Source organism: Pristis pectinata, chromosome 2, assembly GCF_009764475.1.
Source record: "Pristis pectinata isolate sPriPec2 chromosome 2, sPriPec2.1.pri, whole genome shotgun sequence".
Classification (NCBI taxonomy): domain Eukaryota; kingdom Metazoa; phylum Chordata; class Chondrichthyes; order Rhinopristiformes; family Pristidae; genus Pristis; species Pristis pectinata.
In genome coordinates, this window is record NC_067406.1 from 63,132,041 (window position 1) to 63,245,934 (window position 113,894).

At 39.7% G+C, this 113,894-nt stretch overlaps 3 protein-coding genes across 5 annotated transcripts; 1 reads left to right on the plus strand and 2 right to left on the minus strand.

Moving 5' to 3' along the window:
* Window positions 1-4,979: 4,979 nt before the first annotated feature.
* spata18 (spermatogenesis associated 18) lies at window positions 4,980-52,297 on the minus strand. Its single transcript, XM_052035921.1, has 13 exons — window positions 52,188-52,297; window positions 46,760-46,865; window positions 44,717-44,832; window positions 40,416-40,534; window positions 39,703-39,798; window positions 36,932-37,066; window positions 32,492-32,702; window positions 22,126-22,284; window positions 20,259-20,434; window positions 14,206-14,329; window positions 12,900-12,974; window positions 10,481-10,529; window positions 4,980-5,154 (listed from the first exon to the last, which is right to left on the minus strand). The coding sequence occupies exons 1-13, from the start codon at window positions 52,272-52,274 to the stop codon at window positions 5,147-5,149; spliced, it is 1,461 nt and encodes a 486-aa protein (XP_051891881.1). The 5' UTR covers window positions 52,275-52,297; the 3' UTR covers window positions 4,980-5,146.
* A 4,465-nt stretch (window positions 52,298-56,762) lies between these two features.
* sgcb (sarcoglycan, beta (dystrophin-associated glycoprotein)) lies at window positions 56,763-70,244 on the plus strand. Its single transcript, XM_052035932.1, has 6 exons — window positions 56,763-56,851; window positions 60,074-60,280; window positions 62,593-62,778; window positions 64,346-64,537; window positions 65,919-66,050; window positions 66,555-70,244. The coding sequence occupies exons 1-6, from the start codon at window positions 56,837-56,839 to the stop codon at window positions 66,756-66,758; spliced, it is 936 nt and encodes a 311-aa protein (XP_051891892.1). The 5' UTR covers window positions 56,763-56,836; the 3' UTR covers window positions 66,759-70,244.
* A 143-nt stretch (window positions 70,245-70,387) lies between these two features.
* On the minus strand, window positions 70,388-112,040 carry dcun1d4 (DCN1, defective in cullin neddylation 1, domain containing 4 (S. cerevisiae)). 3 transcript variants are annotated; one of them, XM_052035951.1, is made up of 11 exons: window positions 111,717-111,833; window positions 101,544-101,614; window positions 96,938-96,977; window positions 96,057-96,174; window positions 92,675-92,769; window positions 92,168-92,238; window positions 89,213-89,304; window positions 86,808-86,916; window positions 83,923-84,027; window positions 82,616-82,718; window positions 70,388-76,189 (listed from the first exon to the last, which is right to left on the minus strand). In XM_052035951.1, the coding sequence occupies exons 1-11, from the start codon at window positions 111,733-111,735 to the stop codon at window positions 76,134-76,136; spliced, it is 879 nt and encodes a 292-aa protein (XP_051891911.1). In that variant the 5' UTR covers window positions 111,736-111,833; the 3' UTR covers window positions 70,388-76,133. The 3 variants fall into 3 exon arrangements, with proteins under 3 accessions (XP_051891911.1, XP_051891903.1, XP_051891918.1); XM_052035943.1 differs by lacking the exon at window positions 111,717-111,833 and adding an exon at window positions 110,825-110,931; XM_052035958.1 differs by lacking the exon at window positions 101,544-101,614 and having other exon boundaries at window positions 111,717-112,040.
* Between the last annotated feature and the right edge of the window lie 1,854 nt (window positions 112,041-113,894).

Here is a 113,894-nt window from a genome sequence, read left to right on the forward strand (position 1 = left end):
GCACTGTCTCTGATCCACTGTGGGAAAATCAGACTGTTTTTATTTTAAATTGGGTGAGATATCAATGAGTACTTGAAACCTCAAGCTGTGATTATTGCTTGTTACCAAAGATTTAAATGGGCCAATTTTAACATTCAATGTTTGATTTTATGACAAATGCAAACTTCCTGGTGAAAGATGAAAAAGTTGTGATCACTTGTGGCTTGGCCTTTCGTGTGTGCCACATCCATATTGGTTTCTGGGAGAACAGTGGCTGAATTACCCAGCCCCCATTGCTGTCAATAACATATGACACGTTCCTTATGGAAGCAGGCTTAACTTACAAATCGAGTGCAGCTTTAACAAGTTGCAATCAACTTCATCTCTCCAAAATCAGCAATACACCAAAACATGCAACATTTCTTTGAAAAAAAGAGACAAAATCCTAAAGGGTAAATCTTTGTCAGCAAAAGGTACCACAGCCAAGGAATTGATTAGATGAGTTTGCTCACATCATATGAGCTGCCCAGCCTTATTTAAATAACTTCAGAAAGGTGCTAGTATTAATTCTACCTCAACAGACAGTGTGTCTAACCCAGGAAGCAGATCTAGTCCAATAATCTCACCAGCAGTTACCCTCACATATACCCCAGGGGCACATTTAACACACACACAAACACACACACACACACACACACACACACACACACACACACACACACACACACACACACACACACACACACACGCTTCATGGTTCTGTGGGCTCTCTGATCCTGCTTGCCAACTCTCCCTCTCCACTGTCGCCTAGAAGAGGACAATGAAAGGTGTGATCTGGGGACTCTGTTCCCTCCAGTTCCATTTGAACTTAGGAAAAAAACCTTTTAGATGGTAGTCACTTGTTAAGCAACATCCATGGTTAATAACCTGGGCCCCTGACTGCCTCACTCAATGTTTTTCGTACAAAGTCACAAAGACGTTTATTGCCATCTGTAGCTGGACATCCAAGATGCCTGAAAAACTATCCAATTCATTTTGAAGCAGAACTTTTTTTTCCCCCTCATATTATGGGATACGTGATTTTGGTGCCTCTCCTTGGTGCCTGACATTGAGTGGCTTCTGTAACCCTTGTGGTCCAATTTCTAACCCACATGAGAAAGCATCTCCTAAGCAGCACTCACCGTATATGGGTAAGGAGTATCTGAAACTTTGAGGCATATTATTAGGGAAGAGCCCTCATTAACAGATTTTTCATGCTTGTACAATAACAGTACAAAGTGTAAATATTTTTGTGCACTAGTCATGGAAAACCTGTATAAAACTCAGCACCCTCACTCTAACTCATAGTGATAATCAATCAACCCCAAACCCAACATATAGATGTGAAATTGGAGGAATTTATTTATGTTCTTCCAAACATGTTACATGACTTGTACAATAATTCAGTTGAATATTGTAAAAATTTCCTAGGTCACAATGCATTCAATTTCAATGAAAACAAAACACATGATTATATCAATTAATTTAAAAAAATGTATAAAATGAGTTTCTAAATCATAAAAAAATTTAGTAAAACAATACACTCCATGAATATTTAGTATCATTTTCGAACATTAGCCAAAACAATACTGTAGTTTAAAGTGGTCATTTCTCTCATTTTCAAATCAGTACAACAGCTCTGAATGCCACAAGAGTGAAATCTCCAGCATCTAGTTAGGAACCCTGCTAGGTATAAAATCTGTAAGAGAATTTGTTACTTGGATCACTGCCGCTAATACTTAGAAAATACTTTAGGGGATTCAGGTGCCAACATTGAAGCTGTAATTAATAACATTAGCTCCTTCCCTTCCCTGGGGAAAAAGAGCAATATTTCTCTTTGAAGGCAATGGGCAGAAATGAAAAAGTAAGAACATGTCCATTGTTCATTTTATAATCATTTCTGCTAAGCAGCAACATCCAGGAGGTACTAAGGACTTTGTTTCTGAGTCTGGAATTGTCAATGAAGACAGATAAAAAATAACTTCCAGGCTTAGTGTTAGCCTTGTGTGATGCCACAACTGCAGGTGAACACCGCTGTTCTTGCAGACTCTTTGGCTGCTGGATGTCTAAGCAAATGAAAGTAACAGAGAAACAAATGCTGAGCAAATGTTTCTTTTTCCATATATTTTGTAGTTGTTATGGCATGAATAATAAAAATGCATCTTACTTCCTTTGAAATGTTAAAGTTTTGTTTTCCTGTTGTCTTTTTCCCTTTCAAAAATTTTTGGCCATCAAGATAAAGGAGGTGAGAGCAGGGGTATGGGTGCTTTCTCACATCAAGCACTTCGTGTCAGCCGTGAGCACAGGTCAGTTACAGGTTGAAGCTCCTTCCATCTGGCAATAAAAACAGAAAATGCTGGAGACTTTCTAACCAAGGTTCTTCAATATGAAAAATTAACTGCATTTCTTTTTCCACAGATGCTGCCTGACCTGCTGAGTGTTTCCAGCATTTCTTGCTTTTAATTCAGATTTCAGACATTTGCAGCTTTTTTTGATCTTCTTTCGCTCCTGCCCTAGAAATATGCCTTGGTTGTGTGATTTCTTTTTTTATTTTGAACAGCAGTTTTCCAGTGGCTTTTCTGTGTGGCTAATTTGTTGCCTTAAACTTACTCCAAAAGTAACTCATTTGATTAAAGACCCATAGAGCCAAAAAACAATGAAGATTATTGACCCATCTGTTGGAGCTGCATTTGATCTCATTTCTGATATATGAAAAGGCACTGCATTAGACATTCCAAGTGTTTAATATCTACTATGGGGTGGGGGGGGGGGGGTGGATGAAGGAATGAACAGATGAAGAAAAACTGCGACTGTGATTCCTATTTTTGCCTCTATTAATTAACCATAGATTACAATAGGAATTCTGTTTGCTGTTGTTCAACTACTCTGATCTTCCATGATTATGACAAAAAGTGCTTGTGTGCAGGATAATGATAAAGCTTTTAAATTAGTAAATATACTGATGCTACGCACTTTCAGATACACACCTGTATCGCACTTTTATCACAGTCTGAGATTCAAAGCGCAGATAATTCTGATATTCTTACCTTGACAGTTTTCTGAAATAATGTGTACATTAAATGTAGCAGGGGCTTAGTAAAGATGGGCAGAGAGGTCATCATGGGCATGGTGGGCTGAGAGGCCTGTTTCTGTGCTGTATGGCACTATGGCTTTGTGACTCTAGATTATTATTACCTTGCTCAAGTCTTTGTGGTGAAGACAGCCACTGAAGTTATACATAACTAGAAAAATACCAAATAAGATAAAACCAATAAAATCTGGGCAAAATGGGAATAAGTAAATAATGTAGGATTTCTCCATTATGAAGTGGCTCCAAAATAGATTAAATGTAGAATATAGAAGCAAAATACTCATGGAAGAATGGCAAGTGTTTCAACAAGTAACCTGCAGGAAAAGCTGGAGAACATTGCAAAGGGGGGAGGATGTAATACAAAAATAGTTAATTTGGCTGTAGATTAGCTGTTTTTGTGCTTTTTATTCCAAATCATTGGCCAAATTTAATATCAGAATAATCTGATGAACTCTACTGAATTATGATTCTGCAATCACACATCCAGGTGAACCAAGGTTGGGAAGCATTTTCCTGTAACAATGGAAATGTGAATACTAATGATTATTAAAAGGGAAGTGTTCTTACCTCTTCCCTCTTTATTTCTATTAGGAAACAGTTCATTTTTGCATTATAGGTTAACATGTTGGATAAATAAGATATTACGAAACAAAAATTAGCAAACAGGATTTTCACATGAAGTACAATTAAACCACCAAAACAATAATAAGTATATTGATTGATTTAAAACTTATTTGATTTCAGTCAATGAAACTATTTTTTTACCCACAAGTTACATTCAGCACCATTTCCAAGCACTAAATGCCTGGATTTCAACAGTACAGCAAGAGTTTGTTTAATGGTGACAGAAGCTGTCCACAGGGGAGACATCAACCATGGAGAAGGAAATAGAGGGTTAAGTTTTCAGGTCAATGACTTTTCTTAAGGAATTCTGATGAGTCATTGGTTTGAAATGTTAACTTTACCTTCCTCTCTCCACAGATGCTGCCTGACCAGCTGAATGTTTCTAGCATTTTTTGATTTTATCTTGGAAGTCCAGCATCAGCGTCAGTTTACAGGGGTTGAGATAAATAAAACAATGAATTAAAGATTTTGAAAGAACATTTTGTTATTCCTAGAATAAGACTTGTTTGTTTTAATGTTTCAGTAAATTCTTTCAATACTTATCAATGTATTTTGTGATCACAGCAACTGCAGAAATCAGTATATTGTAGTTTTGACCATAACCAATAATAAATTATTTTTATAATCAGACAAGCTTACAGCACAGGAAGAGGCTTCTTAGCCTCTTTGAAGCAGCTGGCTCTTTGAATGACATATCCAGTTTATTTTCATACTCCAATTTTACCCCATTACCCTGAAAATTGGCCCTTTTCAAGCGCATATCCAATTTCCTTTGAACATTACAATGGAATTTAATTCCACCACATCAGCAGGCAGAAAATTCCAGATCATAGCAATTCTTTGTGTGAAAAAAAAACTTTTCCCCTCTGGTTCTTTTTGCCAATTATTTTAAATCCATGACTCCTGGTTTATCAACCAGTGATATGGAAAACCCTTTCTCCCTGCTATCAAAACCCCCTATTTGTTTACTCAATAAAGAACGATTCCCTTGCATACCACTCCACCCCTGGCATCATTTGGTAAACCTCCTTTGCACCCTCACCAGGTTCTTGACACTCTTCCTAAAGTCTGGTACTCTAGCTGAGACCTAACCAGAGAGTCACAGGGCATGGACACAAGAGATTCTGCAAGATGCTGGAATCTGGAGCAACACACACAAAAAGTGCTGGAGGAACTCAGCAGGTCAGGCAGCAGCTATGGAGGGAAATAAACAGTCGACGTTTTGGGTTGAGACGCTTCATCAAGACTGGAAAGGAAAAGGGTAGAAGCCAGAAGGTGGTGGTCAGGGAGGGGCACAAGAGATTCTTATTCTGGCTTCTGCACATATTTGCTTCTGTCAATAAAACTGCTTTTGGCATTACTTGGGAAGCTTTCAGAAGTCTATCAACCTGTTAATTCTTCAACTTTGGTCCTTCAGTGTCCTGGTTAAGAAGAAAAAACATCAAGCGTTAACTTATTCCAGGTGGGCTCTCTGGTTTGACAATAATTCCTACATTTCTGTGGGTCAGCTTATCTGCCATAAAGAAAATGTCAAAATTAAAGTTAAAATACCTGTGAGTAAAGAGTACTATACACCAGTGGCTGGAATGCTTTAACCCGAGTTAAGTATTGCATTATTTTTATAGAACCATAGAACAATACAGCACAATACAGGCCCTTCGGCCCAATATGTTGTGCCGCCCTTCAAACCACACCTAAGACTATCTAACCCCTTCCTCCCACATATCCCTCTATCTTAAATTCCTCCATATGCTTATCTAACAATCTCTTGAACTTGACCAATGTATCAGCCTCCACCACCACTGCAGGCAGCGCATTCCATGCACCAACCACTCTCTGGGTGAAAAACCTCCCTCTGACATCTCCCTTGAACTTCCCACCCATTATCTTAAAGCCATGTCCTCTTGTTTTTAGCATTGGTGCCATGGGAAAGGGGCACTGGCTGTCCACTCTATCTATTCCTCTCAGTATCTTGTATACCTCTATCATGTTTCCCCTCATCCTCCTTCTCGCCAATGAGTAAAGCCCTAGCTCCTTTAGTCTCTCCTCATAATCCATACTCTCTAATCCAGGCAGCATCCTGGTAAATCTCCTCTGCACCCTTTGTGGCCTAACCAGAGCTTTGTAAAGCTGCATCATTACTTCGCGGCTCTTAAACTCGATCCCACGGCTCATGAAAGCCAACATCCCATAAGCTTTCTTAACTACCCTATCCACCTGTGAGGTGACTTTCAGTGATCTGTGGATATGAACCCCCAGATCCCTCTGTTCCTCTACACTGCCCAGAATCCTGCCATTTACCTTGTACTCCGCCTTGGAGTTTGTCCTTCCAAAGTGTACCACCTCACACTTCTCTGGATTGAATTCCATCTGCCACTTGTCAGCCCAGCTCTGCATCCTATCAATATCCCTCTAAGCTTTGACAGCCCTCCACACTATCCACACCACCACCGATCTTTGTGTCATCTGCAAACTTGCTAACCCACCCTTCCACCCCCTCATCCAAGTCATCTATAAATATCACAAAAAGTAGAGGTCCCAGAACCGATCCCTGTGGGACACCACTAGTCACAGCCCTCCAATCTGAATGCACTCCCTCCACCACAACCCTCTGCTTTCTACAGGCAAGCCAATTCTGAATCCACACTGCCAAGCTTCCCTGGATCCCTTGGCCTCTGACCTTCTGAAGAAGCCTACTATGCAGAACCTTATCAAACGCCTTACTAAAATCCATGTAGACCACATCCACTGCACTACCCTCATCAATCTTCCTGGTCACTTCCTCAAAGAACCCTATCAGGCTTGTGAGGCAAGATCTTCCCTTCAAAAAACCATGCTGGCTGTCCCTAATCAGTCCATGATTCTCTAAATGTTCATAGATCCTATCTCTTAGAATCCTTTCTAACAGCTTACCCACCACAGATGTAAGGCTCACCGGTCTGTAATTCCCTGGACTATCCCTACTATCTTTTTTGAATAAGGGGACAACATTCGCCACCCTCCAATCCTCCGGTACCATCCCCGTGGACAACGAGGACTCAAAGATCCTAGCCAATGGTTCAGCAATCTCCTCCCTCGCCTCACGAAGCAGCCTGGGGAATATTCTGTCAGGCCCCGAGGACTTATCTGTCCTCATATTTTCTAACAACTCCAACACATCCTCTCTTGATATCTACATACTCTAGAACATTACCCTCACCAACACTGTCCTCAGCATCATCAAGACCCCTCTCCTTGGTGAATACTGAAGAGAAGTATTCATTGAGAAGCTCACCCACTTCCACAGCTTCCAGGCACATCCTCCCACCTTCGTCTTTAATCGGATCTACCTTTACTCTAGCCATTCCTCTGCTCTTCACATAGTAGAAAAAAGCCTTGGGATTCTCCTTAACCCTACTCGCCAAAGCCTTTTCATGCCCCCTTCTCGCTCTCCTCAGCCCTTAAGTTCCTTCCTTGCTACTCTATATTCCTCACGAGCCCTGTCTGATCCTTGCTGCTTACACCTTATGTATGCTGCCTTCTTCTTCCTAACTAGTTGTTCCACCTCTCTCATCACCCATGGTTCCTTCACCCTGCCATTCCTTCTCTGACTCACCAGAACAAATTTATCCCTAACATCCTGCAAAAGATCCCTGAACATCGACCACATCTCCATAGTACATTTTCCTTCAAAAATGTCATCCCAATTTACACTCCCAAGTTCTCACCTTATAGCCTCATAATTTGCCTTTCCCCAATTAAATATCTTCCCATCCTCTTTGCTCCTATCCCTGTCCATGACAATTCTAAAGGTTATGGAGCAATGGTCACTGTCCCCCAAATGCTCACCCACCGATAGATCTGTCACCTGTCCTGGTTCATTACCTAAAACTAGATCTAATATGGCATTCCCTCTAGTCGGCCTGTCTACATACTGTGACAGGAATCCGTCCTGGACACACTTAAACTCCACCCCGTCTAAACCTTTGGCACTAAGTAGGTGCCAATCAATATTTGGAAAGTTGAAGTCTCTCATTATAATAACCCTGCTATTTTCGCACCTTTCCAAAAACTGCCTCCCAATCTGCTCCTCAGTATCCCTACTGCTGCCGGGGAGCCTATAGAATACTCCCAGGAGGGTAACTGCTCCTTTCTTTTTCCTAATTTCCACCCATACTGACTCTAGAGAGGATCCTTCTACATTATCCACCCTTTCTGCAGCTGTAACTATGTCCCTGACCAGTATCGCCACCCTTCCTCCTCTTCTCCCCCCCTCCCTATCCCTTTTAAAACACTGAAAACCAGGAATATTCAATATCCATTCCTGCCCCAATGTCAGCCATGTCTCTGTAATAGCCACAATATCGTAGTCCCATGTACTTATCCAAGCTCTCAGTTCATCTCCCTTATTCCTGATGCTTCTTGCATTTAAGTAAATGAACTTTTGCCCATCTACCTTACTACTTTTGTAGCCTGTACTCTGCTTCTCCTTCCTCAAAGCCTCTCTACCTGTCAGATCTGACTTTTCCCCATCCCCTTCTTCCTCTGACCTACTCCTCCGGTTCCCTTCCCCCTCGCAATCTAGCTTAAACCCTCCTGAACCATCCTACCAAACCTGGCTGCAAGGATATTGGCCCCCCTCAGGTTAGAGTGTAACCCGTCCTCTCTGTACAGGTCTCACCTTCCCCAGAAGAGATCCCAATGATCCAAAAATCTAAAACCCTCCCTCCTGCACCAACTTCTCAGCCACGCATTTATTTGCCATCTCCTCCTATTCCTACCTTCACTATCACGTGGCACTGGCAGCAATCCCGAGATTGCTACCCTTGAGGTCCTGTTCTTCAGCCTTCTGCCTAGCTCGCTAAACTCACTTTTCAGGACCTCATCCCTCTTCCTACCTATGTCGTTGATACCAACATGAACCATGACTTCTGGCTGTTCTCCCTCCTGCTCTAGAATCCTGTGGACCTGATCAGTGACATCCCAGACCCTGGCACCTGGGAGGCAACCTACCGTCTGGGATTCATGCTCACTGCCACAGAACCTCCTATCTGTTTCCCTGACTATCGAGTCCCCTATCACTACTGCCTTTCTCTTCTCCTCCCTTCCCTTCTGAGCAGCAGGACCGGTCCCAGTGCCATAGACCAGGCTACTGCTGCTAGGCCCCGGCAGGTCATCTCCATCAACAGCTTCCAAAGCGGAAAACCTGTTACTGAGGGGAACAGCCTCCAGGGTCCTCTGCTCTCTCTGCCTGTTTGTTTTCTTTTTCCTTTTCCCTCCCCTGACAGTCACCCTTCTATCTACTTCCTGGACTCCAGAAGTACCTGCTCTAAGGGGGGGTGACCGTTTCCTGATGTACAGTATCTACATAACTCTCCCCCTCCCTGATGCTGTGCAGTGTTTGAAGCTGCAATTGCAGCTCATCAATTCTGAGTCGAAGTTCCTCCAGCCTCAAGCACTTACTGCAGTTGTGGCCATCGTGGACCACAACAAGGTCCACGGGCTCCCACATCAAGCAGCTGCAGCACACCACCATGTCCTCCATCTGAACTAATTCTCTTTTTTATTCCCCCTAGTTTTTCCTACTTAAAAATTTATAAACAGGTAACAGGTAAAACCTTACCTTTACCTACTTACCAGCGATTCACCCGCCTTGCCCCTTTACGCCGAAGCCCCTTAAGCCAAAGCCCAACCACTCTGCTCCCTCTCACTCAGCTGCCTGCTCTGACACTGTCCACTGGATATGGCGGTTTGCTTTTTAACCTGCTGACGTCACGTGCCTGCGCAGTCCAGCCCCCACTATTCCCGATTAAAACTTATATAAAAACTTATAATGTATTACAGTGGATGATAAGTGGTTTTACACCTGTAACATGTAAGCTTTGTTCATCTTAAAATGCTTTAAATTTGGCTGTGGAGTTATGAGATGGTAAACAGTCTGTCAGGGATGTGATTAAAGTGGGAATGGTACTTTCATACACACTTGCAAAATAGACAGATTGGAATCAAGGAAGAATTGATTGTGTACATATTTTGGTTTCTTTTCCCCCTATTTCAATCACAATGATCACAATGTACAGCCATGTCACACCAGTGCCTACATCACTGAAAGAGGCATCCCTGATGGAATGACAATCCCTAAAGAAAGTTCTGTTCAGGCAATGTCTATGGTCATCTGTTGATGCACACGTGAAACCAAACACGTGAAAAGGGTCTTGGTGCTGGTCCTCTAGCTGTAACCAATTGTAGGTTTGGTCTTGGAGAGAACACATCCTCCAGCTCCAGGGCAAACCAAATGTGTTAATAGCTACTTTCTTTATGTTAATTATTCCATCTCTGGCATTTGGGACACAATCAATACTGTGTCAGGATGGCAGCCAGAATTCTTGATATTATGGCAGCAGCATGATGTTTGATGAATATTGGCACACTTATTATTATCCTTGTGCCCACTTTTTATTCAAATGATCATCCAAATATACTGCCAATATTCATGTTTGAAGTTGGTTCGTATTTCTTCAGGAGCCCATCACTGGTCCTCTTAGCCTTACACCAGCCCTTAGCCTTTTTCACCCTCGCTAAACATATAGGCCAGTGAGTGCACATTTTGGCTAGCACCTGTATTAAAGTAATGTGCAAAGGAGTTTTATGCAAGTGCATTAACCAGCCTGCTGCCTGAGGGTTGAACCACTGATGGTTACATCAGATATTCAAGAATCAACGTCTAAATCATTCCAGATTGTAACATTAAAAACATTTTGCACTTACTGGGACTAATGCTCCGTCTGACGGGGGAAGGGCTTCGGCTCCGGGATGACTGGAAAACACAAGGCATAAGAGATGTCAGTTCCCAATCTTGTAAAATAATTGCACTCTTACTGCATGAGCTGGGAAATGGTTTAAACAAAATACAAGAAGCATACTTGAAAATGGTTACACTCATCAAACCTGTGCAGGCAACTTAGCCAGTGCAGATGCTAGAAATCTGAAATAAAAGCAGAAAAGCTCAGCAGGTCAGGCTTTAATCAATGGAAAGAGAAACAGTTAATGTTTCAGGTCCAAGGCAATGCATCAGACAAAATGTCTTGGACCCGAAAGGATAAATATTTCTCTTTTTACAGATGCTGTCTGACCTGCAGACTGTTTCCAGCATTTTCTGACACCGAGACAGGGTGGTTTACTCAACATAATAGGTCTTAGCAGAGCTCATTTGGAGCTGCCTTCCAAATATTGACTGGGCAACCACACCACACTAATCCTGTTATTAATGTTACATCCATATTGATGTGGATAAGCCTAATGCAGGTTTCTATACATGATACATTATTAAACTTATATTGCAGGTTACCACAATTCCCAGAGACAGAGTAAATTGGTAAATTAGTTTATTATTATCACGTGTACCGAGGTACAGTGAAAAACCTTGTTTTGCATGCCATCCATACAGATCACTTCATTACAACAGTGCATTGAGGTAGTACAAGAAAAACAATAACAGAATGCAGAATTACAGTGTTACAGTGTTACAGAGAAAGTGCAGTGCAGGCAGACAGACAATGAGGTGCAAGGACATAACAAGGTAGATCGTGAGGTCAAGAGTTCATCTTATCGTACTAGGGGACAGTTCAATGGTCTCATAGCAGTGGGATAGAAGCTGTCCTTGAGCCTGGTGGTATAAGCTTTCAGGCTTTTATACCCTCTGCCCAATGGGAGGGGGGAGAAGAGAGAATGTCTGGGGTGGGTGGGGTCTTTGATTATGCTGGCTGCTTTACTGAAGCAGTGAGTAGTGAGAGCATGTTCTCTGTATTCATCACTAACCAGAACTAGTTAACTCAAGAGTGATAACAACAATACAAAGCAAACCCAGATAAATTGCTGCTGTGGCCTTTGTATAGGTGATCTGTGTTAACGCTTTTCCTCTATGACTATTCCATCTGCAATTCAGAGTGCTCCACCTCTTCAACAACTGTGGTTCTGATTTTGTAAAGTTTTGCCACACTAAGTTTAGTTCATCAAAACAGACAGAGCTTCTGCAGTTAACAGGAATACCAAGCTATGAGAAATTGAACTGGTGGAACGCATAAGCATTGCTACGGATCCATATTTAATTGAATGAGACCCCTTCTGAATCTTGGAGACCCAAGTGAAGGCAGATGCCGAAATCTGGAGCAACAAACAAGTTACTGGAGGAACCTGGCAGGTTAGGCAGCACCTGTGGAGGGAAATGGACAGTCAATGTTTCGGGTCAAAACCTTTCATCTGGATGATGAGGAGGAGTCTTGACCCAAAACGTTGACTGTCCATTTCCTTCCACCAATGCTGCCTGACCCAGAATTTCTCCTGTATCTTGCTTGTTGCCCCTGTTGAATATTGTGGTTTCCTCACTGCTTCCTAGGTAACAATGCTGCATTGCAATTTGAGCAGCGGTAGGCAACCTTGGTTCAATGTTTTGTAAAGACGATATGTATTTGTATTCTTTTAAAGTCTTTAATTAGTAAGTCAGTTTTTCCCCCTTCTTGTGCAGAAAAAGCTATAAACTATTAACAGAAATTGAATACACAACAATTGCACAGAGGCAAGGAAGATGAAAAGCAGTAGATAATCTGTCCCTTGCAGTTCCCATTTACTTCAAAATAGATCAACTAAAAATATTTTTTTTAGAAAATGGGACTGAGAGCAGATTGCATGCAGGTAACACAATTGGATAATGGAAGACTCACAAAACTGGTTAGTTGTTAATGTAAATAATTGAGATGAAGATTTTTAACTGACCAGTATTTGCATTTGTTGTTCAGTTTCAGCTGGAAACTAAACTGACATATAATAGTTTAAGGGAGTGAATGCCAGACAAAGCAACAAAAGGCTTGTTTGAAATATCATAGGCACATGATTCTGGTTTCTCATTGAATTTGCCCCACTAATTCTTGCACTGCAGAGCAGAACACTCTGACCAGGCCAATTGTAAGTCACTGTGTTATCTGTACTTGCTTCCTGCACACAGTATGATTTACAGATCCAATCAAAAGTAATGGCGGAAACCATCTATTTGCTGCAGCAAAAGATGGGATAAAAAGAAATTACGTTTAAGAAACACACACAAATATGCATTAACTATATCTGTTAGGCTTTGGTTAAATCCTGTGCATCTAAAGTTGTATACTTGGAGTCACATTTCAAAATAACCTACCAGACCACGGGCTGGACTGGTGGAACGAGAACGAACCGGACTGGAACTCCTGCTTCGGCTTTTACTGGGTGCCCACTGAATCAATAAAAAATACAGAAAGATTATCAAGAAAGGTAGACTCTTGCCATACATTTGAAATAATTCTATCATTCCACATTATCAGAGTATAATTCAGTAAAGCTCCCAAACAAAGTAGAATATCAGTGCCATTGAAATCTTGTCAAAGAGAAGGCAAGGTTGAAGGAGAATTTGTCCCTCCCCCCAAAAGTACTCTCCCAATTTATATGCAAGGATTTTCTTTTAAATGAGTGAGGTCTCTCTCCTGCCATCATCAAGAGGCTACTTTGAATCTTAGATCTGCTCCACTCAAATAGCAGTGACCACAACTTCAGAACAGCCTGAATATCTGATAGCAGTTGCAAAGCCCCAGTAAATCATTTTAGAGACTAGGAATGCAGCGTCCTCACCATGGCTTGCTGAGTTATAGCAGAAGGTAAAATATTTATAAAAAGCCAATTTTATTATTATATAAAAGGTACTGCACACAAAGTTCACATCTGTTTTTCAGGATCAGATCATGACTGTGAAGCAAACAACCATCAGGTTTAATTTATCTAGAAAGAAAGCAGTAATAATTGAATCCAGTTACTTGCTACCAAGATAATGGAAAAATATGGAGTTAATGAGGAACAAGATAGCAGCACATGTGCCTTACACAAAATGTCAGTCCAGATGTTGTTATCTACAGTGTTACCTATTTGAGAACATTGATTGTTAACTAATTATCAATTTGGGTCATCTCCAACTGGAGTTACCAGCTGATGGCTGGAAACTCTCAGGAAATAAACCTTTAAAATAGTCTTGCACTGAAAGTTTTATATAAAAAAATGTTGCAAGTCTTTATTAAGGCTAAGGCTGCAATAATGATCTGTAGCCCATTTAATACAATAAAATATTCCAAGGTGGTTCACAGGAAGTATTCTCAAACAAAAATTGATCCCAAACTACACATGGGGACGTTAGTACAGATGACCAAAAGCTTGGTCAAAGAAGTAATGTCCCACAATTAAGGGAGAGAATTCTAGAGCTTAGGACCCAGGCAGCTGAAAGCACAGCTACTAATATTGCAGCAAAAGGAAATTAATGGTGTGAAGTGGCCAGGTTTGGATTATTGATCCTGGAGAATCATAGGGATGGAGGAGGATCCAGTGGTAGGAAGCAGCAACTGCATGAAGGGGTTTGAAAGCAAGGATGGGAATTACTAGCCACACTTGGCTGTCCTTCACCAAGCAACTACTCTACTTACCAGAGCTCCTCTCTTTGTGAATGCTTCGCCCTTAGCAATAACAGTATCATTTTCTACCAGGGCTGGCCAGATGTGATAAACCACCAGGGGAGCAGTAAAATCAGAGTCATAGCTGCGGCGATACCTGGGAGGGGCAAGAAAAATTGTTACTCGAGGGGTGATGATGGTCCTTGCGGGAAGAACAGCACCAAACAGGAATATAAACCTGTCACCAATACACACAATATGGAAGTCAGGAGAAGTGACTTTACACAGTCATTTTCATTTTGAGATTGCTAGATTTTGTTGCAGACGCAAGATCAGTCTTCCAGAGAGTGAACCCGCAGAAAGCATCTGGCCCGGATGGTGTCCCTGGCCGTGTTCTCAGATCCTGTGCAGATCAGCTGGCGGGGGTATTTGCAGACATTTTTAACCTCTCCCTGCTTCAATCTGAGGTTCCCACCTGCTTTAAGAAGACCACTATCATCCCGGTACCTAAGAAAAACAAGGTAACATGCCTTAATGACTACTGCACAGTGGCTCTGACATCCGCCATCATGAAGTGTTTCGAGAAGCTGGCTATGGCACGCGTTAACTCCAGCCTGCCAGACAACCTCGACCCACTGCAATTCACCTACCGCTGAAACAGGTCTGTGGCGGATGCCATCTCCCTGGCCCTACACTCATCTCTGGAGCATCTGGACAGTAAAGAGACCCAAGTTAGACAATTGTCTATTGACTACAGCTCTGCCTTCAATACTATAATTCCAAGCAAACTCATCTCCAGAGTTCTAGACCTGGGACTTAATACCTCCCTTTGTAACTAGATCCTTGACTTCCTGACCAGCAGACTGCAATCAGTGAGGATAGGCAGCGATATCTCCGCCACAATTATTCTCAACACTGGTGCCCCACAAGGCTGTGTCCTCAGCCCCCTACTCAACTCCCTATACACTCATGACTGCGTGGCCAGATTCTGCTCTAACTCCATCTACAAGTTTGCAGATGATACCACCATAGTAGGCTGTATCTCAAATACCGATGAGTCGGAGTACAAGAAGGAGATAGAGAGCTTAGTGACATGGTATCATGACAACAACCTTTCCCTCAATCTCAGCAAAACAAAAGAGCTGGTCTTTGACTTCAGGAAGGGGGTGGTGCACATGCTCCTGTCTACATCAATGGTGCTGAGGTCGAGAGCTTCAAGTTCTTAGGAGTGAACATCAATAGCCTGTCCTGGTCCAACCACATGGACACTACAGCCAAGAAAGCTCACCAGTGCCTCTACTTCAAGAGGCTAAAGAAATTCGGCATGTCCCCTTTGACCCTCACCAATTTTTTAAATTGATGCACCATAGAAAGCATCCTATACAGATGCATCACGGCTTGGTATGGCAACTGCTCTACCCATGACCGCAATAAACTGCAGAGTTGTGCTGAGCTGTGTCCACATCATGGAAACCAGCATCCCCTCCACGGACTCTGATTATGTTGGCTGCTTTACTGTAGACAAAGACCCCACCTACCCTGGACATTTGCTGTTCTCCCCCTCCCATTGGGCAGAAGATACAAAAACCTGAAAGCACTACCACCAGGCTCAAAGACAGCTTCTATCTCACTGTTATAAGACTATTGAATGGTTCCCTAGTACAATAAGATGGACTCTCGACCTCACAATCTCCTTCATTATCACCTTGCACTTTATTGTCTATCTGCACTGCACTTTCTCTGTAACCGTAATATTTTATTCTGCATTCTGTTATTGCTTTACCTTGTACTACCTCAATGCACTGTTGTAATGAAGTGATCTGTGTGGATGGCATGCAAAACAAAGTTTTTCACTATACCTCAGTACATGTGACAATAATAAACCAATTTACCAATTTCAATGAGGCATAGCTATAACAAGAGTCTGTTTCAAAATATATGGACCCAAGTTAGTTGGATGAAGTTAATACTGTTTAACCATTAAAGTCATAGAGCCATACAGCATAGATATATGCCCTTCAGCCCAACCTGTCTATGCTGACTAATTTGCCTACCTGAGCTAGTCCTGTTTGCCTGCATTTGCCTCACATCCCTCTAAACCTTTTCTATCCATATATGTGTCCAAATATCTTTTAAATTTTATAATTGTACCTGCCTCTACCACTTCCTCTGGCAGCTCCTTCCACATGCCCACCACTGCCTGTGTGAAAAAGTTGCCCCTCAGGTCCCCTTTAAATCTTCCCCCTCTCACCTTAAACCCATGCCCTCCAGTTTTAGACTCCCCTACCCTGGGAAAAAGACTGATCTTTCACCTTATCTACACCCCTCATGATTTTATATAGCTCTAGAAGGTCATCCCTCAGCATCCTACACTCCAGGGAAAACAGCCCAGGCCTATCCAACCTCTCCTTACAACTCAAGCCCTCCAGTCCTCGCAACATCTTTGTGAATCTTTCCTGCACCCTTTCCAGCTTAATGGCATCCTTTCTATAAGCTAGGTGACCAGAACTGCATACAATACTCTAAGTGTGGTCTCACCAACGAACTGTACAGTTGTAATGTCCCAACTCTTGTCCCAATGCCTAGCCAATGAGCAGGAGGTACAGAAGCCCGAAGTCCCACACGACCAGGTTCAAGAACAGCTACTTCCCTACAACCATTCAGTTCTTGAACCAACCTGCATAACCCTAATCACTACCTTAGTGCAGCAACACAATGACCACTTTGCACTCAATGAACTTTTATTTTTTTGTTCTAAATGTGTTCGTTCTTGTATAATTTATGTTTTTCTTGTGAATGTTGTGTATCTGATCCTGTGTGTCAGTGATGCTGCTGCAAGTAAGTTTTTTTTTATTGCACCTGTGCACACATGTACTTGTGCATATGACAAAAAACTCAAAGTCAACTTTGAAGGCAAGTGTGTCAAGTGCCTTCTCCACCACTCTGTCTACCTGTGTTGCCATTTTCAGGGAAGTATGTACTTGTACCCCTTGGTCTCTCTGTTCTACAACACTCTCTAGGGCCCTATCATTAACTGTGCAAGCCCTGCCCTGGCTTAACTAACTAAAATGCAATACTTTGCACATGTCCGAGTTAAATTTCATCTGGCATTCCTTGGCCCACTTTCCCCAGATGATCTAGATCCTTATGTAATCTCAGATAACCTTCTTTATTGTCCACTATACCACAAATTTGGTGTCATCTGCAAACTTACTACCCAGGCTAACTACATTCTCTTTCAAATCATTAATATAGATGACAAACAAGGGACTCAGCACTGATCCCTGTGGCACACCACTGGTCGCAGGCCCCCAGTCTGAAAAACAACCCTCCACCCTCTGATTCCTTTCACCAAGCCAATTTTGTATCCAATTAGTTAGCTCAGTCTGGATCTCATGCGATCTTGCCTTCCAGATCAGTCTACCATGCAAGACCTTATTAATTTCACTGAAAGACCAAACTGGTTCAAGGGGCTGAGTGGCCTATTCCTGTCTGTTTGAATGGTTAGAATATCGAACTTGCTACCACAAATGATAGCAGAGACACTTATTGAGTTGCTCTTAAACACACAAGGAAGAAAGAAGCAGAAGGATGTGCTGACAGGGTTAGATAAAAGCAAACACTGTGGGTGGAGATTCCTGCGGAGCACAAACATTGGTGTCGACAGATGGGCTGACAGAAACAGACTGAATGTTCAGCACGGAATCAGACCATTATATGGAAAGATTTCCAACACACACTCAGCCTATCAATGTCAGAGTCGAGGCAGCTTTGTGAAGTTTGCCGACCAGTGCTTTTAGACTTTATTCATTTCTTGCACTGTTAGTGGATCTAATTTTAGGTATACACTCAGTTGTGTAATTTAAAGAATATAACAGCAATAGACTTGCTTTTGTATAATGTTTGTAATTTCAAAGTGACCTAGCAAGGTTTACATTTATTATCATAGTATGCTAGCGTGATTTGTGGGAAAAAAATACTGGAAGAACAGGCGAATAATGAATTAATTTTGGAAAGATGTGAAGCCTTTAAGCAACATTGAAAATAAAGCTGATAACTTAGATGTTAATTAGAGTCTGCAGCAAAATGGATGTGCAATGGATTCCATAATAATCAGGTCGGACAAAATGTCATCAACCTGAAAGGAAATATTCTACTGAATATTTCCAGCATTTTTCATTTTTATTTCAGCTCTACAGCATCTGTGACATTTTACTTTTGAATGCATCAAATAGTATCAATAGATAAGAAATCTTCTATAGAATTCACTCTTTACCTATAATACGAATCATGTAATATCATGGCATAATCTGTTATTAGTAGCTTTTAGAGTTGTCTTTTTGCAATATCACTTCTCCCTTGCATCATTGCAACATGATAATTAGATTCTTTGTTTGCTCTAGACTTTAATAAGATCCTAGTAACAAAAGCTGGCAATACAAGTCGAAGAGTTTGTGTTCATATTTTCTTGTCTGTTGTTTTTACATTATGCTTACAAATTTGAAATAAATAGGTTAACACTTAACAGCAAATAAAGGAAGGCTAGATAAATCGACAAAGCCTGTGACTACTACAAACACTAGTAATGATTTCTAGCTTAAAGGGTCAACAGTAACCAGTTAATTTGCTCAAAGGTATCACTGATTATCCTGTAACTCTAAACATGTAAAAGATGCCCAAGGAATATCACAGCACTGGCTATATGATGGAGGATCATTAATTCATAAAGCCAAAAACTGAAGTTTTAAGACAGATTGTTGCCATTTGCAAGTTAGTCACAATTCCCAACTGTATTAACTTAGCACAATTAATTTACCAAATACCGAGAAAATGGCAGTGAATCAAAACTATACGAGTTCCCCGTTTCTGATGTAATTAAAATTATGCTCATACTTCTAGGCCTTTTTCCTCCCCAAAATTAGGGTATCATTCATGACCTATGAATCTTCAACATTCACTGGCTCTCAATAAATACAACACATGTCTGGTTTGACATGCTGGCTTTGCTTAAAAGACCATTTATTTACACAACCTCAGAACTTACTGAACTGCTTTTACAAGCAATGAAGTATTTTTAAAGCGTGGCTACTGTTATAACAAAGAGAAAACTGGCAGCCAATTTGTTTCATAGTGGGTTGTTCATCATGTTTTCTCCAGGTGTGTGGGAGGCAATACCAGTATCCTCACTATAAACATAATGGTATAATCATTGCTCAAATCATCAACTTCCACACGCACACTGATTAAACACATCTTTACTTCAACAGTTGTTCCAGCCCCTTCAATGTTTCTTACATCACAAAACTCTTGAACACTGAATGAGCAAAAGTATCCTCCAACTGAATACTGGGAATATTGATGAGAATTGCAACTCGTGTCCACTAGTCACTTACTCCACCCTCTTCACAGCAACCGTCCCAACTGAACCGGACTGGTTATTCCCTAGATGTCACATTTGATCCAAGTTGAGCTTTGGACCCTACTTATATCCATTTACTGCTATTTGCTGCTAAAACCTTCAACGATGCCTTTGTTACTTATAGAACAGATAATACCAGTAGACTCTGAAGCCCCTGCTCATTCTACTTCCTAGAAACTGGATCATCTGAAAATCTGCTGTCTAAACTCGTACTGAGTCTCTTTCACCCATCACTCATTGTCCCTTAACTTACATTACCTCAGAGTGAAGTACGGTCTCAGATTTTAAACTTCTGTTTTCAAATGGCCTTAGCCCCTCCCCATCTCTGCAACCACCTCAAGTACACTTCAAATACCTGCTCTCCACCAATTCTGAACTCTTGTTCATTACTATATTTAATGGCTCCACCATTATTGCTCTGATTTTCAATTATCATCACTCTCAGCTCAAGGATTCTTTCCCAAACGCCTATCTCAATAACTCTCTACTCCTTAAATTCGATCTCTGAACAAATTTGTGACCATCTGTCCTCATATCTCCTTGTATAGCTGGGTGTGAATTTTTAAATTCAGCAATGCTCCCATGAATCACTTTGGGATGTTTCACTTCAATAAAAATGCTATATTAGAGTTTGCTCCTGTTGTGATACAATGGAAGGCACTCTTACTTATTCTCATTGAAGAGTTCACCATCCGCCGTGAAGGCTATGTCAAGTGGGGGCTCCAGTGTCTGCATGGCAAAGGCTACACGACAAATTTCACGGATAAAACTGCTGATCAATATAAAGTCAACTTCGGGCAGGATGGAGATCTTTGGATGGACGCTAATGCTACGGATCACATCCTGTTGAAATACAAGTTGATCTTTTTAAATGGGCTGTCCTGCAGCAAAACATGTCCAATCCGATATAAAAGTCTCACAAGTTACTGATGAATTGTTTGTCTCTTATATCACAACAAGATACAGTTGACATGTTCAACTCTGTAGACCAGTCAGAGTCATTGGCTGACTTGTAATTTTAGAAAAGTCATTGCAATAAGATAGAGTTCAGAGCCTACTGCTAAAAAGGAAGGACATTAGTGGTCATTTCAAAGAACAAGTTAAATTGAAAATATTTTAAATGGCGTGCATGCTCCAATATCCAAATTTTATTCAGTACATGAAAAAATCTTAGTTGAAAGATGGCAATTGGCCAGCATTTAGTCCTGACTTAGATTATCATAAAACAATGTCAACGTGGTTTTGTAAATGGTGACAATAAAAAGTGTGCATGTGATTATATTGTATTGTTGTTATACATCAAGAACCCTCACCCTGAAATTAATCTCACTACAATGTATGAAATAAGATAGTTGTGCACAATGCTGAGTCAATTATTGAAGAATGGGGAACCAGTGTCTCCTAGTATGGCAGCAAATATTGGGGTGCCAGAGTGTCTTACCATGTGGAGCTGGGGATTCAATTAAAATTGAAAAGGTATCCCAGACAATGGAATGCAGGTGGGAACTGCTTGCTCCACAGTTTGTGCCTTTTTCAGAATTCCATTTTGATCAGGAAAAGCAAGAATGCTTACTACCAGGACATTAGAATACATTATTCCATGTAGCATTAGTTGTTGGTCACTCCTGGACCAACCTTGCATTAGAGTGCTGCCTCCTCCTGGACCAAGTTTCAGCCTAGCACCAGTAATCTGACCCAGTTGGAACCCCTTTACTTGATTCAAGTTACCTGCTCTCCTTAGGCTCCCTATTGATTGCACAGTGCTGACGCCCACCCACTCATGATCTCAATGGATCTTCCAGCATGAACATGATTCAAGGCCTAATTCAAGCTCCAATCACAACCTTCTCCTCAGGCACCTTCCCAACCCCACTTTCTGGATGTCTTTCCCATTCCTGGAGGTGCAAGAATGTGAACTGTTAAATAGTAACCCTGATACCTTGGGCCTCTGGCACTGAACAATTGTGCAGCAGGTCTATGTCAAAACAGACATGGGCACATTGCACAACCACTTTAGTGCACCATTAAAGACACAGATGGATTTATAGGCCACTAAATCTTAACACTGGTGGTTTATGTGAATGCCTAATGAACCCAATACTTGGTCTTCTCATTTCTAATGGGACAATTAACATCTTATAAATGTAGTGAAGAAAAACATTGGATGTATGCATTTAATGTACACAAATTAACTATTACTTCCATCCTAGTTTTTGCTCACCAGTCATTCTGACTTTAAACCGTGCTGATGTGGTAAGATCAGCATTGCAAAAGAATAAGAGTATGTCTCTGCAAATCCTGAAGTTTTTCTAATCTACACGAATTCTAATATTATATAAGTATCAAAAACACAAATAGTGTGAGATAGGTTCAGAAATTCTGGGTTCAGTTTTTAGCTTCAGTATTTGGTTGGCATAAATTATTCAACTAAACCAATTTATCTTGTATAATAAAACACATACATGTAATTAATGGAATCAACAGTAAAAACTAGCACCTACAGTAAAACTGACACATCCTTTATTGATACATACATCAATGCTAGACTGGACATCATAGAGATCCAGGTTGCGAATGATGTAATCCATCACATTGTCATCCAGCGACTCTGGCCCAAGGTATGAAGGCGATAATGTTTTCCGTACTCGCAGTTTGAATTGTCGGAATGCCATTTTTGCTGCTTGAAAAGCCTCCTAAATTCAATGGGAGCAGAAGCATTCAGTTTAGACTCAATTCAGCCTGTACCATCTGATCCTTTGCAAGTCATTCCATTTTTGATATGTTTGCCTTAACAGACATTCATTGTGGTGCACTGATTTAAACAACCAGCTCATTCAGGTCTGTACTTCTCTCTCAAGTTACAAAGCATCATCCTCATAAGAAGAGAGATGGTCAAAACAAAAACAGAAAGTGCTGGAAATACTCAGCAGGTCAGGCCACAGCTGTGGGAAGAAAAACAGAGTTAATGGTTCAGGCCAGAGATCCTTCATCAGAACTGAAGGGACAAAAGCAGCTTGTAAAACAGCAGGGAGGGTGGGGGAGCGGTGGGATGTCTCTGATAGGGTAAAACCAGGGTAATCATGGGGATAAGCTGTAAACACGGTTGTCTGCTCATTGAGAGAATGGTAATAGCCAGGGAGCAAGAACACAGACAAAAGAACATGAATCAAAGAATGTAGTAGTTGCAAAATTCAGAGCAGAAGGACATGCCCAGCAGGTCAGGCTGGGCATGTCTTCCAATGAGAGCACGAGATAGGGAGAAAGACAGAGAGCATGAGTAAAAACGAAACCACAGCTGGGCTGATTATGGGAGATGGTCATGCTCGTCAATCATCCCAACCCCAGGACATCACTACACGAGACCTCCTTGGACTATTTACCTTCTTCATCAGTGACCTTTTCTTCAGCACAAGGCCAGAAGTGGGGACCTTTGCACAATGTTCAATTCCATTCCCAATTCCCCAGCAAATAAAGTAACCCACATGCACCAAGACCTGGACAACATTCAGTCTTGAGCTGGTAAGTAGCAAAGTAATGCTCAAGCCACAAAAGTGCTTGGCAATGACCATGTCTAAAAAGTGTCCAAGCAGTTACCCTTAACATACAATGGCACCATCATCATCGAGCTCCTCCACCAATGTCCTGGGGAGTCAGCAGTAACCAGAAATTTAATTGGACCAGCCACAGAACTACTGTGGCTAAAAGAGCAGGTCAGTGACTGGGTATCCTGCAGCGAGTGATTCACCTCCCGACATCAAGGCCTTTTCACCATCTACAAGACAGAAGTTGGGGGTGTGACAGAATACCCTCCACTTTCTTGAACAAGAGCAGCACCAACCATACTGAAGAAGCTTGACATCATACAGGCAGTGCAGTCCACTTGATCGGCATTTATCCTCCCCAAATTCCCTCCACTATCGATTCACCGTGGCTACAGTGTGCATCATTTTGACAAAATACACTTCTGTTGCTCGCGGAGGCCTCTCCGTCAACACCTCCCAAATCCTCTACCACCAGGAAGGGATAATGGTAACAGGAAGGTGGCAACTCCACCACCTGCAGGCTCCACACCAAATCACACACCATACTTGTCTTAGAAATATCTCAATGTTTATTTGTTGCTGGATCCAAATCCTGGCATTCCCCACTGAACATCTCTGTGGGAGTACCTTCACCAGAAGGACCGCAGCAGTTCAGGGCGGCAGCTCCTTATCACCTACAAGGGCAATTAGAGAAGGGCAATGAATGCTGGCTTTGCCAGCAAAGTCCAGATTCTCAAAAATGAATACGCATTTTAAAAAAATTTGAATTAAAAGAGGAAAATTATCTTTGTAGCACAGCCAACAACATTGTCAGAAATCTTTCATTTTCTGGTTATTCCTTCTGTGGTTGGCCACTGGACGGTTTCTTCTGTACACATGCACTCATGAAAAGTACAGAGACATGAAAATCTGGGATTTAATAGTTTTCTAACTTCAAAGGGTTTGGTAGGAGACCGACCACTTCCATTTGGGAGAAATAGTTCATTCATTAATTCAGTATGATTTACCATTTAACTTATACCCCAGTTGCTATTTTCCCCTTGATTGAAAGGCCATAGGACAATGCTGTACTGAAAAGGCTTCCTTCTAGCAACCCATGCCTCCACAACCAGGAAACTAAATTAACCCATGTGAATCACTGCTGCACACAGCTACGGCGGTAATACTTTATCTGCCCACACACCACTCCACATCCATCCCCACACTTCCTCATAGTCAAGATGAATCTTGAAATAATGTCTCAAAGATGTTAGGCAGCGAAAACCAGCAACGCTGGGTCTCTCTGCATTTTGACCAGTTCTTGGCTCATTACTCAACGTGGTGTCCAGAACAAAGAACTCACTGACCTAACACCCGAGTAGAGCTTCCAGCCCTCAAGTGAATGTGGAAATGAGGAGGAAGGTGTGGGTTTCTTTTACAGTAGACACTAGATCCTAGCTCCAAAACTTGGATATCAACACATAACTTGTGACTATAATAAGACCTCACAGAGACTACTTACTATGACTTCTGAAGACCAAATAGCATCCCAAAGCAACTCATCCAATTTAGAGTGAGCACCATTCACCACTCACCCAACATCTTAATCTGGAACAAATGTCAGATTGATCAGAAGTTAGAAACCTGAAAACAAATCCCTCTGTTGCTGGTAAAGGCTTAAACCTTCCATGCGATCTCATCACTATATTCCATCTCACCCCATTCATTTTAGAGTCATACAGCACAGAAACAGGCCCATCGGCCCAACTGGTCTATGCTGACCAAGATTCACATCTAAGCTCATTTGGCCCATATCCTTCTAAACTTTTCCTATCCATGTACTCGTCCATATGTCTTTTAGCTGTTGTTAATGTACCTGCCTCAACCACTTCCTCTGGCAGCTTGTTCCATATACTGACCACCCTCTCGGTGAAAATGTTGCCCCTCGGGTTCCGACAAGTACCTCCCCTCTCACCTTCAACCTATGCCCTCTAGTTCTTTATTCCAGTTCTTGTTTTCCAAGCAGTAAAATTTAGGTTTTTAGAGTTGGTGTAATCAACATCCCTTCTAGGTCTGATAAGGGTCACCAAGCTAGAACATTGACTGGTTTCTCTTTCCATGGATGCTGTTTGACTGGTTGAGTCCTTCTAGCATCCCCTCTCCAAAGTGTATCTTGTCTTAAACAAATGCTTGAATGCTCTACAATTACAAAATCTTCAAATGTTGGCTTAGATTCAGCACCAGTGGGAAGCTGTACATTTGGCACAGCTTTAAAGGAATTACCAGTTGCAGTATGAAACATCCTGTCACGCTAGGATAGAATTTTACTGTGCAAGAGCTTCTGGCCGCACACTTGAAAAGGCATTGGGAGCGGATACTCTGAAGGTCAATACCAAGAGCTAGGCTCAGAGGACCTGGATGCAATGCCACAAGAAATTCAATAACTGCATGAGTGGTCAAGGTCCACGAGTGTTTCTTCAAATGCCACATCTCTTCAAATGCACCAATATCCTCAGGCACCTCTCAGTTCATTACAATCTCAATCTCTATCACTCAGAACCCCAGACTTAAAACTGAAACGCTCCAGAACCTTAACACTTTCATCACTAAGGCGCACAAACATGCACCCTCACCAGCTTGCACAAAGAGCCATTTTGGCAGCTACGACAGCCACATCACCCATATACATTGGCCAATATTCTGCATTAATAGTCACACCGAAACTAATGCCCTTCACTATCAGTGCTCCATGTAACCGGCAGCAGCTTTGGGAATTCCACACGTTAGTAGTTTAATGTGTAGCTACTGTCACTGAATACTGCTCCTCTGCACTTTAGTGCCCTCTTTGCAGCCTCTCCAAATGGAATCAAGAGAAATCACATGAACTGCTGCAAATTTCAGTTTGTGAACTAATCCCATTGTTAAATCCCTGAAAATTATAGACTTTGTTATACAAGTTCTGTCAACGACTAAACCATAATTACTGCTTAAGAAAGCATGCAGTCATAAGATATGTACGTGCATTATTTCCCCACACAAATGTTAAAAGATGTTAACTGTTTGTATTTTTTTTAAATACTCTTTAGGCACTACAGGAAGAGGAAGCCGACAGTAATGATGAAGATACACTGTCACTTGATCTCACCCTTGCAGCCACTAACTCAGGTACTGCATTAAATTGTACTTGGTTTAGAGGATTATTTAGAATGGCACAGTGGTGCAGCTAGTGGAGCTGCTGCCTCACAGCTCCAGTGACCCCAAGTTCGATCCTGACTACTGGTGCTGTCTGCGTGGAGTTTGCACGTTCGTCCCGTGACTGTATGGGCTTCCCCCGGGTGCTCTGGTTTCCTCCCACACCCCAAAAATGTGCTGGCTGGTAGGTTAACAGGCCACTGTAAGTTGCCGCTAGTAGATAGGCGAGTGGTAGAATCTGGTGGGGGTGAGGATGGCAATGTGGGGAAAATAAAATAGGATCAATGTAAACGAGTGCTTGACGATCAGTGTGGTCAGAGGACTGGTTCCATGCTGTTCAACTCTGGGATCAGTTGACAGCAGGATGCGGACAATCTGTACACAGTGCAGTTACATTGGGTTAGTAATGAATTGACCTGTATGATTGGTATGCAAGACAAGTTTTTCCACTGTACCTTGGTACAAGTGACAATAGTAAACCAATATCAGGCATCTCGCTGGAAGGAGAGGATGCAAACAAGCTTTGGAGTTCATATCTGGGGGTGGGGTGGGGGGGTGGCGTGAACTACGGACTATGAAGCTGCAGAGAGCAGCCAACTGGTTTGTGCTCTGAGCTGCTCGATGAATTGCAGAGGCTGTGAGCCAACCTACAGTCAGTGTCGAGGACAGAGGAGGCTGGCACCAACTGGGGGCAGCTTGCAGCCCATCCTCTCTGGGGCAGACGTGGCGATGCTCATACCTGCACCGACATTGCAGCTTGGGCAGCAGCCAGCTGGTGTCCGAGTAGCGCGAGGAATGCTGCCATTGTGGCCAGGGGTTACTGTGCACGAAGGGGCGTGGTATGGGAAGTCGTGCTTGGTGCAGACATGCTGGGCCAAAGGGCCTGATTCTGTGCTGTACTGTTCTATGTTTCAGAGCAACACAAAAAGCGCTGGAGGAACTCAGCGCGTGGGGCAGCATCCATGGAGGGAAATGAACAGCCAACGTTTCGGGTCGAGACCCTTCATCTGGACTGGAAAGAAAGAGGGGAGATGGCCAGTGTAAAATGGTGGGGGACAGGGGTGGAGCGAGAGCTGGCAGGTGATAGGTGGATCCAGCTGATGGGGGTGATAGGCAGTGGGAAGGATGTCAGAAGCAGGGAGGTGATAGGTGGCAATGACAAAAGGGATGCAGATGATGGAATCTGACAGAGGACATGGAATGAAGAGAGGGAGGGGAACTAGTGGGTGAAGTGTGGATGGGTGATGGGGGCAGTTGCGGGAGAGAGAGCGAGATCTATGCATGTTCAATGCCAGTTTATCAGGATTGGTGAGACAGTGCTCCAGGGGACTGGCAAATGGCTACACTAACCTACCACCTTTTGTTAGAAAGGCAGGTTTCATCTTTCCACCCGTCACCCCTCCCGTGCCTTTGTTGCTAACCAGCCCAGAGTTCTGCTGCACTCACGGTAGAAGGTGCCAGCCAGTGTTGGGCTTTTGTACTCAGAGGTCATCCTGCAAGACCATGCGCTTCCTCCAACATCTCAGAGACATGCTGATTGGCAAATTACTTGCTGCTGTAAACCGCCCCTGGTGTAGATGGGAGAACCAGAGGGGATATAATGGATGCACAAGAGAGAATAGGATACAGAGCAATAAGTGCGGGGGAAATGGGATTCTGAAAGCTGGCATAAACTCGATGGGCCAAATTGCCTCCTCCTATCTGGTAAGGAAATACTGGACTTGCTGCCCATAGTCACACACCAACTGGATGTTGGTACCAGCATGGCATGCAACACCCATAATGCAATGCTTTGCAGTCAGTGACAACTGTTGGATTCAACTGTTTTAAGGAGTTTTTTTTTAAAACATGTATAGTGTTTAATACACCTCAAGTGGTTGCACAAGGAATGGCCACTTCCTAGCTTAATGGTTTGTCCATCAGGTGTTTTCTCATTAGTTGGTTTTGCCACAGGTATCTAATAGGTTTTGTGATTGGACTATTGTTAGCTAAGGAGTACCTCTTATCTCAGGTTTAAAAGGCGTTTTATGTTAATCACTGTCTTGTTCTATTTCTCTCTTGCCTCTATCTTGCCTCCATCTCTCTTGCTCACTTCCCTTCCCTGGCCCTAGCTCATCTTTAGTTCCTTTTGTCTCTGCTCATCTCCTAGTAGTAAAGCTAGTACCATGTGCTATGTGACTGTTCCTTTGTTTTAAACTTTTCCAGTAAAACTTTGTGAAGGACCAAGTTGTTTTCAACTCATTCTTCGACTCCTGAAAGAACCTACAGATTCGAAAATAACCAGATCCGACACAACCTATGTGATGGGGAAGAATGTGATCACCTCCTCCTGATTTAACACCCCATGCTGCTACACAAGTTCATGGGTCTGGCTAACATCATGTCTTAAATGTGCATAGCTAGACATTCCTTCACTGTCACTAGGTCAAAGTCCTGGAACTCCCTCCCCAATAGCATGTGGGTGTGTGATCACCTCTACGAAGCGAAGGTGAAGAGTAGTTAGCTCTCTTTGAACGGGGCTTATAAATGATATCCTTTACGCAACAGTCAGTGGACAGCAAGTGATAAACTGGAAGATGCTGTGAACATTTCCAGCTCCAGCCTGGAAGGAAACTGATTGGTTGTTCCAGTCATGCAGGCAGCCAATAGCAAGTTGACCCTTGCTCTGCTCCAAGGTTGCATTTGTGCCTGCAGAGGGTGGCAGCTTTCAGTGAGAACATCCTTAAAGATGCACACACATTGTTCCTTTCAGAGATTCAAGTAGCAGAACTGCTTCCTGAACATGCTGGGTGAACATAGTTATGAGAAGAGAGCACTTCTCCCCCTCCTCATCTTTTATTTTAACAGCCTTCTGCCCATCACACACACACACACCCCTCAAGTCAGAAGCCAACAGAATTTCCTTGAGCAGCTGTCACATGTAGACCTCTGCAACCTCAACCAGCTCTGGAAAGCACCAAACATTTGTAGCACAGCTGTAACAGCACCAGTGACTAGCCTGCAAGTAGTGGATAATCCATGTGAGAACTCATAGTGGGAGTTCTTTTGCTGATAACATGTTTTTTAAAAATATATATATATATTCATTCATTCATTCATTCAAGGGATGTGGGCTTCACAGGCTGAGCCAGCATTTAATTCCCTTAGTTGCCCTTAGGAAGGTGGTGGTGAGTTGCCTTCTTGAACCGCTTCAGTCCGTGAGGGGTAGGTATACCCACATGCTGTTGGGGAGGGAGTTCCAGAACTTTGACCCAGTGACAGTGAAGGAATGTATAGCCATGCATGTTTAAGACAGGATGTTAAACAGACGACCGAACTCAAGTAGCAGCATGAGTGTTAAATCAGCATTGCATTCTGGCCCACACCATGATCTGCCTACTCTGCATAGTTCCAAGCAGATTTCAGCACACAAAAACCACTACGCTCAGCAATATTGCGGCACAAGCCAATTTGACCTCTATCAGATCACAGACATCCGAATAAAACCGAGTCACTCCAGAGATCTACATCCAGAGATCAGAGATCTGCACTACCCCCTGGTTTTTACTCTAAGCAATAGACAATGAACTACTCCTCTCGGATCATCTCTCATGTACCATCTGTTCCCGATCACTAACCATCAAAACCATGCTGGTTGCCTTGTGTTGTGGAGCTGAAATAATGAACATTGCCCACAGGAACCAGAAGCAGCTGCTATTGGTTTATTATTGTCACTTGTACCGAGGTACAGTGAAAAGCTTGTCTTACAAACCGTTTGTACAGGTCAATTCATTACATGGTGCTGTTACATTGAGCTAGTACAAAGTTCATTGATGTAGTACAGGTAAAAACAGTAACAGTACAGAGTAAAGTGTCACAGCTACAGAGAAAGTGCAGTGCAATAAGGTGCAAGGTCACAAGGTAGATCGTGAAGTCATAGTCCATCTCATTGTATAAGGGAACCATTCAATAGTCTTATCACAGTGGGGTAGAAGCTGTCCTCAAGTCTGGTGGTACGTGCCCTCAGGCTCCTGTATCTTCTATCCGATGGAAGAGGAGAGAAGAGAGAATGTCCCAGGTGGGTGGGGTCTTTGATTATGCTGGCTGCTACACCAAGACAACAAGAGGTAAAGACAGAGTCCAAGGAGGGGAGGCTGGTGTCCATGATGCACTGGGCTGTGTCCACAACTCTCTGCAACTTCTTGCAGTCCTGGGCAGAGCAGTTGCCGTACCAAGCCATGATACATCCAGATAGGATGCTTTCTATGGTGCATTGGTAAAAGTTGGAGACAGTCAAAGGGGACAAACCAAATTTCTTTAGCCTCCTGAGGAAGTAGAGGCACTGGTGAGCTTTCTTGGCCGTGGCATCTATGTGATTTGACCAGGACAGGCTGTTGGTGATGTTCACTCCCAGGAACTTGAAGCTCTCAACCCTCTCAACCTCAGCACCATTGATGTAGACAGGTGCATGTACACCGCCCCCCTTCCTGAAGTCAATGACCAGCTCTTTTGTTTTGTTGACATTGAGGGAAAGGTTGTTGTCATGACACCATTCCACTAAGCTCTCTCTCCTTCCTGTACTCCGCTTCACTCATCGCTGTTTGAGATACCGCCTACAACAGTGGTATCATCTGCAAACTTGTAGATGGAATTAGAGCTGCAACCATAATATGGTCGGCACTGCCATCTAGTGCCCATATCATGGCAACTGCATGCAATCATACCTTAAAGAGCATCACTCCAATGGACAGATCCAAACTTTTGCACTAACAATATGGATGTTGTAAAATCTGAGAAATTCCCATTTAACACAGTTACTTAGCTGGTGAGTAAACAAAGCTCAATGCAGGGCACTACTAAGATCGATAAAGGGCACTGTGGTAATAAGAGCATGTAATTTGACCCACAACTTTGTCAATAAATTGAATAGCTGCTTAATGTATACAAACCAAAAGAGGCAGTTTGTATTAGTGAGATTTCAGAGAGATACTAAGTAAAGCTGAGACAACCATTAAGAGATCAGAATGTTTTCTCTGAGGCTCCACCACCCACACTCTCCCCATGTTTCTTCTCCCCCCCCCCACCCCCCACTGCAGGATTTTGGTTAACATTTAATAGAAGTTGCACAGCTTCTATCACAGCACAGGAAATATAATGTCCTCTAACTGGTCAATACTAACATTTATGGTCAACACATACTACCTTACCCTATCAGCACATCCTTTTTCATTTCTCTCACATCTGTCCAGCTTCCCCTTAAAGTCAATGCTTTGTGTCTCAAGTGGTGGCAATCTCCACAATCTAACTACTCTGACAAAATTTCAGAACTCTTTTGGGGATTTATTGCAACAATCTTAGTTTTATGGTGCTGTATAGTGGAAAAGTTCAAACACATGCCCAATTATCAAGTCTGTCTTAGTTGTTTTTATCCACCAAAAAAAGTGACCCAACCGATTTGTTCTCTGCTGATAGCTGTAGTCTCTCAGCTCTTATCATCCTCTTAATGTTTTGCTCCCCCACTTTTCTGCCCATTACTTCTATACACACACACATCATGGAGACCTTAAGTATGATGAGCACTTAGTGTGGTCCAACAAAGATTAGACATTTAACATAACCTCTACTTTTGACTTATTTTGATCCATTAATGAGCATTAGTACTTTGTTTGCACGCAACTTTGTAAACCTTCATTTGCTCAAGTCCTGCAGATCTGGAGTTCTTCTGGATTAAGGTCCAACATAGGTTTATGAATAGCAGCAGGGATATACGAATCCATATCCCTAGATCCCAATGTGACCCACTCTTATTTTCCAAGGAATTGTTGGCCTCCTTATTAAATTTCTGCCTTAAGTATGACAATGACTGAACATTCACAACCTACTGGGATAAAGAATTCCAAAGATGAAAAACCTTGTGTGAAAGTGTCTCTTCTCACCTTGGTTCAAAGTGGGCTGGCCATCTAATGCCTTCTTGCATCGTGTTATAATTAGTGGATGGAAGTCAGTCATCTTATTCACAGAGCTTTGACCAACTAGTCACTAAAATTGATGACATTTCCACAGTATACACAACCCTCAGTCACAAACCTACATTGGACCTAAATCCCTAAAAACTGGGCTCTAATAAAGACAACTGCAGGTCTGCAGGGCCATACAGAAATGCCTTACTATATTGTACTGTGTTGTGTTACTATATCACTCCACTTACTACTGTCGCAATGAATATTATTCGCTGCACCATCTCCAAATCATCAACATAACGCCTCAGGAGGTTTTGTGCATTCAGGCGCTCGTTGGCATAGATGTCATTGAAGCGGGATATCAGTCGGGCTTGACGAGATGCATTAGTCAGTTTACCATAAGTTGGAGAGGAACGGGTCACAGATGGGAAAGAGATTGGAGAACGGCGCCCCAGGGTTCTTTAAAAGAAAGAACAAATCATTACAATTCTTATAAACCACAATAGTAAAACATTTAGCTGTGCTTTGGAAATAATAAATATCTGTTACATTATAAAATACACTTTATTCTCTTGGCAGCTACCAACTTTCAAGGGGATGGTGGTATGGGAGAAAAAGAAACATTAGACAACTTGGTGATCCGCAGCATTTAGCAACATATTCTGACTTTCCAACACAAGAACTGGGACAGATTTAAAATCTACGTTAGGACTGAGATCATGTTATTTCCACTTCCTCTGCTCTTTCTTGGGGAGTATTTCCTCTGTGTGCAATGTGAAATAAAATTGCAAACTCCTCAAAGAAGAGATTTGTGGTTTCACTATAAAGGGCAGAAAGGAAATCTTTCTCCCTTGATGATTACTGAGTTAATGGGCAAAAACTTCCTTCATTATTTGAGGCACATACATCAACATTCTTTATTTGTGGCCTTATTGTAAATGCAAGAGTATTTAATGGGGAAAGTGGGTATGCTTAGTGTCTTTCAGTTCTGGGCTTAGCACTACTACATGCCCCATGAATTGGACTGTTTTCAGGTAAAGACCATGAATGACTCGATGACATTACTCTCAGCGGGACTGATTAGAGAGAGAAAAAAAAAAATCAGACAGTGTCATTGTCTCTATGCTTTCTGTGGTAGTGAATTCAACAAGTTCACGATTCGAAGGGTTAAGAAATTTCTCCATCTCAGTCCGAAATGTCTTGCCCTATATCCCAAGGCCATTGCCCTTGTTCTAGACACACCAGGTGAAGCATTTTTTTCCTACATCCAGTCTGGCTCACTCTAAGAATTGTCAGTGTTGTGGTTGCTTTATGCCTTTGTTGCAAGTGCATACATGTGGATATCAGGCTTGGGCAAGGTGGCCATATCATTAAACTATGTGTGCACCCAGTGTCAGAGCTCACATATGATAAATAATCTCTCAATAGTCCAAGGTGCTAGAGAGTACAGTTTGATCCCCAGAACCTGATAGTACGGATCCCAGATTCCCAATGGAGGTGGTTGTGAAAATATTGGATGTCATTTTCCATAATTCTGTTGATTATGGAACAGTTCCTACTGATCGGAGGATGGCAAATGTAAGCCCACTAGTTAAAGGAAGCAGAGAAAAAAAACTGGGAACTATTGGTTAGCTTAAAATTAGTGGGAACAAAACTAGAGGCTATTATAAAGGATGAGGACTTAAAACATCAACAAGTTTAGACAAAGTCAACATGAATTTCTGAATGGAAGTCATATTTGACTAACTTAGAGTTTGAGGATGATGTACTGGTAGAATAGATATAGATACCCCACCATTGAGGGGATCTTCAAGAGGTGGTGCCTCAAGAAGGTGGCATCCATCACTAGGGGCCCTCACCACCCAGGACATGCCTTCTTCTCATTACCACCATCAGGGAGGTGGTACAGGAGCCTGAAGACTCACTCAACAACTCAGGAACAGCTTCTTCCCCTCCATCAGATTTCTGAATGGTCCATGAACAGCACCTCATTATTCCTCTTTTTTGCACTATTTATTTTTGTATTTTATAGTAATTTGTCTTTACACTGTACTCCTGCCACAAAACCACAAATTTCACATCATAAGTCAGTGATAATAAATCTGCTTCTGATGTTCTTCGATTTTTGGAAAAGTTTAAGTCCAACATAAAGTTATTGTGCAAAATTAAAGCATATGATACCGAGGGTCATGTCTTGAACATTGTTTGGCAGACAGTAGGAAAAAGTGGGGCTTTAAGGGTGGCAGCTAGTAACTAGGGTACCACAGGAAATTAGTGCTTGAGCCTCATCTATTATATAGAAATGATTTAGATCAGCAAAGCAAATGTAATATTTCAAAGTTTGCTGACAATCCTAAACTGGAAGCGATTACGAGTTGTGATCAGGATGCAGAGGTGACAAGGCAATTTAGACAGACTGAGGAAGTGGGCAGACACTGTATGATGTGGCTAAATATGGAAGAAAAACAGAAAGGAGGCATATTATTTATGTTTGGTGAGAAACGTTGCTGTAAAAAAAAGGACTTGGCTGTTCTTGTATACCAGTCACTGAAAGCAAATACATGGGTCCAACTAATGGTATGTTGACCCTCATAGCAAGAGGATTTGAGTACAGGAGCAAGGATGCCTTGCTACACTCAGAGAGGGCCTTGATGAGATCAAAGTATTGGTGTGCAGTTTTTAATCTCCTTATTCAAGGAAAGACATTTCATAGGAGTGCCATGAAGTTTCACCAGACTGATATCTGGGAAGGCAGGACTGCCATATGAGGAAAGATTATCTTCACTTACACTAGCACTTAGAAGAATGAGAGGAGATCTAATTGAAACTGACAATTCTTAGAGTTAAACTGGATGTCGGGAAAAAATGCTTCCCCTGGTTGGTTTGTCTGGAACGAGGGTCACAGACTTGGGATATAGGGCAAGGCATTTAGGACTGAGATGGAGAAATTTCTTAATCCTTAGAATGGTGAACTTGTTGAATTCACTACCACAGAAGGCATAGAGACATTTCCAAGAAGATAAATAAAATGTCTCGATGCAAAAGGAATTGAGAGATGTGGGGAGAGGAGGGGAATATGACATTGATAGACAGAGCAGGAAGGACTAAATGGCCTTCAGCTTCTATTTTCTAATGTGCCTCTGAAACAAAGGAGAGATGTAAAAGTGATAGTATTGGTGAATAGATATTTATTGTTTAAATATTGGAGTATAACATCTGAATACAATTTCTTAAACCAGGTCTAGCCTTGGAATGTTAGTCCTGTCTCTGCAATTGAGTAAAATTGCAACACTCAACTTCAGTTTCACAACTGGGCTGAGAAAAAAGCAGCCATATGTTCAGCTCCTCAGCAAACTGATTAAGCTTAGGTTTTACTTACAAGTCACCAAATAGCAACCAGAGGACACAGATTTAAGGTAACATTTCGGGAAAGAAGGCAGGGGAAATGAAGAAAACTTATTTGCTCAAGTTATGATCTGGAATGAGTGGATGAAGTGGATTGAAGAGAAACTTGCAAAAGGAAAGGCATTTCTGTACCAAGAAAGGAAGATCCTGCATTGCCAAAGAGACAAGAGGAAAAAAGACAAGAGAATGGGATTAATTTGACAGCTCTTCCCATGGGCCACAACTGCCATGATGAGCCCAGGCACCTCCTCCAGTGCCACAACATTTTATTAATTAAATGCCCTTGGGCAATTGACATGCAAACATCGAGGCATGGGGTACTAGGCTAATTGTGTGATAAATTGATAGGCCTCTGTACACTACAGTGCACCCAAACTTACGGAGCAGGAACTTTTAGATTTTATCAATCCACTTGAACAAAGCAAGATAGAAAGAAGTGTAAGACCCACCTTGCATTGATGCACAACAGAGTCAGGCAATTTGGCATCAGCACAGCAGCAGTGGGACATCAGTCCACAGGAGCATGAACTTTGTTCTGAGAACATTTTCTTCTGGCAAACCTGTCTCTAAAACAGGTGAAGCCATCCCCAAATTAAAGGTGAGAATGCTGGAGATACTGTAGGGTACTTGTTGTCTGCAGACACTGGCAGTCCACATAGTAAGAGTTGCATACAGGATGTTTCCATGATGGTCAGAGACCAAGGCAACGAGCAGGATTCAGGATTCCCCACTCTGAGCTCCTGCTCAGAGAAGTAGCTACCCTACCCCCTCCCTCACACACACAAACAGACCGGAAGGCAAATGCATCAGGCCGCACAGAAAGTAAAACAAAATGCTTCAACCTACATCTCCAGTTGAGTCTTGCTTGGACCCATTTCTTCATGGTCTGGGCTTGATAGAAAACTAACTACTGCACCCTGCTCAAGTAACAGTATAGATATACAAGAAGGTCTTGTTGATGAGTTCCTATATTCCAGCTTTGTGTAGTCAAACTTCCTGGCAACTTAGTGGAGCAGGTTTCAAACTCAGCCCCCTGGGCCACACAATTGGATAGTGACCTGAAGGATTTTCAAACAGCCCACCAACCTGACGCTTAAATCATCTCCTCCAGCAAACATTCAAACCCAATGGAGAAATCCCCAGCTCATACAAAATTACCTGTTCACTGCTTTAACAGGTATTGTAGGCAGCATATTTAATTGGCAGAACACAAGGCAGTGAAGTTCAAGGAGGAAAAGTCAAAGGGAATTAGAAGGATCATGGGATGAGGCGAGATGCAGTACCTTTCCTGCAGTATGGATTTCTCTGCTGAGAGGAAGGAGACTTCATCCTTTAGTTGTCTGATCTTGTGTTCATAATCATCCAGGATATCCACCTTTTGTTTGTAGTATTTCACTTGCTCTCGAACTGCTCTCAGTCTAGAGAATACATGACATGGTTTAATAAAAAGTGCCCAAAAAATTAATTTAAAAAAATTTGCTCTCTTGGGTGATAGTGGCAATGTTTAAATAGAGTAGTCAACATTCCTCTCCCAAACATTTGTTCCTGGGTGTTAGAGATTGAAAAAAGGTAGAGATTTGGAATGAAAGCAAAATACTGTGGATGATGGAAACCTTTTTCCTCAATGTTTTCATTCGAGCACTGTCCTGCAAGCTCTCTAGCTCATTTCCCCCCCCCCCCAAAACGTGCATTTCCTAAAGTGGCAGGCTATCAAATTAAATACAAATGACACCAGAGAGACATCATAATGTCTCTTAAATCACCTTCCTGCAGCTCTGCTTGGGTAGGCCCTTGTCTAAACTGCCATCAGGGCAAGCTGCCCATTACAGCCCACAGAGCCACTCTGTATTGGTCAGCCAACAGTTTCCTTCCAGGACAGCCACTGTTTTTAATGAACACCCTTGTGGCAGGCCAGCTCCAATGGCTTCATTTCTACTAGTAGCCATGTTAACGCTGCTGCCAGCAACAATGGGCCAATTCTCCCCCTGGCTTGGAGTGAGAACCGATTCATAGAATGGTTATTGGCACAGGAAGCCATTTGGCTCATCACGTCCACGCCGACTCTCAATGCAAGCAACTCTTTAGTTCCACCCACTGGCCCATTCTTCCTTCCAAATTTTTCTTCCCATGTATTTATCCAATTCCCTCTGGAAGACCACAACAGAACCTGCCTCCCCCACATCTGCAGGCAGTGCTGTCCAGATTCCAACCAGAGGCTGAAAAAAAGTTTCTCCCTCATGTCACTATACCCATGACCTCTATTCTTTGACACCACCCCACCCAACACCAAAGGAAACAGCCACCTACTATTGACTCTGTCCAGACCCCTCATTGTTTTATATACTGCTGTTGAGTATCCCCTCAGCCTTTTACTCTCCAAAGAAAACAGTCCCAATCTCTTTAATCTATTTTTGTAATTGTAGGCCATCATCCCAAGAACCATTCTTGCAAATCTTTTCTGGACCCTCTGAAGCCTCACATCCTTCTGATAAGATGGCAACCAAAATTAAACACATTTGAGGCTAAACCAGTATGTTGCGATGGTTCAGTGTGGCTTTCCTGCTTTTATACTCGATTGATAAAACCCAACATTTGTGTATGCCTTGTGCATGCTCTCTCAGCCTGCCCTGCCACCTTCAAAGACTTGTCTTCCATACCCTAATGTCCCTCTGCTCCTGCAACCCCACTAGAACAGTATTCTTTATATTATCTCTCCTCATTCTTCCTACCAAAATACATCACCTCACAATTCTCTGCTCTAAACTTGGTTTGCCCACATGTCTGTCCATTCCACTAGCCTGTCTATAACCTGCTGCAATCTATCACTATCCTCTTCGTAGTTCATGATACTGCCAAATTTTGTGTCACAAATGTAGAAACAGTTTGCAGCCTGGTCTAGGTCATTACCATGGATATAAAAAAATGCAATGACCCCCAACACCAATAAGCTTATTATGTGGTATTTTATCAAAAACTTTCTGGAGGTTAACACACACAACTTCAACCGCATCCTTTCTGTTATCTAAAAAACACTATCAAATCACAGGCAGTAGCCCTACCAGGCATCAAACTGGCCAGCTAAAAACAGCTGAATCCAATCAAAATCAAGCCAGGCTCTTGCAACACTGAAGTTTATTAATGTCAACATGTAGCATTTAAAATAGGGCATACAGTTTCCATAGTCTATACATGAAACAAAATGCTAACAAATACAATATGTTTGGAAGCCAAATTGAATAGAATTGTTTATCTTTAACTTATTATTAAGATTACTTGGTCTGTGTTTCCCTAGAATTTTCCTTTTACTATTAAATCAAGACCATATCAATAATATCAGCTGAAATATTATTATACATAGGCATGTACAGAAAATTTGTTTTGGTCAGTCCAGGTAATACCTTCAGTCACTGAAAATTTTAAATGCCAGAAATGCTCAGCAGTTCATGCAGCACCTGTGCTGGGAGAAACAGCAAATGTTTCAGGGTTAATTTTTCATTAACTATCATCCAGTACCTGGAGATTACCTAGGGCTAGACAGTGATGGACTATGATGGAAGGAGCCTTACCTTGTGATGACCACCTTAATGTACAAGGTGCCAACTCCAGTGCCAGAAGGGGAGTCTATTCACTGTAACAGGTCAATCTAAGTATCGTGGGGCATGCTGGCAAACAATGAACTGGATAGAGCAGAAACCTCCCTCCCCCCACCAATTATTTGTAATTGTTTCCTTATTTTCCATAAAGAGTTTTGCATGCAAGCTGCAGGAAGTTTTCATTCCATGTTAAGAGCTTGGAATGTTAAAAGCAGAACTGATAATACATGTGCCATTTATGCCACAAGTTTAACCTGTCCTAGGATTATGCTTTGATTGGAAAAGGGATATAGAGAGAGCAAAAAGCCCTTCATCTCATCACAGTCCCAGAGAACAGATTCCAAACTGGCATTGGCATTCAGCAAGACCTCATGTGCCAATATCAAATGTCAAACCCCTCCCACCTGTCATTTGTTGTTTGTAAGAAACTGACAAAGATTATTTAAGGACTTGAAACTCACTCGGTTCTCAGTCTAATTATTTCATCCTCCGTCACTAGGAACGTTGCAGTTGATTTGTTCTGAGTATCGTCCAGTTCCAGATGAGCTTCTGCTAACCTAGAGCAGACACCAACGATGACTCACTGTAACAAGCTAAAGCAACAAAATCCCCGCAGTGCTGGCTGACATGTTCTGGACTGAGCATCAAGTGTTCAATCCTTAGCACAGACTCTTGTGTCTGTTATAACTAGATTTAACACATTTTTACCCAAGGAAGTGTCTAATTTTGTTTTGCAGCATTACACGTTTTTAAATATAAAAATGTTTAGTTCTGGGGTAATTGCAAATGTTTCTGGTCAAATTGCACTGCTCCAAAAATTCAACCAGGGATGCCTGGTCACAATTCACCCTTATCTGCTAGATTTCCTCAAGAGTTGCAGGTAGATGTCGTGTCCTATACCATGCTCCTTTACAAGTTGCCCAGGAAATTAGGTCAGATTGTTGTGACAGACACCCACCATTTGCCACTTCTGCAAGAAACTCTTGTGGAATGAAAAGTATGACTGACAAGTGCTGGGTTCAAAAGGCTCAACCCCTGACTGAGGTACCATTGCCACATGACTATTGTTTTCTGAAACTCAAATTCTTCCTTTGAGAAAATTTCAGTATAACAAATGATTAAAGATTCTTTTGATAATAGGCTGATTAATGATGTTTTATATCAGATTTCTTACTCTTGCTTGACAGCTCCCAGTTGGCGACGTGTGGTATTTAATTCGGTCTCTAGCTCAAGCATTTCCTGATCATGGGCTGTTGCCAGCTCCTTCAGTTTCCGATCTTTTTCAGCAGATTCCTTGAAGACAGTACAATGCAGTAAACACCATAAATATTATCCCATGCACCAGTGCTTGTACAATGCAGTTTGTGATTTATGAACGATTACATAAAAATACTTAAAAAAAGATGCAAGATGGATTGAATGAATGGAGGGTTGTAGCTTGTAAATGTTACACCACTGTTAAAATATTTGTTTGCAGTAACTTCACGTTGGGCATTATAAAATCTCAGTAAAGAATTCTGTGAATATGTTCAAATTGACATTCTTTCTCAAACAGTTACCAGAGATACAACAAGAGCACTATTCAGCATTGAAGTTTTTGCTTCCTCCCAATTTGACTCAGTACACAGATGATAACTATACCAACAAGTAATGCTCTATGGTGCTCTTATGTTAGACGAGATAGAAACACACTAGATATAGAGAGCTAATGAATCCCAGAAGCACATTTCAGGATGAAAGACAGGTTATGCAGCAAATAATTTGAAGCCAAACTTTGTGGTTTTTTTTCATTTGTTCTTTGATTTGGCTGCCAATTTTGTCTTTCAGGTCACCTGTGTTCTGCAGTACCACTGCTGCTGTTAATTGGATAATTGACATCTCAATATTATCATATAGGAAAAATAGCCAGAGTAAACAGGTGCACTGGATATCATAGTAAATTACTAAATGTTATCTGCTTGTGATAAATATCAAGGGTAAAATTGCATAATTAATGCATATTTGGACAAATTTTGGGATGAAGCTGGAGGGGATGAGTACTTGCCTGCTAAATATAGTACTGTTAAGAATAGGTCCTCTTGCTAGTTGCCTGGCAGAAGGACATTCAGAATTGCCCCCAAGGGTTCCTTCTTTAGGAAGTGAATCTGTTGTGCTTTTTAAAGCAAAAATCTCATCTCCTTCACCACTCCACCCCCACCCACCACAAAGTCGTTGCTGGTTGCTGCTGTCAATTACACATCAGTTCTCTCAGAGAACAAGACGTGTGGGAACAGCCAGCATCAAGCATTCACCCCATGCCCTGTTCATTCCCTACAAAACCTAGGCAATTCCAAACATAAGTATTTATGTCCCGGAGCAACTCATTTCAACACATTCCTGTTGAAGTCCACTGATAGGTGAATCCATGAGGAAGCAACTATAGTGTTTATCTTCTGTCAAGATTTAAGTAAATGAATCTAATTATTGCTTGTGCCAATCAAAGAAACAACATAGTATTTGTACCAAGGGACAGTCATAGTAATTGATATTGTGTGTGAAACATCCAATTATAGAAATAAACACACATTAGGTAATGTTTTGCCCTTAACACATGCCTGCATGGATAGTCCTCTGAGCTCCAGACTCAAAGTTAGAACAAATGAAAAGAAATAGAAGCATGAGTGGGCTATTTGTCTCCATTTATTTGATAAGTTCTTATGCAGCATCTTATTGAAGGCCTTCTTAAAGTATAAAAGCATCAAATCTACTCCCTTAATTATTCTGTTAGTAACAACCTCAAAAATACCATAACAGATTTATCAAATGTTACTTTCCTTTCACAAGTCCATGTTGACATTGTCCAATCCTATTACTATTTCCAATTGGCCCACGACCGCTTCCATAATTGATGGTAACATTTTCCCTACTACTGACAACAACTAGATTGTCCAATTCATTTCCAGTCTTTTGTTGCACAAATCTGCCGATTTATATTTGAGAATTTGCAAGTGTTGGAATGGCACACTTTCCAGACTATATGAAGCTGTAACAATACCCCAGCACATTTTTAATTCACTTTAAGATGTTACACAGTAGTATAATAAATTCACTAGGAATTGAGGCCCCGATGAGTTTCAAGGGAGCACAGGAGACAGGGCTCAGGTGATCCAGATGCTGAACCATCAGGAATTGTGAGTAATTGGATAGCAGATTATCAGATTTTTACCATACAAAATTCAATCACATTATGACTGCTATTCCTTAGAGGTTCCTTAATTACCAGATTGTGCAATACTAAATCTAAATTTGTACATGCTCCATAAATTTGTCCTCTGCACTTTTACTGCTAATTTGGTTTGCTCAAGCTATATGCAGATTAATGTTCCCCCGATGATTAAAGTATTGCATTATTACATGCACCTTTAATTTCCGGACCGGTACCACTGCTGTTTGGTGGCCTTTCTACAACTCCCACTAATGTATTCTGCCCTTTGCTGTTTCTTAGCTCCAATCAAACTGATTCTGCTATTTGATTTTCCAAGACAAGATCCTTTCTTAACTACCTCTCCTACTTTTCTATTTTGCCCATTTCTCCTAAAAGTAAAATATCCTGGAATACTTAGATACCAAACTTGGTGGCTTTGAAAGTGTCTGTAATGGCCATCAGATTGTACCTCATTTATTCTGTTATCTAAGCTAACTCGTTTTCTGAGACACAAGAGACTGCAGCTGCTACAATCTGCAGCAACAAACAACCTGCTGTAAGAATTCAGCAGGTCAAGCAGCATCTGTGGAAGGAAAGGAATTGGTGACATTTCAGGTTGAAACCCTGTATCAGGACCTCTTGCAGGATTTTGACCTTAAACTTCAACAACTCCTTTTCTCCAACAGATGGTGCTTGATCTGCTGAGTTCTTCCAGCTGATTGCTTTTGTTTGCTTTTGTTTTCTTTCCTAGTTCTGATAGGAAAGGGTCCCAGACCTGAAATATTAATTCCCTTTCCACAGAAGCTGCCTGATCTGCAGAGCATTTCTAGTTTTTATTTCAGATGTCCAACACCTGCATTTTGTTTTTATTTTCATGTACTGATTTATTTCTATTTGTACCATTAATTCATCCATCTTATGCCAAGTACATTCAGATTAAGCACTTTTAGTTTTATCTTTCTACTATTTTCCTGCTTTGACTCAAATTGGAGGAATCTTCCTATATCTTAATATTCTGTCTCTTCCAAACATATTCTGCTTATTATGACCCACTTCATTACCGTGCAGTTTTATCTTTTCCTTTCTCTTTAATTTTCCCCTCCTTCCCCCAACCATTTACTTCAAATGTCTACTTAAGAGATTTGAATGCAAGATTTGACCCAACATTCCAGTGCAATACTGAGGTTGTGCTGCAGTGTTGGAGGTGCTATATTTCCAATGATACATTATACCAACGTCCATATGCTGTCAGAAGGGCATTAAAAATTCCATGGCACTACTCTAAAGAAAAAAATATTATTGCCCATTATCAAAAATGCAAGAGTAGATTATCTTGTTATTACACAACTGTTTGAGAGAGCTTGTTTGTTTACAAGTTGGTTTCTGTGTTTTCAATATAACAACAGTGATTACAATGAAAAGCATTTTACTGTAGATAAAGCACTTTGAAATATAGTCTCATGAAGGATGCTATACAAATTTCTCTTCATATTGCTAATACGTAGCCTTGCCTACCAGAAGGATATTTGAAATTCAGTCTCATGCATCAATTCATTTTCTATCAAGGCTTAGGAAAGAGTAAAGAAAAATATACTTTACAGAAACAGATGCAATTGTTACTGTATTTCAAGATTTACATGTTAGATTAAAAGTTCAAACTGATGTGCCAGTTTAAAGGCTATGGCTGCTTATCATAGGGAGTTCTTGCTGTCAAAATAATGGTGAGGCAAATCAGGCTTTCTATTACTTATGCACAAATGGTACAGGGATCTTCCTCAAGGGGCAGATCTACAGCTACATGGAAATGTCCAATTATTTTCAGGTCTGAAATGTCACATAATTATAACAATAAGTATCTTTTTTAACAATGCAATAACTTTATTACTGCCAATTAACCCCTCTAGCACTCAACAAAAACTATTATAGGTGTGGAGTCCCATTCTTTAAGAGATTTCAAAAATGATGCCAAATTTTAATTTTATTCTTATTTTCCTTCCCTTTTAATTTAACCTTACTTTTGCATTCCTTATGCATCTGATTTGATACCAAATTCACCTCCTTAACTCAATCCTTGTACTATTTATTGCTTAGTCCCTAAATATCCTTAAGTTTGCTGGGTAACAAAGATTTCAGATACTGGGTTTCCCTGGTTGCCTGTTAACAGATCACACATTTAATAACTTTGAAGAAATAAAAACAATAGTGATCAAATCTAATAAATATTCTTTTTCTCTGGCGAAAATTAAGTTCCTGGACACATGATCAGCAGAGATTTTTAGTCTTTCACGTACCTGCATGAGAGAAAGGCTGGTGTCAGATGTCACCCCTGAGGTAATGACTGTAAAGTTAGACCCAAGCCATGGCAGAAAGCGGGATTTGATGGTATCAATGCCAGAATAAATACCACCTATTTTTAAAAAAAACAGTAAATGAGGTTATTGTAACTGATGTTAGTCCTCAATATGTTTGATCCAATTTACTATGTTTAATGAATGATTTGGAAGACCTGCCTTTGCCCATTTATTTTAAAACAAAAATGGCAGCTTCAACACCAAAACAGAAGAGTGCCTTTCACAAAGGTGAATAATAGGCATGAATTCCACTTGGCTGACATCCTTCATTTCCTCATGAATATTAACAAACAGAACCAAAAAAAGCACAAGCAAATTCCAGTACACAATAATGTGCTCCAAGGGTGCCAAAAAAAAAGCATTTCCATGAACTAGGTCAGTCTGAAAGATCTTAACTTGTCCTTCTCTTGAAATTGAAAACACCTCCAATTGTACATCTCCCTGAAGACATTCCATAGAGTTTCACTGGGACTTCTGAAGAGAGAATAGAATCATCATGAAATTTTAGGATCCTCATCATGCCCATTTAACAAGTGATAACTGAATGCCTGAACCTCCAGAATACAATGTACTCAATGACTGCAAAAAAATACAGCATGGCATCTGTGATGTCAGTATGATCATAATATAGATCTATGTCCCAGGCCTGAAACAGTATATGGGTATTGGTAATATGCACCCACTTGAGATACCTCTGCAATATTAGAAGAGTCAACTTCTGCACTAGTAACATTTAGGGAGGGGGAAAGTGGATTTCCTTGCAAGCCTACAGTTAATTCTTAATGGAACAGCTGTATGCCCTCATCGCAAATGCAAGTTTAAAAAAGACATTATCACAGTAACTAATTTGCCACTCTCAGCTATATAAAGTAGTATGGAGCAAGGAACATCTCACGGATCATACAAGTTCTGCACTGTCCTGGTGCTCATTCCCTTGCAAGTCGACTCCGAAACGAAATTAAAAGAAGCTACCTTAAAGTCAACTACACTTCAAAAGGCAAAGAAAAAGATCACTTCAGGGCTGAGTAGGGAAATGTTTCTAAGGAATATCATCTTTATTTCATGAAAGATCAGCAAAATAGCCATCCAGAACTCAGGAAAGGTGATTTTGTTCAGTTATTTTCTTCTTTAAATGTAAAAAGACTGATCCCAACAATAACCCTCCCCACTAAAAACAAAATCAGTGCAGAGGTGCAAATTCATTTAGATACAAAACACAATGAGGATAAACTGGGTATAAATTCAGAACTCAGAGACTTGCATTCCGAAGATATTATAGCAGCTAGGTACTATTTTTAAAAAATGCAAAAGATAATCTTGAAAAAACTATCATGTAGTTTCCTGATCTTGCTGAGCACATGGGACTGCTGCATGCAGGCAGCAAGGATGGCACACATGCAAGGAGACCTGGCCAGTTTCCTGTAAATTAATGGGTGGGATAATCTATTCCCATGGCTCACTTGCCATTCTTTAGGTCACCAATCTCCATGGAAATTAATACTGCAATGTGCCAATCTGTAGCTCAAAAAGAAGTTAAAGAGAATTTATAAACCTGATCAACACCTTGAATGTTTCAGAAAAACTTGCAGGACCAGACTTTATGAGTCTATTCTCAGCCAGTTCCATCCTGCTTCCCAGCACTTAACTCAACAGTCCGGGACCAAAAAGGAAACAAAAAATGTATTCAAACCATTCTTTTCATAGAGTTAGAAGAGAAAAAGACCTGAGCATAGGTTGAACTTTGAAACCCATTTTGGATCTGCCTCATCAGGAAACTTTCCCAGGTTTTTCTAATATGGATAAAAAAATTAGGTGGCATCATTCCCCCCCACCCTCCAAATAAATCCTCAACCAAACAGAAAGAAATGGAACATGATCCCTGCCCTCCCAGTAAAGGAAGTAATGTGATATGGATTTGTTTCTTAAAAGGTGACCAGTGAAAACAAGATGTGAAGTAAAATGTTGAGCTTTCAAACTCTATACCTTCACTTGCTGCAAGGCTGAGGATGGTGAATAGTTCACTTTGTACTTTTGAGGTCAGTTCAATAAGTTCACAGCATCGATTCAAGTTCTGATCACATGAGTTGATCTATGAATCAGGCAAAAGGAAAAATAAATAAGAACCCTCACATTATCCAGCAGAATGAAATGATCTGCCTTTTTTAGGTTTATTAACACTAGTGCCGTGGAGTCAGAGATACAGCAAAGAAACAGGCTCTTCAGCTTACCAAGTCCACACTGACCTTTCAAACACCACTTTCAGACCAATTCTATGTTAATAGATTTTATTCTCCCCTCATACCCATCGACACCCTCAGACTTTACCACCACACTACAGGCAATTTACAGTGGCCAATTAACCTACCAACTAGCACATTGCTGGGATGTAGGAGGAAACACACATGGTCACAGGGAGAACACGCAAACTCCACACAGACAGCACTAAAAAGAATGGAAGCTGGGTCACAGGAAATGTGAGACAGCAGCTCTACCAACTGCACCATTGAACTACTCATGTCCTCTAAAGTTCTCCATGCTCTCAGCAATTGCAGTGGTGCACAATATGTTTCTGCTGCCTCTGAGCAGCAAGCTGCCCGCCCATTCCAATGCCCTACCAGCACATCTGCAGCAGAAAATTGATCTCCTGGTCAGAGAGAAAGCCCAAGTCCCCTGAAATGGTTTGACAGCCATGTCATCGGGCTGACCAGCTGTCAAAAGACTGAATATCTGGAAATTTCCTGACATTCACAAACATTAAGAAAATTATAAATCTATTAAAAATTGCAGAAATGTAGCATGGCATGACCATGAAAATATTTCATCAGAAGGATGAAAATTTAATACAATAAGGGTTGGGGAGCTAGAGGCCAACAAAGTCAACAAGCACAGGGGTGATGAGTGAGCAGTCCTTGGTGGGGGATTGAATACAGATAGCAGAGATGTGTAGGAGCTCAGCTTGACAAGAGTAGAATATGGAGACTGCTGAGGAAAGCATTGGAATAATTACATATAGAGGTGACAAAGCCATGGGTGAGGTTTAGACAGGAGATGGGCTGTTGCAAGGGTGAAGACAGCCACAATACAGGGCTGTTTGCAATGGATAGAACATGGGGTCCAAAGATCGGATGAGCATTCTGGTTCATCCCAAGGACAGAGAAGGGCATGGAATAAGTGGTGAGAGCATACAATTTGTTGGAAGGAGCATGATGATGTCTTTAGTCTTTGAGGTGTAACTCAAAGCTCAAACTAAACAAGATGTTGGACAAAGTCTGAAGACATAGCCAATGGAGCAGACAACCGAGGTGTGGGTGTGTATGCATATATACACACACACAGTATATATTTGGGTGTTATTACTCTTAGATGAAGAAGAGGAGCTCACCAAGGATCTGTAGTGTCTCTGGAGATAACAAAGGGGGAATAAAACCATTGCTGAAGACTTTCACACTGTTATTGAATATGCAGAATGGAAGCAGGAAAGGGCAGCTCCATTCATCTGGACAACAGAAGAAAACCACTGCTGTGGGATGGCACAGCTAATTCTCTCAGATGAGACAGCATTGTGCACCTCATAACCATTCATAGTAGTTTCTGTGGCAAAGGCAGATTTAAACATAGAACTTTAGGAAGATTGTCACCTTCAAAATCGATACCAACAAATTCAAAGACTCGAGAGGAAAGGAAGATTGAAGAAAGAAACAATTTGAAAGGTCAGATAGCTGAACAGTGTTTTTTTTTGGGGGGGTGCAGGGGGGTTGTCAGCTGGTGACCAGTTTAGAACAAATTGGGTCATTAACAAAGAAAAGGGAACCAGTTATAGTATCAGCCACTGAAGGAGCAGGTAGCTTGAGTAATCAGGAGTTTAATGGGAATAAGAGGTGTAGATGAGCTCAGTGAGGTCTGACTTAAGAAAACCCAGATAGGTGTAGCTCCAGAGTTAGGGGAGTAGATCCTAGAATATTTAATTCCAAACTTTAAGTGCTCTGCAACTAACTTTTTCCCGGTGCTTAAGAGGAGAAATCCACTGGAAATGTTAACTATTTCTCCACAGAAGCTAACAGACTTGCTGAATATTTATAGCACTTTTCTTTGTTTCTGATGTCCAGCATCTGCAGCATTTTGCTCAAGGTTTTTGGAGTAATATGAGTCAGTTGGTGTAAGCTTGTGGAGTTATGTACCCACAGTGCAGAAATGGAGTTGTACAGGAATCCCTTAAATGGAGAACATTGCAAGATCACCACCTTTATGAGGAGCAAGAATGTGAATAGGAAGAAGTTAGAACTTCTCATTGTGCTACCTTGTTTGCCCAGCTGAAGATATAGATCTTCTTGCATCACAGCTCAGGTTCAGAAAATTAATGGTGCTAATAAGGTGGCAGGTGATGTGAATGATAATGCTATGAGATTTAGCAACATCCACATCTAGAAACCTGTTTATCCTGCTTCCGGTCCCCATTGTGAAGGAGACAATTTGTAAATTCCTCATGTCTGGCTTGTGGCCATGCACTGCTGGCCTCTAGCTGTACTTGGCTGGAATTATGAACATTCCTGTGTAATAATAATACAGCAAAATAGGCAGGGGCAATTTGAGGGGGAAATTGAAGAGTTGAGCAGTGTTCCTCCATTGCCTTCTAGTTCCCCAGCATTCTGATGAATAGCACAGGCTGAACAGTGCATCAAAAGGCTGCAACAGTAACTGCTGGTTCAGCTATTTATGCCATTAGGTAGCAACAAATATGAAAGAGACAACAGTCATAAATGTTATTGCATCTCCCACCAAGATCTGTGGTAGATATCGCTCAGAGAAGGTGCAACAAAGGAACTTTTGAATTTCTTAAACATAAGAGCTACACAGAGCAGCACAACAGTTTTCAATGTTTAAAACTAGAGATATTCAATACTTTGGAGCAGGGGTGGTGGGGGAGGAAAGAAAAAGAAACTCAGGAACATGGGCCAGGAGCAAGGCAGTGGCAAGGGCTCCTGTGCCCAATCCAGAGAGCAAATACATCCCTGCTGTGTGGCATCTATGTGTGAGTATTAACACCCCTGCTGAAGAACCTGATCTCCAGTCACCTTGTCCCCCTTCCCACTGGATTAAGGCTTCACTCTGTGAAGCTTGTGCGCGAGCTGGTGTGCAATGGGTGTCCAACATCAAAAGAAACTATGCATAGATAACTTCCACTCCATAATATGGCCATGGAGCAGGAGTGCAAGCATGTCAGCCTTGATCCTGACAATAGTAGTGGGGAAAATGCTAGAGTCCAATTTAAAAGATGCGATAACATGCTTAAAAAAATCTGCTGTAATTTTTTTTTGAGGATGTAAATAGCAGAACAGACAAGGGAAAACCAGTGGAAGAGGTGTATTTGGGCTTTCAGAAGGTCCTGTTTAAGAGATTAGCATGCAAAGTTAAAGCATATGGGATAGGGGCAAGGCATAGATAGAGAACTGGTTGGCAGCCTGGAACTTTAACTATTCACAGTGATTTAGACAAGGGAACTAAATGTAATGAATCCATGTCTGTGGATACACAAAGCTGGGTGAGAGTTTGAGCTGTGAGGATGATACAGAGAAGCTCCAGAGCAACTCGGACAGGACAAAGAAGTGGGCAAGTGCAAGATAGAAGCAGTATAATAAGGATAAATGTGAGGCTATCCACTTATGGTGGCACAAACAGGAAGGTAGATTATCTGAATGGCAATAGAATGGGGGGGGGGGGGGGGCAGCAATGAGATCCGAGTGTCCTTGTGCACCAGCCACTGAAAGGAAGAATTTAGATTCAGCAAGTGAGTAAGAAGGCAAGTAGTGTGTTGGCCTTCATTGTGAGAGGTTTCAAGTACAGGATCAGTTAGTGCTGCAATTATACATGGCCTTAGTGAGACCACACTTTAAGTAACGTGTGCAGATTTGGTCTCCTTATCTGAAGGAGGATGTTCTTGCTATGGAGGGAGTGCAGTGACAGGTCACTGGACTGATTTCTGGAATGACTAACATTGAAGAGAGATTGGGTCAATTAGGCTTTTATTCACCAGAGTTCAAAAGAATGAAAAGGGATCTCATTGAAATCTACAGAATTCTTACAGGACTGGACAGATTAGATGCAGGAAAGACATTCCCAATGGCAGGAGAGTCCAGGACAAGGGATCACAATCTAAGGTAAATGCTAAGCCATGTAGGACTGAGATAAGGAGAAATCTCTTCTCCCAGATAGTGGCGAACCTGCAGAATTCTCTACCACAGAAGGCAACTGAAGCCAAATCATATTCAAATTATAAATACTTCTTGGGGCTAAAGAGATCAAGGGCTAAGGGGAAAAAGCAGAAAGAGGGTACTAAATTTGGGTGATCAGCCATGATCATATTGAATTGCAGAGTAGGTTTGAAGAGCTAAATGGCCTTATCCTACTCTGATTGTTTAATGTTTCTAAGAAGATTCCTCTACATTTGGGATTTAAGTATTTTTTCATTGTAGGTTGTGGATCATGCAGCTTACATAGCAAGAGTTGTTAACTGTAATATTTAAATAAATGGTTGTACTTGTGACCAAAGTTGCTGAAGACAATTGAATGCAACTCAGTCATGAAAGACATCTCAAAATGCATTTCCAAATGATTAAATATTGTTTAAAATGCACAACCATGAAATTACATATTCCTCATTGAATAAAATTCTAAATAACCTCAGTTTTGTTTCTCGTGCAATTCTTCACAATTTGAAACTGACTCAGATGAATCCTGTGTTTTCCTGCTTCTCCATCCAGTTTAGAAGTGAAATAAAACCAACAATAAATTGCCGTTGCCAGTAATAGATGCAATAAATAGTTGCAAAATGTCACTTTTCACCAATATTTAAACGTCAGCTAAGGACAAAATGTTAAACGCATAAAACATTCGTGCAGGATAAGTGTTAATTCCAGTTTTGCATACTTCACGTAATGACGAATGCAAAGCTGCAAAAAGGGTGCAGAATTCATCCAGCTGGTTTCCACGTTGCCATAGCAACGAGCGTCCTTAGTTACCAAACTCCCGGGAAATCTCCTCGCTACATCGCAAAATTTCTCCAATTACTTCATCAGGACACATTGCAATGTAGATCTAAAAACATTTGCAGTTTCAGTCTATTCAATGAAATGGGAAAATACTTGTTGCAAGTTAAAAGCTATCACTTTGTAAATAAACGCAACCGCGCCACTCAGCGCAAATTAGATTATTTGAACATTTTCGCCAAAATGTAAGTAATTTGTAGATAACGTAATTCTTAATCTATTTCAGTTTGCAAAAAGATGCTCCCGGATCTTGTAGGTTGTACAGTGGCATTCTGATTACTAAAATTACGTCTTTACAGGGACCTTCTGGCAAAATTATCTGGATTACCCAAATGCAAAAAAAAGGACGAAAGTAAAATAAAGCTCACGTGATATTCCTTGTACCAAGATTCAAGTTTATTCTGCAGCAGTTTGTATGTCGTTGTGTTGACCAGCCTTCGCAAAGTATCAGCCATAGCTGAGGAGTAACCACTCACACTTCCCGGGAATAACTTAACTACCACTCAGCTCCAACCCACCTGTACCAGAGAGCTCGCTGCAGTTTTTATATGGGGGGCTGGGGGACATTAGTATTTGGTGTCAGGGACGCTACGCGTGCGCGCTGCTGCTCCTGCGTTTTAGTTGTAGCAACGCTATTTCTTCACTGCAGGCAAATTTGTCACGATCGGTCCTGTCCAATCGCGCTAGAATGTTGATAAAGGCAGGGCACTCTTATTAACAAACTACAATTATAAGTTTTACCAGCATAAGGAGTATTAACATTTTTGCGATTGTTCATGTCTATAGATTTCCCATGCCTGTCCTATTTTTTCCACACATTTCGTTACCTCACTACAAATTAATAGCTTTTATTCTTGAAAAATAATAAAATTTAGAGAAAACAAATATTTTGTTTATAATCATCGGAAATACACTGTAACAAATTGCAATTTCACTGCTTTCAAGATGGCAGAGACCATTCGGCCCACCGTGATCTTGTCGGCTTTCTGTAAAACAAGCCAAATAGTCCCACTTCCTTGCAATGCAGCATTTTCTTTTCTTTCTAAGTGAGTATCCAACTACATTCAAAAGTAACTAATGAAATTGCTCCCAGGTTACTCTAGATCAGAGTAGAAGGGAAAACAGCAAGTTTCATGAGAAATATAGAGATGTTATGGAGTATTTTAAAAATCCCGTAAACACCTATATTGTATGTTCAGTATTATGAACTGCAGTTATTTTTCTGTCTGTACTTTTCAAATTATATATCATGCAGAAGGCTCCCAAATAGTTCAAGTCCATCCTTTGGTTCCCTGCAAGTATTTGAAACAGCAGTGGTATATAATATTCTTAAGAACTGGTTTCCCACCATTGTTAAACTACCAAATGCAATGCATGTACAGTCATTAATATCACTCTGCAGTGGTATAACCCAAAGTGTACTATGTGCCAGTGTGGCGTTTACACGTTCTCCCTGTGGCTGCATGGCTTTCCTCCAGGTGCTCCAATTTCCTGCCACATCCCAAAGATGTGTGAGTTGGTAGGTTAATTGGCCACTGTAAAATTACCCTAGTGTGAAGGTGAGTGGTAGAATTTGGGGGGGGGGGGGCGGGAGGGAGGATTGATGAGAACGTGGAGAGAATAGAAAATGAGATTAACATCGGGTTGGTGTGAATGTGTGGTTGATGCAGATTCAGTGAGCCGAAGGGCCTGTTTCCATGCTGTACCTCTCTGTGACTATGGTGTGCAAGGGAGGGTATTGGCAAGTTTGTGTGTGTGTGTGTGTGTGTGTGTGTGTGTGTGTGTGTGTGTGTGAGAGAGAGAGAGAGAGAGAGAGAGAGAGACATATATATGTGGGCACAGACTGTATAGTAGAGCCTGGTGTTGATTTACCTGGGAGCTCCATGGCATTGGACCAAGCTCTGTCAAGACACATAAGGCTATTGTGCAAAGGCCAACATCAATTGAAAGAATTCAAGTGCAGGTACCTTCTACTTCATGGAGTTGGACAGAAGCCAATCATCCTTAATCCTGAGGGAATGCCTGGGAAGATGAATACAGCTCAGTTCTAGGCCAACATCCGTCATTGTCAGCTCATTCACTGAAACATACAAGATGATGGGCTTATACTTAACATCCACAAAACTAAGACATTCAACCAAACTGCCCCTGTTGAACAATTCTGTCTTCTGACAATAAAGATCTATGATGACAGCTGGAAAACACAGACTAGTTCCTGTATCCCAGGAGTCACGACTTAGTGAAGGTAAACAATGATGATGGAACCCACCACTGTCTCAGTGCATCAGGACAGTGGTGGTTTGAGGATAAGCATCTTTGATGGTTAAGATCTCTACCTGGCACAAAGTTCATGAAAGCAGCCATTCTTGCCCTCCTGCATACTTTGGAAACTTGAACAACTTACAGCAGCACCTTAAAGCACTGATATTTATTTATTAGTCACACGTACATCCAAATACACAGTGAAATGCCTCTTTTTGCGTTACTGAGAATGTGATGGGGGGCAGCCCACAAGTATCGTCATGCTTTCGGCGCCAACATTGCATGCCCACAGCTCCTAACATGCCCACAGCCCCTAACTTGTACGTCTTTGGAAACTAGAGCACCAGAGGAAACCCATGCAGACACAGGGAGAACGTACAAACTCCTTACAGACAGCGGCAGAATTGAACCTGGGTCGCTGGCACCATAATAGTGTTACGTACCAGCAACAATAGAAACACAACGAGCCATGTATAAGTGTTAGAATCTATTTATTAATAACTACTTGTAATCATAAGAGAAATAAAAATGTTAGATAGTAAACATTGACCCCAAAAATAAACTCTGTGTGTGTGTGTGTGTGTGTGTGTGTGTGTGTGTGTGTGTGTGTGGGGCAAGTTCCTAAACCCCAAGTCTAGGAATAGTTCTTTAAAGTTCAGTTTAGCAAGTCATAAGGTAGAACGATGAGCAAAGGCTTCTGAAAACCACAGTACATTGTAGAGAGAACGTAGAGAAAATTTACAAAATCCACAAGTTCCACGATGGAACCCATACGACACCTCAATCACCAAAGATCTCCATTGCTTTGTTCCAAAGTATCTGCCACACCAAGGGCACTCGATTCGTGGCTGCCCACAGATATACCTGCTTTCCAGTACAGGTTAACAATAAAGTGGACTCCACAAATTGCTCCAAAAATCCATACATGGATTGTATAGTGACAGTCACAGCTATTGTTCTTCATCCAAAGATACAGAGACCAGCAGTCAGTGTCACTCTCTCTCTCCCTCTCCATCTCGCTATGCAACTGCCAGTACACTCCAGTTATAGTTTTTTTTTCTCGCAGTAGTCAGATAAAATCACACACACTACTACACGACTGTCCAGGTGCCTTAAAGGGACACTCACCAAGTAGCAACCTGGCTCGTAACAATAGCGTTATGCTAACCGCTACTAATGATGCCTCTGCAAAATTTTCCAAATCCACTGATAGGATGAGTAAACCAATTGCACAATTCTTCACAGGCCAATATCCCAGCATTGACACCCTAATTACAATCAGTTGGCTGTTGGCCTGGTCAGGTCATTTGCATGCCAGACACCAAACTCCCAAACAAGCCACTCTACGGTCCGAAGAATGGTCCTGACCGAAAATGTTGACTGTTTTTCTCCACAGGTGCTGTCTGACCTGCTGAGTTCCTCCTGCATCTTGTTTTTTCAAGGCACTCTATTTTCTACAGTAGTGGTCCTCAACAACAGAACACAACAAATGACCTTCTGCACTACAATGGACTTGTCTCTGATTGTGTTTTTTTTTGTACTAATGTCTTGTGTTGCACGGTTTTCTTTCCTCTTCACTGTCTTGTATAATTTACATTTTGTACGTTATCTGAACCTACATGCCTGTGAGGCTGCTGCAAGCAAGTTTTTCATTGTACCTGTATGTCACCTTACTTGTGTACATGACAATAATTCAACTTGACAATAAACTCCACTTGATTTGACTACTAGAAATTACAGAGCAGATAGAGGGAAAGATTCAAGGATGTGCTTAAAGCAATGTCCTCCTGGGAATCTTTAGCCCATGCCTGCTTAAAATGGAGAAAGAGCATCCAGAATGGATTTAGAAACACCTTCTTCCCCTCCGCCTTCAGATTTCTGAATGGTCCATGAACCCTACCTCATTATTCCTTTTTAGCACTGTTTATTTATTTTTGTAATTTATAGTAATTTTTATGTCTTTGCACTGTACTGCTGCTGCAAAACAACAAATTTCACATCATCAGGCACAGTAGTGTAGTGGTCAGTGTGACGCTATTACAGTGCCTGCGACCCAGGTTCAATTCCCGCTGCTGTCTGCAAAGAGTTTGTACGTTCTCCCTGTGTCTGCGTGGGTTTCCCCCGGGTGCTCCGGTTTCCTCCCACATTCCAAAGACGTACGGGTTAGGAAGTTGTGGGCATGCTATGTTGGCGCTGGAAGCGTGGCGACACTTGCAGGCTGCCCCCAGAACACTCTGCGCAAAAGATGCATTTCACTGTGTTTCGATGTACATGTGACTAATAAAGAAATCTTATCATGTAAGTCAGTGACAATAAACCTGATTCTGAGAACCTGGAGGCCCTGCATCTGGAGCGCACAGTGGCCTTGCAGAAGCGCCGTGAGATGCGCACTGCCTCACAAACCAGACGCCCGACCCAGCAACCCGCCCCTCCCCCGCTCCAGCTGCAGGGGAGTCCGTGGTTCCCACTTTGGCCCCATTCGCCACCCCAGAACTCACAAAACCGGAGTGGAAGCAAATCATCCTTGATCCTGATGGAATGCCTAAAACAGAATGGTCAAAATATTTATTTAAAGTGTGTGCTTGTTTTAATCCACTGTTACTTAGATCGGCAAAGCCCGGTTTCACAGCGAAACCGTGTGCCAACAAGACTCCAACAATCACAGACCTCCCCTGCCCAGGTTCAGGCGTCCGGACTCCCCCCGGCAGCTGCTGGTGGTACAGGCCGGGAGGGCGGGGCTTCTGAATGGGACAAGATGGCGGCGGAGCAGGTGAGGGAGCGAGTCTGACGGAAAACAGGGAGGGAGAACGGGCGGGGAGGGGGGCAGATCTTGTGAGCAATTGCTCTGCTTTGATTTCAGAAAGCTGTTGCAATGTTATGGTATTGTGATCCTTTGCAGTTTAGTGTCATGGGGGAAAGGTCCCCCCCCCCCCCAACAGGGACAGTTGTGATTGGGAATGCATTGCCAGAAAGTGTGGTGGACGTAGGATCCAGTAATCCAATTCATTGCTGAAAGTCATAATAAATGAAGATTTAACAAAAAAGTAACAGCACTCTGGTGAGAACAAGGTATTGCGAACAATTGAATTGCTCCATAGGTTTGATGGACCGAGTGGCCTCCTTTTGTTACAAACCTGATGGGCTAAATGATCTCCTCTGCTGTTGTGATTCTGTAATTCCACACTCTCCTTTCTTATTCCCTGTAGCAATGTCATCACCAATGTTAACAAGGAAAAATTTGCCTATCTCTTTTGCTGCTTTGTGGTAAACAGAAACACAGCATACAAGTGGGTGTGCATTTTCCTGGGTCATCCTTTAATTTTAAGATAATAAACCAAATCTGCACTCTGACCTTGTAAAACAAGTCCTTGTGGATCCTGGAAGTTCTGTACTTTTTGTAAGCCTTACTGAAATGGTAAAAGTTTGGGGGGAGTGGACTCATACCTTCCATTAGGAATCTCTTGAGACTGATGTGGCCATTATTTCATGATGACTTGTTCCTGCTACGGTCTAATCGCAAATTAGACTGATGGGGTAGAATGATTGTATCTGCTTTGTTGGTTTGTAACCATCTTAATGGAGTTGTTTAGAGGTGAGCATGCTGCCATTATGAACAATATTATTATTCATTATTTCCTGCCACATCACTATTGTTGGACATTGGCTTCTTGTGTGACTCTCCATTAATTAATATGGAAGTGCATCTGATGACAGCAGTGAAATCCTAAAATATAGCTGATGATGTCTCAATAATGGGACGTCAGAAAAGGTTGCAAGCTTCTGGAACCACAATGCCAGACTGCCTCTGTTATAACAGCTTGTGCACTAAGTTAGCCTAGAGCTGTTGCTTTCTCAAAAATTGACTTTTAATGTTTATCAAGGACTTTCAGATGGAGATGTTGAATTGCCCCATAGACCATTGGCTGCACATGCATTTAACGATCTGAAGGGATCTTTGTAAATGCCAGATTACAAACAGTGGTATAGTTAATCTAGAGGAAAACAAGATGAATGGTTAGGTTGTTTTGCTGATGGATTTGAGAGTGAAATGGGTTTCATGCATGTTTTTGGCAGGTTGGAGCCAATTCACCCGAACTCCTCTGTGCTCCAGTGTCTAGCTATCCCACAAAAACCTAATGGGTCAGGTTGGACATCAAAAAAATCATAATTCCTTGGACTCGGGTCAAATTGGGCAGGGCCAGCTTTTTATAAATTAATGCACTCAGTGCTGTGGAACACGATAGGACATGCTGCCTGCAAATAGCCAGGAGAATGCAAGGAGCATAGGAAGCTGTTCCCGTTTCTCAGCATATCACATTATTGTAGACCTTGCCTACTTGTACCGAACTGATAAATCCTCGGGTTAAATTTGGATTGACCCTTGTTGAGTCTGGTTCTGGTTTGATATTAATTTTGCCTGTTTCAAAGTGGACTACAGCACTGCATGGTACTATGGTTGAAATAGAGAAGGTAAGCCTGCAGCTGATTTTTTTTTTACCCTTTGACTTTCTAACTTCCACACTCCATAGAACCATAGAACCATACAGCACAAAACAGGCCCTTCGGCCCACCATGTTGTGCCATCCATCAGACCACCCTCACACTACCTAACCCCTTCCTCCCGCATATCCCTGTATCTCACGTTCCTCCATATGCCTATCCAACAAGCCCTTGAACCTGTTCAATGTATCTGCCTCCACCACCACCCCAGGCAGTGCATTCCATGCACCAACCACTCTTTGGGTGAAAAACCTCCCTCTGACATCTCCCCTGAACCTCCCACCCATAACCTTGAAGCCATGACCTCTCGTCTTGAGCATTGGTGCCCTGGGAAGGAGGCGCTGACTGTCTACTCTATCTATTCCTCTCAATATTTTATATACCTTTATCATGTCTCCTCTCATCCTCCTCCTTTCCAGTGAATAAAGCCCTAGCACCTTAAGCCTCTCCTCATATTCAATACTCTCCAATCCAGGCAGCATCCTGGTAAATCTCCTCTGCACCCTCTCCAACGCCTCCACATCCTTCCTATAATGAGGCGACCAGAACTGAACACAGTACTCTAAGTGTGGCCTAACTAGAGTTTTGTAAAGCTGCATCATCACCTCGCGGCTCTTAAACTCAATCCTGCGACTTATGAAAGCCAACATCCCATTGGCCTTCTTAACTGCTCTTTCCACCTGTGAGGCAACTTTCAATGAACTGTGAATATGAACCCCCAGATCCCTCTGCTCCTCCACACTGCCAAGTACCTTGCCATTTACCCAGTACTCTGCCCTGGAGTTTGTCCTTCCAAGTGTGGCATGAGAGAAATAGTTTGAAGGATCAATGCTCTTCTAACTTAAAAAGAAGCATGAAAGGAGAATGCAGTCAAATTGGATGTCAGTGTGCTGACTATTTTGTAGGAGATGCCAGATGCAAGAGCAGAATGTGGTTAGCTCATGGTGTGACTGGTGATTGACATGGAATTTGCTTCATTTTGTGTATACAGTAGCTATTGTAATAATTATAGAATGGTTTTTGAAAATGTAGCTGATAAGAAAATGTGAGTTGTGCACATTTTCTTCCTGTAAAGCTGCATCCTGTCTGAGCCATTTCTACCAATGAAATATATCCCCAGGCTCTCTTTTATTCCCTGGCACTTTAAATCAGAAGACCTTTAGAATTTTGTTTGGAAATATTTGTCTATTCATTTCGAAAGATATTGTTGTTTTATTTGCCTGTTCTTTGTCGTGGTGTGGCAAATCTTGGAATGAAGGAACACAGACTGGATACCTACGAAGAATATTTACAAATACAGTATTTATCCATAACTTAGACCTTCAACCAATATCTTTCAATTTAGGACATTTTCAGTCGATGTATTCAGTAAGGGATCTAAGCTGATTCAGAGGAAAACATGATGTATTCTTTTAATGAGGAACTGTTTAAAAACAATCATGTTAGTTGCTAAGTTAATTTTGGGCATTATTTTCTTTGCTTTTTTTTCCAGAGTTCAAATGGCCCTGTCCGTCGCTCCATGCATGAGAAAGCAGTTGACCGTAGAAATATAAATAAGGAGCACAATAGCAACTTCAAGGCTGGATATGTTCCCATTGATGAAGAAAGACTGCACAGGACAGGGTTACGAGGTCGTAAGGGTAATCTGGCGATTTGTGTAATTGCCCTTATGTTTATCCTGGCAGTGATTAACTTAATTGTAAGTATTTTGTTTTGGCAATATTTTGACAATAAATGATATTGATATAAATACAAGAATAAAAATATTCTTAGAATTATTCTGAGACAGCACAGTGGCGCAGCTAGTCGAGCTGCTGTCGCACCATGCCAAAGACCCAGGTTCGATCCTGGCTTCCAGTACTGTGTATGTGGAGTTTGCACTTATCACTGTGTTGGTTTCCTTCAAGTAGTCTGGTTTCCTTCCATATCCCAAAGGTGTATGGGTTGATAGATTAAATGGCCACTGTAAATTGCCCTCATCATTCAGATGATGGGAGTGTAGAAAGAATAAAATGGGTTAGGGTAGGATTAGTATAAAAATAGGTGTTTGATGGTGTATGTGAATTTGATACACCCAAGGGCCTGTTTCCCTGCTGTAGGTTTCTACAACATAAAATCCGAGTGTCAAATCTAAAAGTTTTAACTTTCCAGCACTTCCATTAAATGTTAGCAAATCTGCAGCAGCTTTTTGTCGTGAACATCTTGTAGTGATTTTGAACTTAAGGTTGTTAAAATATTGGCTATTGCAATAATGTGCAAATCATTTTTATTTGCAAGCAATGGTTACTATGCTGGTTGCATACTTAAGTTCCAAATCCAGAATGTTGCTTTGATACATTGCATTCATGTGTCTAACACTGAAATTTGATGCATTGTCTAAGGTACAAGTGCATGCAGTGTGGCTTATCTTTAATGTTTATCTTCTCCTTTGGTCTTTGCTGTATTTTTATGTTGGACTTTTTTTTTACTTAAAACTTCATAAGTTGACAAGTAAGGAATTGAATGTTTTTGTATCTCAAATAAGGCATGATGTTATTGTGCAATCTGATGTACAGTCCCCTTTGTTGTTATATTTGTTCTTCATGGGATGCAATCCTGGTATAGTATTGTCAGAGTCAAGTTTATTTTCATGTTCACAAGTATATGCATGCACAGATGCAATGAAAAACTTACTTGCAGCAGCATCACAGGCACATAGTATCATATAAGCAGCATTCAGAAGAAAAACATAAATTATACACAATTTTTACAAGAAAGAACACAATTAGAACAAAAAAAAGTCCATTTTAGTGCATAGTGATCATAGTGTTGCTAAACTGTAGTGATTAGGGTTGTGCCAGTTGGTTTAAGAACTGAATGGTTGAAGGGAAGTAGCTGTTCTTGAACTGGTGGTGTGGTACTTCAGGCTTCTATACTTCCTGCCTGATGGTAGCTGCGAGAAGATGGCATGGCCTGGATAGTGGGGATCTTTGATGGATGTTGTCTTCATGAGGCAGCACTTCTGTAGATACCAGCAATGGTGGGGAGGAATGTGCCTGTGATGTATTGGGCCGAGTCAACTACTCTCCGCAGCATTTTGCTGCACATTCAAAATTTGTTGCATCATGGTCTAGTATGGCAATCAGGATACTTTCAACGGTACCTCTGTAAAAGTTTAAGAGTGTTCAATGACATGCCGAACCTCCTTAAGCACCTATGAAAGTAAAGATGCTGGAGCACTTCCTTGTGATTGCATCTATGTGCTGGGCCCAGGACATCTATATGTTAATGCCCAGGAACTTAAAGCTGCTGATTCCACTATCGATCACCCAACATAGACTGGCACATGTTCACCCTCCTTCCCCTTCCTGAAGTCAACAATCAGCGCTTCAGTTTTACTGATGTTGAGCGAGATGAACCATTCCAGTGCAAATTACTAGTAGGTAAATACCTATAAATTAAATATTTCGGGCAGTCTTTCCCATAAAGCAGGGAGGAAGACAAGGAAGAAAGAAGAGCAAGAGCAAAAAAAGCAAAATTCTCATCCTTTGTTTGAATCTCTGTGTTTTGCTTTCCCTTTGTCTATGGAACTTGCTCCACTCCTGCAGTCCTCCAAGATCATTTGTGGTTTTTGCCCTGAGATATTTTCTCCATTTTTGTTTTAAAGAGCTGTAAATTTATGAAATTGTGCTAAAATAATTCTGTGTTGTTTTGAAAGCAATTTAGCTCTTCGCCTGTGTTTGGGGGGTGGGGTATGGCACCCATTTGCAAGAAAGAATCTATGAAAGGTAATCCTACATTCTTGAATTGGAAGGCAGTAAAAGCTATTCCAAGGAATATTTTAAGAAGTTCAAATGGAAAAATCATCTTCAAAGAAGCAATACATTTAAAATTGTTTAACACAAAGTAAAACCATGGCTGGATTGCACTACTTAACAAGTTATAGAACTGGAAAAATAATTGCTATGAGGGTATTGCACTGCACCATTTTAGCAATGGAACACAAAGCTAATGTGACTGTTACTATTTCAGATTACACTTGTTATCTGGGCTGTAATTCGAATTGGCCCCAATGGTTGTGACAGTATGGAGTTCCATGAGGAGGGCTTGTTACGGTTCAAACAGGAGTCTGACATGGGAGTAGTGTATCCCATGCACAAGAGCACAGTGGGAGGAAGAAGAGATGAAGACTTGTTGATCACTGGCAACAATCAACCAGTAAGCTGAAATTTTTATATTCTATAGTTTACAATTACAGTGAAGGATAATCAAAATGGAGTTTAGAAAAGCACTGAGGCTATCAAAAGCCTTAAACTAGATATGGAGAGGGAGCATACACATGAATTGACATAGTACTGGCCTGTTTGTCCATCATGTATACTGAGAATATACACTGAAATGAACTTGCAGTTGATCATCTGTCTAGGGAATCAATGACAGTCACGTTCTTACTTAGCTGGCCAGCTGTGAAGTTAATTTTTTTTCAACCATCCAAGACAATTTTATTCCAAAATGTTCTGACTATACAGAGTTGCAGGTTTGGTTGACCACATACTTGTGTCACGTTTCTGATCACAGTCTCTTAAGAAGTAACCAACTAGTATGAGAAACAAGTACACTATTAATGTGTAGATATCTGATTAGTCTTTGTCTAAATATTAATAACAGTGGACAGGTTGGAGGAGCAATACCTTGTATTCCGCCTTGGTAGTCTCCAACCTGACAACCTCAACATCTATTTCTCTGACTTCTGGTAACCCCTCCCCTTCCCCCCCCCCCCTTTTTTTCCCTTATCCCTGTAGCCCACTCACCCCTTCTCTTTCCCCTGATCTGCCCATCTATTCCCCACCTCCCTCCCATTTTTCCATGATCTACTGTCCTCTCCTACCAGATTCCTCCTCCTTCAACCCTTTACCTCTTCTGTCACCCCTCAGCTTCTTGCATCACTCCCTTTCATTTCCCCCCTCCCCTTCCCACCTACTTTCCCCCTCTCACCTGGACTTGCCTATCGCCTACTAGCTCGTACTCCTCCCCTGACCTTCTTATTCTGGCTTCTGCTTTCCAGTCCTGATGAAGGGTCTCGACCCAAAATGTCGACTGTTTATTTCCCTCTATAGATGCTGCCTGACCTACTGAGTTCCTCCAGCATCTTGTGTGTGTTGCTCCAGATTCCAGTGTCTTAATAACAGTGGATATGTTTTGAGTGCCCTATTTTTAAAAAAAAATTGTATTAATACAACAAAAGCAGGATTTTGTATATGAATATAGTGTAAGTATTAGTACATTCAAGCTGAACTACAAAATTTGTTGAATATAAGCCTAGAAAAAGAATCCAACTACTATGCCATCTATATTAATTTTAAAAAAAGCTATATGATTACAATACAACATTTTAGTACTTTTTTGTAGTGCATGTACATTTAAGTCTTTTAAGCTTTGTTTCACCTGTCATTTCATATTGTTGGAAGGAGAGTGGAGAGAAAGTTATTGATCTGTATCTTTATCTCTTCTGGTAGCTCTCAAGTAAATTTTGTGGTGTCAAGAGTAACTTGGGGTGTTTTCTATCCTTTGGGGCAAGCCCAGCTTATGCTGCTTCTCTCAATTTGTAGAGCAGTTACTGTGGATCCTACCCTAAGAATAGCCTTTTTATATCCACCAAGGTATTTATAGGTATTTATTTGGTAACTTAGTGTGACAAAATAAAATCTGAGTTCCTATGCAATACATTGTTTTGCTTATTAATGTATCCTATGTATTAACAACTTCTGTTTCTATGCCCATTTAGGTGGTGTTTCAGCAGGGAACAACAAAACTTAGTGTAGAGAAGGACAAAACCTCTATCACCAGTGATATTGGCATGTCTTTTGTTGATCCCCGGACCCAGAAAACTGTGTTCAGCACTGACTATGACACTCACGAGTTTCATTTGCCCAAAGGTGTGAAGACGCTAAATGTACTAAAGGCATCCACAGAAAGGGTTAGTGTCCAATTTGTTTTTTTTAACCCCAGTTTTAAAGATAATTAGCCCATAAATTTGATGACAGGGCATCTTTTCAGCACTTCATGAGAAAAGTAGATCAATTATTTCCAGGAGTATTCTTGCCTGTTTTGCTTTAGAATTCATCCTCCACATTATCACTTGATTGACTTGTCCAGTGTGTGTGTGTAGAATGAAGTCCCGATGATCACTGTACTATGCAGCTCTAATTGGTCCTCCTACTCTGTTTGACATATACTCATTTCCCCCCCACCCCAATGTGTTGCTCCAGTAGAATCTAATGCTAGATGCATGTTATCATCTTTATGATATTATATTTTTCTAGAAAACCATATCAGTGGTACCACAACATTAAATATTTGATATTTGTTTGAACTCATTGCAGGATAAATCATTTACAGATCACAAAACTTTTCAGAATGGTGGAAGTTGCATTAAATTTCTTGGGGACTCATTTCCAAACTGTCCTTAAAATTAGGAATTGTAAAACTGGACTTGGTGCATCTCAGACTATTTGCTGAAACTTACTTCAGTGTGAACTATGAATTGTGAGATGGTAATTTTGAAGTAATGTGCACTTGTGACGCACTGAAAGAAATCCTGTTATGTTTGGGGGGGAACCGTATAAATATACAGATCTTCCTTCTTGTATCACATATTTAAAAATAGCTTAAGTATGGCCTCTTTCTAAACTATAGTCTCGACTTTCAACTCTCTTCCAATCTTAGTAACTCCCATTAACTCTGTAAGACTCTTAACTAATGAAATCATGGAGTACAATTAGAAATACTTTATACCAGGTTCTGAGCTTTATTGACTTTTCTCTTCTAATGCCACTCTTTCCACAATAAATACATAATACCTATTTGTTCTTGAAACACAATTTGCATTCCACTTACGAAATGTCTGATGTACTGTTGATCTATTTTTATCCAAATACTTGTTTCACTCACTTTCCTGTACTTGCATGTGTCCATTGCAATGATATTCATTTAGCTTGTGTAAATATAGATAGGTATGCATGCCTTATTTTAACTTGGCTCATGAATGACAAATGTCATGTCCTGTGGGTATCACATTTATCAATATATTTATGCACACTCACTTTTATGGGATTTCAGAAGAGAGAAAAATTATCCACTAATTCTATAGTTGCTTTCTTTTTGCAGAAATTGATTTTTAAGTATATCCCTGTTCTTGCAGTGCCATAACTTTTCTTTTTGCCATACAACACTTTAATAACAGCTGGTACCAGGAGTAGATCCTGTGTAATTTCCACAAGAACTAAATTTGTATAATATGCCTTCATTTGTATAAAAATATTCAATGTACTTTGAAATATTTAAACTGTTCTTTTTAGATAACAAGCAATCATAGCACAGATCTCCATATTCATTCTGGTGGCCGCGTGATTGTGCGTGGAAATGAAGGGGTCTTTATCATGGGTAAAACCATTGAATTCCGCATGAGGGATAACATGGAACTCAAGGCAGTAAGTGCAGAGATTTCTGGTAATGTTGTCTAAATATTTATGAATTTTAACTTGCTCTTTGTAAGTGGGTAATAATTTGAATTGCTCATAACTTATAATATTTGTGCAAAATAAATTTTCAAAAACATTTAAAGTGCAGTGTGTATTGCTAATTTGTTGCTAACTCAAGTAATGTTAAACATTTAATACATTTGCCAGTATTTTACTCTGGAGTTTGTAATAGATGAGTGAATGGGGAGCAGAGAGAAAGAAAATTACATTGGCTTCTCAAACTAGAACCCAGTCCATTGCTTTTAAATTGAGTGCTTGGTGTTTGAAATGTCATGGAGAGAACTAAAAGTGAAAGTATGAGAACGTTTTGAATGCTTTAGGGCTTGGCTACTCAAAAGTTTCACATTAGAAATTTAAGTTACTAATTCCCTTTTCAGTTTTCAATGAAATGTAGACATTGTATTCCTAATGTTCCAAAATGTGTTAATAATGACGTACTATAACTTTATTTAGGTAAACAGTATTATTCTTAATGGGACTGTAATGATCAACACATCACGGCTTCCAAATTCATCAACTGGAGAGTTCCTGGTAGATGATGGCTGGGAGCGCTACAAACTTTGCATGTGTGCAGATGGAACACTCTTCCGAGTCCAGGTGAAAAGCAAAAATACAGGCTGCCAAACATCCAATAACCCCTGCGGAATTGTGCTATAAGGATTGCAATCTACAAGAGATTAAGGAATGAGGTTGACTGTAGTGCACTATCGTAATGTTTCATAGGAAAAGAGGTCAATTTAATGCAGAATAATCACCACTAACTGCTCCGTTATATAACTTTCATTTGTGAATAGTGACTGGTAAAATATTGGTAATGTGCTACAAAAAAAGTCTGCACTGTACCAAGAAAGGAACTAAAGAGTAGACCATCTTTATTCCTACTCTAATCAAATAGCTTCCTATAGAATTAACCAACAGGACTTTTCAACGAATTAAAAGTTCCTTTCTAACAGTAATTATTTTTCTTAAGTATTATCAGTAACAATGTTTAGTTTTCCAAATCAGACTCTACTTCAATTCAAGTTCAGCAACATGTATTAAAATGAATGTATGATATCAATGAAGCAATTTATATTAATTTTAGAACGAGGAAAATCTTGTCAAAGCTAGACAATACAATTGCTGTTGAAAACTTACAATTTGTTTCTACATGTTAGATTTTTGCAAAAAGGTACAAATCAAACACAGTCAGAGACAAGTCCATGGTAGGTGTTCCATTGCTGAGATAAGGTTAGGGTTGTGCAAAGCTTTAAGAACCAGATGGTTGTAGGAAAGTAGGTCAAATGGGTACGTCAGAGAACTTCCATTATAAACAAATTCTTAAGTAATCATGTATCCACTCTGACTTTGCCATGCTTGCATGTCCTTTACCAAACTTTGGTTTTTAGGGTAATTTTTAAAATCACTGCAGATGCCAAACTAGTATTTATAGGTGAGCTTGGATTTTGGCCAGTGCTATGTGAACTTGTTAATTTCTTCCAGTTAATTCTAATGAATAAGTGATTTTAAGGTAGAAGACGTGGAACACAGTTCTTTTTAGCTCTAGGTAGGTTTGCATTTGGGGGTAGTGGGAAGAGTGCTGTGGCGTATCCCATATCATAATAGGGACATTGCTCTATTTTCCAAACTACAGAAAATAGGCATCTTGTTAAGGTTTATATAGAAGATCCATTTTTGTATAAACAACTGAAACAAAATGTAAGATAGTACAATCACATTAGCAAGTAAGGATTAGATCTTATTCTTTAAAGGGTACAAAGTCAGGCATTGCTTGATCCTTGCTCTGTCTTGACCTCTATGCACCTGAGTGACAACCTTCCCATTGGTTTTGGACTATGGATAAAATTGGACAGTTAAATTATTCCAAACCGATGAGATCAGTTTGACATAATTGGACCTCCATGCATTTCACAGCACACCTATATTCTGTAACTGCAGTAAACCCAATTTAGTTGTATAATGATTGTTTTTTCCCAGAGAGATCAGTCACCAAATATCCATTGTATGGTGGTCCTGTGTTCCAAACTGTAACAAACATTTGTCACTAACAAAAAAGCAGTTAGTTATTGTCACTTATTTCCATTATCAAGTTTTAACAAGCTTTCTTTTGGCATTTGTGCTTCACACTTATTATATGACAGTGTTACTTAGATTATTGGTTTTTAATCACTCTTATTCAGTATTATGTATCAACAAAATGTAAAGTACATTGAGCTGTAATGATGCAGCAGCTTTGCTGTTCTCTTTAGGCTGATTTTTTTTTTAAATTAGTGTGATCACTTATTTGGAAAACCAAATGATGGAACAGATTTAGTTATTGGCATTAAGTACTGGTAAATATCTCATGATTCTGGCATATAGTTTACTACAGCTTAATTGATTAAAAGTTTGATCCTGCACTCCTACATAAAACAGGAACTGCCAGTTATTAAAATGATTTCAGGTAGCTTTTGGTTTTACTGGCATATTTTAGTTTTAAACTATTGTTCATATATTGCATGACATTGAATTTTCAGTTTTAAAAATGAGGGAAATGACAAATGAATTCCAGCTTTTAATGGAACTTGTTCAAATCAGCTGACCGTGTAGCTGTCTGTGAAATCAATTTTGGAAAGATCATTTGCTTCTTATCATCTATTCAACTTTTCTATGAAAACTAAAGTTTAGAGGGGATATTCACACTATCACTTAAGAATGTCTAAGCTTTGTTTTTTTAAAATTGGTTTAACTTCTTAAATAGCAAGAGGAAAAACCAAAGATTACCCTGGAAAAGATTGCCACGTCCAAAGCCACATGGGAGCCAAAAGGCTACTTAAAACCTTCCATATACAAATCATTTTAAAGAATTAAAACCAGAAAAACTTAAATTGGGACAATTAGAGATCACTAAAGGAAACTAATATTATTCAAAAATATGGTTATGTAATTAGACTGCTTGCGTAAGGTGGTAGCAATAAATTCTCAATGTAGCTTTGTTACCATCTTGTGTGCCATCCAATAAATTGACTGCCAGCTCCCTAGTAGAACAATTCAATTAGCCTCAACCCCTGACTTCTATCTCGTTCCCTTTTCTAAGGCACTGATTCTGTTTATGCTACCTTGACATGCATAAAGTCTGGATCATATCACTGATTAGGTTTTTCCTTTAGTCCCCCTTTCTTTTGGCCAAACTTTTCTATGACTACTGCCCTGTGAACCATCTGCACCTGCAAGCAGCTTCTCTCTGTTGGGCATTAAACCAGTGTTGACCTTGTACAGCTCTATCAGATCTTTTCAACCTTCTAAGATCACTGGTTTCTTCAGTCTAGTATTAGAGCTGAAATGCTCCTCCTTCCAGCATTCAAATAAAATCTCTTGTGCACTCTTCTCAAGACCATCACATCCTTTGCAAAATGTTGCAGCCAGAATCGGATGCAATTCACCAATTGTAGCCTAGCCAGAATTTTGTACAGTTTCAATACAACTTCCCTGCTTTTGTGCTGTACCTTTATTTCTGAATCCTTGGATCACATTTGCTTTACTAACCCATCTCAATGTGCCCTACCACCTTTCAAGAATCTATGCATGGTCCCTGTTCCTGCACACCTTTTACACCTATACTGTGCATAGATTCTCATTCCTACAAAAATTTGTTCAGAAATTTAAGATTTAATTATAACCACCTCCTTTTGAATGTTACTCAAAGATGGGATCTGGATTAATCCTTCTGCTTGAGAGAAAAATATTAAAGGTAAAACAAATTGAAGTTTGGCTGGAGAAGGGCTATAGGAACAAAGTTTACAATTCCTTGGGCATCTTTTCAGGGTGGATAGGTTACATCACACTATCCAGCTGGGAGGTTAGCTAAGGTTTTGGGGGTGGGTTTAAAAGCCAGTTTGCTAGGGGAAAACAGTATTGACAGTGTGCACAAATACATCAGAAATAGGAATTTGACAAAGACAAATGAGAACATGGTTGATGGGGTTGGTGTGTATGTTTGTAAATGCATGGAGCATGGTAAATATATCTGGCTTTATCTTAGCTACATTTGCAGTGTAAATTAGCTTATTGGGATGGACTGCATATTGTACTGTTTATAAATTCAAAGAACTGCCATTGTAACTATTTAAAAAATTGTAGCAGAATAAACACTACTGTATTTAAGGAATTGCCCTTGGAGCTTTCATATTCAGGTATGGAATATTTTCTTGATTTTATTTTAATTTCTGTTGAAATATCAACATGCATTAGAAAATGGGGACAGTACAAGAATTTATCTGGAGACCTTGGGCAATTCTGATTTAAAACAATCAAATCCACCCTCAACTACAAATCTAAACAGTTTGAGTACCAGATGAGGAAAGTTGTATTAAATATTTATCATAACAGGTGTAAAGCTACTTGGACCTGAAATGTGCAGAGATTATCGTCATTTTGTTGCAGTCATAACCAAGAGAAACCTGCTAAGGAATGTGTTATTTGGAGGAATTCTCAAATGGCAGCATCTGATACCTGACTTGGTGGGGGCATATTTAAAAACAAAACTAAAATTAGGAAGTAGTAGATTATTAAAAGGCCTCAGCTAGGAGGAAGCCAAGTTGCACTGTAAATGGAGCACAGGTAAATCTAGGTTTCTTTTGAAAATGAAAAAGGTACAAGAGCAGTTATTAACTTCCCCTAGTCTGTACAAGTCTGCAGATCAACCCCAATAATCCAGCCCACATCCCCAAACACATGCCTCTTATTTTAAGATATCTTTATTAATCACATGTACATCAAAACACACAATGAGATTCATCTTTTGCATAGAGTGTTCTGGGGGCAGCCCACAAGTTTTGCCACACTTCCAGCACCAACATACCATGTCCACAACTTCCTAACCTGTACGTCTTTGGAATGTGGGAGGAAACTGGAGCACCCAGAGGAAACCCACACAGACACTGGGAGAACGTACAAACTCCTTACAGACAGTGGCAGGAATTGAACCTGGGTCACTGGTGCTGTAATAGCATTATGCTAACTGCTACAGTACTGTGCCTGCCTATGCCTTCAAGTTGCCCCTCAGCCTCTTATGTTCCAGTAAAATTAAAGAATACTTGAAATTAAGCATTTTGAGCCAACCATTTTAAGCATCGTACAAATGATTGCTCATTTTTAAGCTAAAGTATCACTGCATGGAATGAATTAGTTGACATTCCAGTTTTGTATGGGCCTAGTTTTGCAGTATCACCAAATGAAGCACCAATGCATATTGTACAAACAGTTCTGAAGATGTGGTATTAAAACAAAATGTTCATATTGCTTTGCGCCCAAACTATACACTCAAGTATACAATATCCTTTTTATGCATTGATGTTCTGACACTGAAAAGCAGCACTGAATCAGAGTAGATAGAGAATGCAACCAACTTAACTGGTTAGCTAGTAAAATAGCTATTTAAAGATCAACAATATTCTTCATCAAATCAGTATGTTTTTCCAAGTATAGCTTTGAATTCAATCATCTGTTGCTTTTTATTTTCCCTTGTGTATAAAGATCTGCATTTCTGGAGTCTGGAAATCCTCCAATTCAGCATGCTACCACCAGCAGCACTGTTTGCAAATTACTTCACATTGTGGGAAAGAAAAAAAGTCACTCCAACTGGTGTGAATGCACTGAAAAATACACCAAACATCCTATGCTTGGCCACACAAAGTCCAACAGGAGATTTAAAATTCCAATACTAGGCCTTCTATAGTCAGGTAGTTTGTCAAGTTGGCAAAAGTTTATTATAATCATTAAATTAAAACCATTTATTTTGAGAAAAAAAGTTTGATATTTCAGTCCCATCTGGTCTAATCTCAGCATTCATCATTTACTGATACATTGCTGGTGATTCTTTAATGTATTTAATTGTTAAGCCAACATTCATTTTTGTTGACCAGGATTTTCTTGAGAAATACCAGTGGTTCCACATAATTGCCAGAATCTCTTGATTCAACTCAAATCCAGCAGCACTTGCATTGGTTCACCAACTGCAGTCTGCTGCTGGGAAGCATGAACTTCTTGCACTCTTGGCTGTTATGTGAAACCACTGGCATCTGCTACTGTATCTACACTAGATTAGATTGCCAACAATTCATCAAATTCATTCATTTCAATGGAGAGGCAAGTCTCAATTTTTAATTGACTCAATTTAGAAATACCAGGAAGGAAAACAACTTATAACAAGTTTAATTTAAAAATTTCTCTTCCACTCACTGGGCTTCCAGTTGCCATGCTCCTTTTACTCTCACCTGGTTATTTCCCACATTCCCCTTAAGAGTTCACTGGAAAACTTATTCCACTATGTAACAATTTAAGTATTGGATTATTAATAGATTAACATATGATAGTCCAGAAAACCTACTTGTCCAGCACCAAAGGTCGAAGCATACCAGATTAACAGAGTTTTACTGCTCGGTCTGCAAGGACCAAATATCTCCTCCAAAAAGTTTTGAAAAAAATCAGAAATAGATGTAACTGTTGTAATGCATTTATACCATTGCCTAACACAAAGCAATTTCACCCTTTTTCAAAAAGTGATATTTTTGTTACCAAAATATATTTTCTATCACTTCTACAGTTTAGGTTATGTAGTGTGTTATTTTCCTCAAGAGTGATCTTGTCTTTTCAAGGAGTATTTGGTAGAAGGTCTTTGGCTTTCTATTTTATATGAATGTAACAAATTGAAACATCAACTTTTCAACTTTATCAACATTTAATAACACTAATGTAAATACAGATACTGTGTGCTAACAAAAATAAAAAGCTTGGCTTAACATACAAAAAAATGCACCCAACAAGTTATTTTTTTACTATTCAAATGAGGAAGACTTTAAAATTATAAAACCTTAAAGAGTGGGAGCACCACTTATTTGAACAACTGTTCTGTTGTACACAAGACATGCTTTACATTGATTTTGACTAAACATCGCAGAACTTTGATATTTTAAACCTATTAGCAATATTATTCAAATAATTTGAACCACCAAAAAAAATATATACCTACATACAGTGACAGGACAAAGAATACAAAAACAAGCTTGATAAAAGATCCTTTCTATGAGAATAAAATACAGCATCCCCAATTTTGTGAACTCGTCCAAGGAGAAAATAATGTAACAGCTTAGTCATCACAAAAATTACTTAATATAGATTACATCATTCTATAAGGCAGTTTTTGGGATCCATACAAAGACTCATTCTGAACTTTATGGAGAGGGGAAGGAAATTAAAACAGGTGATATTCTATAAATCTTAGTAATGAATTATCAACATTCATGGTATATTGGTGAAAGCTATATTTAGTTCATCCATCAGCAAAATGGGTATCACAAATCATCAACAGGCTGCCACATTTCATTTGTCAGTGTAAACTATTAGATAATTTACAATGTGCAAGTCAGTGAAACAAGGGCACAGTCATTCTTGAAAAATGTTAGTGTACTATGACTCAGCAATTCAGGCATTTTCACACATGCCATTTATTGAATTAAATGCTCCCATAAAGTGCAAATTTATAGATTTTTACTGTATCTAGATTGTTAAATAGCTAATTTGCCTAAATGATCTAAGTGAAAAATTTGGACTGGCAGTGTTGGATGAATGCCAAACATATGACACTTCATGACATTAATTGCCAGTAATACCCAAAAAACTATTTCAACTAGTTCATAACCTTCACAAAAAAAGGTGCCCTAGAGGTGCCTTTTACACTAGGATTGCAGTAATTGATCCAATTTCAATGTAAAATATGCCACTTCAACATGAAGTTAAATCAAAGTGTAAATTTAACTACAGCTAGAAATGACCAAAGAATTTTGCATATTATTGGCGTATTAGCCAATACAATTTGTTTTGTTAAGATTATACTATTTGCAGGCAATTCCAGAAGAAAAATGGAGAACTAAGAAAAATAAGCATACAAGATAGTTCATATTAAAGCCTACATTTCCAAAACTCTGCCCATTCTAAATGGCAGGTGATATTTTTCTTCAATTATGCTTCAATAAACTACACAGTTTAATACTGATATACATCCTTTAAAATGCATCTATAACTTAATGAGCATGTCACGTTCCAAGTCAACATTAAGTAGTAGTTTGTATATTACTGGAAGACTGAAAACTAAGCCAGTAAAGTTAGTAATCAACTACAATGTAAAAGGTGCATTAAGCAAAGTGTGTCTTTATAATAGATCCAGTCCAAAAAAAGGTGTGTGTATGTATGTGCACGTGCCTGTATGTGGTTCTGGGGGGGGGTTGGAAAGAGAAGAGAGAAGGGAAGAGGAGGAAAAGGAAAGGCTTTACAAAAAAAGATTCGATATTAAACAACCAGCCGCTTCAAACTGCATTTTCATGTAATGATCTTTAAATCAGATGATGCATTCCCTGTTGATCATAGCAATATTTTAACCTCAAAGTGGAGATCAACCAGCCCTTGTTTCATGTTATAAATTCATGAAACTTTATTTTCCATTATATGTTTTTGGAAAGGAAAAGGATGATGACAATACCTAACACTTCAAAAAGTTCCTATTAAAAGACTGCATTTTGATATACAGGATATTGTCCAAAATAAACACTTCGGGTAATAATCTTTTGAAGACTGTGCTATTAACTTCATCTTGTTGATAAACTTGACTGAAAGTAATTAATTTAGTATACCGTAACTGCCTTACCTACATTGTTGCATTTTTGTAGAATACTATTCACAGTTGACATGAGCAAGTTTATTTTGGGAAAGACCAATCCTTACACATGTAACAAATAATATTTTTGCCTTAATAGCATAATCAATGCTGAAAAAAGTTAAAAGGATGCCTTGCTCCTTATAATTAAATTGCTACCAATAATGCATCATCAGTGCCCCATATCACATAAAAATTCACCATTTTTCAAATGCATGGGAATTTGAGAAAAAAAAATGATGCAGTTACTATGGCATACAGGTCAATTGTTATAGTACAAGGATTTCAGATTTTATTACTTTTCTGCGTATGGCTAGATAGGCAATAAACATCTTTGGTAGAGGTTGTCTAAGGCAACAGAAAAATGCAAACTAGAAAATCACCTGCTTTAGAAGCACAAATTGCTGACATGGTCAAAAAGTAGCTTTAATGACACCATCATGTTACAATTCATGTTAATCTTAATCCAATGTTTAAATCAAAGCCAAGTTACATTAGTGCAACTGACCTGCAACAATGTATTAACAAAAAAAAAACCAGAAAGACCAAGTCAGTCCTTTTCTCTTCATTGACCAGTACAAATTAAAAAAAAGGGGAAAAAAAATCAATTCACATGATTCTGATGTGAACACATACCAGAATATTAGCTGGTCTGTACATCTGACATTCACACATTCTAATAACTTTAAAATTGTGCAAACTTGGTATCACTATCAAGGTTCTGTGCCCAATTTAACGTTTGCAGCTAGTTATACAAAATAGAACAAGAAAGAAAAGCAGCCCAGCCTATTAGCCAGGAAACACAAGGCAAGAATTAGGGTTTAAGCAACCCATTATGATGCATTAATTCAACAGATTACAGCTTGGTGCAACGAATCAAAATTTTGTTATACCACAGTCCCTACAATTTATACTCTAAAAATAATGTAATCTTGAGATTCAGTCAAGCTATACAGAACAGTTCTAAATGCATACATATACTGGTTTAGTTAACAAGTCTTTTCAACAAATGTTTATCTAAGACTTTTAACCATTTAATACAATTTTCATCCGAATTATCTTTAAAAGATTTCTGCGTGAAACAGCTTACAACACAATTCACAAAGTCAACAGCAAGCTATCACAGTGTGGTTTGCTGTACCATTATTGTAGTCCCATTACAAAAACACAAAACAGGCTCAGAAGAAAGTTTGATACTGGATTTAAGTGCTTGTAGATATTTAATGCTTACAGCAAGTCAGATTTTTTTGGGAGGGGATAAAACAAAAACGCATTTCGAATCTGTTTTCTTAGGTCTTTTATGGCTAATTTTGAATATGGATGTTGTTCCCGAATTTAAAGTGCTAGGACATCTGTCTGTCTTTAAACCATTCCACAAATTCATCCAATAAGACTGGCCCTGAAAGAAAACAATTAAATTAGAATTTAATATTGCAATCAGAACATGATGATGTAGATTAAAGCACCATTAAAAGATATCAAGCTCAGTACAGTTACTTCAAAGTAAAGTGGTATTTTCACGTTATTTAAGGCATAAAAAAATAGAAGGCATTGGCGTGATCCCCATCTGGAAATACCAAATTTTAGGTCATAGTTTTACAATTAGACAGGCAGATGGGCAACTAAAGAGAAACCATGGGCTGGACATCCAACCTAGAGGGCAAGATTAAAATGAAAAAAAAATCAAACTCACAAGGGACATGATGAAGTTTATAAGATTCTACAGGAGATGTTCTACTGGAACATTAGTATTTTCTGATCTAATGCACCTCTGGACTTATTATTTGAAACAGTTTAAGATGTGTTGAATCATAAAACTTTACACAGATACCATTTTTATTTCTTCTGGTTTGGGCTACAGATTATCCAATCATTTTGCAATCCCAGTTGTGCACATTTACTTGATTAGTAAGTTATATAGAATTAGAAAGTGTTCAGTCAATAGCAAAAACAATTCACAAATTGGACAAAAACTTCGATCAAGGAACTTGTCACAACTTCAAATGGAAGCAGATGCAAAATAACCCAGACATTAAAAACATAGTATGGGCAAGGTAGAAAGTGGGCCAAGTATTAAAACTTTGGGATAACCTGTATCCACCTAATGAAAACCAGGGAGACAGATTGTTAAAACAGATGATTTGTCACAGATGTCTCAACCATTCTCATCATCTTCAATTTTAAAACTGCCTGACTTAGAAGGCAAAAGGCACCCATCTGAAACTGGCAGGATTCCTTGTTAAATACACTGATTAGGATCCAATGACATCATCAGATCCCAACCCAACTGTCTTTGAGCAGAGTGGAGAGCCACTGCAGCTTTCCAAACAGCTAAAGATAGGTGAGAAGAGGACCAAAAGCATTTCAAGAGAATCTTTTTTAACTTTGCACTCTTTAAGGGACATACACACTCAGGAGCTCACCACCTATAAAGTTTTGTATTTTTGCTATTCCAGTGGCTGCTGCTCCTCCATCAAACAGTAACAGCCTCATTCTGCCATGGACAGATTGGAAACTATTTTGCCCGTTTTTAAATAACTCCCTCCCCATTGCTCGGAGAACTAATAAAAATGAAAACAAATATAATGAACAAGAGCGTAAATTAAAAGCTTTTCACCATTCCTCACTCCACGACAGATGATTTTTCTTCAATTTAACAACCAAAACTTAAATCAGTTCATTTGAAGTGTCTAAACAGAATTGAAAGTTACGTAGAGGTAGATCAGAAATAATTAGTTACTCCACATGCTGTTGACTAATATGTACCATAGGAACACCATCTATGAATGGCATTAGGTAGGATAACTAACTTACCCTGCAGGGCTTTCTTCATTCTTTGACTAAGCACCCTCCACACACTGCAAGAGTAACATTTAACTTGATCGGTTCTGCAGGTGTTCAGCATGTGCATGAAAACGTCACTGAATGCAAAAGATGCATTCAGTGTGGTCTCTCTATAAAGCTCCAATAACAATGTCAATTCACCAAAGCTTGTGAAACCGGCTGTTAAATTACCCCAACTCTTTTTCTGAAAAAGTACATCCTTGCAGATACCCATAGAAACACGAGGTATGGGGGTGGGATAATCATGGTGTGTGGAAGTTGCCCTTGATTTTGGAAATAAGAGACCCTAAAAATTATACAATCTACTTTGTTAAAATCTTCCCAGAGTGGCAGTTTAATAATGTACAGCAGAGGTACGTGAAGCTACCTGACAGCAGTTGTACTAATAACAACAAATACCTACTATCTAGCAAACCTAGATAGTAACAGTATAAAAGTGTGAAAGTATTGACATGTTATGTACTTTCAAAAACCAAGTGAAGCCTGTTCGAGTTGTTTAGGAACAGAGTTAGAATAACCCATTTCACCATAAAGGGTTTTTACTCTGAAATGACAATAGTTCAGTGAGCATTCAGATATCAGCCAACGTAAGTGTGCTTTGAATCTTTATCCATAGAAAATCTGTATTTGTGAAACTCTTCAGTTGATGCATACTTCAGTATCTATAAACATTTATGTAGTGAAAGTGGAAATGTAACTTCCACTAGTGTGGCAGTGAATAGGTGGACAATTCCAGATCAAAATGAAAGGCAGAAAGATGGCATCATATAGTTAATGAAGTCCACATCATGGATAGATTAAATGTGTGGACAACTTAGTCCTAAAGAGTAGGCAAGGCTCAACCAAGAACAATTTTTAGAGGTTGCAAAGCATGATTAAATAATAGATGAACTGTTAACTTTAATTGAACAGCTTTAAACAAATGCCTGGACAGACTCTACACTTATTAAACAACATACTGAGAAAATATCTGGCCTCAACTTAGAAGCTCTATGTTAAGCAGAGAACTAAAATTTGAAGTGCATTAAAAGGTCACCATAAATAACTTACTATTTTGAGTGCTCTGCTTTTTTTTAAAAACACCAGTGGTAAAGGCATGTCAAACGTGTCAGGCATAGCAGAAACCATTCAATTCTGATTAAGCCTGTCCTGAGAACTTGTAGGTAAAGTGTTTACCTTGGGAGAAGAGAAAAAGTTTCCAGACAGCTCAAGTGCAGAGCATTTTTCCCCACTTACGATTGAGAATGTGTGTTTAGAACCAATACAGTATTTATTCAAGCTGAATGTATCTTGAGACGGGCACCAACAGCATGGCATCATGGAGGAAGATGGAACATGAGAAAGTCTATAATCATGTGTCCAATACAGAACACTGTTATGTTACTATTTAACTAGTTGCATACTTTGCAAAAAAGAATGATCAAGATCTTGCTAGCCTTAATTCAAGGTAGGATAAACCAGGTGGGCAACTTGTATACCCCAAATTAGTTTAAAGTATGCAGCCTGTTAGGGACTCATGAGTTATGGAATTATGTGAATATAACAGCCATTAATTCAAATGAGAACCATTCTTCAGTTTTTAATGTAAACTGCAAGCAGTAAACAGTTTGAAGTTAAAAGGACAGCTTTGTAAATAGAGAGTACAGTCTACTGGCCCACAGCCAGGGGCTGGCTGCTCAAAATGTGGTTTGTAAGGTGAAGTGACCATGAGACATTCTTGTCTGCATCAGCCAAACGCAAGACAACAGGGTTATGTTAATTGGCCTATAATCAAACCAGGCAACACTGGCCAAGTTATTTTGCACCATTGTGACCAAGTTCAAGGAATTTTGCAGACCAGTCTGATTTTGTCACCTAGCACATCAGACGTGGTCACAGGCAGATTTGCTCGATCAATAGTTGGGATATTTGTGTACTCAGAGTCAGCCCTCACAGCATTAACCTTGGGCATCAGGTTTCTCTGTCCTCAGAAGCTTTTAGATCATCTGTACGAATTACTTTGTCCCAGCAAAGGTGTATGAATATTCAGAGGCTGCAACTCAGTGGAAGCACTCTCAGACGCAAAATACTGAAGTAAACGATGCCATTGTAGCTATTGAAATTGTGTTGAATCAGCTGCTGTTACTTTTGATCTTATGATATAAAAATTTGAAGTTCTTGAAGTTAAGGAAACTACCGAGGTCTCCAGGAGAAAGCCTGCTTGTTGTGATGAATAAAGACTTTTATATCATCAGCTTCAGTGTCTCTCTGGTGACTCAATTCACAGTCACAACACAGCCCACGCTAGAAGGTACCTTTTTAATGCCCATGGAAAGAGGTGTTGTTGAGATCTTCCATGCAAAACCCATTCATTTTAACATATTTCCAACCAGAGCCTTTGTGGATGGTTAGACTATATGGTGTTCTGCAGGGAATTCAGGAGCTGAGCTTTTTTGATAGCAAAACTAGGCAGAATCAGGTGGTCATGATTCAGGTCCCACTCCAGAGGCTTGAGCACAAAAATCTAGCTGGCACACCAGTGAAAATTGTCTAGATGCAACATTAAACCAAGTCTCCATCTGCTCTCTCAAGTATACATAGGAATTCCCTAACACTACTTTGAAGAGCAGAGTTCTCACCAGTGATCTGGCTAATATCTACTCCTTGAACACTTCTACAACAGATGACCTAGATATTGTCCTGCTGTTTGTGGCAGTTGCCATGTGAAAAATCATCTGCCTCCTCCTTCAATAAGGATACCTGAATTGCATTTCATGGGTTGCAAAGCATTTATTTCAACACCCAACTTGCATGACAGAAATGCAAGTTGTTCTTTCTACCTTAAGCAATTTGTATCCCCAGGGTGAATGCATCCACAAGTAGACTATTCACAAATACTTTTCTTTTTCCCTGGAATCCACAGTCTCAGAGTAGGAACAGAAATGTAAACACTTGCCACTGGGTACTCCAAATAATGTCTGTAGGAGAGCCTTCTGCCACGGAGAATCGCATATGAAACTTTTCAAAATACTTTAAAACCACCAGTTCTTGGGCAGTGCAACTATTTTCAGTGGATTCTGCACAACTTTTCCAATGAATCCTGACAAGAATGAATCATTTGTTCAGATACAGGAATATGCAGTGAAGCTGCACTGGAGAAACAGGCAGTCAAGAAATAAAATTTCTAAATTACTTTATGAAAGTGGTGCAAGTTACTCAAAGCATCACTGCTGTGACAGCTACAATGCCCAAAAAAAGTGGCTGGAGCTTCCATTGGGTAGCTCCTGACACAAATTCTGCCTGTGATCAGTGATCAATTCAGTGTGTGAGTTCCCAGATAAAACTGTCAAAGAGCAGATTGTATGCAGTGTCACAGCTGGAATATCTTTGTGACATGTTGTCTAGGTAATAACCTAAACAGAGGCTGTGTCTTTCATATACAATTTGACATTGTTCAAATGCTTTTCTTAGTACTGCCTGAGTATGCCTAGCAGTTCCACCAACTATTTACAAAAAAGACTTTTCTGACAAAAAGAGTTGTCATAGTTGCTGCTACAGCTCCTATGGAATGCCAGAGGTAGCTACACCATGCTGCAAAGCAAAACATCACTGCTGTTGCAGAACAAAAGTTTACACCTTGCCTTCAATGACAACCAGTGCTCAGCTGCAATAGTCTGCTGTGCACTTTATTAATTGCATGTAACTGTGGGATCTCTAATGAACTAGCGGACCACCAGATAGCATGTCATCCAGAGATCTTTTGAGCCTCAAATAGATTCACCAACCATGTACATTTGAGCTTACATTCAGAGTTGACCAAGCAGAGCAAAGAACTGAGTTTCCGGCATTTAAAAATCTTAATAAATACTTCAATATTTGTATCACTGTAGAACATTTAACATCAATTTTAAAATTAGGATGCAAGTGTTTGACTCTGCCCTTCTGTAGAAGACGAAATCTAAACCAGAAATAGAATGGTCATAAAACTGAATAGTCCATTTAACACAAGGCATCGAAGACTGCCAATCACTACCCAATTATACCATGCAGCCAACTTCAATCCAGTGAAAGATCAGAGTGCTCATTTATAAAAAAAGATCTGTTCTTTGTTGAGTGCTGGAGGATGGCAGAACACAAAGTGGTTAAAACAAATCATAGGGCAATATGGATTATTGCTGATTAAAATAAAAGTTGTACACTCAGTCTGCAGAAAAAGGCCCTTCACCCCACTGAGTGCACATCAACGTTCAAGCATCCCTTTTACACTAATCCTACACGACCTAAATTTTTATTCTCCCCACTAACCCATTAATTCCCGCCATTCCCATAGATTCTATCACTCATCAGGAGGAATTTGCAGTGACCACTTAACCTCTTTGGGCTGTTTTTGGGATATAGGAGGAAACAGCACCAAAGAAAAACCCATATGCTTAAAAGGGAGAACATGCAAACTCCACAATCACCAGAGGTCAGGATTGAACCCAGAATGCTGGAGGCAGCAACATTACTAGCAAATTCACTGTGCCACCCCAATTTATTAAGATACTGAATAGAGTAAGCAAATTTTCAAGTACTATTTTTCTGTAGGTATTTGACTTGATTGGTGTATGTTAAGTACCCAAAATAAAACTTGTATCAGGACAGCAATATAATCCATCTCTAAATTAGCAGTTGGCCCAAGTGTATCCCATACCCAAAAAGATTTAACTAGCTTTTTTTAATGTTTGAAGATTTAGTGAAATCCTGGTTTAAACTTGCAATCTATTCAATGTGAAGCTCCTAGATGCCACTTCTTGGTCATGAGGAAAGGCAAAGTAATGTTGAGCTTCCTCCAGGAAACAGGAAAATTTTAGGGAAAAAGTCACTGATTAGTTCTGTACATTGTCCAGCATCAGGTCTCTTTTTCAGCAGCCAGCTGGAACTCACTGCCTCAGCCACAGGTGCTAAGAAGTTAATCAGACAAGGAGAAAACAAGAAAGTGAGTTCCTCTTGGTATACTTACAAGCCCCATCTTCATCATAGTTGCTAAGATCAAGGTTAATTGTTCTGCTAAATTCAAGCACGTTGCACCACTGGTCCTTGTTGATCACTTTATACTTGGATTGCTGCAAAGAACGAAATTTTAAAAATAGCAGGGATCACTTTGCCCAACTTTATGATGCAGAAGAAAGTCAGTTTTGCTTTGTGGAATAAAAATAAGCCGTGTTTTGCTTTACCCCTTGCATTTTGCCACAGCACATCAAATTTAATGTTGTACTTCAGCAGAAATGTAAACCAATGATGTTCAGGTGTTTACTAAAATAAATTTACAGGATAAAATTAGAGCTTAAACCAAGTTCTCAGACTTCTATCAACCAGATTTTTTTTGGTGCAGTTCATTGTATATCTGTCTGGAATTTGCTGATGTACTAGCAGACATTAAGATGCATGGCAATGATTTGAGCATTTTAATGTAGGACAGGGTTGTTCAAAAAAAAACTATTGGCTATTCACTGTACTCATGTGAGTATTATGATGACTTCAGCAAAAACTATATGATGCAGTAAATGTACTTTACATCTATTTGTATTTTTCCCCAAAACAATTTACAGCTACTCAGTTAGCAAAATCATCAAGCAATCATTCAAAAAGTTCAAATGCTCTTTCACAACTTACTATTTTACCTACAATGCACAAAAATGTCAAGGTTCTCATAGCACTGGCTGTGAGAATAACAACATTTATGTCACATGCTCAACAAGTGTCTGAATGAGAAATGCAATTATCCATATCCAAAGTTGCATTTATGATTGATACATTAGACTGTTCATCAAAAAATTCATAGGCATGAGGAATCCAAGGGAATAAAAAACCAGGGGGGGGCGGGGTGCAATTTAGTAAGGAAGTAGCAGAAATTCAGTCCACTTTCTAGTCAATGCACAATGCCTAGTTTAAACAACAATTAGCCAAATCTCTCTGCATTGTCAACAGCTACAGAATTGAAATGCATGTGCATCTACCTTCAGAGATTGGAGAAATTATTAGTCAACTTTAATTTCCCTAGACGGAAGCTAAAAATTTTATAATCAGTTTGAGATCTTTTAAAAAAAGTTTATTGATTCTGTTTCTACTTGACAGCAGTGTCAGACTTTAATTTTCTATAACATTTCAAGTAATAAGATTTAATTTGTTTTTAATGAAATTGTGAAAATGGAACCAAATTTCTAAAATTGTAAATGAAATTCTATTCTAGAAGGAACATTATTGTAATTTATACAAGCAATAGTAAGACCACTATAACCAATTAATGTAACATTTACATTTTAATACCTCAAGGAACTGATGAAAAGCTGGGAAGAGTGGCCAAGTTTTTCCTAAAAGTAGTCCCAGCATGCATTTAGCAGTGCTCATCTCCAAACTGCGTTGATCCTTTTCCTGTTAATAGAAAACAAATATCAAATACAAGCAGCAGACAGAAATTGAATGTGAAGTGTCAATAAAATCACTTTCAAGTACTGACTGGCAACAACGTTTCAGCACTTATTTTGAATGCAATGTTAGTGGGTAATTTTAATATGCCAATGAGAATTTTATGCACACAATTGTGTTTCTCTCAAGTTTTTTTTGGCACCACATAAATTTAGTGCAATAAATTACCATCAAGATGATGGACATGTTAACTGAATGTCAATGCCTCACCCATCTCAAAAAAATTGTCCTTTTGAGCTCAATGTAAATCACTAAAATTTGTGCATTTTTCCTTATTTGTATCCCTCCAAGTGGTAGATGCAATTTAATCCTGACAAATGCAAGGTGATACTTTTTAGAAGGGTAAAAAGGGTAGGAAGTACACAGAAAATGGTAGGACGCACAGGTTTGTTGATGAACAAAGGGACCTTAGGGGATGCTTGCCTTCCTTGGCTGTGGCATAGAATACAAGAGCGGGGATTAAGCCATACCTGAAGTACTGTGTGCAATATATGAAGGACACGATTGAGTTAGAGAAGGTGCACAGCACATTCACCGAGTTGTTACCTGGACTGGAGATTTCAGTTACAATAAGTGACAGGATAGGTCGGGTTTATCTTCCACGGAGCGGAGGAAGCTGAGCAGTCATCTGATGGACATATGCAAAATTATGAAGGGTGGATAAGAATCTTTATCCTATGGTGGGAGTGTCCAAGACAAAATGGGCATAAATGCACAGCGAGAGAAGATCCAAGGGTGGCGGATTTTATTCAAACAGCACTTGGAATCTGCAAATGCACTGCCTAAGGAGGAGGAAGCAGATAGTCTCACATTTAAAAAGCATTTGAATGGCCAAGGCTATGGACCTAATGAAGATGGTAATGACCACCTGCTTTTCTCCACAGATGCTGCCTGGCCTGCTGAGTTCCTCCTGCATTAGTGTTTTTGACCTAATGAAGGTAATTGGTAAAACATAGATGGGTGCAACAGTCAGCTAGGACGTGGTGTGCCAAAGGATCCATCCTGTGGTGTATGACTCAGGTCTTTTGAAACATACAAGATCCTAAAGGCAGAGTAGATGTTGAGATGTTTTCACTAGTGGAACAGTATCAATCAAGAGGACATAGTTTCAAGATAAGGGGCTGGTCACTGAAAACAGAGGTATATACAAATTTCTTTTAGCAGAGTATTGGGAACCTCTGGAATTCTCTACTCCAGAGAACTGTGGAGGTAAATAAATTTGAAAGATTGGGGACTTGAGAGCAAAGAGCACCTGGCACAGAGCAGGAGTCAAAGCCTGGGGCTGATCATCCATGATCATATTGAATGGCTGGGCATGCTTGAGGGACCAGGTGGCATATTCCTGCTTCTACCTTGTGTTCAGCAAATTTGATATTATAGTAAGGAAAATCATTTTCCAGTGGCAGAAATCCTGGTGCAACATCCCATAGCATTTAGCAAGAAGATTATCAAATAAAACTTGATACCATGCTGAGCCACAAAGATCAAGATGCTGCAAAATCCTAATAATCCTCTGTTTAAAACTCCCAGTGCTCCAGCTTCTAGCTCACCAGAGCTCGGTTTCTCATGCTCCCTTTAAACTCACCTGGTTCACTGAAAAGTTTGTTATACTTCTGTGTAATATCTAAAAAAGTGGATTGATGTATTTATAGGAGCAATAATCCAGAAAATCTGCCAGTCCAGAGGGTGCCAAATTATTCGTGTTTTACCATAAACTTTGTGTTAAGTCTTAAGAAGCATCTTTAAAGGTGGAGATGCAGGTACAGTGGAGAGTTCAGGGAAGGTAGGACCAAAGCAGATGAAGGCACAGCTGGCAATAAAGGAAAAGTTAAAAATCAATGACATGCAAAGCACCAGAATTGCAGGAGCAAAGCCACCTCAATGATTTGAAGAGCTGGAAGAGGTTACAGAGATAGGGATGGGAAAGACAGATTTTGAAAATATGGCTGAAGTTTAAAATGGAGGTACATTTGGACCAGAACCCAATTGTAGGTTGGCAAACATGGATGATGAATGAACGAGATGTGATGCAGGTTAGAACATGGGGATGAACGTTTTGGATCAAGTCAAGATTGTAAAAGGTTGAATGAAAGGACAGCCGGAGAGCATCAAGTCCAGAGATAACAAAGGGAGAAATGTTTTAACATCTGATGAGTCAGGGCAGAAGTATAGATGGATGAAATCAGAGGTGCACATGGTGGGTGAGAGAAGTGATCCAAAATCTATCTTTAAGATAACTGGAAAAGTGACAAGGCTGTACAAGTAAATCAGTTAGTTTGAGTAAACATTTTTAGCAGAGTAAATGCTTTGCAAGCTGATAGCAGTAATAATTATTACATATCATTGTGTTCCCCAGTAGTGATGATGAGCTTGTAACAATTTTCTTAGAAAATAATTAGAATACATCACAGCAAGGAGTGATCAGTATTGACAAGGCCAATGGATAGTTAAATACTCACTGTCACTTGATTTCTGCAGGAGTTGTAACTATTAAAAATAATTAAAAGCCCTGTCTTAAATGCAGAAGACAATTTGAGTGGTTTTGAGAAACATACAAAAGTTATTGAATCAACAGTTTCAGCAACTACCCAAAGCAGTATTTTTCTAATGAGGTAAAAGACGTCAGGACAGCAGATGTCAATTTGCTGTCATCCTATGAGCACAGCTAAATTTTGGTACTTGTTCTGCTGACAATTTTGTAAGTTTTGCTAAAATAGAGCACTTACCCGTGCAAAATCAAATGCATATCTGTATATAAGTTTAAAATTTGTGGGCTCATTCAACAACGACCTCAAGTAATCTAGTGAATTTCTCAGTTTTTCAGTTGTGTCGCATCTAAAATTGGAAACAGAAATTGAACTAAAATCTTCTGCAGCACTTCAATAGCCCAAATCACATCGAGTTTCCAGACCAAATGATTAACACTGTTTTACCAAAAGATGGAATAAAAGTTGGTGAGGAAGTGAAATAAAGAAAAGGTGTGCATGTGGGGGAAGACAAAGGATAATCTAAGGGTTGTGCAAAATTAGTTTTAGTGGGTCTAAACAAATGCAAAGCTCCATAATTTTGTCTCCAAAATAGCTGTGTTGCAAGCCATTTAAAATGGTATTTAAATGCAGCAGGGCTACAAGGAACCCAAACCATACATTAAATGTTACAGTACTTAATCTCAACACATTGAGAATTTATTTCTTATATTGAGGAAGTTAAAGTTCTCAATTATGTTACTAATTCTCCCCACTTTAAATTAATTTTGTAATGTACTAGTATACTTAAAAACCTACCAATTTCTGAACTGTAGAAGATCTGGGAAAAAATATAGTTGTCTGACTAAATTTGATAATAGTCACCAGAATAAAAATTTAATTTGCAAAGTAGGGCATTTTACAACCAATAATCTCATTTGGACATTATAAACAGGAGCCCGTGTTCTTAAATGTAAATTTCATTTAGAAATTGATTTTTGAGTAATCACATAATTCCCATGAAACAACTATTCCTGCACAAAGACAAGGAAAGCACCACATTCATGTCGAGTTCAACGCGAAATGAAAGACTGCCATCACCTGAGTTAAAGTGATAACTAGTTAAACAAAGCAAGACTACATTATAATACAAAAGATAGGCTTACAGTATTAATAAAAGGCAAACATTTATCCAAGAAAATTGTATTGCCAGTAAAAAGGGAAATTAGTTGATTTTACTTTTAAAATTGTTTTTACAAGATCCAAACATAGTCAATATATTAGACCTTGTGTTCCTTGCACATAATTATTTTTTAAAAAAGTTTAAAGTTCAATAAGCAAAATTTAATTTGGAAACTATAGTCAAAATATTTTGGGAAGAGTTTACACAAGTGCCCAGTGTGATAGCTTTAATCATAAGAGAATGAACATTGTGAACCGAAGAGTTTAGCAAATCATGATTAGTGATGAAAGTTAAGATGGGGCAATTTCACATGAACTTTTGCAAAAAGATCTCCAGCATTTTATTATTTCAGTTTTACCAATGGAAGGTTCAAGTTCTTGCAGGATGCAGATGGATGCACTACAATAACATCATTCCCTCAATTCCTATTACATGTATATAGCTTTCAAATTTACCTGGTACAGCTATGGAAAGGGAAAAATAACCCTGTCAATTTACATTTCCCCAAGTAATGCATGATACACAAACATGCAATAATGCCATTCCTTTGCAAAGGAATTTATACAAAATTAATTACACTACAGTTGGGGATAAGAGTCAAAAATAAAGTTACTAGAATACAGAAGGGCAAAGCTAGTTCACAGTCAAGACTTGGTTATGCTTGGATACAAAAGTTAGTTGTGAAGAACTGAATTCTTATTTTATGAGCCTATATTTATATTATTCCTAGATCATAAATAGCACAACCAGACTTTGCTTCAGCCATGTGCCTCAACCACAATGGCAGCACAACATACCACATTAGCATTTTCGTCAGATCCCACACCAGTCATCCTGCAGCCTAAACAAGACTGACAACTATAGTAAAACTCCATTAATCCAGCATGCTCAGGACTTTGGTAACAGATCTTCCAGATTATTGCATACCATTTCTATTAATATCCCAACACACTTAATTCACTTTATTTTTCATGTTGCACAGTAATGCAATAAAAAGAATTCCAGTGAATTCAGTGAATTTCATGACAGGATGGGAACAGCAAGTTTGAGGCAGCACAGGACACATCACCAGGTAAGCTGGCTGCCAAGCCTTCAGGATTTCTAAATAATCAGAAAGCAGATTATTGGAGTTTTACTATACAGCTGAATTAGAAATAATTATGCATTGTAGACCAATATCCATAATAAAATACATGAGGTACTGCCTCAGCACATTTCACATTGTTGCAACCAGCAAAGAAGAGTGTGCAGCTACCAGAGGTGCGGGCATGGGAGACTGAAGTGCCTTCTGCATCTAAAATATTCTTGAAGCAGAAGCTCAGCCCAAATATATTCTGAAAAGGTGTAATTGAATTTCATAAAGGTTTAGAAGTCAACTATAATTCTCGCCATAAAAAAGGATGACATTTGCACTTTGTTACCTGTTAGGATTAAAAGGTAACCAGTAAAAGAAAAAAACTACAAAACCAGAAACTTTACATACTGTAATAAGGTCATTCCTTTCAACCATTCTTGTAGACTGAAGTAACCCATGCTCTGGGCATCCAGTTTCCAAGCTAGCACCAACATCACCACCTACAACAATAACAACATTTGAATAATGAGCATTATTTGAAATGAAAAATGAGACCCCCTTGAAGGCATTTTGCAGATTCTATTCCTCTCATTTTCTCTTTTCAATCACAAAATAATGTAAATTAGGCAAGTATTTCCCTTGTCTGAAAGGAATTTAAGAATTGCCAACAATTCTAATAGTGCTGAATTTCAAATAAATCTTCCACGATGAAGAAACTGTGGTCCATGGGAGTTCATTATATTGAGATAAATGCTTGGCACCAATGTGGGAATTTGTATATAAGTGCAAATTGGAGAAAGTACATCAAATCAACTGATATCATTGTTGTCTGTTTTTGTTTTGGGGAGGGGGGTGGGGGGAGGAAACAGAACCATCTTCTAAAGGAATAATTGTTAACTATATATGGGTTTCTGTGAAAGCACTTGGAAACTAGCACAACTCCAGATAATCAAATCACTGTTTACAACTAAGGGAACTTTGGCTAAGAATTGTTGAACTAGAGTACAAGGTGCATTTTACCCCTTCGGAAAAAGGGCATATTCTCTAGATACTTTGACCCAGGACGGAGCCACACCCCTTGGATAAGGCAAGGGTTTAAATCTGATGATTGGCAAAGTTAAGTGGTGGTGTGGCTCTGACCTAGGCAAATTAAGCAGACTGGAAATGCAGTCAGCAGATTGGGAGCCTTTACATTTGGTCTGAAGTGTTAGGAACCATTCTGGATGACAACAAAAAAAGCAGCAAGGATTATTTAGAAGACATAACACACGATAGTTGCAGTAGAAAACAGCTTCTTAAACTTGCTCAGCCATTCAAGAAGATCCCTCGTCTCATCCATTTTCCTGCCATTTCGCCCTCACCCCACCACCACCACCATCATCAAGGACATCTTCAAAAGACAGTGCCTCGAGGCAGCAGCAACCACCATTAAGGACCCTCACCACCCAGGACATGATCTCTTCACATTACTACCATCGGGGAGGTGGTACAGGAGCCTGAAGACCTACACTCAACATTTCAGGAACAGCTTCTTCCCCTCCATCAGATTTCTGAACAGTCCATGAACACTACCTCATTATTCCTCTTTTGCACTATTTGTTTTTGTAACTTATCGTAATTTTTTTGCCTTTACGTCTTGCACTGTACTGCTGCTGCAAAATAAGTTTCACGACATATGTCAGTGATAATAAACCTGATTTTGATTCAATAATGAATTGGACGCAAATACAAATAGCTGAGAGCCCTGGGTCTCTAACACCCTCCAGTGACAGCTTACCAACCAAAAAAATGACCCACATCTCTGTTTGCTGTCCTTTAATAAAATTTTCTATACATGCTTTACGTTATCCTCAAAATTGAGGCTTTATTTTATCCAACAACTTTTCAAATACCATTTGAAAATACACATCCCACTTGAGTAGTTGGAGCAAAAAGGCATGTAGCAATGAGGTGATAGCATAATCAGGAGACGGGGGTGGGAGGGGGGTTTGGAGGATAGAAAGGAGATAGATTGTCCTCTGCTGCACCAGAAGAGTCAGAGGCTATGTTGCTGATATGAACACCTCATAATTGGAGAACTTGAGGGGACGAATATCATTATAAAATTATCATCAAGTTATGAGGGGCATAGAGTACACAGCCGGCATCTTTTACAGCCCAGGATCAAAAGGTCTAATACTAAAGGGGATGCATTTAAGGTGTGGGGGTGGCGGGGTGCAGAAACAGATGTTTGAAGACGCTCGGAGATAAGCACATGAATATACAGAGAAATCAGGGGTTACGTGCAGGCAAAAGAGATTCGTTTAACTAGTTATCATTAGCTTAATTATTATTTCACCACAACATCATGCGCCGAAGGGCCTGCTCTGTGCTGTGTCTTATGCAAGAATCTAGCTGCCATTGTTAAATAGGGGACTAAAGGCATTGGGCTTCCACTAACAGTTAGACAAGCTAGGAAATCAATTTGAAAAGTAGCACCTCTTTTCAAAAAAAGGGAAAAGTTTGAGTTTATATCCACCACACACAGACTGGAGATCTAAATACGTTTTTGAAAGGGTCGTGTGGGAAGCTGGGGTTTCAATTCATGGAACATTGTCATCAGCACTGGAAAAAAAGGGATCAGTTTAATTGGAATGGAATATCAAATACCCAAGGAAGGAGAAAGGTTTAAGATCAATATAAAATCAATCAAGATGAGTAACTGTGGTGCAAGAAAGTGGAAACATCTAAAAGAGAGTGGCTAGGAAGGACCAATTTCCCCCCCAAAATAGGTCAACAACCAGGGAAACAGATTTAAAGTAATTGGCAGCAGAAAGCGAGGACTGGAAAATTTTGTTGAAATCCAGAGGGTGATTAGGATCTAGAACTCACCACCTTAGAAGTGGAAGAGTCAGAAGTAGTCATTGCATTTAAAATGTACTTAAATAAACGTTTGAATCCCTCAAAGGCTACAGGCCACTAGTGGCATTGGGCTGGATAGCCCTTATTTGGCTGGTATGGCCCTGTTCTATGCCATTCATTTTGTCATTCTAAACAGAGCTGGTTTTCAAGTCAGAGAGGACAGATTCATCATTTCCCCAATGGATATTCTGTCTATGGGAACTGCAGTTCAATCAAACATCTCATCTGTACGCTAGCATCCTGAGCTTCACGTGTCTGTCCCATTCTTTGAAGTGCTGAAAGTCACATCAATAAGGATTTCAGAAGAAAAGCCTCCAGAAGAGGGCTAAATTGACAAATAGAGAACACATGTCCACAAGTTCCCGATGGATAACACTTTCAACAAAAATTCAGCAGCAAGAAATTACCAAGTCTCTGAAGAGATTAAGCATCTTCTTACTATTTTGCTACTATTTCACTTACATTTTCAGGTTCTACTCCAATGTCTTCACAGAATTTCTCCATGTCTTCAGGGCCTATGACATCATCACTACCTACAACACAGCACAGTATTTGGATATTTTGTTGCAATATTTCTCCTTGAGTCAATTTGAACTACAAAGAGCTTCTTGACCATTTCTATTGATGGCAAGCGGAATATTACACACCGTAAGGTTATTGGCACCATTTGAGTGTTAAGATATTTAAAAATAGTACATTTTGCATGAAGGTGCAACAGATCACCATATGCACATTTGGGACAAAAGATCCACTACATATCAAATTTTAAGCCTTTAACTACATTACTTCTTCCAAAATGATCAGTGGTCATTGGACCAAAATTGAACCCTATTTTTTGGAAAAAAAATATTTGCACAGGACCTAAGAATATGAAGGTGTCTTTTGAGCAAAGACATTATTATTAATGTTCCAGAGAACCCTCAGGTTTATCTTATGCTTTGAACATTGACCCAGGATATTTGAACACACCTGCATACTCATAGAACCACTCTAAGCATCGCTTGCTGGAGAACCCTTCTTCTTCAGGCTTCATCCTAGTCGAGTCTTGTTTCCTGTACATGGTGCTGCAGGAAAAACAATTCGACTGAACATCAAATCATTCATGCATAATCAGTTCCTCTTAACTGATTGTTTCTCAAAATCTATCACAGACTCGAATAGTGCTGGACCATTATCTATATTGGGCTTCACCTCTACAAAGGTGAACTCCAAAATAAGGAGGAAATAACATTTGACAATAAAATGTAATGGAATAAAGTGGAAAATTATTTAATATGCAGCCATGTTTGATTAGAGTTTAAATATCATGCAGACTGGTGCTTGCATTCAACAGAAACACGAACCTGGTGTGGGACAGGTTATTGATCCTCACTAACTTGTCCCACAACAAGTTCACTTTTAATACATGGAAACCAACTTACCAAACCAATCAGTCCCACTCTTTCATTACAACTTCTTACTGCACCTACACCAGAAAAACACCAAGTTTCTTTGCCTTTCTTCTCTTCCCCTCTCCAACCCATCTGCTAGCTGCCTTGGTCCCACAATCTAAACTTCTCCTAAAGCATCGCACCAAAATATTCCTCACGCACCCTACAAGTACAGACCCTCCCCGGATTACAAACACCTGACTTGTGGACACCCATATGAATAAGCTCCCATAAAATGTTATTAAATTCAAAAGTCCAGCAGAAGTAGTTTCCTCTCTCCACTTAATAATTGTTCTCTCTTATCAGAGAAACAAGAAGCCATCTTGAAAAAACCCATTTTCATGTAACTGCCCCGCACTGATCGGACACCGTTGTCTCTTAGAACACAGGCTTCTAGTTTCACCACAGAAGGCATCTTAAGATATTTGTTTCAGAAATTGATAAGCAATTATTTCTATTGATACTTGCAATACAATACTCTATTAATCCGTAACATCCACTAATACTTCAAGGCCACTGAAACCAGCCATTGAGCAAGAGACATCCTGATTCTGCAGCATTGTAACAAGGCAGAAGACAACAATAAATAAACATCCATATTAATTGGGCCTCATCAACACCATTCATTACAATACTGTTGAGGTATGGTTACCAAAGAGTGATTGGTATTTTCAAATTTGAACAAAAATCAACTTGAGTGTCTGTAAAAAAAGGAACCTGGGGAAGGCCTGTATACTACAAACAGATCCCTATTTTTCAATTTATAGAATTTAGTCAAAGTTTGGAGAAAGGTGTAATCAGCAATGCTGTAAGATATTTCACTAAAAGCCCACGTGGGTAATATTTGATTGCTCATCCTCATTAGACTACCACTACTACCACCAATACTGCCCCCTTATCCCCACAACTGAACACGGCCTCAGCACAAACCACAAACTCAAATTGCTCTAATTTATCATTGCAACAGTGCTCTGTAATTCCCAATCAGCCAGCTACAGCCAACAGCTGCAATGCATTGCAAGAGCTGACTGTCTGAACCTAGGCTAACAATGCCCAAAGCTGCTGTTTCCTTTCACGGGCTGATGCAACCTCCTCTATTTGGAAGGAGAGAAACTATCCATCAACTTTGACTGTAGCCAAAAGGGAAGGCACTGTGGAAAAATAACAAGGCAAATGAAGGCACACAAATGTTAAGGGAAGCCCAGGAATGATGACTGTGTTGCTTTATTTATGACTAGATAAATAAAAATGATTGGCATCTCTCTTCATTAGTCTTGGACAGCAGACTACCCTAGGAGTGGAATATTTGGTGCCATCAAAAGTCACAAGGAGCCTCCTACCAAAGCCAGTCCAGTGCTTATAGAAGGGGACATTGCTGTTGGGAGGGATGTAGTAAAATTCTAATTGAGCCAGTAAACAAGAAAGGAAAGTTAAAATTTTCACTTAAATTGAGAGACTTGGAATCCACATTGCTCTTATTTAAATACCCAACTGACAACTGCTCTTGCTTTTCCAGGAGTCACAGACCAAGGCCACTTTTCATTATGGGTACAAAAGCTTTCACAAGTTACTTTTACAAGTTCCAGCCAGTTGAAAAAGGACAAATGAAACGTGTTGTGTAAATGTCAGCCTGCAGTGCAAAGTGGTTAATGGGCCTATACGACTGTACTGAAAGAGAATTTTGTTTAGCATTGAGGGCTGAGGAGAGCAATGTTCACATCTGTAGATGTGTAAAAACCTGCAAACCCAGTGAAACTTAGATGGTGGAAAGACTGAAGGAGCCCAGTGGAACAGTGTCCAGTATCTCTTAGGGCTGTAATAATCAAGTGTTTGGTTTGCATAACTTTCTGGTCATTCTTCACAAGGTTTCAGTTGGCGGGTTGGGGGGGGGGGGGGGGTGTGGTGGGGAGCAGGGTATAGGAGGGAAATGGGGCAACTGGATGTCAAATGGACTTCCATTTAATTCAGATAATCATTGCCAAGTACAAGTGCAGCACTGCTCATCATTTGAAGCCTCAGTGGCAAAAAGATTTTTGTGTACTTGATAGTGCTATGACTTAGAGCAGTGATGTCAAATGAATTGCAAGACTCGGAGGCATCTTCCAACATACATCCATGAGGGCTTTCAGCATCATAATCTGTTGCCCTCTTCTTCCTCGTCCTCAGCAGGAAAGGATGGTGCCTCAAGATGGCAAGATGACCAAGCAGCACAAAACTAGTCTCTAGATAGTAGTGCAGGGCAGCCCCCCAATGACCTAGTACTTTCTACTCCACTAACATCCTGGCTACTCCCCACAGCTGCAATTGTACTTTTCAGCATGACCAGGAGTCAGGGCTGCAGAAAGGATAGTGGAGTAACCTTTATCCACCAAGTACCATCCATCTGTCCAGCACCACAGTTGAAATATGGCAGGTTCAATGAACACCTCATGAAGCATTCCGTGCAAGCTTTCCAGATGTTTCGTGTAGACAAAGAGTATGAATAGTTCATGTGCAGCTAAAAAGCACCTTGAATGCAGGAAGTCCTCTTAAATCATTCCAAATAAACCTGCAAGTAATTGATGATCACTAAACAGAGTGGGTGCAGGGCCTCTACAGCTTTAAGACATGCTTTTCATGCTTTCAATTTCTGGTCCACAATAGGTGCCAAGTTTATCTCTGTGATTTAATTTCAGTGGAAGAGCCAATTTGGTATTCATATGGATTGACATCCCCATTCAAGTTTTGTGTAGAAATAGTACAAGTTCTGGGTGTTTGCAGGCTTAAGTCTACCAATTTTATAAGCTCACAATCAACCACAGCGTACTTTAAAAAAAAGTGTGCAACATGATAAACGTTTGAGGCACAAGTGTTTAAAGCAGTTTTATGCATTGAATTGGGAACATCCAGCTTTCATTCTTTTCATAAAACCAAACACATACCCATCGTGCCTGCTTTTTTTAGCTGTTAGATCATCTGCTACTGTAGGTCTCCTCTTTTTCCTGGGTGGCATTCCCTTGTTACAGCAGTCGGAGGGACAACTGCAAGACCGAAGATTTCCTGCAATAACAAGATTTAGATAAATAAATAACCATCAAACTGACCTACACAAACTCATTGTAACAGGAATTTTGAACACGCAATCTCCCAAGGAACATGATTGCTTTAAAAAAGTGATTCTTCCAGATGTACACTGCGTAGTACTTCAGAGTAGAAAGAGGAAAAGTCCAGTTGGAATAGAATTTTAAACTTTTTCTTTTCAAGTTAATAGCATTGATCCAATGTGACACGAATGCGACAAGAAGCTGGGGGGGGGGGGGGGGAGAGAAGCTGGAGGGGGGGGGGGAGGGAAGCTGGAGGGGGGGAGGGAAGCTGGAGGGGGGGGAGGGAAGCTGGAGGGGGGGGAGGGAAGCTGGAGGGGGGGGAGGGAAGCTGGAGGGGGGGGAGGGAAGCTGGAGGGGGGGGAAGAAACAGGCTACTCTGACAGGATCTCCTAACACCAAAGAGGACAACACAACACTTGTGGAAATTCCACTTTTTCCCCCATTCCTCTGCAAGCCCTACACCATACGTCTTAATCTTTGCTGGCTGTAGATCCTGAAAATCCTTATCCAACAGCACTTCCACCAGATGTTTGTGTGTAACAATCACGCCTCAAATTTTCCACAAGCAACATTCTTGTAATTGTACAACATGCAACTATTAAATTTACAGATGCAAGGTCAAGTATAGAATCTGGATGCAAACAAATATTACATTTGCACATCAGCCAAATGAAAGAAAGTTGGAGCAACAGGTGAGCAAAATAAAAATCAAATCACACCTGATTGTTGGTCGTCTTGGCCGACGTCTTCTGTCAAGTTCTGCAATAAAACAGGCAAGAGAAGAGAAGTTGTACAAATCTTCAGATCTATTACATCTCGGAATATAAACCATCTTTCAATAGCCTAGCCTAACCTGGCCTAAAAGCAGATGTTCCCATCCTGTACATACGCAACCATTTTCTTCTACCCCATTGCTCTGAGATTTTTCCCAGAGCATAGACAATAACATTCTACCTGCTCACTCACCTAGTAACTGGCAGTTGTATTTGGAAACCCTTTAATTTGAAATGGCAGCAATCAAAGAAGCAGCTTAGAAATGCCTAATATCAACCCATTAATTTGAATGCAATTAAAAACATTCCATGTTATGCTGAGATCACTCAGTAATGGTCATTTGTTGGACCACATCACATGCTAAATGACTGTCACACTGCCCTACATTAGGCCGAGAGATGGTGAACAGGAAGAACCAGAAGATCAATGACTAGTAGATACAGTTAACTGATAGAAAGATGAGTAACAAGAGTGTAAAATAGTCACCAAAGAGTATTGGAGATGCAACCTACAATGGTTTAGACTACAAGCTAGAAATAGAGTATACTAAATAAATCCAATTTATCACAACACAGACAAAGGGCTAAATTGCTTCCTATGCTGCAAATTTCTACAGCAGTAGTAAAGCAGGTTGGTTCATACTCAAACATGAAAAGCAATATATAAAAAGCACAATATTTCTTACTCAAAAGGAATGGCAAAAAAAACGCACTGACTTTATAGGACAATAACATTTGAAAGATTACAAGTCTGAATAGGTTGCTGCTGCAAGCTCAAGAACCAGTTGACCCATACAGGAATTACTACATTAGCTTCAATACCAAGATCATAATATTTGTAACTCTATCCAAGAAGAAAGATAAACTTTGTTGAATAGCCACTTTCACTTGAACTGCGTGATCAATTTTAAATATTTTTGCTCTTGAAGTTTTGTCACAAATGATCAACAATCCAGCGAACAAGTAGCAAGATCTTATTAGTAAACTGTAATCCATAAGGGTCCACTATCACTTGACATCATCAGTGGTACTCTACAAGCTTGAAATGGCATATTGCTATATTGCAGAAGTAGCTCATCAGGAATTGGTTAACAATGAACTTAAGAAAGGAAAACAATTAGTGCAACTGTAGATCCAATTTCACCTTAATTCAGTCTGTATAAAGTACTAATGACAAAGTTTTGTATTATAGATATACTGTCCAAACAACATTTCTGGAATTTTGTTAGTTTGGAAACAAATTTACAATTTAAGTTAAACAAACAATTCAGCAAGATGGCAGTTAACTAAGGTGACAACTCTAAATCTCCACCTTCCCCATTCACATCCACTACAATTTCTTCATTTTCTATACTCTGCCAAGGTTAGAAGACAGTTTTGTCAAGCTGCACCTTGTTTGCCAATGTTCTAACCCGAAAAAAATTATGCATATTCATTAAATATGCACAGCAAATTGACAAAATCCAGAATAAGCTCCTGCAATATACATTTATGTCAAACTCAATTCTGGAAAATTTGAGGCAAAGAAAACTGATGATTCATGTCAATTAAATTTTGAAAGATTAAATGTTGATGAATCTGTCCAAAACAAATGGATGATCAGATTTGCTTTCTGAACAGTCAAGAAAGAATGATTTGAACTCCAAGTTAGTTTATCAGTTGGCACACATTAAACAAGAAACATTAAACAAGAAACAATGCTCGACAAATATCAACCTTCTTTATCTAATGGATATATTTTATTCCTGACCTGTCATGACAATTAAGTCCTTCAACTCAAAATAAGGCAGGCACACAGGGATGCAGACTACTAGACATGAAATAATGTGACTCTTTCATCTCACTAGATCAACTGAAAATGAACCGATGGGAAAATTCCCCGAACAGGATTGAACAAGTGAATTCAATCATTTAGAAAGCACTTGCAAGCTCAATGGTGTAGGCTCCTCCATCTTCACAGTAATCAAGAAAGATGAATTCAGACAGAATTATCAAGTTAAATATATATAAAAAAGTACTGGATGGAAGAAGGAAGCAAAGAAGAATTAAGAATTTAACAATGACTTTTATCAATGACTGTTGCAATGTAAGATGGAATGATCATCCTTTCTTCAAAAATTCAGTTCATACAACTGTACAACCATCAGTTAAAAATATAAATAAGCAATTAATGCTCACACAAACTTTACCAAATCAAGTAAAAACAGGTTAGACAACAGAATAGTTAAAATCAAAAGATAAAGATGTGAAAGAAGGTTTCAGCAGCTGACATATCAAGGCAGAAGCAGTCAGGTAATGTCATGGAGGTGCAAAAAGGTGGCTTTGGCAATGATAGAATGTGTGATCAGAAACTAACTTGAGGTCAAATATGATAATGCTGTGATCAATCTGATTCAATTTTAGAAAGCTGCCATGGAGAGAGATAGAATGTGTGGCCGGGATCATCTATAATGGTTTTGGTCTTCCCAATAATTAAATGGAGGAATCCCTTGGTCATCCAGTACCAGGTACCAGATAAGCTAATTTATAAGGTAGCAGTGTGATACAGCTGAGTGCTGTCAGCCATAAAACTCATTTTCACCGAACATCTTTCTATGAAGTAGAATGTCATTTGACTTGAATTACCACTTTAAATGCTTTTGCAGTCTCTTGATTTGTCAGCTGCTCAAAAAGGTGTTAATACCATCAGCCAAATTCCCTAATCCATCTGGGTTCTTTCATTTTTGATCAGTCAGCTTCCCCATTTATGGTTCTCTTTTATTGCCTCCACCGATCACCTGCCCTCCTTTATGTACAAGCTGCAAACACTATTTTGTTTTTCCTGTTCTTTACTTCAATACAGTCTAGACAATTATTTAATTGATCTTTAAATCAATACACCAAGACCCAGAGATTAATTAATGCTTTCAGAAATGCATAATCATAGCAATAAACCCCACACATCGGTTGTTGTCACCTGGACTTAAGCCATTCCACCCATTTGAGACTTCTATTGATCCATCTGGATGAATAAACATTTTGAATCCAGTTATCATTGACTCACTGAATCATTGAAAACACAAGGCACCCATTTAATCCACCCTCGTCAGTGCTTCAAAGAAAAAAATTCTACCCAACTAAATTCCATCTTTCAGCACAAGGGCTGCTGCCCTGCAGGTCACAGCTCTTCAAATACACATCCAAGTATATCTAAATATCATTATAGTTTCTGTTTCTACCGCCCATTTTAGGCAAGGATCTCCATACATCCCCAGCAGCCTTATGGTAGGGAAAAAAAAGATATTTCAAAGCTCTACATTTTCTACCAATGATTTTTAAAACTATACCCCATGGCTTTGACTCCTCTGCCAAGAGTAAATAGGAAGGACTTCCTCTATCTAGATTCCCCCAGTTTCCCTTCAACCTCCTCTATGCAAACAAAAACAATGATAGCTTATTCCATCTTCCTTCATAGCTAATACTTGTAAATTTCCTCTAAACCCTCCCTGGTGCAATCACGTCTTTTCTGTAGTGTGGTGACCAGAACTTGAGATACAGTGTTGTATATAATTATAGCAGAGGTTCCTCATTTTTTTTTAAAAACACACACATCAGGCCATAAGTGTCTTGTATTTCTTTTAAGCACTTTATTGATCTGTCTTGTTACATTTAAGGACTTGTGCATATATATTCCAAGATCCCAGTTCCTCCACATCACTTAATATACACACCCCTAAACACCCCCCCCCCCCACACCACCCAAATTTATTACATATTCCCTTGCGTTGCTGCAGCTTGCCAAATGCATTACCTCACACTCCTCTGGATTATATTACATTTGCCAGTTTTCTGACCAGACCACCTATATTTCCTGCAGACTTAAACTTCCCTTATTATCAACTCCATGGCCAAGTTTTGTATTATCTACAGGACTAAGAAACGAACATGGAGCTCCACTGAAGACAGCTTTCCTGCCAAAAATCACCTATCAACCATTACCTTTTGCCACCCAGAAAAAAAGATTATCCAGTGGGCCACTTTTCCTTGGTTGCACTGGGCTTTTACTTTTTTTGCTTGAACAGGCTGCCATGAGAGACCTCAACACAAACCATGCTAAAATACATATAGATGCCTAGCCTTTTGTTAATTCTTTCAAGCAAAAATCAATTACATTTGACAGACACAACCTTCCCTTATTTAAAAAAAAATCCAGTTACTACCTCCGATTATTCTGTGGCTTTCTAAATGAAGGTCTGTATTGTCTTTTTGAATCAATTCCAATAATTTTCCCATCAACATTCAACTAATTGGCCTATACTCAGTTATCCCTTCCTCCTTGTGTTTTTAAAAATGTTGTACAATGTCAGCAGTCATCCAATCCTCTGGCAATATTCCTACAGCCAAAGAGGATAGAAAAATAATTGTCAGAGCTGTGGCAATTTCTTCTGCTGCATCTTTTGATGATCTGGAATGTACTTCATCTAGGCCTGGTTTTATAATCCACTTTCATAAACTCCTTAACACTTCAGGACAGTTACTCTGCACTGCCAAACATTAATAAAAATAAAGTTACCAGTTTGTTTAAGGTGTGGTAAATCTTGTGAATATTGGCCAGTGTAGACAGGTGAGAAGTTAGTGGAAAATCTAGAAGAGGAAAAAAAAATGAAAATTAACACTGGTAGTCCAGAGATAAATTAAACACTGGTAGTCTAGAGACAAGTTAAACACTGGAAGATAACAGTCCCAAATGTCCCCAATTAATTGTTTTAAGAATGTGAGACATACTATTTAAATACAATCCACAGAATAGTTTTGGAAAAATTAAATCTGTCACAAAAGCATACATCAGAAAATATGAATGGCAGAAATAGGACACCTGGCTGCCCTGCCATTCAATATCATGGCTGATGTACTCTATGCCTCAACTCTTCTGTGCCTGTTCCACATAACCCTCAGTTCCCAATATTTCAAATGCCTCTACAACCATCAAGGATGGAGAATTCCAGAGATTCACCAACATTTGTGAGTTGTTCCTTTGCACCTCAGTTTTAAATTATTGCCCCTTATCTTGTAACTATGATCCACATTCAAGACTCTCACTAGTGCAAACAGCGTAACAGTTACCTTGCCATTCCCCTCAGCATCTTGTACATTTCAATAAGATCACCCCTCCTAAACTCCAAAGAATAAAGGTCAAACATTTTTATCTGTTTGTGATAGGACGAGCCTCTCATCTGATGAGATGCAATGAGAATTAGCCTGGTGACTCTTTTTTGGCCTGTCTCCTATGCTAGTATATCCTTTCATAAAGTAAGGGGAGCAAGACTCCGCACAGTATTCCAGATACCGTCTCGCCAATACCTTGTCAAAACAAAATACCTTAACACTTCATCTAAAAGATACATAATAAAATACAATGTCCATATGTCCCATCCACAGCTCAGTAATAAAACCCAGAAATCTGAAATTTTGCATGCAAATTAGGTTTAGCACAAGGATGTGCAGTACACTCCTAGTTTTTCTACCGTCCCCATAGGAAACCCGTCACAGCCCAAAATTTCCTTTAAGTTTGACAAATGTAACATGTAACATTGATCAGGGAATTGCAAAGAAGTAGTTCTGAAATGTTATAAACTTTTTGTCAGGGATGAAGGTACAATGGCTCAAAGTACGTTAGACATGACAGTAAATTAATAGGAAGTGTTACTTCAGTGCTAGATGGAGATTTGTCAAATGCTACCAGTAATTCCATGAGGTACTAAAGCAGATGAATTGAAGGCCTGTATTAAAGAATCATATATTTGGGGAAATGTTAAATGATTACACTTGAAAACCAAAACGCAAGCGCATTTGACAGGTGATCAATCTGTGAGAAACAAGGAAGAAAAAGTAAATACAAAGGCTCAACAGGAATGATTTCAATGAAAGACTTGGACCAAACTGTTACGTCACTTCATGATCTAATGCAAACAGTTCTCCCTAAATGTCACTCAACACTATTTGAATTACCAATGATTGCATGAAAGAGTAATTTTAGCACCAAAAAAAAATGATGCAGTGCAGGCCACGAATAAATACCTTCTTCTGAAGCTTACAGACAAAGTGTACAATATTGACAGTGTGGCAGAAATTGATGAGGCTGCACATTTTCCTGCTGAATTTAAGTGTGTCATCACATAAGTTTGAACTAAAAGAAGCAACTCCAATCATGCTACTCAGTCATTTGGATCCACCAATACTATGCAACAGCACAAGATCATCAGTTCAAAAATTACTATCACACATAATGGGGGAACAATAATGACTGGTAATGCCATTTGGGGAAATATCTCATCCCTTGCATACCAATTATCCCATCTGATCCACATTTTCAATTCAAGCAACTTCAGTTCCAACTCAGTTTTGCTATGAGTATTAAAAAGGCACAAGGAACAATCACTAAGAGTTGTTGGCCTTACTCTCAAAACTCGATGCTTTTCCCCCCATGGACAGCTATGTTGGTTGCTCCAGAGTTGAAAATAAATAATAATATATATATATATATATATATATATATATGTATTTACACCAGATTCAAAGAGTATCTTGAAGCACTGAAATCAAGTAAATTTACACATTTAACATTAGTTCTCTTTAAGTAGGTAATTTTTGTATACCTTTTCAGTGTGTATGTTTTTATTGGTAACTTTAGTTAAATGACATAATTTAGAAACCCTAATTATATTACTCATGCAATAATTATATTTTAGTTAGATTTCATTTACAAGGAGCTCTTTTCTCCATGTCTGAAATGCTTCTGGAAATCCAATTACACTACGTCTACACATTCCCTCTGTCAATTGTGTTTGTTACATCCTCAAAGAACTCAAGCAAACTTGACACACAACTCCCTTTCATTGAACCACATAAACAGGGTTTGATTAAGTTTTTCTAAATAAATGGCTACATTTTTCTTGATTGAAGACTCCAGCATCTTCCCAACAACAGATGTTAAGCTAGCTGGCCCACTTGAACAAGGCATCACCCACAGTTTTGCCTTCAAAAATAAAAAAAATGGCTCCACAACCTCTTTCAAAATCCTTGGATGCAAGCTATCAGGTCCTGGTGATTTGTCTCCCTTTAATCCCATTAGTTTTTCCAATACTACATCACTTACGATAGGGATTGATGCAAGTTCTTCCCACTTATTTGAAACTAGCCTACCTGTTACCTTTGAGATGTTTCCACCACGAAAAGTGACAGCGTTGGTTAAATTATTTGCCATTTCCTCATCTCCAGTTATTAATTTCCCAGTCTCACTGTCCAGAGATTCCACAATTAGCTAGCCTCTTCCCTTTTATAAATCCATAGAAGCTGTTGCTGTTTGTTTTCATATTACTTGTCAGTTTACTATCAATTTTCTCCCTCCTTATTTTAATCTGGTCTGCCACTAGTTTTTGTCACTTTGTGTTTTAGCTTTTGATTTAATATTTTTCTTGACCTCCTTTGCTAAGCGCAGATGATTCATCTTTTGAGTCCCTTTCTCCAAGGGATAAATTTCTGCTTAGCATTATGAATTAGCTGATTAAATATCTGCCTCTGCTCATCCACTTTTCAGTTTATTTTCCCAGCCCACTCTAGAAAACTCTTCCTTGATACCTTGTCAACAGATCTTATTAATGTAGGATAATTGCGTACCAGAAAAAAAATTAGTCCAATGGTTTGAATCAAACAAATTAAAAAACTGCAAAGGAAACGAAGAAGCAATTTTGTGATAATGTATCTATAATATACTATTACTTTAAGCTAAATAAGGTGATTATTTTACTAAAGTTATCTTTAGGAATACATTAGAAAAACAACTGCCTGCTGTGCAGAGGATACTATCTTGAATTGCAAGTAGGTTTTTGGTAAAATCCAATCTCTTAAGGAATCTACAGTTAAATAATTCCTATGCAAACTACCTCCAATTCTACAAATCCTTAGCTTCAATAAGTATTTTAACTAAAAATGGACATATCCATTTCCAAAAATAAAAAGATTTGCATTTAATTTCCTGACAGCATTAGAGCCAATTAAGTACAATTGAATCCTGTCTAAACACGCATTGTCCAAATGCATTCAAGATTCAAATATCTCAGCTCTGCCTGATACACCATCAGCATTTAATTTTCAGTGCAACCATCAACCTCCTTTATAGCATAAATAAATCCTGATGGAAATAGTGAAAGGAAGGATTTGGAATAAATCTTCTACATGTTAACATACAAAACAAAAATTACATTTAAAAATACCAAGTATACTAAACACATTAAAGACTGAAAATCTGCATTTCAAACAGTTCAGCCCAAGAAATTTTCTGCATTGTACTTTGTCAAGTAATTTTTGTAAAACAGGAAACTGACACTATTAAGATACTACAATTAGTCTGTTTTAAAGTGGTACTTGGTAAAGAAAAGTACTTATACCACAAACCTGGCAAAAAAAAAGATACATCAGGAAACAGTGATCCCTGCTCGTGTGTGCTTCTCAGATCTACTTAAAGCAGGTACCCCGAGAAATTTGAAAGATATTATAAAAGGTAGTTGGACAGATTTTAACACCAGTTAAAGGGAAAGAGAGGTTCAAGGGAAAATGATGATTTTGCAAAATGAAGAAATGCAAAATGGAATATAATGAAGAACAAGTACAGTCAAAGGTTTCAAACAAAAATTTTGAAAATGGATAAAGCTCTTTAATGAAACAGTGAATGGTCAGAGAACTAGTCATCAAATAAGGAACAATTAGGAGATACTTGAGGGGCAAACTAGATAAAGCCAAGTAATAATTTAACGCTTTATACTACCAGACAACTAAGGTTTTGGACGTGTTCAATACTATAGCTGACAAGTTAGGGCTTCGGATTTTTTCAAGATCTAGTCACAACTGGCAGAATAGCCATACTGTTAAATTACAGAAATTGCTGCACAAAAAGGACCAAATCCCATTTGGCTTTCATTTGTCCAGCTAGGAAGTCATATGATACAATAGGAATGCAGTCATAACCAAGCAAAGCATTCAATTTCTATCCATTTAGTGGATACCCTATTAATAACATTATGGATTTGGCCAAATCTTCTGAATTAATGGATAATTAGAACCAGAGAGTTTCTAATATAAAGATATCACCAAATAAATAACATCCAATAATATAAAAGTGCAACAGCTCCAAATACTCCCTGAAAGTGGCTACATAGGTTGATAGGGTAGTAAAGAAGGCACATGGCACGCTTGCCTTCATTAGTCGAGGCATTGTGTTCAAGAGTCAGGAAGTTATGTTGCAGTTTTATACAAAACTTTAGTTAGGCCACATCTGAAGTACTGCATTCATTTCTGGTCACCCCATTTTAGGAAGGATGTCGAGGCTTTGGAGAGGGTGCAGAAGAGGTTTAGCAAGATGCTGCCTGGATTAGACGGCATGTGCTTTGAGGATAGGTTGGACAAACTTGGGTTGCTCTCTCTGGAGCAGTGGACGCTGAGGGTAGATCTGATAGAGATTTAAAAGATTATGAGAAGCATAGATAGAGTAGACAGCCAGCATCTTTTCCCCAGGGTTGAAATGTCTAATACCAGAGGGCATGCATTTAAGGTGTTAGGGGGCAAATTTTTATTTAAAAAAAAGAGTGGTGGGTGCCTGGAATGCGCTGCCTGGGTTAGTGGTGGAGGCAAATACGATAGGGGCATTTAATAAGCTCATAGATAGGCACATGAATGTGAGGGAAATGGTAGGATATGGACATTGTGTAGGCAGAAGGGATTAGTTTAGTTGGGCATTTTATTACTAATGTAAATGGTTTAGCACAATATTGTAGGCCCAAGGGCCTGTTCCTGTTCTGTGCTGTTCTATGTTCTAAGTGGGTATGAGCTAATAACCAAGTTGAAAAGTGATCCAAGTTGGGAATTAAATCTACCAGGCCACTAACTTTGAAGAGAGATTAAAAGGAAGACAATGAAGGCCATGGTGAGAAAGGATCTGTTCTTGTAAAATCAAGCAGAATCAGTTTGGATGTGGCTGAGAAACAGCATGGGGTAAAAAGCATTGGTGGTAGTTGTCTGCAGGATCCTCAAACAGCAGTAATATAGGATATGGAATAAATCAGTAATTTAGAGGTACACGTAACAAGGTTAAAACAGTAATCATGGAGGACTTTGATCTACACAGACCAGGGAAGACAAATTAGAACCAATGTGGACGATGTGTTAGTTCTTTAACATACGAATACGATTTTTTAAGATCAGAATGTTAAGGCACTAACTAGAGAACAAGCTAGTTTAGATGGAGTATAGCAAAATAAGGGATAATTAAATAATACATTCAAGGGACACAATTGATTTATAGATATACATAAAGGATTAGCAAAAGTTACTGTGCGTCCCTTACAGACAGAAGCAGAAGAAGAGAAATGATAGAGAAATTAAACAAATATTGTGTCCATCTTCATAGCAGAAAACAAAAGAATCTAAGATTAAAGAACCATACATCTAAAGGAAGTGAAGATCTGTTTAAAAAAACTAGCATTGGTAAAAATATTGGCAAGATTAATTGACTGAAAGCAGATAAACACACAGGCCTTGATGACTGGTGTCCCAAGGTTTCCAAAGAGGTGGTACAGAGATAGCAGATGCACTGGTTGACATCTTCCAAAATTCTATGTTTCTAGAAAGGTTCCCCAAGAGAAGATTGCGAATGTAACTATACTATTTCAAAAAAGGTCAGAGAGAGAGAGAGAGAAAAAAAAAGAGACAACTACAGACCAGTTAGCCTGTCATAAGTAATAGAAAAAATGCTGGAATCCATCAGAGAAAATGGAACAGAGCAAACCTGTTGATGTGGTATGTTAGGGCTTTCTAAAAGCCTTTGAGAAGGCAATACAAATTAGGTTATTCAATAAAATTATGGGACATGAAATTGGATAATATACTGATGTGGATTGAGAGGATTGGACAGAAAATCAACAGAGAAGGAATAAATCAATCATTTTCAGGTTGAGAGGCTGCAGCTAGTGGGTCGCTGCAGGGATCAGTAGTGGGGGCCCAGCTTCACAACCTACATCAATCATTTGGATGCTGTGATGAAGTTTTGCTGGTAATACTGGCTGATGGGAGCGAGTAGTGAGGAAGATGCAAAGATGCTTCAGGGCAAAGTGAATGGGCAAATACATAGCAAACAAAAATGCAAGTTGTGCACTTTGGGGAAAAATAGAAAAGCAATACTTTTTCTAAAATAAGATTGACAAGTGTTGGTGTGGTGTGTATAACTTGTGTTTTTTGTAAATGTTACTATGTGCCTGAGATGCTGCTGCAAGCAAGTTTCTCATTGTACCGTGTATACATGTACTTGTGCTATGACAATAAACTCAACTGACTTTACTTGCACAAGTATTAATGAAAAATAAGATGTAATTGTAGCAAGCAATTAAGGAAGCCCAGTGGCTTTTACTGCAAAGTGTTTTGAATACAAGATTAAATACATCTTACTATGATTAAATAGGTCCTGATGAGATCCCATCCTGAAATATTGTGCACAGGTTTTGTAGAGTCATACAAAGATACAGTACCGAAAGCCACCCTTCAGTTCACACTGATCATCAAGCATTTTTTTTGAACCTAGGTCACTGGAGCTGCAAGACAGAAGCTCTACGAACTGTACTATTATCTCATTTTGTCTCACTATCCAAGGCTTGATATACTTACCATTGAAGGAGTGCAATGAAAGTTCACCAAATTGATTCCCAGGATTGGGAATTACCTCATGCGGAGTGATTAAACAGACTAGGCCTATACTCTCTAGAGTTTAGGAGAATGAGAGGCAATCTTATTCAAACATATCAAATTCTAATGGAGCTTAAAAAAAGATTAGCATGCAAGGATGATACTCCTGCTACCAGAATTTTCACCCCCCAACCGGGCCATGAAGGCCCAGTCATTGAGTTTATTTAGGACACAAAACAAATTTTGATTTTTAGGGAATCAAGGGATATTTATCAGTACAGGAAAGCATAAATGGTCGTAAACAATCGGTTATGATCTTATTGAGTGGTAGAGAAAGCACGAAGGACCAAATTGCCTACTTCTCCTTTTTCTCATTATGGAACAGGACCAATCCTCGAAATTTCAATGTAGTTTTTAGATGATGCAACAGCTAATTCAGATTTGAATGAGATACATAAAAACAATTTTAAAAAGAAAGAAACAGTTTGGAACCAAAGTGATCAGTTACATGAAACAAAACAAATTGCGTGGTTCAAAACTGTAAAATTGTCATCTTGCTTGTGGAAGCAGTAACAAAAAAAGGTAATGAACCTCTGGATCTTCACTGCAATGCAAAAACAAAATACTTATCAGGGATTTGGCCTGCTTTGCCTTCAGAAAAAGCAGGTATATGTCATTTGCCATTCAATAAGATTGTGTCTGATTTGTACCTCAAATCCATTTTTTTCATCCAATTCCAACATCCCTCAATTTCCTTGATGTTCAGCCATGAATATACTTGAAGATCATGTTAATCAACTGCTCACATCTTACTAAATAAATGACCTCATTACTTTGCATCTTACTATTCACCATTCTCTCAAAGTAATGTTCTACTGTTTAAGTCACAATACACTTCCCAAATTCAAATATATCATAATATCACAATAATCAAAAGGAAAAATTTGAAGACTGTTCATGATGTTATCATCTTAATATTTATTAAACTGTTTAAAAATATGTCAAGGGACTACTCAGTGCAAAATAATTTTTTCACGTCTGCATACCAAGTATTTATCCGTCAAAGTGCAGCATATTTACTCACAAAACTCAAAATTTAGGTCACCATGTGTAGGTCAGAATAAGAATCTTAAGTACTAGTCGGTCATCAATGCCAATATTACAAGAACCTATTTTTGGTTCATTCCCATGATTCCATTATCCTGAATTTTACAGTACATATTCCATCTTTCTATTATTGAATTAACAGTGCATGAAAGAGTCAGTGCACATTTAAGACATAATACTGTTTCCCCACTCTGTGCAGTCATGTTGACTGACAGTAGACGCTGGAAAATAAAAAAAAGACATCATTGTTTGATGTTGTGTATATTTATATAGTGTCTCAGGTGGCTTAAGTGATACACATTTGAATTATCTAGAATGCCAAGAACCTAGAAGTTTATCTATTCCAGTTATAAACTATATCCATTAAATAAACTGCTTTTTACTGAAATATGTCAGGAATTCTTTCATATTTGGAGTCAATGACCAATTGAACCAATCAATACAGTTGCATGTAGGGTTCCACATGCTGGAACTCTAACAGAAGAAATAGGAGTGCACCTAGGCACTGTAATTAAATCCAAAATTTAAAAGAAAACATTTCAATTTATATTTCCCAGTTAACAGGTTTCACCTTCCAAAATGCAGACTGAAAAATGAATACTTAAGGAAGCAACACTAACCTAGTAGAAACAACAGTGAACTTCTACAACTGGGATCAGATCATACTTGATTCTACCATATTGAAACAAATCAGGAACGGCAAACATACTCCAACCAAAATTGGATTATGTGGCAAGTGCCTCGACTCCAATTTAAGAAAACACAGAATGAAAGAGGTTGCACATCTTTAAACATACGACTCATATTTAAACGTTGAGACTTTGCTACCGATCGAAGAAGCTAGTTGATCCATCCACATCAAATCTAGGTTAAACAGTTGACAGCAAACCAACATGGAACATTTTCAAACAGAAAGGGCCCGGAAAATGACATTTCGTACTGCACTAACACCCCCAAATGACAAGCTTCTACAAACTAGACAATTAAACAGCCAAATGCAACAAGAAACCAACTGACCTGAATGCAGAATAATCACCATATCTTGCATAGCCACACCAGTGGGTGAATATGCCAATAGCGGAGAGAGCAATTAAAATATTTCACGTTCACAAAACAAGTGAAGATGCATGAGCGAAGTAAAGAAATTGTTTTTAAATGACTGACAAACAAAAGCGAAGTTAAGGCAGACAGGCGTGCGCGCAGAGCTGCTCTGCCGATCAGCGGTGGGAAGGTGGAGCTCCGCTGGCGACACTTCACCGGCCCGCCGCGCGCAAAGCACTGTGGGGATTGCAGTTCACTTGTGACGGGCGGCGACGCGCAACCACAGAATGTATCGTCACACAACTACAATTCCCAGAACACGTCACGAACGCTGCGCTTGCGCGCTGACGTGCATCAACCTGCTCCTCCTCGTTGACAGCCTTAAAATAAATGCAACTCAAACCAGCTTTGCAGCAGAGTTGAAGTCCCCACCCCCATAACAGAGAGAGAGAGAGAGAGAGGAGGAGAATACTCATGCCCTTCCTTCATCAGTACGAGGGTTGATTTGCCCCAATTTTTAATCGGTACGCGCCTATCACGTTACCGTTCTTCGCCTTCCAACGATCAACTGAACGGGAGAACAATCTGCCGGCGCTTCATGGGGGGGGGGGGGGGGTGACAAATGGGATAATAGCTGCGCCATTGCTTCCCTTACCAGTCACGTAAAACCTTGATTAACCAGAACGATACTGGGAGGGGGAGGTGGTGCTGTGAAAGGAAGGCAAATACACACCAAGTCTTTTTATATATAAAGAATAGACCTTTGACTGGATGCCCCACCGGTGCCGACGGCGGAAAAGGGGGGGGGGGAAGGGAGGGGAAGAGCCGTGAGGGGGGACCCGCTGGGGGCCGGCGAGCTGATACTTACTGACTGCATCCGCGTGCATTTTCAGTGCAGTGAGGGGGGACCGAACCGCCGCTGGACAACCGCGCCGCTCCGACCGGGACAGCCAGCCAGCAACTGCGCAAGTCCCGCCTCCGCGCCCAGGCGATTGGCTCTTCTCCCGCTCGCTGCTCAGCCTGGCGTTCGATTGGCCACCTGGAATGTCAAAGGGCGTGTTTGGGGTCAGCGGGCTCCTCTCCGTCCCCGCCTCCTCCTCCGGCTCTGGCGCAGGGGCTTCACCGGGTTATTTATTACCCGGTCCGGTTCTATCCTCCGTTGGAAGTAAACGTAAGCGCATAATCCTTCTACATTGACAGCGTCCTCGTGTGATTTTTTTATATTATAAACGCCGCCCCCTCCCCAGTTAAGCCACACCCTCGTCGTTGCAGTAAATAATAGGAATGGGCTCCTCTCCTAGCAACAGCCGTCAGCGGACCAATCAGTGTCTGTGAGCGGCCAGCCGCACTGTTCATTGGGGGAGGGGAAAGGTGAACCAGATGGCTGGATTATGCCGCTGAGGTCATGGCTAATGGTCACTTTCACTAAATTTAGTTCCAGGTTTGCTCCCGCAGTAATGATTTTTCCACGGCTTGCCCATTGGGTGCTGCGGTCCCACTGAGCTTGAAAATGACTATTTTCTTTTGTCATTCTTGCACTTATTTTGCTAAAACTAATGTCAGCTCACTCTAGCATACTAACACTTCTCAGAGTTGTACAGCATAGAAACAGGCCCTTCGGCCCAGCGCGTCTACGCCGACCATTATGCACATCTAGACGCCTGCAATAATTTCATATTTCTCTATGCCCTCCCTGCTCATTCAAATGCCTGTAAAGAATCCGCTTACATATTGTTACTGTTCCTTCCTCTACCACATCCTTTGGCAGCTCATTCCAGATACGACCTACCTGTTGTGTGAAAAAGTTACCACTCTTATCTCCTTCTCAACTTAAACCTATGCCCTCTTGTTTTAAACACTCAAACCATGGGAAACTCACACAGGCTATCCACCCTATCTATGCTTCTAATAACGTTATATACTTCTATCATGTCACCTCTCAGCCTCCTTTTCTCCAGAGAAAACAAGCCCAGCCTATCCAATCTCTCCTGATAACAAGCCCTCCAATCAAGGTAACATCCTTGTAAAACTTTTCTGCACCTTCCCTAGTTTAACTACAGCCTTCCTATTGTGTGATGACCAAAACTGCACACAATACTCCATGTGCAGCTCAGCCAACATTTTGTACAACTGGAACATGTTGTCCATACTCTTATCCTCAAAATATTGGGTACGTATTCTCTATCCAATATGTAGCCTGTAGAATTCTTTGTGGTGACAAAAACTGTGCACAAGAACTGTAGTCTCAACTATTGCGTACAATTCTCACATGACCTCCCTGCTCTTACATTCTAAGAGCACCCAAATTCATTTCTGATGTCTCCTTTTCTTATAACTCAGACCAAAGCTTTGATGCTGGAGATCCACCTTCAATGGAATTTTATTAAATTACTCTTACTAATTATTCTGGTCTTTATTGTCTCCCATGTGTAATGTTAATTAAAACTTATTATACCAGGGCTCCCATCACCTCTGTCCCTGACAAGTATTTGGCTGTTTTAATTTGTTCAACATTTGTAGGATTTGGTGGTCTCTTACTTTTCCTTTCAGCTCTATTCGCTCCCTCTCCAATTCATGTTTTTTTCCCCCTATTGCTTGTCTTCCTGAATATACCTGCCTCAATTTTTCACTTACCCTCATCTAACTTGATTTTCTCTGGTGATGGACATCTTAATGGTCTTTTATATATTGGAGGTTGTATTGTTGAGAAAATGCCAAGGAAGAGGATTAATAGTGGGTTACCACTAAATAAAGTAAATGGACAGCTGTAATGAGCTAATAATTATGCAGGTACTAGAATACAGCCTAAAAAGACTGGTGTCCCAGGGAGAGGATATTGACAATAAAGGAAGAACAACAACAATTTAAAAAAGAGTAAATTATTGCTTGAAGGATGATGGAATAAAGGGAGTTAGAAAAAATATACATTATATCGATAGGTAAGTGGAAAAAAATTATGAAATTAAAGTAGTACAATAGTAACAATTAGTAAAAATAAATGAATGAACTTTCATAAATATAGCTAATAAGCGATTCTCTCATTTGA

Bases quoted from the DNA above. Each gene is read 5' to 3' on its own strand.
- sgcb (XM_052035932.1), top strand. The intron at 62,779-64,345 runs GTAAGCTGAAAT...ATGCCCATTTAG, and splicing joins TCACTGGCAACAATCAACCA to GTGGTGTTTCAGCAGGGAAC. The intron at 64,538-65,918 runs GTTAGTGTCCAA...TGTTCTTTTTAG, and splicing joins TAAAGGCATCCACAGAAAGG to ATAACAAGCAATCATAGCAC.
- spata18 (XM_052035921.1), bottom strand. From the start codon at position 52,274: ATGGCTGATACTTTGCGAAGGCTGGTCAACACAACGACATACAAACTG. The intron at 32,703-36,931 runs GTACTGCATCTC...TTTCTTTTAAAG, and splicing joins AAATCCATACTGCAGGAAAG to AACCCTGGGGCGCCGTTCTC. The intron at 14,330-20,258 runs GTAAGAGTGCCT...TGCCCCTCCCAG, and splicing joins GAACTCTTCAATGAGAATAA to GTATCGCCGCAGCTATGACT.
- dcun1d4 (XM_052035943.1), bottom strand. From the start codon at position 110,855: ATGCAAGATATGGTGATTATTCTGCATTCAG. The intron at 92,770-96,056 runs GTATGTGTTTGG...TTTTTCCTGCAG, and splicing joins AAAAAAAGCAGGCACGATGG to CACCATGTACAGGAAACAAG. The intron at 82,719-83,922 runs GTATTAAAATGT...CGTTCTTTGCAG, and splicing joins CTTTTCATCAGTTCCTTGAG to CAATCCAAGTATAAAGTGAT.